Source organism: Heptranchias perlo, chromosome 9 (genome assembly GCF_035084215.1).
Source record: "Heptranchias perlo isolate sHepPer1 chromosome 9, sHepPer1.hap1, whole genome shotgun sequence".
NCBI classification, from domain to species: Eukaryota; Metazoa; Chordata; class Chondrichthyes; order Hexanchiformes; family Hexanchidae; genus Heptranchias; species Heptranchias perlo.
The window spans coordinates 47,033,004-47,177,182 of NC_090333.1; the positions used below are offsets into that span (position 1 = coordinate 47,033,004).

At 40.9% G+C, this 144,179-nt stretch overlaps 3 protein-coding genes across 5 annotated transcripts in view; 2 read left to right on the forward strand and 1 right to left on the reverse strand.

Annotated features, from left to right (window-relative positions):
* Positions 1 to 18,899: 18,899 nt before the first annotated feature.
* On the forward strand, positions 18,900 to 94,158 carry ankrd13c (ankyrin repeat domain 13C). Its single transcript, XM_067990333.1, has 13 exons — positions 18,900 to 19,619; positions 25,487 to 25,528; positions 53,194 to 53,298; positions 62,344 to 62,429; positions 66,879 to 66,924; positions 67,959 to 68,025; positions 69,245 to 69,389; positions 70,933 to 71,064; positions 72,028 to 72,189; positions 82,804 to 82,883; positions 88,478 to 88,576; positions 89,200 to 89,300; positions 92,205 to 94,158. The coding sequence occupies exons 1-13, from the start codon at positions 19,310 to 19,312 to the stop codon at positions 92,333 to 92,335; spliced, it is 1,506 nt and encodes a 501-aa protein (XP_067846434.1). The 5' UTR covers positions 18,900 to 19,309; the 3' UTR covers positions 92,336 to 94,158.
* A 15,749-nt stretch (positions 94,159 to 109,907) lies between these two features.
* On the reverse strand, positions 109,908 to 134,959 carry srsf11 (serine and arginine rich splicing factor 11). 3 transcript variants are annotated; one of them, XM_067990336.1, is made up of 12 exons: positions 134,621 to 134,959; positions 128,611 to 128,744; positions 125,317 to 125,426; positions 121,969 to 122,070; positions 120,229 to 120,275; positions 118,651 to 118,778; positions 115,915 to 115,996; positions 112,751 to 112,879; positions 112,476 to 112,559; positions 111,607 to 111,726; positions 110,991 to 111,144; positions 109,908 to 110,811 (listed from the first exon to the last, which is right to left on the reverse strand). In XM_067990336.1, the coding sequence occupies exons 1-12, from the start codon at positions 134,734 to 134,736 to the stop codon at positions 110,608 to 110,610; spliced, it is 1,410 nt and encodes a 469-aa protein (XP_067846437.1). In that variant the 5' UTR covers positions 134,737 to 134,959; the 3' UTR covers positions 109,908 to 110,607. The 3 variants fall into 3 exon arrangements, with proteins under 3 accessions (XP_067846437.1, XP_067846436.1, XP_067846438.1); XM_067990335.1 differs by having other exon boundaries at positions 121,969 to 122,091; XM_067990337.1 differs by lacking the exons at positions 128,611 to 128,744; positions 134,621 to 134,959 and adding an exon at positions 125,745 to 125,858 and having other exon boundaries at positions 121,969 to 122,091.
* A 6,829-nt stretch (positions 134,960 to 141,788) lies between these two features.
* Positions 141,789 to 144,179, forward strand: part of lrrc40 (leucine rich repeat containing 40) — a 132,148-nt gene continuing 129,757 nt past the window's right edge. Inside the window, exon 1 of the mRNA XM_067990338.1 lies at positions 141,789 to 141,997. Coding sequence (XP_067846439.1) covers positions 141,853 to 141,997 — 145 coding nt within the window. The 5' untranslated portion in view covers positions 141,789 to 141,852. The remainder of the gene's footprint in view (positions 141,998 to 144,179) is intronic.

The window sequence follows — 144,179 nt, forward strand, 5'->3', positions numbered from 1 at the left end:
CCCACCAGCCTCCACATTCAACGTATCATCCTCCGCCATTTCCGCCACCTCCAGCGCGATCCCACCATCAAACAACATCTTACCCTCCCCTTCCCTTTCAGCATTCCTCCTTCCGCTCCCTCCGTGACACCCTGGTCCACTCTTCCAGCACCCCCAACACCCGCTCTCCTCCCCACGGCACCTTCCTATGTGAGCGCAGGAGATACACACTTGCGCTTTCACCTCCTCCCTTCCCACTTTCCAGGGCCCCAAACACTCCTTCCAGGTGAAACAGCAATTTACTTGTACTTCTTTCAATTTAATATACTGTATCCGCTGCTCACAATGCGGTCTCCTCTACTTTGGGGAGACCTCTGCTCAGTCCGCAAGTGTGACCCTGACCTGCCGGTCTCTTGCCGTTTTAATTCCCGCTCCCTCCCACTCTGACCTCTCTGTCCTCCGCCTCTTACACTGTTCCAATGAAGCTCAACGGAAGCTCGAGGAACAGCACCTCATCTTTCGTTTAGGCACTTTACAACCTTCCAGACTCAACACTGATTTCAATAACTTCAGACCATAACCACTGCTCCCATTTTTTCCCCTTTTTTTTGTTGGACTACAGCTGCTGGTTATGATTCTGCTGTTGCCATTTACAGCTCATCTAGACCAATCTTTTGTTTCTTAACTTGTCCCATGATTATCGAATCCCCTATGACTACCACCTTTCTATTCTGCTCCTCCCCCCCTTGGACTGCCTCCTGCTGCACAGTGCCATGATTAGCATTCTGGCCATCCTCCCTGCAGCCTTCATCCTTATCCCACAGGTAGCAATATACTGTACCTGTTGGATAAGACCAGTGTCTGTGGGACGTCCTTGGGACGTCCTTCTCTGCCACCCCAAGGTTCCCCTACCCTGCTGACTGACAGTCACACTCTCCCCTTCCTGTACCTGTACTTTCCTCTAAGGTGTGACTGTACTCTAGTGAAAACTATCCAGAAAGTCCTCCCCCTCCCTTATGTGTCGGAGGGGGAAAAATTTGATAAGGGTCCGTTTTGGACGGTGATAGCCGACGCACTCTGTGCAGGCTGGATGCAAGTTTGGACCCACCGGAGCACTTACCTGCAATCAGCCTTCCTTTCCGGGCCTTGCACGTGGAATCAATGCAATTCACACTTTCCACCACCAGAGGGCGCTCAATCTCTTAAAGGGAGGATGTTTCTTTGAAATCTCTTAAAGATAGCTGGTGCTTGTTATTTGCTGAAAATAACAGTATACTGTCTGCACTGAATCTGAACGGAGATCAGACATCGCACACGTAAAACACAGATGTAGGTCCTATCCCTATGCTTACACACTGATGAGTTATGTTAAAACATTGAATAAAAGTTGCGCACTACTAAATCCCACAGCCTCCAATCTGCCGCTCTGAGTTGGTACCAGGCCTGCGAGAGTGCAAGCACCAAGGTTCTCTGCTGATGCACAAGAGACCTTGGGTGCAAGAGGTGGACAGAAGGAGGGGGACATCCTATATCCGCGGGAGGTGGGGGGGGGCGGCGGGTAAGAGGACCTCCAGACATATACTCAAAAGACAGTGGGAGGCAGTGGGAGACAAAATCAATGCCCGGCGCACAGCATCATGAACATGGATGCAGTGCGGGAAGAAGTTCAATGCTTTGACGTGAGTGGTCAAGGTGAGTGAGGTCAATTGTCAAATGGCGTCTCCTACCAACTGCACCACGCACTACACCCCCATCCCACACATACCAATAAAATCTTTCCATCAGTACTCAATTCGTCCAATCAGATGCTTCCTCTCACATTACCACTGTTTTAAGCCACCCACCCACAACTCACAGGCCACACACACTGGCAGCTATTCAACCATGACAGGTACATCACCAAGACACACTTCACGCTTTCTTGTCGGAGAAGGTGGCACATCTCAAGAGGCAGCAAGTGGCAGTGGTATTTAGCCCCTCGAGCCAATGAGATCATGGTGGACCTGTGACCTAACTCCATAAACCCATCTTAGCCCCATATCCCTTAATACCCTTGCTTCACAGAAATCTATCAATAATTAAATCTATTTACGTTCATAAGTGAGCTAGCATCAACTGCCGTGTGCAGAAAAACATTCCAAACGTCTCCCACCCTTTGCGTATAGAAGCATTTCCTTCACTCCTGCACGTCCGGGCTCTAAATGTTAGGCTATGTCCCCGTGTCCTAGTATTGAAGTCTAGGAGACCTCCAAAAACAGTTACAAATGTCTCGGCAGCCAGAAGCAATAATCCAGCCACTAACCTGTAAATCCTGCATGGTCCCTTTAAATAGCGCCGGTGGGGGGTCCTTCAGGCACTCTAAGACACGTTCAGATGGTCTGGGTGTCCTCGTATATGAGACACAAAAAGTCAACATACAGGTGCAGCAGGTAATCCGGAAGGCAAACGGAATATTGGCCTTTATTTCCAGGGGGATGGAGTATAAAAGCAGGGAAGTCATGCTACAACTGTACAGGGTGCTGGTGAGACCACACCTGGAGTACTGCGTACAGTTCTGGTGCCCTTATTTAAGGAAGGACATACTTGCATTGGAGGCAGTTCAGAGAAAGTTCACTAGGTTGATTCCGGGTATGGAAGGGTTGTCTTATGAGGAAAGATTGAACAGGTTGGGTCTATACTCATTGGAGTTTAGAAGAATGAGAGGAGATCTTATTGAAACATACAAGATTCTGAGGGGACTTGATAGGGTAGATACTGAGAGGATGTTACCCCTCATGGGGGAACCTAAAACTAGGGGGCATAATCTCAGAATAGGGGGTCGCCCGTTTAAGACAGAAAGGAGGAGGAATTTCTTCTTCCAGAGGGTTGTGAATCTTTGGAATTCTTTACCCCAAAAAGCTGTGGAGGCTGAGTCATTGAATACATTCAAGGCTGAGTTAGACAAATTTTTGATCAGCAAGGGAGTCAAAGGATATGGGGAAAAGGCGGGAAAGTGGAGTTGAAGTAAAAATCAGATCAGCCATGATCTCATTGAATGTTGGAGCAGGCTCGAAGGGCCGAATGGCCTACTCCTGCTCCTATCTCTTATGGTTTTATGGTCTTATGGGGTTAAGACTGTGCGTTGAGTTGAGCGTTAAGTCCCAAAATGGTGTCTATCACTTTAAATCAGCGTTGCACACTGATTGAAGCCATTTTCTCCCTACTTTACATGATTCTAACGTTCGTTATCTGCGCCTGCGCAAACTCCTATACCAGGATGGCGTCTGGCGCACATCACGCAGGAAACATGCGTACGCATCCAAGACGCCATCTTGGATGTTGGAAAGGCCGTGTAACGCTGAAAGAACGGGCGCTACACGGCCCAATTTAGCACCCAGAGTGTCTCTAACTCGCACTCCAGCTCAGAGACTCTGAGCTGGAGTGACTCAAGGCAGAGATATTTACTGCAGATGTGCCAATCCGGGACAGTCACACTGTCCACAAACTCCCACATATCGCAATCGTGACACACAGCCTATACTGTCATCTCTGATCTTTATTTGTTTATTAGTTAGCAGTCATTTATATCTAGAACTAATAGGGGGGAATTTTAATGCCCAAGAACGGGTGGGTTGGAGGAGGGTGGGAGATGAAAATTGTATTTTTTTGGTCGCAACTGCAACCTGGCTCCAGCGCCCACTTCTGGGTTTAACGTGGGCGCATTTGGATGCATGCGCGGAATGGATTGGCCGAGGTTGTGTCCCCAATTAGTACTTGTGGACGGGTCATTAGTGCGGCAATTAATGTCGTTACGAAAGGTGAGGTAGGTTTTTTCTAATTGAACGTCACACAATTTCAAATTTATCGTCTCCAGCATGGGTTTCCTGGGGCTTCTGAATCTCACCAGTGGAACGGAGACAAGATTCAGCTGCAGTTAATGTGGGTATTTAAACCTGTGATTGGCCCATCTGAACGAAAACTCAGCTGGTCTCTTAATTCTCTCAGGCAAACATTTGACAGAGAGTTCTTGTGTTGAGACAGCTTTTACAAAAGTTTGGAGCCTTTAAAAATGACAAGATCAGGATGGGGTGGGCACAATGGAGGTATTCGAGAGGACATCTGAGGAGGAGGAAAATGACCATCCACAGCAGCCACGTTGTGCTGTGTTGGGATCTGCACAAGAGAGAGGTGCACAATTAGGACATGGAGAATAGCAGAGTGGGGTGCAACAGAGGGCCGAGGTTGCAGGAGACACTACCCACGTGAGAGGGTCTACAGGCAGAGGCTGAGCTCGCTGGACCTTTCTGAGGAGCAGTGCCTGCACAGGCTCAGATTGAGTCGGCAGGTGATTGCAGACATTTGCAGCCTCCTTGAGGAAGAGCTGCTCCCTGCTGAACCTAGTGGGCACACATTGCCCATCGCAGTAAAAGTCACCAATGACCTCAATTTCCTTGCCTCTGCCTCCTTCCAGTGCGCCACCGGTGACATCTTTGGTGTCAGTTGTCTGCAAATAAGTCTATAAGGCAGGTGGCGGATGGATTGTTTGTCAGGGCGTCCGCTTACACGAACTCCCCCCGCAACGACAATAGCCAGAATGAGCGGGCAGTCGGTTTCGCCTCTCTGGCTGGCTTTCCATAGGTGCAGGACACAATCGACTGCACACAAGTGGCAATCAGAGGACCATCGCATGAGCCAGGAGTTTTCATCAACCGACAGGGGTTTCACTCCATCAGTGCACAGCTGGTATGCAACCACAAGAGGAGATTTATGCAGGTGGGCGCCAGATTCCCTGGCAGCTGTCATGATGCATTTGTACTGCTGCAGTCCAACATTCCATACCTCTTCCGAACAGGAGACAGACTTAAGGACTGTTTATTTACCTAAAGGTAAATGCTCTTAATACTTAAGATAAATGATAAATTAAACACTTAGCTCTAATTCCTCGGGCTCCGCCGCTCCTCACTCTGCGCTGCCTGTGATGTTACTTTTTGAGTTTTTCCCTCTGTTTGTCTGATATTAGCTGCTGCTCTCTGCCGCCGTTCCTTTTAAACTGATGGTGCTGGGGTTCCTGCTCTTTTTATCAGCTGCACTCTGCCGCCGCTCTTTTTAAACTGCTGGTGCTGGGGCTTCCCGCCCTTAGAGTCATAGTCATAGAGTCATAGAGTTATACAGCACGGATAGAGGCCCTTCGGCCCATCGTGTCCGCGCCGGCCATCAAGCCTTCTTCCAATAATGTCATGGGATCTTATATGACCGCATGAGAGGGCAGACGGGGCCTCGGTTTAACATCTCATCCGAAGGACGAGGGAGATGGGAGAGATACGAGAGGGATTCAGGTTCAGGACTAGAGCAGGGGTGAGGTTTGGCTTGGGGGGCAAGGGGAAGGGAGGAGTTGGCAGAGCCAACTGAACAGATGGTCTCAATCTTAATGACAAAGAAGTCCATGAGTTTCTCACATGTTGAAGGTGAGGGTGGGGGTGCAAGGTAGAGGAATTTAAAGAGACATTAGTAGTGGAGAAAAGAAGCCGAGGTTATCTTTGCTCTCAAGGATAATTCTGGAGTAGTGGCCGGTTTTGACAGAGTCTTGATAGTGCTTGATGTGCTTCAGCCAGACATGGTGACAGATGGCTAAAACAGTTTTGTGCTATATATGTTCAAGTCTCCAAACCTTTGACGCGTGAGAGCAAAGATGGGGTGCACACCAAAGGGACCATCCGGAATGGGAGAGAATAAAGATTTTGCTGGGGACAAGGATATCAAAGGTGGATGTGAGGGAATAGTTGAGCAGAACTACTGTGGCAAAGGCAAGTTGTTCTAATTGAAACTGTGTATGTTCAGATGCTGTGAAATAAATACACAATTATACAGGTAGAAATAGGAGTGTGAGTCAACTCGCATGAAAGTAAAATAGACTACTTACAGGAGTAATGGATGCCATTGAACCTGTGAAGATATCTATGACTGGCCCGAATTTGTAACAAGGGGCATAGATCACAAAAGTAAACAGGTAATGCAAAACCTATACAAATCATTGGTTACGCTGCAGTTAGAATATTGTATCCAGTTTTGGGCACCTTACTTTAGTTACAGCTGTCTCAATCTGATTCCCAAACATAATGAACCCAGGTAAGACAAAGTTCTGTAGATTCAAGCCCAATGTCTCTACAGCCCTTATCAGAACAGTTGTAACAAAAGCTATTACTGAGCTTAGGGACTCCATTGCAGAGCTTGGAATGACCGTGCCCTGCCTCATGGTCTGAGGCTCATTCAGGCAGTCATGCAGCTTTGTATGCATGCAGATTGTGGGATCTTCTATAGACACCCTCAAACTGTGCAGGCTACTTGGTACATTCTTAAAAGACTGCATGAATTTCTAATGCTGAGCTGCCAATCTGCTGTTGGAGGCAGGTCATTTGAGGTCCACAAATCTGAGGCCAGCCTTTGAAAATGCTCTTCAGCTGGTCGTCTGGTTCCACCAGCTCCTCCTCACTCATGCTCCATGTTTCAGCAAGTGCTCCCTCCTGCACATCACTAATGACCCTCCAGGAACTAATATATCTGGGTTGGTGCTTGCCATTGTGATGTTGGGTGATGTAAGGTGTTCGGTTGAGGCCGGACACTAGATATTCTTGATTGAAGAATGGGACTGAGTTCCAAAGTTAACCATCCCTCTTTGCATGACCTTCTGCATCAGGACCTCCAATGCTGCTTCATTGAATGAGGCATTTCTGACTTGTGTCCTTGCTCCAGCTATTTCAACCTCTCAATCAGTGACTGGATGGCTGTCCTTTGACCCTGGTGCACTTTCAGAGCGTCATGCATTGTGTGACAGGGATTCTCTTTGGCAGGAGCTAGGCAGAACCTCCACCAAAGAAAAAGCATAAATGGTTATTTTTGGCCATTTACACTGTTTCTTATGGGGTTCTGCTGATCTATCACCAGAGAACCCCCACGAAAATTGCAGGCAAGAAAGTCTTTCTTCCAGGTAGCATCCTCAATACAATACAGGAGTGTCCTGGCACCAAACCTTCTAGAAACAAATTACATAAGGGTTGATCTCCCTTTTAAGATATTGGGCCAGAAATTGCTCAACAGCGCTCTCAGTTTTTAGTGGTGAATTGAAGGAGCAAGTTCCCGCATTTGCACGTGTGCAGTGAAACGTAGAAATCTGGAACTTGCTCCTAGTGGTTTGCCGGCGATATGACAGCTTCAAATTAAAGGGCCATTGCACGCTGCAATCAGAGAATTCATTGAAAAAGTGCCAACTTGCTTATCTGCCCAGTTGGAAAGTAACTAATTATGCCACCAAACAGCTACACTTAAAAATACCAGGTCTAAACTAAGTTTTAACACCTAACGTTAATGACTGCCAAACAACTAAAAAATTAACTTTTACAAATTACCCCTTACTTTAATGGCTTTTGGTCATTAAAAAATTTTTTTTAATTAAAAAATTGAGTTTTTTTTTACTTTTCCCTTCTGTCTCTTTCATTTAATTCAATTATTTCTTTGGCTTTTTAATTTTAAAAAAATAACATTTTTATTTACAATGCGATCCAGAATACTAACTTTAAATGAATGAAGTCTGCTTTCCTGCTTGAGCAGTGCAGCCTGAATCTGTGGGCATGACTTCTCTTCCTGGCACATTTTGTGGGCGTGCCTTCTCCTCACTGACGTTTCCAGCCGAGCGGCAACTCACGCTGCGCAGAGGCTGGATTGATAACACACGTTTTGTTTAAAGTTCAAATTCAAGCAATGCGACGCCACAGAGCCTGCAGTAAGTATTTTTGTTAACTTAATTCGCTGGAGCTGTGGTGAGCGTAGCACCGCCACTCTGCGTGATTTCTGGCTCATTGTGTGGTGTTATGACATCCCCACATGAGCATTTACTGGACAGCTGCCTGAACAGATTCTCACCAGAGCACTCTGATAAGATATAGGTAGGCACTGAATTGAAAATTCCCCAGATAATTGGCCCTTAAAATTCTATAAAACCATAGGGATGTGAACTGAAAATCTGAGTTGATACTGAATGATGGTCTGTAGAACACAGGTGTATGTGATCACTTTGCTGAACACCTCTGTTCAGTTCGCAAGCGTGACCCTGACCTTCCGGACGCTTGCCATTTTAATTCCCTGTCCCACTCACATTCTGACTTCTCTGTCCTCGGCCTCCTACACTGTTCCAATGAAGCTCACCGGAAGTTCGAGGAACAGCACCTCATCTTTCGATTAGGCACTTTACAACCTTCTGTGCTCAACATTGATTTCAACAACTTCAGATCTTAACCACTGCTCCCAGTTTTTCCAGACAGCAGGTTTTTGTGTTCTGCTGTTGCCATTTACAGCTCCTCTAGACCCATCTTTTGTTTCTTCACTTGCCCTATTACCACCCTCCTTGCCTTGCACCATCATCCATTTTGTCATTTAATCACTCCTGCCCTCCATCCTATGAGAGACCTTCCCTTTTGTTCTTTCCTCCCCTCCCCTTCCTCTCCCCCCACCTTCGTCTAGCTCTGTACTTGCTTAAAAACTGTTAAATCTTCAATATCTTCCAGTCATTGACCTGAAACATTAACTCTGTCTCTTTCTCCACAGATGCTGCCTGACTTGCTGAGTATTTCTAGCATTTTCTGTTTTTATTTCAGATTTCCAGCATCCGCAGTATTTTGCTTTTGATTATATGTGATCTACTTGGTTGTGAAGTGCACCAAATAGTCACCCTCTTAGGTCATTTGTGGGTTTGGAGAACAGTCATTGCTGTGATTGAAAAGTAGAAGTTGAGGCCATGGCATGTTTGTGACCAAACCCCGCAAACTAGCTGCCTGCTAAGGCTGAGAGGCCCCTTAGTTTATGCTTCCTTAAGAACCAATTTGGACCACGAAATGTCTGCTGCTGATATTGCTCGTAACATGATTAATAGATGGAACAAGCACTTCCATGAAAGGAAGGCTTGCTTTTCCTTGCCATATTCTAGCCATGACCAGCACTTCTGCCCACGATCCCTTGATGCCAATGCAAAGGGAATCCCTCCCAAAGAAGGCCTTTTTGGGAGAATTGGAACAATGGCTGAAGCCCCAGTTCAGGAGCATCCAGAGCCAATACATTCAGTATCTATGCTACCTTGACATTAAAAGTAATAAAAAAACACATCTTCTGGTTATATGGTACTGAGCTGCGAGAACAGTGAGGAGGGACATCTCCTCCTGTCCTTGTCCAGGTTCCGATACCAAATTCCCTTTTTCAGGAAAAGCAGATTCTAGTATTGTGGGTATTACTGAATGTGGTAGAACAGAATAGGTCTATTTCTTTGTTGCTAGTTTCTCAATTGATGAGGTGAGTGAATCAAATTTATGAGAAAGGAAGCCTGCCATCCTCTCAGCTGCTAAGTGAACTGAATGATCCCTAAGAGTTGAAATCTAGGAACTGGACCAGATGAGAAGATTGTGTTGGACAACTGAGCAATGTATTCCTAGACTATTCAAAAAACTTCCCAGAAAATCGTCCTGAGTGCTACAATAAGTCATGGGAGGAATCTATGTTAGAAAGTTTATTTCTAATTATTAACCAGCAAAGGACCCTTATACTGTGAGAGTGGAGGGAAAAACAATAATTAGAAACCTCGGGCTTGATTTTACCTCGGAGCTGGGAACCCAGCATGTGCATAAACATTCACATGGGGAACCCGGAAGCCCAATAAGTGCATCACAACCTGCTCGCAACTCAATTGAAGGTAAGTATTTGTGCTTCCGGGTTTCCCATGCGACAGGCAGCCAGATTGACAGGCTGGCTGCCTGTCGGAAGGGAAAGGAGAGGGGTGAAGTAGGGAGAGAGAGATCTTGGGTGTGGAAGAAATCTTGGGGGGGGGGGGGTGGGGGGACATGGACAACATCGGGTGGGACTTGGAGAAGATTGGGGGGGGTCCACCATTGGGAGTGGAGGACCACCATCGGGCGAGTCCACCATGGAGGGGCGGGGGGGTCCACCACTGGGGTGGGGAGGGGGGCGGCCGGTCGCGGGGGTCCTGTCAGCTAGGTGAGCTTGTTGAGCCTGGATGAAGCACTCCTGCTCCTCTGGGCCCACAAGCAGTGCAATAAAGGCATTCACCTCATGGATGCGGCCCTCCCCACCTGCTTTCACCTGATGGGAAACCTGAATAGGTATGGTTAAATGCATTTGACATTTCTAATACACAAAAAATTAAGTAACTCAACTATCGCAATGAGGTACATTGCCCTTTTACATATCGGCCCGCTGGCTTTAAGTTGGGATGGGACTTCTGGTTTTCTGTTTGTGTGTACATCCAAATATGCCTGAGTTAAACCTGGAAGTGTGCGCATTGGAGCCGGGATGTGGTCCCGCTCCAAAAACAAACTATTTTTACTGCCCACCCGCCCCCAACCCACCCGTTCTTGGGGGTTAAAATTACCCCCCCCCCCCCCATTTCCATCACCTGAGTGAGATGAAGAGAAATCAGTATTTGTTGAAGACCCATCAGCTTTATCATGCTGACAGTAAGACATGGGTCAAGTGCTGTCCAAAAGGTTAGAAGATAACCCAGCTGTAGAAGGCAACAAAGCATATCTAATGAGGAGAGAATAATAACTTTAGATGTGATAGCCAAGTTGAACCCGATGTGGAAAAGAAAAGTCAATGACAATACTGACCTCTAGTGCCCATCGTGACAGGGAGATCCAGCTGTGTTCTAACTGATGCTGACACTGCCTACAGCAGGTAGAGAGTGTGGGCAGAGAACAACATTATATAGCACCTTTAACGTAATAAAACGCCTCAAGGCTCTTCACAGGGGCGTTATCAAACAAAATTTGACACCAAGCCATAGAAGGAGGTATTAGAACAGGTGACCAACTGGTCAAAGAGGTAGGTTTTAAGGAGCGCCTTAAAGGAGGAGAGAGAGGTAGAGAGGCAGAGAGGTTTAGGGAGGGAATTCCAGAGCTTAGAACCCAAGCAGCTGAAGGCATGGCCACCAATGGTGGAGCAATTAAAATCAGGGATGCGCAAGAGGCCAGAATTGGAGGAGCGCAGAGATCTCGGAGGGTTGTGGGGCTGAAGGACGTTACAGAGATAGGGAGGGGCGAGGCCATGGAGGGATTTGAAAACAAGGATGAGAATTTTAAAATTGAGGTGTTGCCGGACCGGAAGCCAATGTAAGTCAGTGAGCACTGAGGTGATGGGATTTGGTGCCAGTTAGGATATGGGCAGCAGAGTTTTGGATGAGCTTAAGTTTATGGAGGGTGGAAAATGGGAGGCCAGCCAGGAGAGCATTGGAATAGTCAAGTGTAGAGGTAACAAAGGTATGGATGAGGGTTTTAGCAGTAGATGAGCTGAGGCATGAGCGGAGACGTGTGGTGGAAGTAGGCGGTCTTGGTGATGGAGCGTATATGTGATTGGAAGCTCATATCATGATCAAAAAGGATGCCAAGTTTGCAAACGGTCTGGTTCACTTCAGACAGTGGCCAGGGAGAGGGATGAAGTTGGTGGCTAGGGAATGGAGTTTGTGGCGGGGACTGAAGACAATGGCTTCGGCCTTTCCAATATTTAGTTGGAGGAAATTTCTGCTCATCCAGTACTAAATGTTGTCAAGCAGTGTGACAAGTCAGAGACAGTGGAGAGGTCGAAAGAGGTGGTGGTGAGGTAAAGCTGGGTGTTGTCAGCATACATGTGGAAGCTGACATTGTGTTATCGAATGATGTCATTGAGAGCAGCATGTAGATCAGAAATAAGAGGGGGCCAGGGATAGATCCTTGGGGGACTCCAGAGGTAACGGTGCAGGAGCAGGAAGAGAAGCCATTGCAGGTGATTCTCTGGCTACGACTGGATAGATGAGAATGGAACCAGGCAAGCGCAGTCCTACCCAGTTGGACAATGGAGGGGAGGCATTGGAGGAGGATGTTATGGTCAACCGTGTCAAAGGCTGCAGACAGGTCGAGAGGGATGAGGAGATATAGTTTATCATGGTCACAATCAAATAGGATGTCATTTGTGGCTTTGATAAGGGCCGTTTCAGTATGTGCAGGGGTGGAAACCTGATTGGAGGGATTCAAACATAGAGTTGCAGGAACGATGGGTACGGATTTGGGAGGCGACAATACGTTCAAGGACTTTGAAGAGGAAATGGAGGTTGGAGATGGGGTGGTAATTTGCAAGGACAGAGGGGTCAGGGGTGGTTTTTTTGAGGATGGGGGTGATGACAGCAGATTTGAGTGGGAGGGGGAACAGTACCTGAGGAGAGGGAACCGTTAACAATATCAGCTAACGTGGGGGCCAGGAAGGGAAGTTGGGTGGTCAGCAGTTTGGTGGGAATAGGGTTGAGGGAGCAGGAGGTGGGTCTCATGGACAAGATGAGCTTGAAGAGGGCATGAGGGGTGATAGGAGAGAAACTAGAGAAAGATGCAAATTCAGTGCTAGGGCAGGGGGGAATTTTAGGGGAAGTTTGGCTTGGTGGGCTAGGAGAAGGGAGGGAAACGGCAGAGGCAGCTGAATGGATGGTCTCAATCTTAGTGTCAAAGAAATCCATGAGCTCCTCACACTTGTTGTTGGAGGTGAGGGTGGAGGAGGCAGGGGAGAGGGGTTTAAGAAGATGGTTTGTAGTGGAGAAGAGAAGCCGGGGGTTATCTTTGCATTCCAGGATGATCCTGATATAGTAAGCAGTTTTGGCAGAGGAGAGCAGGACCCGATAGTGCTTTATGTGCTCCAGCCAGATCTGGCTATGAATGGCTAAACCACGGGACCACAGGAGGAGCAGCAGAGTACACACCACGGAGTGAGCTGGTAATGGAGTGAGGCGGTGGGGGGGGCGGTACAGAGTCAGACCAGTACTTCCATAATAGGAATTTTACTAGAGCATGCGATGCCTGCCATGCGCTTGAGGCCGTCTGAGACCAGTGGGCACCACAGAGACTGGAATGTGTTGTCAACACTGCCAACAGTATTGTGATTTAATTTGTTAAGTTTCTTTTGTCTTTTGTATGATTGGGGGGTTTATTAGTTGTGCCCCTCAAGGGCACTTTTGTTAGATTTGCTGTATTTTGGGCTGATGACACTGGAGCAACCCGATGTCTCCTAAACAGGTTTATTAAAAAAGAGGTAACCAGTGTGAATTGGTAGTTAATAGATGATTAGTCACCAGCCAGGTGTTAACTTCTCTACTGTGTAGTTGAGCTGACTGACCAGCTGAAACTGGTTTGTGACCTAATTTGGTAAAGTATAAAAAGAGAGTTATTAGTGTGGGAATATTAGTTTTAGTGATGAATACACTATGGAGTAAGATGGGAAGAGGTTGAGAACAATCTATGGATAGCATAGGCATTTGATTAGAGTGTGGGTTGGCAGTGGAGAAGTTGGGGGGGAAATGAAAGAGGAAATGGAGACATAGAGTAGTTTAATTGAATTTTAAGTAAATAAGAATATGAACTTAACTAACATTTAGAGTAAATGATATGTGGTGGTTTCTGCAAGACATAGGAGTAGTGTGTAGCAGATGTTAGCTTGGACAAGCACATCTGTAAGCAATGTATCTCAATTAGATTACCTGAGCTCAAGATCTCACACTCTACCTTCAATTCTGAGACAATCTGACAGATGAGTGAGGGTGTTCATCCTGCTAGGATAGGGAGCTGACAACAGTGGAAGGGTGAAGTCTAGAGGGCAAGACAAGCTAGGGTAGGAATACTCAGCAAATTACCTTTTTATAATAAGTTTGAAGTATTGGTTTCCTGTGGGGAAGATGAGGACACTGGCCTGGACCATCAAATGGATTACAGTAGCACCAATAATTAGGTTTGTGATGAGTCACTTAAACTAGGAGAGAAGGAGGTATGGAAAATAAAAGCAATTGAAGAGCAATTAGAGAAGGTAGAAATAAATTGGGATGATGTAAAAAAAAAAGGATAGTTTTAAAGATATTGAAATGAGCATACACAGGTGATTAGGTCTATTGCTCATGTGGAGGAAATACAGTATTACTGAGCTGAATGATCTGTTTCCATGTTGTAATTTCTATGATTTAAAAAATATATATTCAATAATTGAAGTTAAATATATTTAAACAAAACAGGAAATCAACTTTTCAACATGAAACAGAACTATATACAAACAAAGGACTGAGGACCATATACAAAGTCAGAAAATTGACCCAAAAACTTCTATGGGTTGAAAAAGACAATTGCCAGGAGTGTTCCAATAGTTTTAAAACCTAGTGCTATGTGGTGGGTGGGTATAATAAAGCCTCTAGTGCAAGACTTGCCCTTTATGGAGCATAGAGTGGCCATTGTCACAAGGAAGGTGTCTGATATTGACATACCTGGCACAAAGGAAGATTGCCTCCAACAATCACCACAGTGCCAGCACATTACAGCAGGAGCTCCTCAGGGCAGCATCTTGGGCCCATCTATTGTCAGCTGCTTCATCATTGGCCTTCTCTCCATCATAAAGGCAGAAGTGGGACTGTTTGCTGATGATTGCAGTGTTTGGCTCCATTTGCAATTCCCAGATAATGAAGTAGTCAATGCCTGCAAGAGCTGGACAACATCCTGGCTTGGGCTGATAAGTAGCAAATAAAATTTGTGCCAGACAAATGTCTGGCAATGACCATCTTCTACAAGAGGGCCTAACCACCTCTCATGACATTCAATGGTATTACCATCACCAAGTCCTCCACCATCAACATCCTGGAGGTTACCATTGACTAGAAACTCAACTAGTCCAGCCACACACATGCTGTGACTACTAGAGCAGGTCGGAGGCTGGGTATTCTGCAGAAAGTGGCTCACCTGACTTCCTAAAGCCTCTCCACCATCTACAAGGCACAAGTCAGGAGTGTAATGGAATAGTTTCCTGGATGGGTGTAGCTGCATCAAGACTCAAGAAACGCGACACCATCCGCTTTATCGGCACCACATCCACTAGCCTAAACATCTACCAGCGGTATACTGTGTACTATCTGCAGAATGGACTACAACAACTCGCATAGTCTTCGGTTGTACCTCTCTAACACACGACCTCCATCACCTCGAAGGACAAGGTCAGCAGGTGCATGGGAACGCCGTCCCTTCCAAGTCACACACCATCCTAACTTGGACATATATCGCTATTCCTTCATCGCTGAGTCAAAATCCTGGAATTCCCTACTTTATTGCTTATGCAATACTTTATTCATTTAAACTATTCTGTGAGTCAAATGTATTTGCTGTATTCCTTTTGCTCTGTGTAATTATAAATCTTAAATTATTTGTTTCAATGCGAATGATACAATTTGACAATGTGATCTTTTCCATTCTGCAGATTGGACAGGAGTGTATGGTGGACCATCTGTGTAATCTTGGCTGTGAAGTATTGCGGTAAAAGGTGTAGTATAGCTGATCGTTCTAAATCACACTACAGACATTCTGTTGATCCTTCAATTCTGTAGAGCTGAACTTCAAAGAATTTATACATCCTGAGGTTATTAGAAGAATTCAGTGGAGACCAGTGATGCTCACCTAGGTTCTCAGTGAGACCTCTTAAGTTTCTGGGACAGCACACTGAATAACGTGCTATTGGGGTTAGGGCACAAATGTCCATGTCATGACCTGGGAACTGGCAAAAAGGAAAGGAATGCACCTAATTGGGGTACTCCTAATTGTTTGTTGTCAAATTAATTGGCACCTGGCAATCCTAGTTTCTGACACATGCCTGCCCAATTGAATGAAGTCATGGAAAGAGTCCATGTGATAGAATTAATCCTCTTGATTGGTCATTAATATTCCTGTAAATGGGATTTTTCTATTAAAGAGGCGTGCATGGTCTTGCTTTGTCAATCCTTAAACTGGGATGTTCCAGGAATGCTGTAGAAAGTTTTCAAGAAGGTTGTTAAAAGATTTCTAGAAACACAAAATTGAAAGCAGCTGTAAAGAATATTTGAAACCGTTCTACAAAATGAAGAGAAATTGTTGAGTAAACTTTGGATGATTGAGAAATGTTAAGTGTTAGTTCAAAAAATTTTAAATTTGGAAAATTTATCTAAAAAGATGTTAGTTAACAGCCTCATTCTCTGAACCCAGGTAAAGTAAATAATGAATGTGCAAACGTTAGTTAAATGTTAGTTTGGTCTTTGGTAAGAAGACCAAAAAAAATGACACAGCTGGTAACTTGCCACTGGTGTGCCCAGAGGAGAAGTTGACTACCCCAGCGGAAGGCTGTTGGTGAGCAAAATTTTATGTTCATACTTAAGAGAAAAAGTTGAATCCTGAAAACTGCTCAGACATTTTGAATGCAAACTAAACTTAACCTTGTGAAGCTATACTATACTCTTGACATTGAACATAGCTCTGTGATGCTGTTAAGATATTTTTACACAAGGCACAGTTGAGCCTATGATCTAGATTAATATAGAACCAAGTAATTATTGTAATTCTTAATACAACTGATACATGGTTAAGCATAATTGATATTGCGTATATATCTTTGTTTTTAAATTCATTTATGACACTGCTAAGGATTAAGAACACTTTTTATTTGTTCTCAGGATGTGGACAATGTTGGCAAGGCCACATTTATTAACCATCCCTAGTTGCTCTGAACAACTGAATCACCACCAAATGTGAACCAGGGTAGGAGTGGCAGCAGTCCTTTCCTGAAGTACATTAGTAAACCAGTTTTACAACAATCTAATAACGTCCATGGTCATCATTTAAAGTGCAAATTACCAGATTTTTATTGAATTCAATTACACAATTTGCCATGATGGGATTTGAACTCTCAACCTCTGGTTACTGTTCCAGTAGCATAACGACTATACTCTTGTATCCACTTCACGCTGTTTTTTTTCCCCTGCGTTCCAGTTGTAATAAAATAAATATAATTTGACTTGGATGATGCGAAGTAGCCTAAAGGCAAGCTAATTTAGGCATTAATTCACCTTAGGTGTGCTAGTAGCTTTCAATCTGATTTTTGCCCGAGCTCTGAGAGCCTGAATTTTAAAATAACACTTTTTTAAAGGGAAATTTCTCAAGTAATGTTTCCCCAGGGAGCATGAACAGGAGACTTGCATGTGTGGATAATGTACTATGTGGAAGAAAGATCATTAGGGCTAACAAGCCTGTTCCATTTTGATAAATCCCAATCCAAAAGTAGTTTGGAGGACGAGTTTCTTGGAACGCATCCGAGACGGTTTGCCAGAACAATATGTCGAGGAACCAACTAGAACAGGCTATTTTAGATCTAGTATTGTGTAATGACAGGATTAATTAGTAATCCTTATAATAAAGACTCCTCTGGGGTAGAATGATCATAATATGATTGGTCTCAAACTCAATATGAAATTCAATGTAATTAAGTCGAAAACTAGGGTCTAAAATTTAAACAAGGACAATTATGTAGGTATGATGGGCAAGTTGGCTAAGGTTGATTGGGAAATTAGATTAAAAAATATGACGGTAGATAAGCAATGGCAAACATTTAAAGAAATAATTCATAATTCCCAATGAATATATATACCCTTGAGGAATAAACTCCACAGGAAAAGTAATCCAACCGTGGCCAACTAGAGAAGTTAAGGATAGTATTCGATTAAAAGAGGCTTACAATGTTGCCAAAAATAGTAAGCCTGACTAATGGGAGGGTTTTATAAATCAGCAAAGGATAACCAGGAAAAATAGAAAAAAAGAATATTTTTTTAAATGGTGCAAAACTATTAAATGCTGGTGTTGAGAGATTTGTACACAAAACACAAAGTTAACATGCAGGTACAGCAAGCAATTTGGAAGGCAAATTATATGTTGGCCTTTATTGCAATGGGGTTAGAGTACTTGGAGTACAAGGAAGTCTTGCCACAACTGTACAGGCCTTTGGTGAGACCACACCTTGAGTACTGCGTACTGTTTTGGTCTCCTCACTTAAGGAAGGATATGCTCGCCTTACAGGCGGTCCAAGGAAGCTTCACTAGATTGATTCCTGGGATGAAAGGGTTGTCCTAGGAGGAAAGATTGAGTAGAATGGGCCTATATTCTCTGGAGTTTAGAAGAATGAGAGGTGATCTCATTGAAACATAAAAGATTCTAAGAGGACTTGACAGGGTAGATGCTGAGAGGATGTTTCCCCTGGCTGGAAAGTCTAGAACGAGAGGGCATAGTCGCAGGATAAGGGGTCAGCCATTTAAGACTGAGCTGGGGGTCGTGAATATTTGGAATTCTCTACCCCAGAGGGCTTTGGATGCTCAGTTGATAAGTATATTCAAGGCTAAGATCGATAGATTTTTGGATTCTAAGGGAATCAAGGGATATGGGGATCAGGTGGGAAAGTGGAGTTGAGGCCTACTCCTATTTCTTATGTTTCTTAATCCCTACTGTCAAATCCCTCAATTACTCTAATCTCAGTAAATATATTTAAATTACCTCTTGTACTCCGAACAGTCACATCTAATCCGTTTTGTGTTTAAATGGGTTTATGATCTGTCAATCATTTGTCATATAAAAATGTCACTTGACATTTCGCCCAAATGTTGATTGCTGTTCTTGAACCCATTTATAGCGCCCATTTCAATAGCCTCACCTAACTTACTCAACAATGTTATTACCCTTTGTGTGTGTAAAAAAAAAAGTCACACCTCCATTTCAACACTAACATCCGACTGTGATCATGTCCCCTGATAATTGAAGCACTATTCTCCATTGTTTGTGCAAGGTATGGGTTTCATGGCCGCATTTTCGTTCCAAGCTTCCCTCTTGTCTTAAAACTGGTTTTTAATAAATGTTTTTTTTATTTCACCGTGACGATTTCTACACATATTACTTTACCTTACCACAAAAAGTCAAATAATGCCAAGGTCCGGCGTGTGAAAACGCGTAACTGCCCCGGTTGCCATGGTTACGGCGCAACGCGACAATCAGGAGTTATGAAAGATCGCGACAAGAGTGAAGGCCAGCGCAAAACCTCGCGATATTTGAGAGGGGAGGGAGTGAGAGAAGAAAAAATGGCGGTCTTATCTTAAATACAGATCGAAGAGTTTGCGAACTGGATACTGGCGCTGGCGATCAGCGGCCGTCCGACTTCATATGTGTCCGTTATTATTTTTTTAAGCAGTGTTTGGTGTTGCTTTTTTAAAAAAAATAATTTCCTCAGTACTTACTGCCTTCCCTCGGGCTCTCTCTGGTGCCGCCCCCCTTCCCTCCAGGCCGCTGTGTTATTCCTATGTTACCGCAGCCTCCGAGCCCCGCGTTTGACTGCTCTACATGTCGTTGTGTGGCTGTCGCGGTGCAACAGCAGCTAAAAGTGCTATCGTCAACCTCCGAGTTTGTGCGAGGTCCGCGGCAGCAATTCTGCCGCCGTCGTCTTTACTATCTCGCTCGTCGTCATGACAGGAGAGAAGGCGGAAAGGATTTCCAACGGCCGCTCGGTGCGTAGGGATCATAGGCTATTCAAAGAGGAGGCTGAGGCTGAGCAGGACGATGAGGCGGGTAGGACTAAAAACCGGGCTAAACTCTTTGCGAACCATAAACTGATCAAGACCCCTTCACAGCACCAACAGAGCCCGGCTTTCACCACGGAGGCGTCTGCGACCAGAGGCGAGGATTTTCCAGTCCATGAGTGCGTCTTTAAAGGCGATATCCGTAAATTATCGTCATCGATAAGAACCCACAATATAGCTCAAAAAGATCTCCACGGTGAGTTTTAGTACAGTGCTATACAACTCTTGGAGTATAAGGTACTACTGCCCTAAGCAACGATTACAAATCAAAGTTGAATGTACACGCATTCTTGGTTATTGTATTTTTAAAAAATTAAATTGGGTGATGGATTTGATAGTGAAATGTACGAAACCTTTCCAGTTTTATCATTTGCTGTGCAGTTTTCATCTTCTTAAAATGTTAATATATAAAGTTGACCAAATATAGTGTACAAGTAATCCTAGAGGAAACAATACAGAATCTGTTTAGTAATAGGTCTCAAGTATGTTAAGATCTGCCTTGTGAGAACTTTGGGGTGATATCTATGGCTTACAGAATCAATTAAAACACTTTTTAAGAGTCCTGCTTAGTTCTGTTTAAATAGATCAATTATTGGTGCACTCTAAACAGGAAGAGTTACTTTGATATTAACTGAAAGATGAGCCGGTTTTGAGTTAACTAAACTGTTCATCTTTAAAGGCGAGACTGTCAATTTTCAAACATATTTAGGAAGTTGTACGGATGATCGGTACTTTGTACGTGTATTTACCATACAATCAGCAACTGCAAGGGTTTACTGAAAAGGGTGTTTTAAGCACCCAGTTGACATTTTGTTTTGTTGATAATACAACCTAAAACATTTGTAATGCTTTGGTTGAGATCCATTTAAATAGATTAATTATCACCCTGGCAAAATTTACTGTACCTAAAGAAGCAAAATGTATGTCCCAAGGTATTTCAGAAACAGAATCCAAAAAAGGATGCTGAGCAAAGAAGGTGCTGTGTAGTAAGAGTAGATGGCAAACAATACTGTAATTTCTTAACATCTTTTACATGATTCTTAAAATCACTTCTAAATATTCTTGGTGCTTTTTAGACTTCTGGACCTCCTGGTTTTGTTTTTTGTCACCAGATATCGGGAAGGAGATGGCAGATTGGCTGCTCAGATAACGTAGCATTAAAATAAGTATTACTTTCACCAAACCATTGGGTCTCCCTACTCCCTCACTCTTGGGACTCTACATCTTTTTTAAAAAAATTTTAAAAATGTTTCTGACCATCTCTGCTGGTCAACCCCTGATCTATGCCTGTAGGTGGCATGAGCATGTTTACACAATTGCCCATTTGTTTTATTGAGCAAAGTATTCCTGCAGACTGCAGTATACAACTGGAAGCCAAATGACAATTCCTCTGGCTTGACCTGCAGTCATGTCATACCCACAGGTGGCAAATCTAAAGTTTATTTCACCTTGCGACCAATCCACATTGCCCCTCTTTTTCTTTCCCTCCCTTCTCCCCACCCCCCACCCCCGGCTGAGAATGGGAACTGCTCCAGTAGGTTGAGGTTGGCTAGTTCTATAGTAAATTTGGTACATGGGGTGTGCATTTAATTGAAAACTCATTATAAATAACTGTTATTTCTTTAGGTAATGCTGTGATAGTTATTTTAATGTTAATGGTGTCACACCTGCCGACATACACTAGCTGCTATTTTATAGTTAGAATCTGTTATCCTGAGTGTGCAATCTGATCACCAGATTCTGATAAATTGCTTAATGCTTCTGAGCATTTTTTTCAGCTACCATTTTTTTCTCAGTAACTGAAATTTCTAATATCCAAAATAAGGTTTTAAATAAAATTTTAAAAATTACATATTTCATAGTAACATGAATAAATTTATCAGCTGAATTTTTTTCATGTCCTTTAATGTTGTCTTTTAAGTTTTTATTTGAAGGCCTATGCCTCTTTCAAAAGCCTAGGCGTCAACTGAATGTTTTTACCCCACAACAGTTAAGAGCTTTCACTTTGTGCATTCTGAGCATGTAGACTTTGCAGAATTTTCCAGCCTACATTCTTTACATTATGGGAGTTGAAAAATAAAAGGATGTGTACCCTCATCTGGTAAGGATTTGAGAGTTTCCTTGCTTTTTCTAAAACACTAAGAAACTAGAGATTGTATTCTCAAAGCATTTATTTCAGGCAAACAATGAATTTATATAAATATGTTGCAATTGTGCTTTTTTGTTATGAACTCCTCACTGAAAAACAGAGACAATATGTGTGAGTGTAAACTACTGTTATTTGACAGCATTGGGAATAACACCTGTTTGATTTTTTTTTGTTGATGGTGGTTAGGAAAAAAAATTAAATAGTTTATAGAAGATGAATTTGTTTTAAGTCAATAATCGCTTATGGTTGCACATAATATTACGGCCATTCTTTTAATACAAAAACTTGGAAACAATGAGCTTCCAAGTGTTATGAGGTAACTTTTGTTTATGGAAATTTATATTTATCAAAAACTTATGTCAGCAAGCTCACTAATAGATAGTGTGCTTTTGGCCCATGCCAGGATTGCATATCTGGAAACTGCACACCTCCAGTTCCTGATTTACTGTCAATTAATTTTAAAAAGTGGCAAATTTACACGAGTGCTTGAAGATAAGAACAGAAAAATAGAAACTACCTGATGGCAAAAGTGCTGGTGGGGTCACATGATGTGCAGAAACATGAGGGGAGGCCTGATGGTTTGAAACTATTGCAGTTTGGGTCCTGTTCTCTTGGACTTCCTTCCCCCTTGAGAACCTGCTCCAGCCAATACTGCTAGATCTCAGTAACACCCAAGACTCCAAATATATGTCCTAAGTCCTGCTGGACCTCAGGATCACCCTGCTCAGACTTCCTCCTCCTCCTCAACCCATTCCTAGATCCAATAAACTTCTCAATGCTCTCAAGACCTTGCACCACTTTCCTAGTGGTCCCTAATCCTAAAACTGCCCCAGTGCTCCTAGACCTTGAACTTCCTCCACAATGCCACATGTCTCAGCATCTTTGGACCTGCCTCAGTGTTTTTAGAACCTCTTCAGCATTCCTGAAACACTGCGAGCCCATCTAGGTGCAGCTAGACTCTTGAACCCCATCCCAATGCTGCTAAGTCTGTGTCCCTGGTAGTACTACTTTGCACAACACTCCTGTTCTTAAAACCTCTGATTCACCATGATAACAACATGGGAAATCTACTAGTGTGCTTATAAAGCCGTTGTTATTTCTCTTTATGTTGACCATCATTATCTTTCTTATTTCTTCTTCGCCTTCCTAATCACAGTTTTTGCTTCACTTTTATATTCTTTATTTCTCAGTTTTCTTCTCTAATATACCCCTATATTTATTGTATGCATTTTTTAGAATCTAATATTGCGCACTCCTTTTTTGGACATGCAACATGCTGATTAAGGATACAGTCTTGGTTGCTTCCTAGAATCCCCTCCCCAATTTGACCACAAACCTTTCTTATCCTAGTCTACCTTAGAGTCGTTAAAATCCCCTACTGTTGCAACTCAGTTACCACTGCAAATCTTTCTAAATTGCCTGCAAACCTCATGCTCTATTTCTTTCCCACTATTTGGCCTATAATGTATTCCCAATACTGGAACAGATCCCAGTACTGTAATAGATTCTTAACCCAAACAGATTTTGTCTGAGCACCATCAATCAATAAAAAACTTTCTATGTTTGTAATAAAGTTCTTAGTGAGGTTCCTCTCCTTTTTCCCTTTTACTACTACTACTATGTTATATTTATATCATTCCTTTTTTTTAAAAAAAAGTCCCAAGGCACTGTGCCAGAAGAGAGAGCTTTGGAGAGGTGATTGAAGGCTTGGGTGAAAAGTTGTGCTTTCAGAAGTTCCTTAAAAGTAGGAGAATGATGTGAGAGGGTCTCTGGAGGGAATTATAGAGAGCTGGTCCTAGGCAGGTGAAAGCTCTGGCATCACTGATGGGACAGAAGAAGGGTGGAATGGCCTAGGGGCCAGAGTTGGAAAATTGAGGAAGTGTAGGCCTGGAGGAGGTTAGAGGTAGGGTCTATGAAGGCCATGGAGGGATTTGAAGATGAGGAATTTAAACCATTATAGGCCGATGAGGATGAGAATGATGGATGAACGGCGCCTAGTGCAATGCGTATAAACAGCTGCATTTTGGGTAAGTTAGAGTTTATGGAGCATGGATGAAGAAAGGCCAGTCATGAGAGATTGGAGCAGTTGAGTCTGGAGGTGACAAAAGCATTGATAAGGGTTTCAGTATTGATGGGGCTAAGATAGGAGAAGTGGTGTGCAATATTGCAGAAGTAGAAATAAGTGGTCTTGCTGAAGACATAATGGGTTCAGAAGTACAGCTCAGGGTTAAAGAGTACCCCGAGGTTGCACAGTTTTGTTGAACCTGACTGAGACACCAGGGAGAGAGAGGGAGTCATGTGAGCAAAGTTTGTGGTGGCTTCAGTCTTTCCCATGTTAAGCTGAAGAAAGTTGCTGCTCTTCCAAGACTTTGGACAGCCAGTCTCACAGCACCCAAGTGGTGAGAGATAGAACTGGGTATCGTCAGCATACATACAGAAGCTAACCCTATGCCAGTGAATGATGTCACTGAGGGGCAACATGAAAATGAGGAAAAGGAACGGGCCAAGATAAGTCCTTAAACTCCTGAGGTGTTTGGGAGGTGAGGAAGATAAGCCATTGATAGAAATCAACAGCTTTGTTCATAAATGTAGTGGAACCAAGCAATGGCAGCCCCACGGAGCTAAGCAATGAAGGGGAGGTGGTGGTGGAGGAGGACAGTATGATCAGCTGTGACATGTTGCCGAAAGATTGAGGAGAAAAGGAGGGATAGCTCACCATGGTCAGTGTTGCAGAGGGTGTTATTCATGACTTTAACCAGATTGATCCAGTGGGCAACACTGAGCTTTTTGTTTCCTGTCTGTCAACCAACTTTCTATTTATGCTTCTGCATTTTCTCATGAACCATATGCCTGAAGATCCTACTTAATCTAATACCTAGCTTCTCAATCTCCTGTGTCACCTCCATCCTGTTCTTCTGTCATCGGTTCCAACATTAAACATGACTTTAGGCTGCTGTTCCCAGAATCTTCTTCACCTGCTCAATTATTATACCCTTTACTCTGGCACCTATTGGCTGCAGCTGTAGAAAAGATGATCTATCAGTCTAATGATGCAATCCTTCATAATTACAACTTGCTTTGTTTCAACATAATTTCTTCCCACTGGGTAACTACCTGCTCCATGAAACTGCTCGTAATTTCCTTTCCCTTGTGTTCCTGTTCTTATCTACATTGTCTGATAAATATACAATGCTGGATAACAATCAGGAGTTTCCTGTATTGCTGCTTTCTGAGTCCTCCTTTCGTCCCATCTCACTCCTCGACTGATGGTCTCCTCCTCCTTATCCTCTTCCATACTATTCCACTCTAGTTGTGGGCTATCAACCTGCAATATGCTTTCTAGGATCTCTTCAGTTGGAAGATCATTCTTGCATTTGTGATTTTCTCCGATGCTCCTGGGCTCCAGAAACTTCCACACAATGTCAGCCTTGCCTGTCCTGTCGTACTAGTAATTCACTAGTTAACATCTTGCTTGACCGTACTCTGATGGAACAGCTGAACTCTCGCTCCCTTCAAAACTAAATCCCTCTAAGTCAGTTTTTGTTGCTCCCCACTCATATATCCATAGGTTAATAGTTCCCTTTGGTTTAGTGGAAAAACATAAACCTGTATTGGTTATTGATATTGACTGATAGCAAAATTACCCTATTTTCTTGCTTTACTTTGCATTGCTGTGTAAATAAAGCTACACTTGTAGCTTTGAAATTAATGCTATTTATAAGTCCAAAAGTTTTCATTTCTTTTCTGCTTCATTAATGTTCCTGTTGCAGGTAAAGAGAGACTAAAAGTTAATTAGGAAAGGTTCAGACATAATCAGGTATTTGGTTTTAGTAAATTTTACTGATGCAAGTAATACAAATTGCACAGTTGACAGAAATTGTATACATCTCAGTTTCTGTATTTTATCTTTTTAGGAAACACACCTTTACACCTTGCTGTGATGCTAGGGCACAAAGGTGAGTACTGTTTTCTGGCACCTCCAATAGTTGCACATATTGCTGTATTGCGGTTATTCATCTTTTTAATTTATTGCAGAACATTTATCTGAACAATGTGGATTGTTAGAAACTTGAAGTACTGTCAAAATGTATAAATTGTCAAGTTGATCTCATGATTTTTTAATTTAAAAATTGGAATTGAGGAGGCTTGATTGGACTTGCCTTAAGGCTTAGGCCATCAACTTAGTTAAAATTTCAGTTAGAACTTAAATAAACTTACACATCTTTTCAGTTACTTCTACTTGATTAAACTTTGAGGTATAACTTTTAAATGGTGAGTTATATCAACTTATTTACTTAAACTTTCAGTTTTTGATATGGAAGTATAATTGCCGCCTTTTGATTCTTGTGGAATGTGATTGTCTGATCTGATTGCTCCCTGTATTGTTTTTAATCAAATTAAATGCTACATTAATGTGCACACACAAATTTATTGTATAACAGTAGTACATAGTAAAACAATGCCTCACCTAGGATTCAGTTTTCAGAATTATGCATAGCATATATACAATGTACATGACCCGTACATTGCATTTATAGTATATAGAGTTGCAAACACTGAAAAATATGAAGTCAGTCTCTTGTGGCAGAACTCACAGGTCATGATACACTGCTTTTATGAGCACAGGAGCATTATACCATGTAATGCGCAATGTATTATTCTGCTGCTTAGGTGCAGCAGTATGTAACTTAGTGTGCTCCTTGAAACCACCACGTGTAACTGCTGTGCCTTTATATTAGTGAATCTTCTGTGGCATTGCTCATTGAGTCAGAGGTTTATGGGTACGGCAGCATAGTGGTTATGATACTGGACTAGTAATCCAGAGGCCTGGACTAATAATCCAGAGTCATGAGTTCAAATCCCACCGCGGCAGCTGGGGAATTTAAATTCAATTAATTAAATCAAATCTGAAATATAAAAAAACTAGGATCAGTAATGGTGGCCACGAAACTACCGGATTGTCGTTAAAAACTCACCTGGTTCACTAATGTCCTTTAGGGACGGAAACCTGCCGTTCTTACCCGGTCTGGCCTATATGTGTCTCCAGACCCACAGCAATGTGGTTGATTCTTAATCGCCCTCTGAAATGGCCTGGAAGGCGGCTCACCACCACCTTCTCGAGGGCAATTAGGGATGGGCAATAAATGCTGGCCTTACCAGCGACGCCTACATCCCATGAATGAATATAAAAAAAGATATGCTATTCCAAAGGGTTGGGGTGTAGAAGGTGTGCATGTCCAACGAAGAAATTGGAATTAAATTTATAGACGTTCTGCCTGGAGAGAGTGAAGCAAGTAGTTTTTGGGTTATGTAAGATAATTTTTTCCTTACTCACTGCAACTAAATAAATAGATACCCCCGTTGGATAAATAAATCTTTGAGAACTATGTCAATTTTGGAATTTTCAGTATGAATGAAAGAAAAGCAGATGCTGTAATCAATCCCCTTAGTCTGTCATCTAGTCTCTCTCTCCCTCTCTCTCTCTCTCTCTCTCTCTCTCTCTCTCGTGAACAAAAACATGTGAAAATAGCTTTCCTGTAAAAACCATACCTCAAAAAAGGTTTTTTTTAAAAAAAAAAGATATTGCTTTGGCTTGCTTTGACATTGTTTTGAAATGCAAACTCTGTATTTCTGCCATAGCTTGAGCAAAGACCAAGTTGTTGCACTTGAGAGAATCATACTGATGTATGCTGGGAGAATATGTACACTCTACCTGCCCAGATTCCAACCTAATGTAATCCGGTCCCCATTTTATGAAGTCATACATTCTGCTCTTATTTTCATATACTTTGACAAAGATTAAGCACTTTGAGAAGTAGAATTGGTTGTAACTTGGAGTTTCTCTGTAATACAGGCCTAGGTATTAGATGCAAAACTGAGGCACTACAGCATCCCCCTTGATGGAGGGTGTAATTAAAGCTAGTCAAATTTACATAGGCAGTTTCCATTATAAATATGAACATAGGAATTTATAATGGAAAAAGCAACCACAGGAAGTGCACGCAGATGTGAATTTTTTTTAATATACTATATACACAGTGCTTTTTGTTCATACTTCAGGCATCACACCTTTTGTATATACAGATTTGTTGCAACTGTGGCTCAAATTTCATATTTATAAACAGCAATAAATATAACTGAATAGATAGGGTATGTACCACCAGGAAGTAGCAAACAGGAAAGAAAACCACCAATTGTGGAGTTTAGAAAAACTACGAATCAAAAATGGGCAATCAGCAGCAGCTGCCAATTTAAAAAAAAATGTCAAACCAATCACATTTCTCAATTTTAAAAAATCTTTTTGGCTGCCATCTTGGTTTCTCCACTAATCTGAGCACTTAATATTGGAAATAAGATTTGCAATAAATCAGATATTTTAAAAAATTGCAAAATTTACAAGAAAATGATTAAACTTACCACACCCTGTGATAATGTTTCCCTCAGAGGCCTATGCCTATGTGATTAGCCTGAGCTTTTGAGTTTGTGCAAGTTGTCAGACTCATCACTCTTCACAGAAGAGACTCAAGCTAGCAAGCTACATCTCCCAGCATGCACATGACATCAACAGTGACTGCAAGATTGGCCTTTCACAAAATGCTTCAGGACTTGCTGTTCGTAAACCTTGCCCCTTAGTGGAAAGTTACTTAGAATGAACCCCCCTCCCCCTGCCAAAAGCAAAGCCATTTTTAGGGCAGTGAAAGTAATCAATGTTTTTGTATAAAACATTGAAGATCAGGTAATTTATGAACTTATCAACTTTGTTTGAGATAATGTTCCTGAAAAATAAATGTAGTTACCATAAATGTAGATACTGTTGTAATATGTTGTATACATGTACAATGTATGACAAATGAAATTTTAAAATGCCACATTTCAAAGTGTGTTTACATTTTGTAATCTATTCTAAATGGTTATTTGTTTATACTGAGAACTCAAACAATGATCGTTCATATAAAGTAGCAAATTCTGGAAGGACTACCATTATTCAAATTTAGATCAAAATCCTCAATTTAAAATATTTTACCAAATGTTCTGCTTAAATAAATTAAGTTCTGGTACAAACTCAAGTTTTACAGGTTGGCCTTTGCTTGAAAAAGTCACCCCCTAAACACATCATCTTATCCTAAGATGTCCCTCCTATTAAATGCAGAAATTTATTTATGTAACTGTGGCACTTGTGAACATACTAAGTTACATACTGCTGCAATTAAGCAGCATACCTGTATTGGATAAGGAAAATATAATTTACCAGGTACCGAACAAACAACAAACTTTTTTCAAAATTCTTTCACTGGAGGTGTGTTCTTCGCCCTTTTTTTCATCATTGTAACCTCTTGCTCACTGTGAGTAGTGGAACATTGAAACAGGAGTAGGCCATTTAGCCCCTTGGGCCTGTTCCATCATTTAATGAGATCATGGCTGATCTGTGACCTAACTCCATATACCCACCTTAATATCCATATGTCCCTTAATACCTTTAGTTAACAAAAGTCTATTCATCTCAGATTTAAAATTAACAATTGAGCTAGCATCAACTGCCGTTCGCGGAAGAGAGTTCCAAACTTCTACTAACCTCTGCATGTAGAAGTGTTACTTAACTTCACTCCCAAAAGTCCTGGCTCTAATTTTTAGGCTATGTTCCCTAGTCGTAGACTCCCCAACCAGTGGAAATAGGGTAGATAGTTTCTCTCTATCAGTTCCCCTTAATATCTTGAAAACTTTGATCAAATCACCCTTTAATCTTCTAAATTCCACGGAATACAACCCTAGTTTGTGTAATCTCTCCTTGTAGTTTAACCCTTGGAGTCCAGGTATCATTCTAGTAAATCTATGCTGCACTCCCTCCAAGGGCAATATATCCTCCCTAAGGTGCGGTGCCCAGAACTGAACAGGTACTCCAGGTTGGTCTAACCAGGGCTTTGCAAAGCTGTAGCATAACTTCTACCCCCTTGTATTCTAATCCTCTATATATAAAAGCCAGCATTCCATTAGCCTTTTTGATTATTTTCTGTACCTGTCTACATTTTAATGATCTATGTACTTGGACCTCCCACTTGAACTTTTCATCATTTAGAAAGTACTCTGATCTATCCTTTTTAGGTCCAAAGTGGATGACCTCACATTTGCCTACACTGAAATCCATTTGCCACAGTTTTGCCCATTCACTTAATCTATTAATATCTCTCTGTAATTTTATGCTTCCATCTACACTGCTTACAATGCTGCCTATCTTTGTGTCATCGCCAAACTTGGCTGTGTGGCTCTCTATCCTGTCATCTAAGTCATTAATAAATAGTGAATAGTTGAGACCCCAACACAAATCCCTGTGGGACACCACTAGTCACATCCAGCCAATTTGAGTATCTGCCCATCATCCCTATTCTCTGTCTCCTGCCGCTCAGCCAATTTCAATAATTTGCCCTCATTGCCACAAGCTTCAACTTTAGCTAAGTCTTTTATGAGGGACTTTATCAAATGCCTTCTGGCAGTCCATAGAAACAAAATCCATAGACATTCCCCTGGCCAGAGAAGGTCCAATAATAAGTATAAATATGTATTGTGTATCCATAGGATGTCAAGCCCCAGAGAGGACAACAGTTCAAAATAACGATTTAGCTTGAGCCAATCAAAAAATCACTTTCATTTACTAGACAGTAGGAAAGCTGCCAATCCACATTAAACCAGTATCACAAAGCCAATCTCAATCAAATTACTCGCTAAACACCCATAAATTGGTAATTTAATTCGAGAAATGCATGGAAGAATTTTTTCTTGCATACACTTGCCTGGGGCTTGAGTTCTGAACTGAAGGGATTTCCACGACACATTTTCTGTGTTAGAGAGAGAGGTGCATCATGAGAGTGACAGTTTTTAGCTTGTACCTATGTAATTGCAATACGAAGAATACATCACAACAACCCACATGACAGCACAATCAGGTTTTTTTAAAAAATACAATGATGAGGTCAGGCAGCAGGGGGAGGATGAATCATAAATGGGAAAATATTTGATATTTTTCATTTTATACACATATTAAATAAAAATTGAGTTAATGAATGTGTGTTTGAGATTTATTTTGTGTGTTGTCAAAGGGGACTGAGATTTACAGTGGGGTTGGGGATAGCAGTGTTTGAGGCACTTTTCTAAGCTCTGATACTGTGGCTGGAGTCAGTTAAACCAGAGTATATTGAATGACCACCTGTTCAAGATGTTTGCCATTGGAGACTTGGCAATGGAAAAACCTCCCAGGTGCAGTGCTATACCAATGTCCATTTCAGCAAGAACCACAAATCTACTGTGGGAAGCAAGGGAGAGAAAAATATCTATCCCATCATGTAAAGAAATGAGAAAAAGGAGGAATGTTTTGCGGATGGGGGAGGAATTGCGAGTTTACCGTGGGAATTGTTTTTTAAAAAAAAAATCATGACAGAATCTGCTCTTTAAAAATAAAGGAAAAGACTCACCATTAACGTTGCTGCTATTTTTGTCAGCAAATAACCTATTTAGGAGGTATGGCAAAGCATCCATTTACAAATTAGTGGGACCTGAAGTGACCATTGTGGGTTCTATATTTTGAAAAGGATTCATGTGACCCTGAAAATTGAAGTTGATGATTTATTTGCTAAGTACCAAACCATGCAGTGCATTTAGCTAATAAGTTATCAGGGAAGCTACTTTATTGCAGCTTCTGGGTGTTCTTGCCTACTTAGATCCAATTGAAATTGCAAAAACCCAAATGACTTAGTCAGAATTCGTAAATGTAATGCTTGACTGCTTCGTGAATCAGTTGCGTAAAGGAAGCCACGAGTGGGAATGCTCATCTTGGCCTGGTATTTGAATATGGCCCAAATACTGCACAAAAAATGGAAGTTCATGGGGTACAGTGACCACATGATCAAGTTTAACATGATCGGGAACCCAATTATACCAAAGTCTAGGAATCAGATTTATAACTTTTAAAAATAGTAGGGGGGGGGTGGAATTGAGAAATGGATTGGATGTTTGCCAAATTTAAGCTGAAGACAAATGGAACACTTTTAAAACACATGGAAAGCAAGCAAGTGCCTAAGATCAACTAAGCTCAGACTAAACAAACATGATCGTAAATGGATTAACAAGCAAATTAAAAGTAAAATAAAGAGGGGAAATGACCTCTACAATTCTGCAGGGAGAAACTGGGAGGAATATAGGATCATGCAGTAACATATTAAAAGGGTGATTAGACGGGCTAAGGGAGACTTGCCTGCAGTGGCAAAATGAAACAGCAAAAAAATTATTTTGGAATGACAATAGCAAGAGGACGGTCAGAGATGAGATTTAATATGCTTGAAATTGATGATCGCAGGGTAGTAAATATTCTGAATAATTACTTCCTCGAGTATTCACGAGGGAAGACATAAACAACATGCCCTACTCCAAAAAAGAGTACTATGGCACAATTCGAGACTTTGATATAAATGAAATGGAAGTTCTAGACAAGCTGATAAACCCTTAAAACATCTAAATCTCCAGGATTAGATGGTATTTATCCCAGATAGTCGAGAGATTAGTGAAGAGATTTATGAGGCACTGACTACCATAGAGCGAGTCAGTGGACGCTGGAGAAGTACCAGTAGATTGGAAACCGTCTAATGTGGTGCTCATATTCGAAAAAGGTGACCTGACAGACACAGGCAGCTATATTAATCTTACTTTAATTCCATGTAAAATAACCAAATTGCTTATTAAGAGTAAACAATAAACTAGTAAATAGCAGCCAACACAGCTTTAGAAGGGGCAGATCCTGCCTGACCAACTTCCTTGATTTCTTTGAGGAAGTGACAACCCAAATCGATTGTGGTAAACCCTTGACCTTGTATACATAGACTTTCCAAAGAGATTTGATAAAGTTCTACAGAAAAGATTACTAATTAAGCCCAAAGCTGTGGGAATTCAGGGCAGTACTTGGATATGGATAAGAAACTGACTGGAGGGTAGAAAACAGCAGGTACTGGTTAGAATGATGTCAGGGTGGGTGAAAATATTAAGATTGGTGCCCAAGGGCTCAGTGTTGGAACCACTAATTTTTTAATTTACATAAATTACTTGGATTCTGAAAGTCCAAGCAAATTGGTTAAATTGGCAGAGGATACCAAACTAGGAAGGGCAGTAGAATCCAAGGGGGCAGGCCACAAATTACACAATGAGCTGAACAAAATGTGAGTGGGCGAACAATAGTAAATTAAATTTACTGCAGATCAGCATAAAGTATTACATATAAGGAAGAATAAAGAGCAATATGCGTACTTCATGAATGGTGTTAAAATGGCCACGGATGAAATTGAAAGAGACCTAGGAGTCGCAATGCTGAATATATCCAGCCAATACAGCAGCAATCAACAAAGCTAATAGCATGTTGAACGACATAACCAAAATAGTAGAATACAAATCAGAAGAAATCGTGATCAGTGTTCTGGTCAGACCACACCTTAAGCACCGTGTCCAGTCCTGGTTGCCGAGAAACAAGGGAGACTTTAAAGCTCTGGAGGTAGTGCGGAGAATAGCCACGATGCTGATCACTAATGTTTAATTCTGAGTTATGAGGAAAAACTGGAGAGACTCTAGTTTTTCTGTCTGGAAAGCAGGCATCTTGAAAGATCTTATAGAGCAGTAGTGTCAAACTGGTGGCCAGATTTGGCCTGTGGAACAGATTCATCCAGCCCATGGTGTGCAATGCTGCATGTTTGCCGCATGTGGGAATCTTTCAAGAGCTGCCCTGGTGTATGAGTCACGTGCAGGTGATCCTGACTTCGGTTACACACTGGGACATGGCTCAGTAGAGACATAGCGACTAGGAAGCTGAGTGTCTCTCAGCACTTCACACTGCATTTGAGTGAGGGCTGGGGTTATTTGGGCAGTGGGTGGGTGCTGCGGGGTTGAGTCCTGTCTATCACGGAGGTATTTTGGTGCTGGGTAGCTAGTGGCTGCAGTCGGGGTGCTGTACGCCCTGATTTTATATGGCAAGCTCCAACCACCGCTGCTCATGGGGCTGGGAGAGGAGGGGAGCAGCCACAGCCCTGCTCCCTGAGATCCCCTCTCGTTGCAACAAACCCCATGAACGTCCCTGGGCCTGACAACCCGTCTCAACTGTTGGCTCCTCGCTTGGCATCTCGCAGAGTTTACAGCCCGAGCCCGAACTTCAATCAGCAGCAAGGGGAACTGCTGAAAAATGAGATTTGAGAGGGAGACCAGCTTTTGTGGTGGCAGGATTATTTTTCTAAATTATTTTTGAGTAACATATTTGTAATTTTTTTGGAAGAGCATTGCTCATTCTTTTGTTTTTAAATGATTAGAACGATCGTGAGATGGATTGAATATCTTTCTCAAAAATGTAATGTGGTGAATGAATTTGTTTTTTTAAATCTCATGTACATCAGTCCTGCATAGCCTGCTTAGAAAGTCAAGTTAGCCTTGGTTCTCAGTTGTTGTCTTGTTAGGTCCGGCTGTAAATTGTAGGTGAGTAAGTAATAAAAATCTGGACCTCTCAGTTCAGCGCACAGGTATTTTACAGTATGTCAGAGTAGCAGCACACTGCATTCCTAGGCACTTTATGATAAAGAAAAGGTGAGTTTGTAAAGTGAGACCAAGCAGAACTGTCTGAGTTAAAGCAGTTTGGGCTTAATAAGCTCACTCTTTGAAACAGAATCTAGAATGAGAGAGATGGAAGTAGAACCCTCAACAAATAATGAATATACAGAATGCTGGAGTTGAAAAAAGAAATGCTGATTTGACTGTGATTTTGTTACAACTACACAATTATTATGACTTAATGACTATGATGTAGAGTCTGACAAAGGGAACAGCTGAAAGATGGGATTGGAGGGAGCGGCTGTCCTGGTGTCTGGGATTTTATTGATACAAATCCATAAATCTTGGTAAGGCAGATGTGTCCACGCCTAAGTCCATTGATATGCTTTTATTTCCACCATTTACTGATGGTGATGATAAATCTAACAATGATTTAATTTAAAAATAAGGCAGTTATTTTGCCTCAGCTGAACCTACGGTGCGGATTCACTTGAGGAAAAACAATTACTACAGGCTTCAGTGCCTTTGTTACAAATGAAAATCTAGCTTTTTTTCAAAAGCAAAAATATTTTTTTGTTGCTTTTGCACTCTCCCTCTTAAATTGTGCAGTTTGTAACACAGAACTCACGTACCACCAATTAGGTAAATTACCAAACATTGATATGAATTATGAAATTAATTTCATATTTCTTTGTGGACATGAATGGAAAGCCCACGTGCTTGAGTTGTAAGAAATGGGTAGCTTTGATGAAAGAATACAACATTCAAAAAACTGAAGCAAATCATGGTGAGAGATATGATAAATACTCAGGAAAGTTACATAAAGATAAATTTTCTGAATTAACACCATTGTTTAAAAAGCAGCAATCAATACACCATGTTGTGTATCAGCAATAAGGCTGCTAACATAAACTTCAGTTTTTAGTAGGGGCCACATGAAATATGCACTTGGGATCCTTTTATGGGATAGTTTGCTGAGTGGCTAAGATGCTTATACTCGCTCTGCTGCACAAAGTAGCAAAGTGATTTTGACTCTGGCTTGTTCCTCCAACCACTGAGTAAGGCCCTGGAAAAAAATGTTGCAGCTTTGACATAGTTGTGCATTTTGCCCAATATAAACAGGTCAGTTTCTTGAGTAAGCGATACTCCGAGATTGTTTCAGGAAATGGTTTCTCAATATTAGTGCAGTATTACACTGTTCTTCTCTTATCTGTGAGCTGGATCAGAACCCAATTATGTTTAGCATTTAAGGTGTGGTACAACATTGCTTCTGGTCTTGGAACTGTTTTGTTGTGAACATTGTACTGTAACAAGGTAAATTAGGTCATGGCTACATGATCTGATTAATACTTTTACATGCTGTTCATACATGAAGATTAAATTATGTTGTGCAGATGTCAAACATTTCAGCAATGGGTGTAGTTACTGAATTATATAGCTGGTTAGTCATTGCTTAAAAAAAACAAAAGCTTAACTAAAGTTTTTTGAGCTATCTCAAAATGGAGTTAGTACATAGTTTAAACACTGCTTCCGTAGTTACTGTCACTTTCATTTCTGGTTAGCAGTTTTTAAAGCTCTTTTATTGTTAACTGAAATTACTTGAATCTCCTTTCGTTTGAATATATTAACTTGAAAGATGCCTGTAGAGCTATTTTGTCTAATAGTTTTTGAATTATATTTTGTTAGTAAAAATATAAGTAGCATCTTCTCATAATACTTTGTAATTTGTAGAATTAGTTTCTTTGATACCTTATGCTGATTAAAGCAGGAATGATCGCTTTTTTTTGTCCGAATTATGAAATGTGGCACTTGCAAGGAAGGAACCACGTGAGCTGGTACCGAGTGCAATGATAAGCTGGCTATTGACTTCATTCCTTACAAAGACAATACACCTTTTGTTAGCCTGTCTATGGTGATCTGGTTTTTAAATATATTAGTGTCAGATCTACATAGCTGCGTTTACATATTTTGACCTCTGCTGTAAAGTTCATGGTGATTCATTTGAGTCTTAGCAAAATAATTAATAGTATTGCAGAAGCTACTTGTGATCTTTACTTGGATTACATGTCTGAAAAGTGAATGATAGATAGTATTACAGGACTGGAGCGTATAATCTAAGGATTCTGTTAAGATTATAACAGCAAGCTTGAATGGTTTGTAAGGTTCTCAGAACTTTGCTATTGTAACATCTTGTGCAATCAAACTTTTTTTTATTTCCTGGAATCTGTATGCCTTAGTTATTGTATTGGGTAACCACTAGACTTTGCAGATACAGGGATTTTATTGATACCTTGTTTTGCAATCATGTTTGCCATTTTCTGAGGTAATGCTGTTTTAATGTTTATATACATATAATGTATATAATGTAATAACTGTTTTAATGTTATATATATACTGGGCCAAACTTCTTTTACGGAGCAGTGTTTGAAGTTCCTGGTACTATGTTTGAGTCACACAACTAGAAATTTTTATAGTAGTAGTGACACTTTTTCGGTGAGGTTTATTTCCTCATCAAGGTACGCAATATTAGTGTTGGGGAATGGAACACCTTACCTTTTGGGTACCAAGTGTTCACAGGTCAAGTAATAGCAGTTAGATTCAAAGCTACTTCTACTCAAACCCAACAATATGAGTGAGCTCCAACCTTATAAAGGTACCTTGTATTACAACAATGTAACCTTTTTTCATTTCCCACAGCAGCCATTCTGTGGCCTGTCCAGTGAGATTGCCAACTTTTGCCAGTTTTGTGCAGTGAACCATGCTTTGTAGGCACTGGATTGAAACTCATTTCACATAGGATGGCCAACAGATTTTTATTCCATCAGTCTGGGCTGGATTTAAACCTAGGTACCAGAGGACAGTGGTTAAACCACTGTACTTCTCAGAACTACAACTATGAGAACTTTTAGTCGTACAACACTTGACTTAAAAACCAGAAAGTAAAAAAAAAATGAGCACAATTAAGACTGAGGTGCTTAGGCTTTAAGGGCCCGGGGACCCTTGGAGCTGGAATTTGAAAGCCCTGATTTAGAACATGAAATTTTCATATTAGAAAACTGATTTTAAAAAAAATCTACTTGAGCAATTTACGTTGCTTCACTTTTATTTCTCATTTTACCAGAATTTCTAAATCTATGTATTTGGTAGTTTTTTTTTGTTGAACATTTTGTTTATATAGAGGTCACTAACATGGTGGATAAGGAAGTGTCTATGGATGTTGTCCAAATAGACTTTCAGAAGACATTTGATAAGGTTCCGTATAAGAGATGATTAGCAAAAATGAAAATGCATGGAATTGGAGGTAACCTTGCGATATGGGTTGGTAATTAGTTGAACGGCTAGGGGACTGAGTAGGGATAAAGGGAATGTTCTTTAATTGGTGGGATGTTACAAGTGGTAGTCCCCTGGAATCTGTACTGGGGCTTCAGCTTTTCACCATTTATGTTAATGATTTGGCTGAACAAATAGAGGGCTGTACATCCGAGTTTGCAGATAACATTGTTAGGGGGCATAAATGTGTAAATAGGAGTAGAAAGTTACAAAAGGACATGGGCAATGAGTAGGCAGAACTACTGCAGTTGGAGTACAATGTTGAAAATGTTGGATCCAAGAAAGACAATTGAAATATTTCTTAATAGTGAGAGACCAGGAGCTGTAAAAGAGCAAAGACATATTGATGTCTATGTGTACAAATCACTTGAAGGGACCCAAATACCGCATTCAGTTTTGGATACCGGACCTCAGGAAAGGTATATTGGCCTTGGAGGGGGTACAACGATTCATCAGAATTATACTAGGGCTTAAGGGGTTAAATTATGAGGCCAGGTTTTAAAAACTTGGCTTGTAATCTCAAGTTTAGAAGATTGAGGGGTGATCTGTTTGAGGTATTTAAAATGATAAAAGGGTATGATAGGGGAGATACAGAGAAACTATTTCCTCTGGCAGGGGAATCCAGAAAAGGGGGGCGTAATCTTAAAATTAGAGCCAGGCCAGTTAGGAGTGAAATCAGGAAGCACTTTTTCTCACACGTGGTGGAAATCTGAAACTCCCTTTCCCAAAAGGCTGTGGATGTTGGGTCAATTGGCATTTTCAAAACTCAGATTGATAGAATTTTGTTAGGTAAGGATATGGAAAAAAGGTGGATAAATGGAGTTGAGGTATAGATCAGGTGAGACTGCATTGTCGAGCCAGCAACTCATTACTTACATTTTTTGCCTTTATGACCTTAGTGCACACCTGATGCATAGGTGCAAAACACCACAGGTCCTTCCCCGTTGTATTATACTGCTCTATGTGGAGCAAGTGCCATGCCGTCAATGCCTGATATGCATTAGCGCTACAGACACCAAGCATCACATTGGCACCTTGTTTTTTTTTAAAAAACTTGGAACCATGAATGTTTGGATGACGGACATTGGTCCTAGTAATTTCTAAACATTACAACGGAGCATTCCAAGTTTTAAAATAATGAAGTGTAATAGAATTTGTAGGTATTAAGATTTTTTTTATAAGTAAACAATAGGGCATAAATTGATTGACGTTGTGGTATGGTTGCTGTATGAAGCAGTAACTGTGAATTGTCTTGTTTTTATGTATTGTGACTCTTTCCTGGTTGTTAAATTTGATGAAAGCAAAACAATCTGCAACATATATACACACTATCTCTAGCCTGTGTAATTAATTATGGTAATTATGGTTACTTACTGAATACTGTCCAGGATTATAATTCAAACCAGTGATTTTGCTTGAGGATCACTTTTAAAAGTACTTAACCACAGAGGTGGGATACAGGTCTGTGCATATGATTCTCTGTACAGAGTGCAGTGATTGCTGTTATACATTTCTGTGCAGTTGTCAATTGGAAGCCAGGTAGTTCCACACAGGAAGAGAAAGCAAAAATAAAACCATAGAACCAGTAGTTCTATTAAATTCATAGAATGATGATACACAGAAGGAGGCCATTCGGCCCATCGTGCCTGTGCCAGCTCTTTGAAAGAGCTATTCAATTAGTCCCACTCCTCTGTTTATTCCCTGTAGCCCTCCACATTTTTCCCCTTCAAGTATTTATCCAGTTCCCTTTTGAAAGCTATTATTGAATCTGCTTCCACCACCCTTTCAGGCAGTGCATTCCAGATCATCATAACGCGCTATGTAAAAATGTTTTTCCTCATGTCGCCTCTGGCTCTTTTGCCAATTATCTTAAATCTGTGTCCTCAGGTTACTGACCCTTCTTCCTCTGTAAACAGTTTCTCTTTATTTACTCTATCAAATAAAAATAATTACCTATTTTAATGGAACTCTTTCATTTGCTTTATCTGGGGTTAACCCTATCTCTTTATAGCATTTTCTTGCTGCAGGAACATCGCCGAAGCCAGCTTGGTCAACATCCAGCGGCTTGGTAGTTCATGAATGGAGGCCCAGAGGCACATGTCTATCAAGAACTGAAGGGGAGGGGGGCTGTAAATAGCTGCCAGGATGTATTACAAGTACCAGTCAGTTAAGGGTGAGATCTGTTGCCCTTTATCAAATTTTGGATGGGCTTGCTTTCTGAGGAAATTAGTACAGTAATAGATTCCTATTGTTTGTTTATTGAAAGACTGTAAGGTACAAAAAAATCATGAGAAGCAATAATGCTTTTGATTACTTATATTAAGTGTTTGATGCATTTTTTTTCCTCTGAGTTCTTAATCTGCTTTTTGCAATTGATTTCATGTGGAGTTTTGTTCATGCATGTCATTTGTCTTAAAAGTCATTCTATGGTGACATTACTGCAAGAGGAAGTAAAACAGGCTTTTGAGCAGCATTTAAAAATGGAAGTGATTGAATGGAGTTTGCTATTATAAGTTATTTATAATATCATCTGATTTTAGATTGAAAGTTTTATGTAAAGTTGCAAGACATCACATTAAAACTATAAAGTCTTAAAGTCTGTCTTGCCATCCTTAGAATGATTCAAATGGCTATTCTGTGCTGTCAACAGTAATGTTGCCATAGAGTTAAATATTGGTAATTAACTCATTAGCTCTATTAGTGAAATCCTACCCTTGACTGTTGTTGGAATGATTAGCTAGTTCTGGTAGTGCCGCCATCTTGAAAGGGTCATAAGGAAAACAATCCCACCCCATTAAGCATGCCTCTTGCCAGGCAATGTGGAGAGTCATGGACTGTAACTATGGAGCAATCAATGGCCTAGCCATCCTACCTTCCTGGATAAAGTTTAAATTATTGTATTCTTTTCTGTGTTACTTCACAAGTGTTGGAGACAGAGTAAACAATTTACTTTGCTGAATGCTGTATATTGTCTCAATTTTAATGTTTCTTAAAATGGCTAAGTGAGAATAATGCACACACACTGGTAATTACTGCACAGTAACATCAAGGAGTTAAGATGATACCCAAAATCAGGGAGCATGGCTTAAGTAGTTTTTAGCAATCACCAGAGTCCCAAAGTGAGATCACTGCCAAAAAATTGTAATGTTTTACACATTGTTTAATATGTATGTCATGTAGGTTTGCTAGGCAAAGTTTCATTTTATGCTAGTCATGGATGTTATAATGAACAATGATGAACAGGTGTTTTATGTAAATTTATGAAGTATATCTGGGGTTTGGTGGTTCAGATCAATTTCAAGGCTGGTCTAAAGTTAGAACCTCTATTAAAATGAATGGAACTGCCTCAAGACCACAGGTAACCAGGTAGCACCTACCTGTCCATGACATCACTAATGTAGCTTAGAGGAGAGAAGACTCAAAATGATTAGAAATATACTGCAAATGCTGGAAATCAAACAGAAAGCAGAGAATGTTGGAGAAATTCAACAGATCAAGTCAGCATCTGTGCAGAGAACAGACAAGTTAAGATTTTGGTTGTAACCCTTCATCAGAACTGAAAAAGTGAAAAATAAACAAACATTTGAATAGATTCAGAACAAAGGGGAGGCAAAAGAAAATGAGAAGTACATGGAATAACCTGTGGTCTGCTTAAAAGGAAAAACAGACTTTTGATGGCTGATCAATACATCAAAAAACATAAAATAAATTAAAGACATAAGCGAAACAAAGAACATGTTAATAGCTGAAGCAGTGAGAGGTAAATATGGTCTGAAATTGAAACAGGAGAAGCTGGCAAAAACAGGGTGGGGTCTGATAACCCGAAAGCAAGAAAAGCAGGTTAAAACCAAAGACGCAGATTGCTCCGCCAATACGGTGTTGTGACTGAGCCTCCACCCAGGGTGTCATTCTGTCTTCTGTCCTGTCTTTCCCCTCCCCCCAATGCCAACAGACCCATCCAATGTCACTAGCATCCTCTGCTGAAAAGAAGAGCGAGGTTATAGTTGAAGGACTAAGATAATGTTACAGTAGTGGGCTGTATATTATCCAGGCGAAGGATGATTTTAAAGTGGGAGTGAGACAGGGAATTGAAGTGGCAGGTGACGGAAAGCTCAGTGCCTCGTGCGGACAGAACGGAAATGTTTGGTAAAGCAGCCAGTTAATCAACATTTGGTCTCCCCAGTGCATAGAAGTTCATCTCAGCCATTTAACTATCTTTTTTTCCCTTTTAAGCAAATTGAAGGTCATTCCACCAATACTTCCTATCATGCGTGTTTTTTTTTGCATGTCCCTCCCCTTTGTTCTGATTCTATTTAAAGGACTGTTCATTTTTTTTTCTTAAATTTTATTGACTGGCTACATCCAAAATCTTAACCTGTCTGTTCTCTCCACAGATGCTGACTTCACCTGCTGTATGTTTCCATTCTTTTCTGTTTATGTCTCAGAAGGACTTGTCTCTAGGGTGTAAACATAATTTTTTATTTAACCTATTTTTGGACAAGCCTCACTATGGACCTCAACACATAATCCACGCTGATGCTTTAGTGCTGTAAAATCCTTTGGGACCTCTTGATAACATAAGGTGCTATATGAATGCACTTTCTTTCTGGCCGCGGCGGGAGTTGGGAAAGACTTTTTTCACCTTTTACGAAGAAGCAGTGGCATAGGTCATGGCCACTTCCCTTTTTTCATGAACAATAGTGGGAAACAAAATTGCAAAAATCTTTTTTTTTAAAAATCAGGATCACCAAATATTAAAGTAGCCTTGTTAAAGTCGTAAGTCTTGCACTTGTTTTGCATAACGAGCTTACGCTGTGAAAGAAAAAAGAAATGGAGACTTGCATTTATTTAGCACCTTTCACGACCTCAGGATATCCCAAAGCACATTACAGCCAATGAGGTACTTTTGAAGTATCATATAGTAAGTACATCACAGGAGAAGGCCATTTGGCCCATCATGCCTGTACTAGCTCTTTGAAAGAGCTATCTAATTAATCCCAGTCCCTTTCTCTTTCCCCATAGCCCTGTAAATCTTTTCCCTTCAAGTATTTATCTAATTCCCTTTTGAAAGTTACTTTTGAATCTGCTTCCACCATCCTTTTAGGCAGTGCGTTCCAGATCATTAGAACTCGATGCGTTTTTAAAAAAAAAAGTTTCCTCATGTCACCTCTGGCTCTTTTGCTAATCATCTTAAATCTGTGTCCTCTGGTTACCAACCCGTCTGCCACTGGAAACAGTTTCTCTTTATTTACTCTGTCAAAACCGTTCATGATTTTGAAAACCTCTATCAAATCGCCCCTTAACCTTCTCTACTCCGAGGAGAACAACTACAGATGTCTCCACATAACAAAAGTCCCTCATCCTTGCTACCATTCTAGTAAATCTCTTCTACACCCTTTCTAAGGCCTTGACGTCCTTCCTAAAGTGTGGTGTCCAGAATTGAACACACTATTCCAGCTGAGGCTTAACCAGTGGTTTATAAAAGTTTAGCATAACTTCCTTGCTTTTGCACTCTGTGCCTCTATTAATAAAGCCCAGGATAACATATGCTTTTTAACAGCCTTCTCAACTTGTCCTGCCACATTCAAAGATTTGTGTATGTGCACCCCCATTAAAATTGTACCATTTAGTTTATTTTGCCTCTCCTCATTCTTCCTACCAAAATGTATCACTTCACACTTCTGTTAAATTTCATCTGCCATGTGTCTGCTTATTTCACCAGTCTGTTTACGTCCTCCTGAAGCCTGTTATTATCCTCCACATTATTTACCTCATTTCCAAGTTTTGTGTCATCTGCAAGCTTTGAAATTATACGCTCAATACCCAAGTTCACGTCATTAATATATATCAAAAAGTGCAGTGGTCCTAATATTGACCCCTGGGGAACAATGCTGTATACTCCCCTTCAAACTGAAAAACAACCATTCACCACTACTCTCTGCTTTCTGTAGCCAATTTTGTATCCACACTGTCAATTGTCCATTTAATTCCACGGGGTTTAATTTGCTAATAAGTCTATTATGTGGCACTTTATCAAATGCCTTTTGAAAGTCCATATACATAACATCAACCGCACTACCCTCATCAACCCTCTCCATTACTTCATCAAAGAACTCAATCAAGTTAGTCAAACACAATTTTCCTTTAACAAATACGTGCTGACAGTGTAGTCACTCTTGTAATGCATATAACGAGGGATCATTTTGCTGTCTGCCTCCCCCTGTGGCCTTTGACATATTTGATGCACCATATATCCCTGGGCTTCCATTTATAGCTCACCCAACTAGGATATTAACAGAAATGGATTGCAGCACTTGTTTCCTCTCCAGGGTTCAGGGGTGCCATTAGGAGATGGCATAATCCCAGCCTCCACAGTACATGAAGTAGCTCCATTAAAACTATAGCCAATTTATTTGCAATGTGAAAGCTGGAGTAACCCACCTGCTAATAATTTGGTTTTCTCCTACTGGAGAGCAAGAGGGTAAAGGAACAGCACTACATCAGCCCTTAAACAGAGGCATAGAAAGAAAAACAGACATGGGGTGAAAATAGAAATAAAAGGGGATAGCAAAAAAGTGAGACTGTACAGAAGGAAAAAGCTTTTTTTTTGGTGGGGGAGGGGAAGAGAGAGAGACAGAGAAACTTAGGAAGAAAGAAGCAGAGATAGTAAGTGGACAGTATCCAATGTTTCCCATTTTTTGCTTCTGTTTCCTTTGCTGCATTATGCACCTTTTCAATGGAGGAACACTGTTCCCTCAACCATTGCCAGTTGCTAGGAAGTATGTGAATGGCCCAAGAGTGTCTTGTTTTTCTCTTCATCTTGCTTCCATGGTGTAGTGCCTGGCAACCACTTGGAACTGCCTGTGACGGCACAGATGAAATTGGGAGCTGACTGTAGGTAAATATGGGTGCATATCTGCTTGCCATCATTCTGTAGTGCAACACATTGGACTGTTTCCAAGAGCTCTTGGAAGTGTGGCTCTCGACAAAAAGTTAGTGAGTAACATTGGTTTACAACATTGTACATATAAGTATGTGAAGTCTGATCTTGTCTATTGTATAGTTTGAGGGTAGTGTGATGTACCCCATTTAAAATGGTCATCAATCAGCTTTAAAAAATTGGAAACTGGCCTAATTTGGTACAGTTCTTTATTGCAAAGTTCGCATTGTTTAAAGTATTGCAAAGAAATGTAAAAATATATTATGCTTTACAGTCGTTCAGTAAACAAATAGCGGATTTTCTTTTGTATGATGTATTTTTATTAATTTTGTAGACCGTCCAAAAGAACGTTTTAGTAGTAAGCAATTTATCTAACAAATAGAAGCTTTTTCCTATAATGTACACTACGCAAGACTTGAGCTTAAGTTTTCATATATGTGGGATTGAAAAATTGTTTGAAAACCGGGTAGAAATGTAGAAATTTCAGCACAGGAGGAAATGCTTCAGCCCTACTTGACCTGCACTTAATTTAGGCCCTCCTTGGATGCTGATTTTTACACGTTCTTTTCATGCGTTCTTTGTAAACTAATAATTTTACTACTTTCTCGTTGTGCTCGTTCTTAAGTAGTATCCAGTAACTTTTTGAATGCATCAATCGTCACTAGGGGCAAAGCATTCTCCATTCTTTGGAAAATGTTTCTTCTAATAGCCACCTTTTATTTATCAAGTACTTATCTTTAGATCATAACCTCTTGTCTTTAATTTACCTATCCATCCAAATAGTCTATGTTTATCTTACCGATTTCTTTTATTATTTTTAATATCTCTATGAAACGTACTCAATCATCTCAGTTCAAGAGAATACAGCCTATGTTTTTAATGAACATAGTTAACCTTGTGGACTAGGGTCATTTTTAGAAACATACGGCTCGATATTAGCACCCGCTATCAGGTGCATTCCTGGCAGGGGGGAGGGGGCTCCGAAAATCGGGGATTCCCCGGACGGGTCGGGAGCCTGGCTCCAACCCACCCACTTCCGGGTTTCTCACAGACGCGCTGACGTGCACGCACAGCCCCCGCGTGTGGGACTCCTGCAGGCAATTAAAGCTGGCGGGGTGCCACTTAAAGTATTTATTTTGGTATTTCAGGTCGTTTAGAGACCTGATTAAGGAGATATTTTACATGGGGTGGGATTTTACAAACAACTGGGACTTTTTCCCATACTGGGGGAAACACTCCCAGTTGAAATGGACGTGTTGCAGCCATCAGCCTGTGGTAGCTGCAAAGGTCCATTTGACGGGTGGGGTGGGGGGGGGGGTGGAAGACCCTCACTCGTTGCAGGAGGCCACTCCCCTCTCACTTTGGACAAAGTTTGGCCTCTGCCACCCTCCTCCTAACAATATTCACCAACTTGCACACTTACCCCGGTGTCCAGAAACATTTCCTACCTTGCGGACCCCCTCAGATGTACATCTTCCGGATGGGGGCCGCCATAGCTGCAGTCATGACCTCCTCGGAGGGCGAACAGCATCACCGGCCACGCCGTCCACCTCTGACACATGGAGCTCCACAACACAGTGCTGTGACACATCCACCTGCACAGCAGGAGGGAGGGCAACGGCAGAGAGAGATGCGTCGCAGAGGGCACTACTCTCACCACAGGCTCCACAGACCGAGGCTCAGCTTCCTGGACCTCTCTGAGCAACAGTGCACACGGAGGCTCAGAGTCACTCGACATGTAGTCGTGGACATCTGCAGCCTCCTTCATGCTGAGCTGCTCCCGGCTGCCCGAGCACCATCTTCTTACCTGTCGCTGTCAAAGTCACCACTGCCCTCAACAACTTCTCCTCCGCATCCTTCCAGGGTGCCACCGGGGACATCGCCGACATCTCTGTCGTCTGCACAAAAGAGCCCTGCAGATACACCTGCATCCACTCTGCAGTGACACAATGAGTGGCACCAGGTGTGGGTCTTCATTGTGATCCTCAGGAAAGGGCATTATTGCACAAACCAGACAAGATTTGCAAAGACATGGCAGTAGTGGTGCCAATATAATATGTAATGTGAGTTGCTCAGAAATTAAATATAAGTAAAAACCATGCATCCCCTTCATGCTCACGACACGTTTGCCTTACGCTTCCTACTGCACATATGTGATGCATGCCCTGTGGCTGCAGCACAGGTAGTGGCAGGTTGAGTGAGGCTGACCGTGAAAGAGATGCATGAGAGGGTGAGTATGAGATAGTGCCATGAGATTGTATGAAGATTGGGTTGAGTGGTAGTGGCGGGATGAGTACTGGCGAGGTGAGTAAGTGCAGGTAAGGTGAGGATGAGCTTTGAGTGGTGTGAGGGGTGATGTGACAGAGTAGTGTTAGCAGTGCAGAAGGAGATGTGGGGTGGAGGCAGTGATGTGGCAGACGGAGTGTAGGGGAATGAGTAAGTGTACTCACTTTGGCTGACCTACTTAGGTCATTGCAGCGCCTCCTGCACTGTATGCAGGTGCGCGATATGTTGGTGGTGCAGGTGACCTCCTCTGCCACCTTGAGCCAGGCCTTGGTGGCAGAGGCAGGCCGCTTCCTCCCGCCCTGGAGTGAGGCATCATTAAACCTGGGAGCAGCCTTCCCCCTGGGCTGCTCCATGCTGTAATCTTTCCTATTTCTTGCAGCATCAGTCAGTGCAGGACTGCCCCTTTAAATAGAGCTCCTCCAGCTGACAGACCTTACTGCGCATGCGCAGTCCGCCTGATGCGCAGCTCAGCAGCGGGGAACCCGGAAGACCAATCAGCCTGCGATTGTGCGCGGGGCAGACTGATTTCACCGGGCGCGTTACCCACGCGCCCAATAGACGCCCCCACCACAAACCCGCCGCCCTGGTAATATCGAGCCCATAGTAACAGGAGTAGGCCATGCCCCTGTTCCACTATTCACTTAGATTATGGCTGATCTGTACTTCAACTCCATTTACCCACCTTTGATCCATATCCCTTGCTGCTCTTACCTAATAAAAAAAAATCTGTTGATCTCAGTCTTAAATTTCAAATGACCCAGCATCCACAGCTTTTTGGGGGAGAGAATTCCACATTTCCACTTCCCTTTGTGTTTAAAAAGTGCTCCCTGATTTTGCTCCTGGATGGCCTAGCTCTAATTTTAAGATTGTGCCCCCTTGTTCTGGATTCTCCCACTAGAGGAGATAGCTTCTCTGTATCTACTGTATCGAATCTGTTTATCATTATAAATACTTCGATCACCCCATAACCTTCCAAACTCAAGGGAATACAACCCAAGTTTATGCAGCCTGTCCACATAATTTAACACTTTACGTCCTTGTGACATTCTGGTAAATCTGCGCTGTATATATCCTTCCTGAGGTGTGCTGCGTAAAACTGAATGCAACACTCCTGATGGGTTCTGACCAAAGCTCTGTGCAACTGAAACATAACTTTCTCCCATTTGTATTCCAAAAATAAAGACCAACATTCTATTAGTCTTTTTATATCTGTGCACTAGATTTTAGTGACTTGTGTACCTGAACACCCAAATCTTTTTGTTCCTCTACAGTTTCTAGTCTCTCACCATCGAGAATATTCTGATTTGTCTTTCTTGATCCAAAGTGGATGACCTCAGACTTCCCCATATTAAATTCCATGTGCTACAGTTTTACCCACCCACTTATTCTGTCTATTTATCTTTTTAACTTCCTGTTCCCATCTACACAACTTACTGTTCCTCCTAACTTAATGTTTTTATGCCAGATTCATTTTATATGAAAAGATTTTGCGATCTCTTCACTCTACCCAGTAGTTGACGGTGTAGCTTTTTGAAGCCAGCATTATATGAAGAATTAAAAACTAATAGTTCCCTCCCGCCCCGTCTGCTTTTGTTGGTAAAAGCAGTGTATAGCCTAGCTATACAAACCATATAATTCCAGTTCATTTCCTGGTCTGTGCTATGCTGAGTTGACTGATCTGACATTATGGATATTACAGCTGGTTTCAGTATTGGTGGGCAGGGGAGGGGAATATCAGCCAGAGATCCTGTTTCTAATGGTTATCCAATTGCCCTTGCTGGAGAGAGTACTTATGCGAACATCACTTAAGAATGAAATCAGGCTTGGTGCCTGAAGTTTAATAACCTACCTAAACTCACTATGGTGATGCATGAAGAATGGTCACTTGGCCAAGGTAAGGAGGGCCATCAGCATTCATGGACCTGTACCTCAATAAGAGTTGACACTTGAGAGGGAAAAAATTAATCATACGCATGGTCAATCTTGTTTTCTAATCGACTTCCATTTGTTCTTTCATCATACTTTGACACCTTTTATGAGATGGTCTGCTGCTGTTGGTTTAGTTTCAAGCAATGGTGAATCTAGCTGGATTTTTAACAAATTTCAGACTATTTCTTCTGAATATTGTCTTCAAGATTTTAAAGGAGGGAACTAAATTGCATTGTACAAAAATAGGTACCATATTGAGGTAAAGCCAGACAAATAATGCCTGTGACCCGAGTCTTTAGGTAGCCAAACTATCCAGAATTCCTCTGAAAAGCACACTTGGTTACGCATTTTTGCTTCAATAAAACTTATGTACACTTTACTGGAATCCTAGGAATTACCATGAAGATACATATCCAAATCCTAAGGGATATTCAGAACTTCCGTGCACATCTTTGCACTTTGAGAATACAGTCTCCACCACTTTTACCGTCTGTGGTTATTGCGGGCAACCGTTTACGTTGAGTCTGCTCATCAACCCCTAGAGTGCCCTATACCACAACTGAGGTTTTACCACCCACCTCGTAGCAGCCAAACCACGTTAGCACTAATGCACCCACTATAAGTAGTGGGGACTGTATCAAGTTACGTTAACACGTTTTGGCTCCAGCGGATATTATCCCATCTAATTTAATGATTCGTGCACCCAAAATGTTTTAACACCCACACAGCTAGCAAACACTCTTTGGTTGGATGTAGTTAGTGTCCAGTGTATTAGAAAAGTTTCTTGGGCTAAGGAAGGCAAGAGCTTAAGAGATGTAGGAATGCTCAAGAATTGTGGATAGCAGGTGCTGAAGAGGACATAGCTATCATTTTATATCTGCTTATGGGTCTTGAAAAACCTTCTGATCACTCTTCAAAACAACATTCTTGTGGTCCATCTAGTGATGCACAAATATACGAGGCCTAATAATTACAATCTTGATTGGAGCAGGATATTTAATTTAGTTTTAAAGGCGACTTCCTCTTGTCATTTTCAGTATTGCAGTTCCTGCAATTCCTCCTGCGACAATCTTAGCAAAAAAGTTGGTGTGATTGCTTTACATCCAAGCTGATATATGTAAAATTATCAATACTCTGAAAATTTCACCCCCTCCCCCCTGGCCCGGTTGGGTCTTAATAGGGCTATCTGACCCATATAATGTAAAACATCTGAACAAATGCTGTTGGGATTTTTTTCTTTAAGCCCTTCTATTTTTTTCTGTCCCCCATCCCCCCCCAGTCCAATTTTGACACTTAGATTATATTTAGTAGTGTATGGTGAATTTGAAATGTGGAGGACTGTAGCCCTTTGAAGGAATGAGCTGCAGAACTCTAATTTGTTATTGGGCAAGTTTCTCAATCAGGGTTTTTATATAGAATTGCATAGTATCTACAGTACAGAAATAGACCTTGTGGCCCAACTGGCCTGTGTCGGTGTTTATGCTCCCCCCGGGCCTCCTCCTACTCTGATTACCTATTCCCACCCTGCTCCCATATCCCTCTATTCTTTTCCTCGTGTATGCATCAAGTCTCCCCTTAATGTGTCAACACTGTTTATAAAATCATAGTTACTGCCATGATCTACCCCTTCCAAAAACTATTTTCTCTGTTGCTGTTACTGGAAAACTACTTGGCAAGATACTCCAAGGTCAAAACCTTCATTGCAGACTATAATCTTTTTTAATAGCATGCAGGGTATCAAATTTTGTGTACAATCTTGCAGGATGCCCTCATTTAAGTACAGACTGATTCTGCAAGCACTGAACTATTCTGTAACTCGACTGTTAAGATCGGTGTGGTCAGAAGGAGCCTGCCTGTATAAACCTTAAGCCAAACTGGGTGATTCATGACAATTTTTTATAAAATGTTAGCACCAGCAACCAAGCACAAACTAGCAAGGTGATTAGAAAAAATTTATACAACTAACTGATTTTGCCACCTCAGTCCCTCCTGCTACATCACTATAGGGAACTTTGTGGGTGTGAGGGAGGGAAGAAAAGATTGTTCTTTTAAACATTAGACAGTTGTACTGTTTGGAGATTGAATTGCACACTGGGACTTGCTCAGTAATAAACTAGTGGGTTGGGTTGTGCACTTTGTGGCAGTTGCTTTGTTCTTTCCCTACCAACCCAGCCTTTTTGCTGTATATTCTGAGATTGTATACTTTAGCACATAATCTAGTGCAGTACTGAGGGAGCGTTTCATTGTTAAAGGTGCCATCTTGGTTGGGGAGTCTAGGACTAGGGGACACAGCCTAAAAATTAGAGCCAGGACTTTCAGGAGTGAAGTTAGGAAACACTTATATATGCAAAGGATGGTAGAAGTTTGAACTCTCTTCCACAAATGGCAGTTGATACTAGCTTAGTTAATTTTAAATCTGAGATTGATAGCCCCATATCCCTTAATTAATACCTTTGGTTAAGGCGGGTATATGGAGTTGGGTCACAGATCAGCCATGACCTCATTGAATGGCGGAACAGGCTCGAGCGGCTAAATGGCCGACTCCTGTCCCTCTATTTCCTATCTTTCAGATGAGATTTTAAACCGAGGTTCCATCATCTGCTCAGGTGTATGTAAAAGATCCGATGGCGTTATGGGAAGAAGAAAAGTTCTCCGTGTCCTAGCCAACATTTAGCCCTCAACCAACACCACTAAAACAGATTAACTATGATCGTGTATCTCACTCTTGTTTTTGGGGCTGTGCTTTGTACAGATTTTGTCTACATAACAAGTGACTGCATATCATTGACTGTAAAGTGCTTTGGGAAATTGAGGACTTGAAAGGCACTATATAAGTGCAAGTTCTATCTTTGGTTCTTTTGGATACACTACAATTGAAATAAAGCAATTCCTTTTATATTTTTTAAAAAAGGGTATGGATTTTGTTTACAAATTCTCAAAATAAGTGCTTTTGAGAAATTTATATTTTTTTATGGACTACTTGGTTAAGGGGGTTTTATCTGAAGAAGAAAACATATCGCTCAGTTCTTCTAGATTGTGCTGTTAAAGAAAGGCGTGCATGTGCCCACTGCTATGACAGACTATTTTTAAATGAACTGCCTAGTGATTTGGAATGATGTGCTCCAATACCTGATCGTAGACGAGCTATCTATTCAGTATGTAAATCTAGACCAGTTCATACGTGAATTTCCCTGCTTTTTGTGTGGTGGAAGGAATGATTGGTTAAAAGTCATGGAGGATAAAAAAAAATTGCATTTGTACCAAGACCAAAAGGCAAAAATTAAATAACTTATTTTTTGCATAATTTTGTCATTTTGAACCATTCCCTTCTCTGATGTCGTACTTCAAAGTATAAAGAGTGAAAGCAAAAGGTGGTGATTTCATGCTAGAGCTGGAAATTTGCAATCTTCCCTCATAAAACAGCAATTTAAGTCAGATTGACCTCGGGACGTGTTTGCTTAGTTATTAGACTGTGGCTTTAAAAGAATAGGCAAATTTAAACATAGCTCCACATTAGCAGTAGAATAGTGCAACGTGAGTTATGTGGGATAAAGTTCTGTTTTTTTATAAACTTTTTATAAACAGTTTATCCTTTGACTAACTTTGAACAATGCCATGGGAGATCTGTTAGAATTTCTTTGCATTTTTTTTTTACATTCTGTCATGTTTTCTCAGTTCTGTGTTTTGATTAGCACTTAGTCATGCATTATATTTTTATTTCTTCTCTCTGCCTTTCTTCCTTCCCCCCCCCCCCCCCCCCCCTTGTGAAGATGCTGGGATACCATCCCATCTTGTCCAAGAGCACGTTTTTTGTGTGAACGCAGAAAGTCAGTGTTGCTAGATCATTCAACCATGAGGGCATCACTGCCTATTTCAATCCATACAGGAGTAGGATTCCTGATTGATTTCCTAACCTAGCAGCACTAAAACAATTGTAGCATTCATGCTTCCATCCCAGCTGAAAGTTAACGTGGAGGTTCAAACCTGAGTCCTTCTTCATCTGTATGGCAGTTTTGCACTGCCTTTACCAACTAAACTTTTGATCAGTAGAGAATTTCAATGAATTTACTGATCTATTTTTGAAGTTAACAAGTGGGACTAGATGGATGGGGGGAGCGGGGGGTTAACATCTTGTACCATAGATTAAATATTTGTTAGACTGTAATTTCCCTTTAAGCCACGCACTTTTATAACCCACACCTTGATGTAACAAACATACGCACCTTAGACACTCACTGATACTTCAAAATTGCTAAGTAATGAACCATTTATTACTCATACTTAAACAAGCTGAGATGATGCAAATATCCTTGTTGGTGATCCGTCTTGTATTAACTGAAAGTAACGAATACTGCTAGCGAATAGTCGTGGATGATAAAGAAGATTGCATTTGTACCAAGACCAAAAGATGAAAATTAAATAACTCCTATTTTGAACCATTTCCTTCCCTGATTTTGTACTTCAAAGTATACTTGCCATCGAAGTGAAGTTGGAGGTGGTTATCAAAACTTAATTGTGCATTGTAGTTATTTGACACACTGTACTTCATATACACTTTTTTTATTGCAGAGTGTACCCATTTACTTCTGGCTCACAATGCTCTAGTAAAGGTGAAAAATGCTCAGGGATGGAGCCCGCTAGCAGAGGCTATCAGCTATGGAGACCGACAAATGAGTAAGATGATCTGCTTTTGTTTCAGTTGCTTAAATTTGGAGTAAAACAGGGTGCATTATTCTATATGAAATTGTACACTTTGGTTCATATTAGTGGTTTATGCCTTCATTTTTTGGAAGAGAGGGAGGAGAAGAAATTCCTTCAAATTAGTAGAAGAATGGTTTAATTTTTCAAAAAACACCTATTCAAATTTTTCAAAACTAGTGTAACTTAGTAATTGTAAGGTTTCAGTAGTGATAGAAGGTTTATTAGCAGTTGTGAAGCTTATTGGGAGTAGTAGTGTTTATAAATAAATTAAGAAAAATAATAAATTAATTAACACATAATAAAGATGGCAGAGCAGGTGATGTGTAGCGACTGCAGAATGTGGGAGCTCCTGGACGCCATTGTGATCCAGGGCAAACACGTCTGCATTAAGTGTCTGCGGCTTGAGGAGCTTCGGCTCAGAGTCATTGAACTAGAGGTCGAGTTGCAGCCACAGCGACACGTCAGGGAGGGGGGAAAATATCTGGACACTTGGTTCTAGGAGGTGGCCACAACCCTTAGGATACGGTCGTCTGAATTGGTCAGTGGTCAGGGACAGGAGGGTGTGACTGCGAGTGAGGCAGGTAAGAGGATCGAGAAGGTAGACGTGGAGGAGCTTCAGCCTTTGCAATTGTCCAACAGGTTTGAGGTGCTTACAGCCTGTATGGACAAAAGCAGGGGCTGCAGGGTGGATGAGTAAACTGACCGTGGCACCATGGTACAGAAAGCCATTCAAGCGGGGGGGAGTTAGTAGGAATGTAATGGTAGTAGAGGACAGTATAGTTAGGGGGATAGACACAGTTCTCTGAAGCTGAGAACGAGAGTCTAGAAGGCTGTGTTGCCTGCCCGGTGCCAGGGTTTGGGACATCTGCTCTGGGCCAGAGAGGAACTTGCAATGCGAGGGGAAGGATCCAGTTGTTGTGGTCCACGTAGGTACCAATGACGTAGGATGAGGGAAGAGGTTCTGCTTAGGGAGCATGAGCAGTTAGGGGCTAAATTTAAAAAACAGAACCTCAAAGATGATAATCTCTGGATTATTACCTGAGCCATGAGCAAATTGGCATAGGGCAAATAAAATTAGAGTTAAATTTGTGGCTCAGATTGGTGTGGGAGAAATGGGTTTTGATTCATGGGGCTCTGGCACCAGCACTGGGGAAAGTAGGAGCTGTATCGTTGGGACGGCCTTCATCTGAACCGTGCTGGGGCCAGTGTTCTGGCAAATCGTATAACTAGGGCAATAGAGAGAGCTTTAAACTAAATAGTGGGGGCGAGGGATCCAGTAGGGGAAGATGTGATAAATTAACGAAACAAGACAAGGCAAGAGAGCAAGGTAGCAATAAGGGAAATGACCATGAGAGCGGCAGGAAGGGACAGAGCAAGCAAACTTGAGTGCGCCAGCAGATAAGGCTAGAGGTTGCAAAAATAGTAAGAAGATATCACTAAAAGCTTTGTATCTGAATGTGGATAGCATTCGTAACAAAATGGATGAATTGACAGCTCAAATAGAAATAAATATGTATGATCTGATTGTCATCTGTAATGGCTAAGGCTGGAACCTGAATATTTAAGGGTACTTGACATTTCGGAAGGACAAGATGATAGGAAAAGGTGGAGGGGTAGCTCTGTTAATTAAGGATGACATGAGTATAATAGAGAGAAATGACCTTAGTTCTATAGACCAAGATGTAGAATCAGTTTGGGTAGAGATAAGAAATAGTAAAGGCAAGAAGTCACTTGTGGAAGTAGTTTATAGGTCCGCTAACATTAACCACACTGTAGGACAGGGTATACAGGAAGAAATAATGGGAGCTTGTCAGAATGGAACAACGATAATCATGGGTGATTTTAATCTACATATGGATTGGAAGAATCTGATTGACAAAGGTAACCTGGAAGATGAGTTCACAGTACTTTGGGACAGTTTTAGAGCAGCACGTTCTAGAGCCAACCAGAGAGCAGGCTATTCTAGATCTGGCAATGTGTAATGAGACAGGATTAATTAATGACCTCATCGTAAAGGAGCCTCTAGGTAGCAATGATCACAATATGATTTAATTTCGCATTCAGTTTGAGGGAGAGAAGAGCAAATCTAAGACTAGTTATTTAAACTTAAGTAAGGGCAATTATGAGGGCATGAAGACAGAACTGGCTAAAGTGAACTGGGAAATTAGGTTAAAGGATAGGTCAGTAGAGATGCAGTGGCAGACATTTAATTAGATATTTCATAACGCTTAGTAAAGATACATTCCAGTGAGAAAGAAAGACCCCAGGGGAAGGATGTACCATCCGTGGCTAACTAAGGAAGTTAAAGATAGTATCAAATTGAAAGAAAAAGCATACAACTCCGCAAAAGTTAGTGGCAGGTCAGAAGATTGGACAGAATATAAAAAACAGTAAAGAATGACTAAAAGAATAATGAAGGAGAAATTAGAGTAAGAGAAAACTAGCTAGAAATATAAAAACATATTGTAAGAGTTTCTACAGGTATTTAAAAAGGAAAAGAGTAAGTAAAGTGAGCATTGGTCATAGAGTCATAGAGTTATACAGCACGGATAGAGGCCCTTCGGCCCATCGTGTCCGCGCCGGCCATCAAGCCCTGTCTACTCTAATCCCATATTCCAGCATTTGGTCCGTAGCCTTGTATGCTATGGCATTTCAAGTGCTCATCCAAATGCTTCTTGAATGTTGTGAGGGTTCCTGCCTCCACAACCCTTTCAGGCAGTGAGTTCCAGACTCCAACCACCCTCTGGGTGAAAAAGTTCTTTCTCAAATCCCCTCTAAACCTCCCGCCTTTTACCTTGAATCTATGTCCCCTTGTTATAGAACCCTCAACGAAGGGAAAAAGCTCCTTAGTATCCATCCTATCTATGCCCCTCATAATTTTGTACACCTCTAGAGAGTGTCTGGGGAATTAATAATGGAGAACAAGGAAATGGCAGATGAATTGAACAGATACTCTGCGTCCGTCTTCACTGTAGAGGATACAAATAACATGCCAGAAATAATTGTGAATCAAGAGGTGAAAGGGAGGGAGGAACTTAAAACATTTACAATCACCAGGGAAAGGGTTCTGAAAAAATTATTAGAACTAAAAGCTGACAAGTCCCCAGGTCCTGATGGTCTTCATCCTAGGGTCTTAAAAGAGGTGGCTGCAAAGATAGTAAATGCATTGGTATTAATTTTCCAAAATTCCCTAGGTTCTGGAAGGGTCCCATCCGATTGGAAAATAGGGAATGTAACTCTGCTCAAGAAAGGAGGGAGACAGAAAGCCGGAAACTACAAGCCAGTTAACTTAACGTCTGTCATAGAGAAAATGCTAGAATCTATTATTAAGGAGGTTATAGCAGGGCACTTAGAAAATCTCAATGCAATCAGGCAGAGCCAACATGGCTTTGTGAAAGGGAAATTGTGTTTGACTAACTTATTAGAGTTCTTTGAGGAAGTAACAAGCAACGTGGATAAAAGGGATCCTGTGGATGTGTGGTGTACTTGGATTTCCAGAAGGCATTTGACAAGGTGCCATATCAAAGGCTACTACACAAAATAAGAGCTCATGGTGTAGGGGGTAACACATTAGCATGGCTAAAGGATTGGTTAGCTAACAGGAAACAGAGAGTAGGCATAAATGGGTCATTTTCAGGTTGGCAAGATGTAATGAGTGGTGTGCCATAGGGATCAGTGCTGGGGCCTCAACTATTTACAATCTATATCAATGACTTGGATGAAGGGACCGAATGTATGGTTGTTAAATTTGCTGATGACACAAAGGTAGATAGGAAAGTAAGTTGTGAAGAGGACGTAAGGACTCTGCAAAGGGATATAGATAGGTTAAGTGGGCAAAAATTTGGCAGATGGAGTATAATGTGGAAAAATGTGAACTTGTCCACTTTGGCAGGAGGAATAGAGAAGCTGTATATTATTTAAATGGATAGAGATTGCAGAACTCTGAGGTACAGAGGGATCTGGGTGACCTAGTACATGAATCACAAAAAGTTAGTAGGCAGGTACAGCAAGTGATTAGGAAGGCAAATGGAATGTTGTAATTTATTGCAAGGGGAATGGAATATAAAAGTATAGATGTTTTGCTACAGTGATACAGGGCATTGGTGACATCACATCTAGAATACTGTGTGCAGTTTTGGGTCTCCTTATTTAAGAAAGGACATAATTGTTTTAGAGGAGGTTCAGAGAAGGTTCACTCGACTGATTCCTGGGAAGAGGGTGTTATCTTACGAGGAAAGGTTGGACAAGTTAGGCCTGTATAGATTGGAGTTTAGAAGAATAAGAAGTGATCTTATTGAAACATATAAGATCCTGGGGGACTAGAAGGGGTCGATGCTGAGAGGATGTTTCCCCTTGTGGGAGAGACTAGAACTAGAGGCCACAGTTTAAAAATAAGGGGTCTCCCATTTTAAGACGGAGATGAGGAGAAATCTTTTCTCTGAGGGTTGAGAGTTTGTGGAACTCCCTTCCCCAGAGAGCAGTGGAGGCAGGGTCATTGAATATTTTTGAGGCTGAGTTACATAGATTCCTGATTAATAAGGGAGTCAAAGGTTATAGTAGGTAAACAAGAAAGTAGGATTGAGGTCCTAATCAGATCAGCTATGATCTTATCAAATGGCAGAGCAGGCTTGAAGGCCTGAATGGCCTACTCCTGCTCTTAATTCGTATGTTCCTGACTTCAGTAAATCAAAATTTCAGTGCTTTGAGAAGGGACCTAGCACAGGTGGACTGGAAACAAAGATTGGCCAGAAAAACAGTAAATGAGCAATGGCAGGCCTTCAAGGTGGAGATGGTTCAGGTACAAACCAAGCATATTCCCATAAAGAGGAAAGGTGGGGCATCCGAAGCTAGAGCTATCTGGATGACAAAGGAGATAGAGGTTAAAATAAAACAGATAAAGGAGGTTTATGACACATATCAAGTACAGAATACATTCGAAAACCAGGCAGAATCCAGAGAGTGCAGCAGGAAATTGAAAAAGGATATAAGGGAGGGTATGAGAAAAGATTAGCGGTTAACACAAGAGAACCCAAAAATCTTCTTTTATAAACATATATTAAAAAGTAAAAGGATAGTTAAAAGAATGGTGGGGCCGATTAGGGACCAAAAAGGAGATCATCTTGTGGAGGCAGAGGGCATGACTGAGGTACTGAATGAGTACTTTGCATCTGTCTTCACAAAAGAATAGGATGAAGTTAATGTTGCCGTAGAGGAGGCGGGAGTAGAGATATTGGTTAGGATAAAAGTAGATAGAAAGAAGGTGCTAAATAGGTTGGCATCACTCAAAGTTAACAAGTCACTTGGTCCAGATGGGATGCATCTGAGGTTGCTGAGGGAAGCTAGGTTGGAGATAGCAGAAGCTCTGGCCACAATTTTTCAATCCTCCTTGGATATGGGAGTGGTGCTAGAGGACTGGAGGATTGCAAATATTACACCCCTATTCAAAAAAGGGGAGAGGGATAAACCTTGTAACTACAGGCCAATCAGTCTAACATCAGTGGTGGGAAAACTATTAGAGACCATTGTCAAGGTTGAGACCATTGACAAAATTAATTCACTTGTAGAAGCATGGGTTAGTAAAGGACAGCCAGCATGGATTAGTTAAAGGCAAATTGTGTCTGACTAACCTGATTAAGTTATTTGATGAACTAACAGAGAGGGTTGATGAAGGTAGATGTTGTAAATATGAATTTTCAAAAGGCATTTGATAAAGTGCTACATAACAGACTTATTTGGAAAATAGAAGCACATGGGATTAAAGGGATAGTGGTAACTTGGGTACGTAATTGAATATGGGATAGGAGGCAGAGAGTGATGAAAACTGATGATTTTCTGATTGGAGAGAAGTATGCAGTGGGGTCCCCCAGGGGTTGGTATTAGGACCATTGCTTTTCTTGTTATTTATAAATGACCTACACAGGGAGTACAATTTCAAAGTTTTGCGGATGATACAAAACTTGGCAATGTATTAAATAGTGAGGAGGATAGCAGACTTCAAGAGGACATAGACAGACTGGTGAAATGGGCAGACACATGGCAGATGCGGTTAATTGTGAAGTGTTGCACTTTGGGAGGAACAACATGGAGAGGCAGTATAATCTATTTTGAGGGGGGTGCTAGAGCAGAGGACCTGGGGATGCGTATTTACAGATCTTTGAAGGTGGCAGGACAAGTTGATACGGTGGTTTAGAAAGCGTATGGGATAGTTGGTTTTGTAAATGGGGCATTGAATACAAAAACATTCTAGTCATGCTAAACCTTTACAAATCACTGGTTAGGCCTCAGCTGGAGCATTGTGTACAATTCTGGGCAGCATAATGATGTCAAGGCCTTGGAGAGGGTACAGAGGAGGTTAACAAGGATGATACAATGGATGAGGGACTTCAGTTATGTGGTGAGATTGGAGAACTGTTCTCCTTAGAGCAGAGAAGGCTAAGGGAGATCTAATAGAGGTATTCAAAATAATGAGTTGTTGATAGAACAAGTAGGGAGAAATTATTTCCTCTGGCAAGTGGGTCAGTAACCAGAGGTCATAGATTTAAAATAATTGGCAAAAGACCTAGAGAGGAAATTAGATTTTTCCACTGTTGTTAAAATCTGGGAACGCACTACCTGAAAGGGTGGTGAAATCAGATTCCACAGGAACTTTCAAAAGGCGATTGGACATGTACTTGAAGAGGACAAATTTGCTGGGGTACGGGAGTAAATTGGACAGTTCTTTCAAAGCTGGCACAGGCACGGTGGGCCGAATGGCCGCCTTCTGTGTTGTATGATTCTATGAAAATAGAATGATTTTGAAGAGACATTTTCCCTTGCAGTTTCATATGCCACCACAGAGTCACTGCAAATGCCCTATTAATTCTGCTTGATATGTAGTTGACAAAAGGATCATCCCTATGCTAGATGGCGCTTCTAACTAGCACCATTGAGAACCACTGATTTGACAGTTATATAATGGGCGAATCACTTTGCGGCTGGCTTAGAACATGCAACAGATTTACCAATAAAAATGTGTTAACTGCTGTTCTATCTGGCCCCAGCTCAAGTATTGCACCTAGTTTAGGAGTACAACAAATCTGTTGGTTGTATCCAAGGCCATTTTGTAGTAACAGGGCACTTAGAAAATCACAATATGATTCAGCTGAGTCAACACTGTTTTATGAAAGGGAAATCGTGTTTGAGCAATGAGTTTTTGAGGGTGTAACTAGCAGGGTAGATAGGGGGGAGAACCAATGGATGTAGTATATTTGGATTTTCAAAAGGCATTCGATAAGGTACCATGTAAAAGGTTGTTATGCAAGATAAGGGCTCATGGGGTTAGGGGTAATATATTAGCATGGATTGAGGATTGGTTAACGGACAGAAAACAGTAGAAATAAACGGGTCATTTTCAGGTTGGCAGGTTGTAACAAGTGGGGTGCCGCAAGGATCGATGCATGGGCCTCAGCTGTTTACAATCTTTATCAATGACTTAGATGAGGGGACCGAGTGTAATGTATCCAAGTTTACTGGCGATGCAAAGCTACTTGGGAAAGTAAGCTGTGAGGAGGACGCAAAGAGACTGCAAAGGGACATAAACGGGTGAAGTGAGTGGGCGAGAAGGTGGCTGGTGGAGTATAATGTGGGGAAATGTGAAATTATCTACTTTGGTAGGAAGAATAGAAAAGCAGAATATTTGTTAAAAAGTGAGAGACTAGTAAATGTTGGTATTCAGAGGGATTTGGGTGTCTTTGTGCATGAATCACAAAGTTAACATGCAGGTACACCATGCAATTAGGAAGGCAAATGGTATGTTGGCCTTTATTGCAAGGGGGTTGTAGTATAAGAGTAAGGAGCTCTTGCTGCATTTATATAAGGCTCTGGTGAGACCACACCTGGAGTATACTGTCAAAAGCAAAATACTGCAGATGCTGGAAATCTGAAATAAAAACAGAAAATGCTGGAAATACTTAGCAAGTCAGGCAGCATCTGTGGAGAAAGAAACAGGGTTAATGTTTCAGGTCAATGACCCTTCGTCAGAACTGGAAGAAGTTGAAGGTTAAAAAAGACTTGGAGTATTTCCAGCATTTTCTGTTTTTATTCCTGGAGTACTGTGTACAGTTTTGGTCTCCTTACCTAAGGAAGGATATACTTGCATTTGAGGGGGTGCAACAAAGGTTCACTAGATTGATTCCTGGGATGAGGGTTGACCTATGAGGAGAGATTGAGTAGAATGGGCCTATACTCTCTGGAGTTTAGAAGAATGAGAGGTGATCTCATTGAAACGTATTAAATTCTTTGAGTGCTTGACAGGGTGGATTCTGAGAAGCTGTTTCCCCTGGCTGGAGAGTCTAGAACTAGGGGTCATAATCTCAAAATAAGGGGTCGGCCATTTAGGACCGAGATGAGGAAAAATTTCTCCATTCAGATGGTCGTGAATCTTTGGAATTCTCTACCCCAGAGGGCTGTGGATGCTCAGTTGTTGAGTATATTCAAGATTGAGATCGATAGATTTTTGGACACTAAGGGATATGGGGATAAGGCAAGAAAGTGAAGTTGAGGTAGAAGATCAGCCCTGATCTTACTGAATGGCAGAGCAGCTTTGAGGGGCAGTATGTCCTACTCCTGCTCCTATTTCTTATGTTCTTATTTCATGCTTCTTAGGTTATTTAACTCAGGGTTTTAGTTTTGGTGGCTGATTTATATAACAAATCACACTAGTGCCAGAATATCAACTGGAGAATGCATGTTTGCTGCCTCCACCATTCCGAAATAGTTGCGTGCTTAACCTTTGTAATTGATGCCTACAATGGTGGCAAATGGATAGCGCCATTTGCCTGATATAGGTGGCTGTCTGGGTAAGTGGGGACGATGTAAGTGGTGGGGATTGTATCAATTCTCTGTACCTGCAGTACTACTAGCAATGTCACAAAATTGCTGCAGAGGGAACTCAACATGAAAGCTTCTGAAAAGTTTAATTTTGAGCAATCCAGATTTCTTGCAGCACTATTTTAATTTGTTTTTGTGGGTTATGTTTAGTCACAGCTTTGTTGCGAAAACTTAAGCAGCAATCAAGAGAAAATGTAGAGGAAAAACGACCTCGATTACTAAAAGCTCTGAAAGAGGTAAGTTTGAAATTTTGTACTGTATTTAAGTCTGGAGTGATAATTTGAATGTGTTAGGTCAAGATATTTTTGCAGTACCACTCTAGTTAAGCACGTGTCTAATAACATTGCTAACTGAACTGCGGGATCAGTTTACTTTGCTCATCATGATAGTTTGTAAATAGCATGACTTTAAACATGATAAAACCTTTGAGATTAAACAACGGTTTAAATGTTCGCATGGAAGTTTGTATTTCTGATTCTACACCGAACTCCAGAGCTTGGATCTGCTATCTTGGGGAAGTGCAAGCGGGGGCAGGGAGGGAAAATAAGAGGGGTTATCCTGGCCTGATCTTGCGTACCCCGAGTGGTTCATTTTGCAGCATGATTTATAGAAGATGGTATGTGATGCAGAGAGCCTGTAGAAGGGAAGGGAACAATAAATGGCTTGTAGTAAAAGTCACTTAACGCACTGAGGTTTTTTTTATTTTTATTTTCCCTTGCATGTGTTTTTTGTCCTTTTCTGTCTCTCAACATCAATTACTGTGCAAACTTCATTCTAGTGAACACTGGAGCTGTTGGGAATTCTGGAGCCTATATCAGTTCTTGGTTGCTACTAAAACATTGGTTTTAAAAATAGTTTTTGCAGCTCTTTAAAGGATATCTGTGTAAAATGTATAGTGAAGTTGAGTTTGTTCTGTTAATAAAATTGTGAAGCACCACAACTACTTTTTAATGGAAGTATTGAGACTATATATCAATATTTTCTTTATTGGACAATGTCCAGTTCTGTTAGATTGAAATTTGCTGAGTTGCATGAATACTGTATTTGGTAACTAATATTTTTACTAGTAGATAAGCAGATTTTAAGAATTGGTGAAAATGATTAGAGAATATAATAGTTTAAATCTTGAAATCCTTCCCGATATGCTAAAATAGTACTTATTTGCATCACTTAATTTAAAAAAAAAATTGAAATGGCATCTTATTGAAATCATCCAAAGCAACTTTGCGAATGGTTACTTTTTGAGTTAATTAGTCTTTGGAGACTTTGTGAAACTTTATGAACTTTTAATATAAAATATTTGTATGAGCAAAAAGAAATTAGTCAGAAACTGGGATTAGAAGACCAACAATTCATTCTCCAAATATATCAAATTTAATAATTTTTAAGACATTAATGTCCCCAAGAAAAACATATTCACGGCATCTGGAAATTGTAAAAGTTTGTAAGAAAAAGCTGAAATAACAGATTGGTATCTTTATTGAAAAAGACATATCACTGTGGCTGATGTCACAGAATAAATGAAATTTAAGGTGTTTTGGTTTGGTTAATCCAGATAGATTTCAGCATCATTTCAAATGGTTTCAGGATTCCTCTCACTCTTGATTGCATCGACTGAAAATCAATTAACAGTTTCATGAGCTGACATTTAATAAAATCTGGTGTGTAAATGCTATTCAAAAACCTTAAAATTGGTATTAACCGTGCAAGATTTATGTTGCTATTTACTTTCGAGGTGTCCTTCTCTACTGAAAAGGGTCCATTATGTTATAAAATGTGGCTTAACCAAGGCCTTTTAACAAGTCACTGCAATTTTTACTCTTCATAGTTTCCTAGCGGTGGAGGAGGTGTTCTCCAAATGTGACCGTGGCAATAACTGACCTGAGGTGATTTGATGCCAAAGTGAAAATGAGTTCCATTCCTGAGCACTGACATCCCTCACTTTGAGCACAAAAATGTATTAAAGCAAGCAAACTACTTGTCCAGGAATGGCCTAGAGATTAAACCCCTCAATTTTACATAAAACAAATTAAAATAACAATGCGAGAAGGTCAAAATAACTTAAGACCGAATACTTAATAACACAAAGCAGCTTGATACAAAAGTTTCTTTGATGGGAAAAGTGAATTCTGTAATGTGTTGCAAAAAATCTTTTTAAATAGCTAATAGTTCATTATAATACAATTGCCATTTTCATATTAAATGATTTTAATAGTACTAATGTTGCTCAATTGCCAATAAGGTTTTGTCTATTAAAACTAATTTTGAAGTGACACGATCTTGATGTGATATTTAAAGCTCTTTCTGTATAGTAACCCGTGCTAATAAATTGTAACATCTAAGTGCATGTCATTTGCCTTTGTGTTGAATGGAGAAACAATATTAAATTCCCTCAATACACATCATGCTGTAATCATTTATTTCTCATCATACTAAGTCTAGCAGTTATTTTTCTGCTTTCTAACATTTTAATGGATCATTTAAACCTGTGGTTCTTACTTTATTTGAGCAGGCCCCATCAAAATACTCTTACACCCCTCTAGCTTAGGATTCTTGCTCCTCCTTTTCTGTTTTCCACCCTTGCTCTTCTTCACTTCTGCTTCCCCCTTTCACTTTCTTCCTACACTTTTTTGTTTCTTTTTCCCCTCAATACCCTGAGAAAGGAACAGATGTGGAAGCATATTTAGCTCATCCATCCCGAAAGAACATAGTTTCCCTTCCTTCCCCCCAACTCTCTGTCACAGCTTCCAACTGTTTGGTTCTAGGGTTTTTGACTCTACAACCCCACCCTGTGCGAAAGTCCTTTCTGACTTGATCATTCTTTGTATAAACAACTTCCTGACCTGCCTCAAATGCCTTTTGCCAGTTTTCCACCCTTGCTCTTCTTCACTTTGTCCTACTGTCATCCAGAACTCTGCTGTCCATATCCTAACTCACACCAAGTCCCATTCACCCATCGCCCCAATGCTCACTGACCTACATTAGCTCCTGGTCCAGGAACTCCTCGATTTTATTTATTTAAAAAAAAAATTCTCCTCCTTGTTTTCAAATGGCCTCCTTCCCTTTCTCTGTAACCTCCTCCAGCCCTACAACCAGCCAAGATCTCTGCGCTTCTTCAATTCTGGCCTCTTGCGCATCCCTGATTTTCTTCGCTCCATCATTGGTGGCCTTCAGCTGCCTAGGCCAAAAGCTCTGGAATTCCCCCCCTGAAGACCTCCACATCTCTACCTCTCTCTCCTCCTTTAAGGTGCTCCTTAAAACCTACCTCTTTGACTAAGCTTTTGGTCACCTTATGTGGCTAGGTGTCAAATAATAATATAATCGCTCCTGTGAAGCGCCTTGGGACGTTTTACTATGTTAACAGCGCTATATAAATGCAAGTTACTGTCTTGGTTAAATACAAACTAATGTTCCAGACTTACCTTTTCTATAATCAATTAATATCTTTTCTACCTCCATGAGTTCATCTTTCTGTTTAGTTTAGCTTTCAAGGATGAACAGTTCGAGTTTTCCACTTTACTCATTCCTCTGACACTGGGGATCAGCCTCATGACACTTCTCTGCACGGCCTTCAGGGTTTGAATGTCTCCCTTGTGACTCCGTCACAATTTAAGCATAATTTCATCTGACTTGTACTCTGTTTTAGCTACATTTGTCTCCCGGATTGCTGCTTTAATGATCGGAAATGTTGACACCAAGCCTACTAATACCCCATGATCTCTTTCAATTTCTCCCATAGCCATTTCAACACCATTTTTGAGTAATTATGCTGTCCATTTTTTCATAAGTGCAATACTTTGTACTTGTCTGTTACAAATTTCTTCTGTCATTGTTCTGCCCACTTGCATGTCGTCTAACTCATTCTATAGGTCCCTGGCTGCCTCAGATTCAACTGTTCCCATTTTGCTTTTCTCTGCAAAATTAACCAGTTTGTATTGTGCTTCTGAATGCAAGTTGTTAATGTAAATTAGGCGTCGCAACACTGATCTATGGGGAACTTTCCACCTCCCACCCTGACATCACTTCTCTAACAAGTACCTGCTGCTTACTATGCTTCAGCCAGTTCCTTATCCATTCCCAGGTTTTAGTTTGAATCGTCACCGCTTTAAGCTTAACGAGCAGCTTTTCATGTGGCACTTTTTAAAAAGATTTTAGGAAGTCTGTCTCCACTACATATTTTTCACTTTCTCTTTCCTCCTCTCTTATTTTCCTGTTTCACTTCTCCCCTATTTGTCTCTGCGACACTTTTATTGTCTTTGTGGGATAAGGGGAGTGGCCACTGCAACAACTGAAAAGGCAAAAATCAAGGATGGAATCTTTAAAAGAAAAACTAGGAAACCAAACAAATGTGCAATTGTGCTGAAATTTGGTGTGATTGATGTAGACTCCAGGCAGTTGGAAAGAACTATTATAGCTATGCGCATCATTCAGGTTAAACATTGTTGATTCTGTCCTTCCAGCCCCTTCCTGAGCCTCGTGTGAACATCTCACCTTGCAATAGTTTGAAAATCATTAATTTAAAATATTGAATGTTATAGCTCAATTCACAGAAAAAAAAAATTAAGATAAAAGATTATCTGTTACCATTGTAAAATTTCCATATTCATACATGAAAGATCAATTAAAGTAGAATTAGTCTGTTACTTAGGAGGTAACTTTGTTTATATCTTTATTTTATTTTTTAGCTAGGGGATTTTTATTTAGAGCTCCACTGGGATTTTCAAAGCTGGGGTAAGTGTTGATTGTCGTGTCCTTTTGATTTGTTTTTTATATACACAATTCCAAACTCGTGCTCTTATTCCAAGCTTTTTTTAAAAAAATAACATTTTGGATTCTAGCCACTGTTTCTTCCAAGTTGTGTTTAGCATTATCATATGGAATATAATATTATTAGTTTGGTGAGAGTTGTAAAGAAAGTCCATTATTCAGACAATTAATGCTCCTTTAGGAGGGAAAACAGCTTGCTTGCTTTAAAACCATAAACTACAATAGGAAAAGTATGTGTGGAAAGACATCTAGACTGTATTAAGTAGTTTAAATTGCTCTGTCACTATTGTGAAAAGTAATCGCTTTCAATGACCTTTAGAGACAAGTCTATTCCAGTTACATGGCAATTTTAATTTCCTCTGCATGATTTCTAGTACACCACAAAAGCTGTATTTGCTGCAATTGGGTGACCGTGTACAGTTTCACCTTTGGACTGTCTAATCAAGAATGCAACTTCAAAATTCAAAGGAAAAGTTACTGATGAATGGATGTGCTTTGTGTGACATCCCATCTAATTAGCAAAAACCTAAAATTATTTAAGTATTGCATCATACAGGAAAAATTTGATTCCACTCTCTCTTAATAAGAGCTCCAAATGTACCAACTCTGTTCACATGAACCACGGGCTCCTGATTCAGCAGTGGTCCTGGATGCTAACTGACATGTTTATTTAACGCTCAGTACTGTGGGTCCAGCTTTGTATGAGGCGGGTTTTAAATGCTCAAGTTCCCAAAGCCCTCTGTATTAGTTGTAGATTGCATTGATTTAGTTGCAAGGTAAAGCTTTTGTATAAATGATTTCCTACTAAATATTTCTTGTGCCATCTTTTATTTCACTAAACAAATGTTTTACTGTGAATTATTAAGAACATTTGATAGTTTGTAGAAAACCATATGCTGCGTTCTTCAATTGTTACAGAATTTTTAAATATGCAATTTAAGTCGGTATAGCAACAGAGCCAGATTCATTGTTCTTTTTCTACCCTTTCTCTATTACAGTGCCTTTACTTTCCAGAATTTTGCCTTCAGATGCTTGTAAAATTTACAAACAGGGTATAAACATCAGGTAAGTTGGTTTCACAACCAGTTTTCTTAAAGAATAAGGTGCAGAATTCAGTCAATGCTGAGAGCACATTATGGATGCAAGATTCTTCATGAATTTTTAAAATATTCATTCTTGGGATCTGGGCATTGTTGACCAGGTTGGCATTTGTTGCCATTCCCTAGTTGCCCTGGAGAAGGTGATAGTGGGCCGCCTTCTTGAACCACTGCATTGTAGCAGTTTGTTACAACTGAGTGGTTTGCTAGGCCACTTCAGAGGGCAATTAAGAGTCAACCAAATTGATATGGAACTGGAGTCACATATAGGCCAGACCGGGTAAGGACGGCAGGTATCCTTTCCTTCCAAGTTAGGTTTTTACAACAATCCGACAGCTTCATGGTCACTTTTTACTGAAACCAGTTTTTTATTTCCAGATTTTTTTTAAACTGAATTCAAATTCTCAAACTGCCACAATGGGATTTGAACTGACGCTCTCTGGATTATTAGTCCAGACATCTGGATTACTAGTGCAGTAACATAACCATTAGGCTACCGTACCTATGAGTCTGTTATCAAGTGTCTAACTCGGTGATCTATATACTTTTCAATGTCTTGGAATTTGACCACAGTTCATCAGGTGCTGCTCTCAATTAGCTGTCTGCTAGTTGGGTTTAATTTACAAATGCTACTGGCCTCACCCAGATAGTCTCATCTTGAAGGATCTTGCATGGAATCATTCATAAGCCAGCTAGTGTATAAACTGGTTGGGGCTTCAAGCTTTAACGCATGCCTAAGGCAGTTAAACCACAGCTATGGGCTTGCATTACTCCAGATTTGCAATGGATACTATACTAGTGGATACAATCTAAAGATAGCATTAGGCAATCTATTAAACAAATGCTGCACAGATTGTGTTCTGTATTGCATTGGCGAGGTGGCTTTCTAGCATAGTTCAACAAAATCACCAAATTATTATAAATATATTTTGTTAACAGAACATTTTGTTGAATTTTCCTATTCATAAACCATACAAAGAAAGATACTCAGTTATCCAGTGAAATATTTTCTGCATAAGAGACCATTGATACCTTAATGCAGGAAATTCCGAAAGTTCATAAATAGTAATGTTGTACGTGTACTTAAACTGCTGTGCAACCTGTGAGAAAAAAACAATTCGATTGTAGGCCACCACAGTACATACGTTAATAAATGTCATCTGTATGATTTTAATGTGTATTTTCAGGCTTGACACAACTCTAATCGACTTTACTGATATGAAGTGTCAACGTGGAGACTTGAGCTTCATTTTCAATGGTGATGCAATACCCTCGGAATCTTTCATAGTATTAGACAACGAGCAGAAAGTTTACCAGCGAATACATCATGAGGTGAGTTTGTGCTGTATGAATAGCGTCCATCAACTCTATGTTTAACTTGTAGGAATGGCGGTTATCTCTGGTCAGCATGTATCATGTTCAGTAAATAAGATGTATGAATGCAGGTTGTACAATTAATAGTGATAAATATTTTGGTGGTAAATAGCTTTACTGGCTACATAAATGCTGGCCTCGCCAGCGACGCCCACATCCCATGAATGAATAAAAAAATTGATTAATGTTTCTTAATAAATGTATACAAATCTATTGACACAAATGTTATTTACTAAAATTGTAGCAAGATTCTGAACTTTACAAAAACAGTTTAGCATACACACTGCAGTGATCCCATATCATGATTGGTCTTTTCTTGAGTTTTGGCCTGTGCATTTATTTTCCTGGGTGCAAACACGTAAAGAGAAAGCACATACAATTAAATTCTCCTCATACTTTGCATGCTTATTCATCTGCAAATAGAAAACAAAATCTAGGATTGTACAATCATATTTAAGTTACTATTTACACCTGTTGCTTCACTTAGTATTTACTGTCTTCTGTCTTTTTTGTGTTGTGTGCTGATTCTTCCTGCCCGCTGGATTTCTGGCTTTTTTGTTATCTATGCTGGGTTTATTTCTTTCTTTCTCCTGGATTTCTGATTCCCTCACTTTGCTGCCCCCTCCCCCCCCCCCCCCCATCCCTACAAATTATTTACCTATTCTCTTTCCCTCTCCCTCTTTCCTCTCTTCACCACCACCACCCCCCTCCCTCAAAAAAAATACAGAGCCTTAGTTTAACGTCTTAACTGAAAAACGATACCTCCGACAGTGCAGCACTTCCTCAGTACTAGATTTATGTGATCAAGTTTGGAGTAGAGCTTCAACTCACGACCTGACTGAGTGGCGAGGGTGCTACCACTGAGCGAAGGCATCTATTTGTGCAAAATCCTTGCATGCACAAACATTATGGCTGCAGTTCCTGTTTAATACGGGAATCCTTAGAGATGACTCTGCAACAGGCAGAAAAATTACACAACTGAATGGAAAAGAAAATAAAGGCTTTCAGTTTTATTTGAGCTCTGCAGTTGTCTTATCCATATTGTGCATTGCAGTATTGAGAGTAGGATTAATAAGTTCACAGTATGTTACCTCGATCGTCGTGTTTTCAAGAGTGTATATAGTCATAGTGACTTGGATGTTAAATTAAATGCATGAGTCACAAACTGAAACATGGCAACAATTGTTGAGCACATTCCTGATGAACACATCTTATCACTCTTTCAGTGCACTGAATTTACAATTGGAAACATAAATTGAAAAATATGGTCATATAGTATTGTCAGATTAAAAATCTTAAAACTAATTGGAAGTCAGAACTACAAATTATGTATTAATAAAACTATCTTATTGGATTGTTTAATATATTTTTATATTGGACGATAATAAAACAATCAATCTGCCTGTCTAGTTAAAACCTGCTGTGTTCCTGTCGTCTGCAATTGTTTGGGTACGCAGCTATTCTGGTTTTCCTGCTTCATATACTAATGATTTCCTTTCAGGAATCAGAGATGGAAACTGAAGAGGAGGTAGATATTTTGATGAGCAGTGATATTTACTCAGCAACGTTATCTACAAAATCTATTACCTTCACTCGTGCGCAAACAGGCTGGCTTTTCCGGGAAGACAAAACGGTATGATTGCTTTTGTTCCTTTCATCATGATAAATGTGGTCTTCAATGTATAAATTAAGCTTACCAAAATTTTCAGTCGTGAAGAGAGCAGCACTCTGACAGGATCCTCCACATAATGAATACCAATGATCCCAGCAAGTGAAGGCCATGCATTTCCTTACTGGGATGAACGGTCACTCTGTGCAGCTGGCACGTGGTATTAAAGCACAGTTGGTGGATGCTTGGGAGTATAATGCTTGGTTCAGAGGGATTCAAGAAGATTGAAAAAGAAAATGCTACCACAAAGAAAATTGGTTGTGAACTTGTTTATTGCTTATGATAATTGGTACTGTAGATGTAGCTCTGCTGCTTTCCCCACCCCCCCCCCCCCCCCCCCGACCCCTGTTTTGTGTCTGGTGGCTGTGCTAAGTAAATCCAGGTAAATGTGCTGCAAAGAAAGAACGAACTTGCATTTGTATAGCGTTTTTTACAACCTCAGGATGGCCAAGGCGCTCTGCAGCCAATGAAGTAATTTTTGAAGTGTAGTCAGTGTTGTAATGACTACACTTTAGTGTAGTCTTTAGTCTTAACTCAAGTTTCAAAACCCCTCTACTGTATTAGATTATATTTCAAATTCATATACTTTTAACTGGACCAGAGTGGATATGAAGCTGAAATTAAGATGCTCTTTTTATCTTTGACCACTGTTGCTAAATGGAGGACAAAACTTTACAGGTAGGTTTCTATGACACCCATGAAACTGCTAAGATGTGGAATAAGTAAAAAGTCATTCGGCTAATCAAGACCATTCCTTCCATTCATTAACTGTGCAGTTTGTCCTATCCTAGACTCTACCAACCTAATCTCGGCTAAAGCTAGAAGTGTACACCTTGATTTTCTTTCCCTTGATTTTACTTAAATGTGATGCAATGCAATTGTTAAAAATAAGGCCACTGCCTAACTTTGGGAAAAAAAATTCTATAGGAACGAGTTGGGAACTTCTTGGCAGATTTTTACTCCGTAAATGGCCTTGTTCTGGAATCGAGAAAACGTCGTGAGCACCTCAGTGAAGAGGATATTCTAAGAAATAAGGCTATAATGGAAAGTCTGAGCAAAGGAGGAAACTTAATGGAACAAAATTTTGAGGTAAATCTCATCCTATTCTGAGTAATATCTGTCTACTTATTAATGAAGGTTAAACAAGACTGAATCTGTTTTTTCTTCCAAGTGTTCAAATTCGAAAATAAATGTTTTGGATTAACTCACTGGATTTGAAGTAACAAATTACTTAATTAATGCTGAAATGAATTTGATTTTGTTGTATGAGCTTAGAAATTACTGTTCGTGATATTAGTGGACAAATGCTTAACTTTGTCCCCTGTGGCAACCGTGGAGGGTTGGCTGGAGAGACTGAGCACAAAGTATCTAAGTTGATGAAATACCAATGTATGTAAGTAACTCAACCACTTCACTCCCTAGCATTTCACACAGAATTTAGGCGACTTTCAGGTTAAGTACAACTACTTCAAAACTGAGAGCATGTATCTCATTCAAGGTGTTCCGTGCACATACAGGAATCCTATCCCTTTGTATGGCCAGGAGCTGGCTTTACATACCTGGGTGGACACGTTACACCAAAACTTGCCAATTTGTACAAAGGGACCTTGTCCCCCTGCTTCCGCGCCCCCCCCCCCACCAAGCCGTTGGGCTGGAAATTGCGCTGTGCGGTGAACAGACGTCACCCGCTGCTCGTAAGTAACTAACTCACCCACAAACTTTTCATAGGCTTGTGAGCACCAGCGTGCTTTAATTGAGACCTGCAGCGTCCTTTCCCGGGCTTCTTTGAGCTGTGAGAGGAGGAAAGGATCTCTGTCCCCTCCATCAATCAGCTTGTAGCAAGCCACACTGTGAGAACCAGGAAGTGAATCTCATTCACAAACCACGCAGAGTAAGAATCAGGAAATGTCCGATAAGATTAGTAAATGTACTATGAAATCAGGTAGAGAAAGTGGAATTAAGAGAGGGTAAGATTAAAAGACTGAGATAAGAGACGAAAAAAATAAAAATGTTAAATTTTAAATTTTTTTTTTAAATGTCCAAGAACTATTAAAATCGGGAGTAATGAGACTCCACGTTTTTAAAAAGTTAATTTTCAGTGCCAGAGGTTGTTTGGCAGTCATTAATACCACTCTGTTAAAAGTTAGTTTAGACCTAATACTACTCAGCATACCTTTTTTCTGGCACAATTAGTTCGTTTCCAGCTGGGCAGGAGAGCAAGTTCATGCTGGCCCATTGATTCTAGCCTGCGATATCTCTTTAACGCGAAGTTGTCAGATCAGCAGGGAATCAGGAGGAGCAAGTTCCAGATTTCTGCGTTTGATTGCGCATGTGCGGTCCCCGGAACTTGCTCTTCGATTTGCCCATTAATAACAGTGAGCGCTGTTAGGCTCGCTGTTATTTTACAATCAATTTCTGGCCCATTATATACACACAGCTAAGTAGATGGAGCAGTAAATTCCTATCACTCCTGGATAGTGTGACTATACTAAAAAAATGAATATCCTTCCCTGCTTTGTCTACCTGTACCAGATACTACCTGTCAGGATCCCAGCCCAACAATTCCGAGATCTGGACATTCACGTCTTGAAGGTTCTCTGGGCAGGCAGACTGTGGATTAGCTTGAGCATCTTCAGTGCACAAAATAAGAAGAGGGAGGCCCAGATCTGAGGCTAAACATTTGGCTGAGAATGGAGACTGGGGCCTCCCTGCTAATCCTCTTCATAGACTGTCCAAAAAGACCACCGAGTTTAGAAACACCCCATTGTCACTATGATCTCAACTCATCATCTTGAAAATTCCTGTGGGACTACCAGCATCTTCCCAATCCGGCACAATGGGGAACTCCCAAAAACACTTGTCTCAAGGAATTTCAGAGACTGGCATGAGAATGGAATTACCAGACTATGCTAGCTCTTCACTGAGAGCCAAAGTAGATCCTTTCACGAGTTGATTGACACATTCCATTTTAAAGAATAGGTCCCAGCCCGAGGTGTCTTTGACAGCTCAGTCTGAGACTTCTGAGAAGGGGGTAGCTGAACTAGATTTCAAAACCATAGGCTGTTCTACGGGATGAGAAGTGAGTCTATATTTTAGAAAAAATAATGTTGAGAGAAAAGGGCTGACATATTTACTACTTTATGTATCAACGAGAGTAGAGAAATATATATTTAATTGTTTTATACTGTTCATCTGTCATATGTAAATAAAACCATTTGAGTTCTCAGTCTAGTAAGTGTGTATATCCAGTCTGCTATTTGAGGAGGAGAGATTTGGCAGCATGTGATGCATTCCAGTAATCCAGAGATTGTAACAAAGTAAGAGTTCTTTGTTACAATCCCTGGATCTCACTGATTTACTAAGAGACTGACTGGAAAAGATTGTACTCTGGATTCTAAGGATGCAAGATCTGCATACGGTATTAAGCAATGATATTGAACCTGAGAAAATATTAAAGGTACACCCCCAAAAATGTAGCATTGGATATTGGGAGAGGTAGTGGTTATTTGCGGGTGATTGAGTAGTTGGGAGAAAGGAATAGTTTGGATATGAGCAGTGGTTACAGGTGAGACAGTGGATATCTGTGATAGTGAGCATCGATGGAGAATGGTAAGATTGGTGGTGGTATGATGTGGGATGGGACTTGTATGGGTTACAGTTTGAAATAAATACAAATTGGAGATTAGAGTTAAGGAAGGAAGAATGAATATGGAGACTGGAGAGACAGCCGGCCTAAGTGGAGGTTAGAAGATCGGGGGGGGGGGTGCAAAGTGGACAACCCAGTTTCATTTATTCTGCGGCAGTTTGTTTGATGCATTGTTGGCCTGCGCCTGCTGAAGCTTGATTTCATTTCATAAGTTTATGTGCAACCCGATTTTATTTGGTTCATTTGTTCCAGTGATGCTTACTGGCTTTCAGAGAAGCTCGTTTCAAATTGAACCCGATTGTTCTAATTGAAGTCCATTGTTTAAATTGCTTGCTGGCCTGCCAAAAACAGATTTAATTTAATTTGTTCGAGATGTCAATTCAAAGCTTGTTTAATGTGCAAAAGATTTAAAACTATAGAAAATACATTGCATTAGTGGCAGGATAGCTGGTTGTGGATGGAGCAGGGAGACAGAATTTAGAAGTGCAACAGCATTACCTAGCATTAGGAGGCCTAATAACTATATTGTCAATTTAAAGCACTTGTATACATTGTACACAGGTGTGAAAAAATTGTGACACAGGAAGTGTGCACTAGATACACGGCGCTTAATACATTAATGATAGGGAGGAAATTGCGGGTCCCCTAGCAGAGATATTTGAATCATTGACAGCTACAGGTGAGGTGCCTGAAGATTGGAGGGTAGCAAATGTTGTGCCTTTGTTTAAGAAGGGCGGCAGGGAAAAGCCTGGGAACTACAGACCGGTGAGCCTGACATCTGTAGTGGATAAGTTGTTAGAGGGTATTCTGAGAGACAGGATCTACAGGCATTTGGAGAGGCAGGGACTGATTAGGAACAGTCAGCATGGTTTTGTGAGAGGAAAATCATGTTTCACGAATTTGATTGAGTTTTTTGAAGGGGTAACCAAGAAGATAGATGAGGGCTGTGCAGTAGACGTGGTCTACATGGACTTTAGCAAAGCCTTTGACAAGGTACCGCATGGTAGGTTGTTACATAAGTTTAAATCTCACGGGATCCAAGGTGAGGTAGCCAATTAGATACAAAATTGGATTGACGACAGAAGACAGAGCGTGGTTGTAGAGGGTTGTTTTTCAAACTGGAGGCCTGTGACCAGCGATGTGCCTCAGGGATTGGTACTGGGTCCGCTGTTATTTGTTATTTATATTAATTATTTGGATGAGAATTTAGGAGGCATGGTTAGTAATTTTGCAGATGACACCAAGATTGGTGGCATTGTGGACAGTGAAGAAGGTTATCTAGGATTGCAACGAGATCTTGATAAATTGGGCCAGTGGGCCGATGAATGGCAGATGGAGTTTAATTTAGATAAATGTGAGGTGATGCATTTTGGTAGATCGAATCGGGCCAGAACCTACTCCGTTAATGGTAGGGCGTTGGGGAGAGTTATAGAACAGAGAGATCTAGGAGTACAGGTTCATAGCTCCTTGAAAGTGGAGTCACAGGTGAATAGGGTGGTGAAGAAGGCATTCGGCATGCTTGGTTTCATTGGTCAGAACATTGAATATAGGAGTTGGGATGTCTTGTTGAAGTTGTACAAGACATTAGTAAGGCCACACTTGGAATACTGTGTACAGTTCTGGTCACCCTATTATAGAAAGGATATTATTAAACTAGAAAGAGTGCAGAAAAGATTTACTAGGATGCTACCGGGACTTGATGGTTTGACTTATAGGGAGAGGTTGGATAGACTGAGACTTTTTTCCCTGGAGAGTAAGAGGTTTAGGGGTGATCTTATAGAAGTCTATAAAATAATGAGGGGCATAGATAAGGTAGATAGTCAAAATCTTTTCCCAAAGGTAGGGGAGTCTATAACGAGGGGGCATAGATTTAAGGTGAAAGGGGAGAGATACAAAAGGGCCAAGAGGGGCAATTTTTTCACTCAAAGGGTGGTAAGTGTCTGGAACGAGCTGCCGGAGGCAGTAGTAGAGGCGGGTACAATTTTGTCTTTTAAAAAGCATTTGGACAGTTACATGAGTATAGAGGGATATAGGCCAAGTGCAGGCAATTGGGACTAGCTTAGTGGTATAAACTGGGCGACATGGACATGTTGGGCCGAAGGGCCTGTTTCCATGTTGTAAACTTCTATGATTCTATGTATGCCATTTCCTTTCTGAAAGCAGTTTTTTGAAACATAAACAGGAATCCCTATCCAATGACAATTGTGCAAAAACTGCCAAAGGGTGGCCAGGACACACACAGGAAGCAGACAGACTGACAACAGGCGTGTTATGTGTATATTTTGAATTGTTGCTGCAGGCATCTTTTTCACCATCTAGTATAAATGAGATGGTTTCACAAACAAGAGCCGGTTTGAGCGCAGAGCTACTCTCCGAAGCTCAATTTGCATCTTTACAGGTGATAGTTTGAAACCAGAATTTAAGTAACACACAAACCTGTAACTAATAAGCAAAAGAAGAGTTTAACACCACATTAACATTGCCCTCTTCTGCAAGCTTTACATGTTTCTGCAGAGGATGTGAACAACTGGATTGGGAACTTAGGGACAGCAGTAGGTCGTTCAGCCCCTCTATGGCTTAAAAGCGCCAATTGTCCTAGCACCACAGTCTTTTGAGGGAAGAGAATTCCAGATTTCTACTACCCTTTGTGTGAAGAAGTGCTTTGTGATTTAGCTCCTGAATGGCCTAGCTCTAATTTTAAGATTATCATCTTCTTGATTCCCCCACCAGAGGAAATAGAGTAGAAAGGAGAAACTATCAAATCCTTTTAACATTTTGAACACCTCGATCAGATCACCCCTTAACCTTCCAATTCCAAGGGTATGTGACCCAAGTTTCTGCAACCTGTTGTTCTAATTTAACCCTTTAAACCGGGCCCGGTATTATTCTGATGGATCTACACTGCGCCCCCTCCAAGCCCAATATATCCTTCCTGAGGTGCGGTGCCCAAAACTGAATGCAGTACTCCAGATGGGGCCTGAGCAATGCTCTATACATCTGAAGCATAACTTCTTCCTCTTCATATTCCAGCCTCCTTGAGATAAAGACCAACATTCCATTAGCCTTTATTACTTTTTGTACCTGACTACTAGCTTTTAATTTGTGTATTAACATAAGCTGGTATGTTTTTGTTTGTCAGTTATAAATGGTGCTGCTGAACATTTCAAACTATGCAGAAAAATATAAATGTTTTGTTGTGAAGCCTGTGCCCACTTTGTGCCTCCCTATATAATTTTCCCTCACCTTCCTCCCTCTTTTTCTCGCCTCCCTGCTTTTCCTAATATCTTATTGAAGTTCTTGTGTGCACACACTTCAAGTCTGCACAGCTTGACTTCTTGTCACATTTGTGTCAACTTGCTCATTATGAATTATTCTGTCCAAATTTATAATGGGTTTTACACATGTAAACTCATCACTGATTACGTAATCTGAACACTGCATTTATCCAAATTGCTCAAAATTCTGAAAATGTTATTGATCTATCTTTTTTTCTCAATAATTGAAATTTCTGATTTTTAAAGTAGAGGTTTAAACAAAATTTTTGAAAAATTGTTTCACTTTTTTGCATCTTTTAATGCCTTCATTTAAAATTCTTACTTGTAGGCTTCAGCCTCTCCTGAAGGCCTAGGCTTGGACTTGATATTTTTGCCCAGAACTGCAATGCTGTGAGCTAAATTTGGTTTGTGCAGTCGAAGCATAGGCAGTGTACTTAACGCCCTGAAATGCAGAAGCACTGTCAGATGTACTGATGGAATATTTTTCTTAAAGCTTCTAGCAATTTCTGCTCAAATGTTTTTCAAAATTATTTGAAGAAAAGTTAGCGGACAAATTTCAAAAACTTTATTATGGTAACGTTTATAGTTTTTTGTTAGTAAGGAAAAAACACACTACCGATTTATAGTTTTTCTTTTGGTGTTCTAAAAACTTCAGAAAGCGAACTAAGCTCAGATGATGTCTTTCCTCATTATAAATTCATTTTTCAGCAAGATTATTTGAATTTTGAAACAAAGCCTCTAATTATCTCACCTAAATATGAGAAACACCATGGGAGGAAATCTGCTGAAGTATTAAAAATTTCTGTCCACTTTATCCATTATAAATTCTTATGTCCACAGTTATAATGAAAATTGCCAATTGCCTATGTAAACTTGTCATGATGTCTTTGCGAATGGAAATCCGTTTCCATTGGTGTGCCACAGGGCTCAGTGTTGGGTCCATTGCTGTTTGTGCTATATATTAATGATTTGGACTTGAATGTAGGGGGCATGATTGACACATTTGCAGATGACACAAAAATTGGCCATGTAGTTGATAGTGAAGATGATAGCTGTAGACTCCAAGAGGATATCAATGGGTTGGTGGAGTGGGTGGAAAATTGGCAAATGGAGTTCAACCCGGAGAAGTGTGAGGTAATGCACTTAGGGAGGGCAAACAGTAAAAGGGAATACGCAGTAAACGGGAATATATTGAGAGGGGTAGAGGAAGTGAGACACCTTGGAGTGCATGTGCACAGGTTCCTGAAGGTGGCAGTACAGGTAGATGAGGTTGTGAAGAAGGCATACGGAATGCTCTCCGTTATTAGCCGAGGTATAGAATAGAAAAGCAGGGATGTAATGATGGAACTGTATAAAATGCTGCTAAGGCCACAGCTGGAGTATTGTGCGCAGTTCTGGTCACCACATTACAGGAAGGACATAATTGCTCTGGAGAGAGTGCAGAGAAGATTTACAAGAATGTTGCCAAGGCTTGAAAATTGCAGCTATGAGGAGAGATTGGATAGGCTGGGGTTGTTTTCCTTGGAGCAGAGGAGGCTGAGGGGAGACTTGATTGAGGTGTACAAAATTATGAGGGCCCTAGATAGAGTCGACAGGGAGTACCTGTTTCCCCTAACGGAGAGTTCAAGAACTAGAGGACATAGATTTAAGCTGATCGGCGGAAGGATTAGAGGAGACATGAGAAAAAACTTTTTACCCAGAGGGTGGTGGATGTATGGAATTTGCTGCCCGAATTGGTGGTGGAGGCAGGGACCTTCAACTCTTTTTTTTTTAAAAAAAAGTACCTGGACCTGCACCTAAAGTGCTGTAAGCTGCAGGGCTATGGACCAGGTGCTGGAAGGTGGGATTAGAATGTGCACCTGGTTGCTCTTTGAGCCGGCGTGGACACGATTGGCCGAATGGCCCCCTCCTGTGCTGTATCTTTTCTATGGTTCTATGTAATTGAAACTTCTTGATCGGGCAGAAGCTGGAAAACAATATTAATTAAAGCACCCCTTTTTAAAAAAAAATTGATTCTGCAAGTATGTTTTATCCTCTCTTTGATCTGCTAAAGCCAAAGTGATTCCTTTGCTGTCACCCAGTGGCTTCATGCAGGAACTGCAGGCACACTCAATTAAAAAATTCCAAAGCACTGTTGGATTTGACATTTATCACTAAGTGCCTAACACAGTGTCACACACAAATGCAACTGGTACTGCAGGTGAACACTTTTAAAATGGATTTTGCCATAGACATAGAGGAGTAAAAATGCATTTTGAAGTGGAATGTTTTGACCTACGTAGCATTTTTAAACTATAACATCTAAATGTAGCTAGATAGTTGGACGGAATGTATTTTTTTTTAAAAAGCCAGTGTGAAAATACCTTTGGTTTTGAAGCCATTTTTACATTCCATCAACAAAGTCAAAGCAAGGAATCTTGAGTATATTGAAGCAATCAAATATTCAGCATCAGTATTTTATAAATCAGAAAATGGTTTGAGAAGAGGACAAAAGATCGATGCTTTTGAATCGTTAGCCACAAAGTCCTTTTTGTATCCTTTAATCTATACAGTGTGATAGGTTTTTAGCACACTTACCGACTGTAAGGCACAAATTAAGTCAAAAATTTGCTGAAAAACTTCTGAATTGTACGACTATAGCACCCATAGTTCTGTGGTCTGTAACACCCCCAGTTTGCTGCCTCACCTTTTTTTTGTATTGATTGCTTCAGAAATCAACCCATGCCAGCATTGTTGAAAAACCAAGTCACTAATATGAAGAAGTGATGATCAAGATATTTTTGGAGTGCGGATATCGAGGATAGATTTTTTTCAAACTGTTTTTAAAACTACTGTTGAAATTTTATATCGTGGAGTGAGATTAGTGTAATGCATGGTTAAGTTAATTGATCGGCCAATGAGAAGCTAAATCTGCTAGTGTACATGCAGCAGCCACATCTGCATTTCATTCATCCTTTAGGAAAGTGATTTAGTTGGGAAGAATTTCCTTTTTGTCAAGTTTTGTAAGAACATGCTGAAAAATTGGCATTCTAATGGCTCTAGTGTCAACCAGAATGCTAAGTCAACATCTTTTACTTTAGTCATGGTAATTGACCATAAGGGAGTGTACAAATTTGCAGCGCTCTGATTAGCTGGAATTAATTACTTTTCTCTAACTTGTTCATGCAGTCTTTCCCACTCTATGGTTTTGTATAGATGCACAGCAGGTACAAAGACTCAGATTCTCATTGGCTGGTCTTAATCCAGCTCAGTGCATGATACCATCATCGTTAGTCAGTTTGTAATGTGCAGACCTTATCCAAAACTCCCAAGATGATGTCTGAAACTGACTCAAGAAATTGATTTCAATGTTTCTTCCCATTTCACTTAATTCTGAATTGGTACCCAAGTTGTCAATTGTAACTAGTGGAGTAAATGCAGATTTTTTTTTTAAAAACTCAGTGGTGTCTAATAAAATTAAACCTTAAGTAGATCTGTTTCTGAACTCAAAATAGCTTGTTGGTTGGTGGTATATTGCCACTTAGCACAAAGGTCATCCAGGTACAATTAAAGGTTGTTCTTCAAAAGTAATTGCTACCTGTGGGCTAATTTCAACTGGCGTTGAAAGATAGTCATGTGGTGGACAGGTATCCCAAATGCCTCTAAGTGAAAGTCACATAATGTGGATTGAGAATCTCTAAAGGGACAGGTGTTCCTTCCCCAGCTGACTTGCTTGATTTCCTTCATAGCATTGGAGTACTTCTATCTTTCTGTTAGTATATATCTTTTTTCTTTTTTCATGGGATGTGGGTAATGTTGGAAAGACCATATTTATTGCCCAGCCCTAGTTGCCCTGAGAAGGTGGTGGTGAGCCTACTTGAAGTGTTGCAGTTCTTGTGATGATGCTTCCCACTTATTCAACTTCCTCTTCAGTGAGATACCTGAAAAAATTAAATGTTTGCCATTGTACAAAACTGTCCCTTGATCCAGGCAACAAACTGATCAGGACAGATGGGTATACTACAGGATTTTTCTTGCTTTCTGGCTCAATGTTCATTGTGGTTTTGAACACCACGTAGGAGTAAAAGTGCATTAAGCAGCACTGTAAATAATTGTATGCAGTAAGAGAAGTGCTTCTGTAGAGCCTATTGATCTATTTGACAAGCCAAATGCATAATAATTTGAGCATTATAAACGTGCATAAACATACAGTATTTAGTGCTTTGGAAGCTGTTAGGCTTTTGGGAGGAAAGATTTCCTCTGCACTAGTTGTGGAGAAATTGTAAACATGTTTCTGAAGGACAGAGGGTAGATTTCCTCTTCATTGGACCTGGGGAATACTTAGTTGCCAGGCTCAGTACAGAGTTAAGGGGGTGGTTATCCATTACATCAGGCCTCTATCCCCACAATGTCCTGGAATTTCATTGGCATCCCTTGATAGACCATATGGGCCTGCATTTGGAGTAGGAGGAGGCACAGTGCAACAATTCAAATAAGGGGGGAAGAGGGCATTCCTGGCTTCCCACTTCACTTTTGCTGTCAGCGCACCAGACCCCCAAGTGGATGGGTATCCAAAGAAATCAGGCATTGGGGTTTATGCTGGGACCCAGACAGACTGTGGGAATCTTTGCTTCTGGAAGTAGGTTAAAATCTCATTTTTGGGGAACATGGGAAGAATTATTTTTAGTTATTGGAAGCTGAAGATTGTAGGAATTTTGTGCATATGAAATTGCCGTAGGGAAGGGCTTTTAAAAAAAAAATAACAGTTTTAAACTTTATAGATGTACATTTCTCGCTTTACAGCCTGTTCGAAGACAGTCACTCACCGCTCCCCCTGCTAACACAATCACTTGGGAGGAGTACATCTCGGCAGAGCCTGGAAAGTAAGTACTGAGGAATTACCAGTAAACATTACAATGTAATTTGTATTTATTAAGGAAAAATACTTGAATTGCTCTTTGACCTAATGCACATTAAGCATTCACCCGGAGTTTCTTGTCGAAGACCTTAATGCACAATGTTTTCCCCCTTGTTCAATATGTGCTGTGCAATAGGCATGTCACATTGGTAGGCTGTGAATTACAGCAGGTTTCATGGATTTGTCAGATATGAGGGTTTGTCAACAAAATGGATTAACGTCACGCGACTATAATGGTATTTCTGGATGAAAGCAACAACACCACAATTTTTTTTTATTCAGAGAATGCTGATTACATAGAATGTACTGCAACATACCACTCAATTAATAACTGGTGTAGGAGTATAGTGACTTTGATGTAGCTGCCATGTTCTCACATGGAATTAAAGGAATGCATGCCTATACCAGTGAAGATCTGGCTGGACTACCATCAAGCACTATCGGGCCTTGCTCTCCTCTGCCAAAACCACTTACTTCTCCAAGATCATCCTGGAAAGCAAAAATAACCCCCAGATTCTTTTCTCCACTACCAACCGTCTCTCCTGCCACCTCTATCCTCCCATCCGAAAAGTGCAAGGACCTCATGGACTTCTTTGTCAGTAAGATTGAGACCATTCATTCAGTTTCCTCTGTTGCATCCTCCTGCCCTAACCCTGAATCTGCATCTTTCCGTAGTTTCTCTCCTATCTCCCCTCAAGCCCTCCCTAAGCTCATCTTGTCCATGAGACACACCTGCTGTTCTCTTGACTACATTCCCACTAAACTGCTGGCCACCCAACCTCTTTTTCTGGCCCCTATGCTAGCTGATATTGTAAATGGTTCCTTTTCCTCGGGTACTGTTCCCCCTCCCTTTCAAAACTGCTGCCATCACCTCACTGTTCAAAAAAAAAACCCCACACTTGACCCATTTGTACTTCCAAACTACCGCCCCATCACCAATCTCCCTTTACTCTCAAGTCCTTGAATGTGTTGCCTCCCAAATCCTTGCTCATCTTTTCTGCAACTCTATGTTTGAATCTCTTCGGTCAGGTTTCTGCCCCTGCCATAGCACTGAAATGGCCCTAATCAAAGTCACATGTGACATCATCTATGACTGCGGTGTACTAACCCTCCTTGCCCTTTATGTCCTCTCTGCAGCCTTTGACATGGTCGACCACACCCCCCTCCTCCGTTGTCCATCTCGGTGTGACTGCGCTTCTTTGGTTCCACTCTTGCCTATCCAATCATAGTTATCAATGGCTTCTCTTGCCATCCCTCCACGGTTACCTCAAGTCCTCCAATGAATTATCCTTGGCCCTTTCTCTTTCCCCCCCCCCCCCCCAAATCTCTTCCTAAACTACATGCTTCCCCTTGGCAACATCATCTGAAGGCGTGGGGCCAGGTCCCACACAGGAATTGCGGGATGAAAAAAGACCAAGGTCCATCTAATTCACTTTCCACCATTCTGGTAGTAGCATGACACAACAAAATGGAGTTGTTGACTAATCATGGCAATCAATCTCTTATCAATTAGTCTTCAACACACCTAAGACAGGAGGTGAGGAAAACCTTTAATGGTGGAAAGCTTTAGGAACCATAGGTCCAAAGTCACCTGTTCTTCCCGAACATGCTACACTTACCTTATGTCCTGTCTTAAATTACTCATGTACTGTATCCCAAAATATTATCTTCTGAAAGAAATCTATCTAATTTGCATTTGAATGACTCCGTACTGTCTGCTTCCACCATATCCCTAGGAAGCCTGTTGCATAGATTTACCACTCGTTCACTGATATAATGCAGATTAGTTTTGAATTTACCCTCCTAAGTGCAGGTTGTGTCCTCAGGTTCTACTGTTCTAAACAAAGTGAAACAGCTTATTATGGTCTACATCATCTAGTCCCTTTAGTATCCTAAAAACAGCAATCATATCACCCCGCAACCTTCTCTCTTTCTAGTGAGAACATGCTCAATTTAAGTAATCGCTTGACATAATCCAATCCCTCCATCCCCTCAATTATTCTGGTTGCCCTCTTCTATGTTCTCTCAATAGCTGCAATACCTTTTTTATGGTGACTTGAACTGGACATAGTATTCTAAATGCGGTCGCATGTATGCTGACTACATCCAGTTCTACTTCCCCACCACCTTTTTCAACCCATCTACTGCCTCTGTTGTTGTCCTGCTTGTCCAACATCCAGTCCTGGATGAGCCGTAATTTCTTCCAGTTGAACACTGAGAAGACCCAAGCTATTGTCTTCAGCCCAAGCCACAAACTCCATACACTTGCCAACAATTCTGTCCCCCCTCATCAGCCACTATCTCAGGTTAAATCAGACAGTTCGCAACCTCAGCATCCTCTTTGACCCCCGAGCTGAGTTTCCGACCCATATCCTCTCCATCACAAAGACTGCCTACTTCCATCTCCTTAACATACCCCATCTCCGACCTTGCCTTAGCACATCTGCCGAACCCCTCATCTATGCCGTAGCCACCTCCAGACTCTACTATTCAAATGCCGTCCTGGCCGGCCTCCTATCCTCCACCTTCCATAAACCAGAAGCTTTTGCAAATCTCTGCTGCCTGTATCTTATCCCACTCACCCCATCAACCTAACATCTGTGGTGGGTAAAATTTTGGAGTCTATTATTAAGGAGACAGTAGCGGAACATTTGGATAAACATAATTTAATAGGACAAAGTCAGCATGGCTTTACGAAGGGGCAGTCATGTCTGACAAATTTGCTTGAGTTCTTTGAGGATATAACGTACAGAGTGGATAAAGGGGAACCAGTGGATGTAGTGTATTTAGACTTCCAGAAGGCATTCGACAAGGTGCCACATAAAAGATTATTGCTCAAGATAAAGAATCACTGGATAGGGGATAATATTCTGGCATGGGTGGAGGATTGGTTATCTAACAGGAAGCAGAGAGTTGGGATAAATGGTACATTCTCGGACTGGTAGCCAGTGGTGTTCCGCAGGGGTCGGTGCTGGGTCCCCAACTCTTTACAATCTATATTAACGATTTGGAGGAGGGGACCGAGTGTAACATATCAAAGTTTGCAGATGATACAAAGATGGGAGGGAAAGTAGAGAGTGAGGAGGACATAAAAAACCTACAAGGGGATATAGACAGGCTGGGTGAGTGGGCGGAGATTTGGCAGATGCAATACAATATTGGAAAATGTGAGGTTATGCACTTTGGCAGGAAAAATCGGAGAGCAAGTTATTATCTCAATGGCGAGAAACTGGAAAGTACTGCAGTACAAAGGGATCTGGGGGTCCTAGTGCAAGAAAATCAAAAGGTTAGTATGCAGGTGCAGCAGGTGATCAAGAAGGCCAACTGAATGTTGGCTTTTATTGCTAGGGGGATAGAATATAAAAACAGGGAGGTATTGCTGCAGTTATATAAGGTATTAGTGAGACCGCACCTGGAATACTGCATACAGTTTTGGTGTCCATACTTAAGAAAAGACATACTTGCTCTCGAGGCAGTACAAAGAAGGTTCACTCGGCTAATCCCGGGGATGAGGGGGCGGACATATGAGGAGAGGTTGAGTAAATTGGGACTCTACTCATTGGAGTTCAGAAGAATGAGAGGCGATCTTATTGAAACATATAAGATTGTGAAGGGGCTTGATCGGGTGGATGCGGTAAGGATGTTCCCAAGGATGGGTGAAACTAGAACTAGGGGGCATAATCTTAGAATAAGGGGCTGCTCTTTCAAAACTGAGATGAGGAGAAACTTCTTCACTCAGAGGGTAGTAGGTCTGTGGAATTTGCTGCCCCAGGAAGCTGTGGAAGCTACATCATTAAATAAATTTAAAACAGAAATAGACCTTTTCCTAGAAGTAAAGGGAATTAGGGGTTACGGGGAGCGAGCAGGAAATTGGACATGATTTTAGATTTGAGGTTAGGATCAGATCAGCCATGATCTTATTGAATGGCGGAGCAGGCTCGAGGGGCCGATTGGCCTACTCCTGCTCCTATTTCTTATGTTCTTATCACCCCTGTGCTTGTTGATCTATCTTGGCTCCCAGTCCCCAACTCTTCCAATTTAAAATTCTCATCCGCATTTTCAAATCCTTTCACGGCCTCTCCTTTCTCTATCTCTAACCTTTATGTACTTTATACTTTTTATTTATCCTCTTACTCTCTTTTCTCCTTCTGAAGATGTTTACTCATATTGGGGCACAGTTCTATGAGTGTTGTCAGTTCTTCAGTATCTCATTGAAATGCCTTCATCTGTGAGCTTAGACCATGAGCATAGATGGGCTATTTGATAGTGCAGAACTTCAGTCAAGCCCGGTCCTGCCTTCACCAGGCATCCACACACACCTGTCTGATCTGTTTTAACCCCCTCCTTTTCTTATGAACACTGAAGCTAATTATAGTGCCCCAAATGCTGCCCTGTCAGAGCTAACTCAGTACTGACTAGGTATTGAACCAGGGATCTTCTGGTTCTTTGTGGTTTAGTACTACGCCAAGTCGGTACATTCACCAACTAAGCCATCAGCAGGGTGGTCGCTGTTTTTGCTGGTATAATATTAATGATGCAATATTGGTTCCAGTCAGACAGTATTACCTTTTAAATTGGCTGGCTCAAACTGATTTTCTTGTCCAGAAGAGAACTTTGCGCACACATGGTTATACCATCCCAGATCCACCACAAAAAAATTGATCACATAACGAATGAATTGAACCCTTATGTGGCAGAGCTCCCCTCCCCTTAGAGAACGTGACCAGGAGTGTTCCCATTCTCAAAAATTTAAATCCACTCCAGGTAGTTTTACGAAGTGTCAACAAAATCCAAAAAACCCTCCCAGAATTTTTTAAACCTGGTTTGATATTGCACTGGAATTATACTTCCATTCAAGCAACATGAGACTGCCTGCTTCAGGGAGTCTTCCCCCAGAGTCAGATCGGGCCTTACTCTAGAGTTATACTGTAGCTTTAGAATTGCTGCCAAGTGGAAAATGCTTTGCAGTGATGCTAAAGTGGTCCTATTTTTCTTGTCTGAGCCAATATTTGGCAAAAGTTTCTAAAGCAAGTGGATAGAAGGGAAGTAACTGTTTTACATTTAAAAGTTCAGTGTTCTGAGATGCCCATGTATTGAATGAAATTAGTGCCACAAAAATTATTTGTGAATCATGTTAGCTTGTGAACTAAGCAATATCGACCGTAGTTAGAAAGCAATCCTCAATTGCAAAAGCAGGTGAAGAGAAATGCAGTCTAAAAATGACAACTACTGTGGTATGAAAACCACCTAGCAAAATTTAATTTAATGCACTAGATAATAAAATATTCATTGAAGAATACCCCTTTGTTACAATAATAACTCATCTGGGAAACTGTTTACATAAATTTCCATTTGCTCTTTGCTGCTGTTGATATTAAATCTTGTGTTATGGAGGAAAAGCTTGCTTTTATCAATACATTCTCCTGTACTGGTTATTATACATCCCATTTTATTCACATGCTCACCTTATATTTAACAAATTGCAGGTTTTCTCTTCTACACTATATGCAATTATCCTATCACAACTGTTCACTAAATATAACTTTAATTTCTATTCAGGGCTCCTCATCTAGGAAGAGAATTGGTCTGCAAAGAGAGCAAAAAAACATTCAAAGCCACAATAGCCATGAGCCAGGAGTTTCCTCTGGGCATTGACTCGTAAGTAGCCCTGTGTAGACATATTTAACATAATCTCTTTGAAGAGATGCTGCAAATACACAAGACATCCTTTTAGGATCTGAAAAGTTAATCTTTTGTATAAGAGAACTGAGCAGTAAAAGGCATTTTACATAAACTCCTGTAAAAATCAGTTTTTTTTTGTTCTGCCGGTTAACTCTCAGCACATCTGCCAAACCCTTCATCCATGCCATAGCCACCTCCAGACTCTACTATTCCAATGCCCCCCGTGGTGTTCCAACTGATTAGTTATTTGGTTGAAACATTATCTTTAGATTACAGATGCAGCAAGCTGATTTTCCTTTCACCAGAAGATAAAGTAAAATATCTCCCCCCTCCCCCAATCAGGATATTTTTCTAACAAAATAAACTTTAATAATTGGATGAGTGAAAAGTTTAAATTGTGTATGTAAACGAGTGGATTCTCATCATTTGTTTTTAAATTGCACTATGCAGATGTCACCACACGAATATAAAAACTTCGCGTAACAGTCACCAAGAATCAATTGGAAATTTTTTTGTGTATCTTTTCCCTGATTTTGTTATGGAACTTAAATTCTGGTTCTCTAATTTTTCTTCTGTTTCTATTGGTCTCTTACTGACAGATTACTGAATGTTTTAGAGGTCATAGCACCCTTCAAGCACTTTAATAAACTCAGAGAATTTGTTCAGATGAAACTTCCACCAGGATTTCCTGTCAAACTAGGTAAGTAGCTTCTGCGTAAAGTGAAGAAATGCTGGACTAGCTAAACAAAAGAAAGGATTTGGATTGCTCATGTTCAAGTGTAACTCTCGTTCATTAATACATTGTGTACAGGATTTGCAGTGTCACAACCAATTTCAACGAGTTTGAGATAATCTCAAAGCCCAACAGATTTATCAAAGTTATCTCAACCGTGAGATATGTTACTGGCTTGAAGAGCACTGTAGTGTTTTGTGTAATATATTAAAATACAGTAATTTCCTGTTTATTTCAGGTTTGTTTTCCAAGTTTCTATTTTTATTTGTAAGCGAAGTTGTCATTAGACAGAAAATTATAGGCTCCTGCTTGTATACCATATAATCAGGACAGAAATAATATAATATTGTTTACTAGCTGATGTGTGGAAGTACTGCCACTACTGTGCTAATGTTCAGTGGGACAAAATTTGACACGGTCAGTTTACAATATCCTCTTTCTGATTTCTACAGCGGCCTTTGAACTTTTAGTTGCCTTACTATTTTTAGAAGATTCAGGACCAGGCTTTATAGAAGAGATTCCAATTGACTGTCCTGCATGATGTCTCTACCCTCTGGTCTTCCATTTTAAAAGAATTCAAAGTTCTTGTCCCAAATTACCCATTTGTGTTATGTATGGCACTTGTCTTTGCAGTGGTTAACTCTCCTTAATCTCACCGCACCTGATGTATGGTCTTTGAAATTTCTTAAGGGAAAAGGAAAACCTCGGAAGCGTACTTTTTGTTCAGAAATACTCTCCTATATAAAGCTATCACAGTTTTGGGGTTTTTATGCTAGATGTTGGCCTTGAGTTTTCTCGACTTTCTGCCACTGAAATGCTGTAACTTTGTCGGAAGTGTGGTGGAAACCCCATTTACACATGGCAGAAAGTTAGAGGAAATTCAAGGCCATGATCTCTGGTTCAGCATCACCAATCACTCTTAAACGGACCTCGCATCTCTACAGTGCACCTTTTATTTTGCCAAATATCTAGATAAATGATTGCATGGCCCAAGGATTGCAAAAGAGAATTCTTATTCTGTACATTAGCTTCTGGAATATATCATGCTGGAATATATCATGCTGCCATATGAATTCTCCTGTCTTTATGCAAGGTGAACTGAATAGACGGATATATTGATAGGGTGAGATGAAGTAAGGTGGGAGGGAAGCTTGTGTGGAGCATAAACACCGGCATAGACATTTGGGCCGAATGGCCTGTTTCTGTGCTGTAAAACTCTACAAATAAGCAATACTGAGATGAGGCACAGCTTCAAACTAGTAGCTAGCTGGTTTATTTACATAAAGTACATGAATGAACAGTTTGACACAATGAGAAGGTACATTTTGCTATACTCTAGTTACAAAAATAATGAAGATACAACGTTCTTTCTCTATAAACGTGGACTCAATGGCAGAAAATTACCATCTCTAGCTTAATCCTTTGAAGCTAAACTGGATCAAACTTTGAAATACAGACAGCCTTTTCTGCTTGCTGCCAAAATCATAAACATTCTGGGAGAGAGAGAGAGAGAGAGAGACTGCCTGCATTCTGTGAACTGACATGCTTTAACTCTGTGAGATGGGGGCTTAGTTCAATCACAGATGGCTGTAACCAATCAGTGGCCTACCCCTTTCTTCAAGGGACCTGAAAATAGCTGTCAATCAAAGTTACTACCTTGAGGGGAAAACCTACCCTTTGATGTGGGACCAGGAAACTCCCAAGTGTCTGCCTGGCTAATCCCTACACTTTGCAAATGGAATAGACCAACAGAATAGCTGATCGGGTGCAGCAGTGAGCCATCTTCTTAAATATCATGAGATGTTGCAGATTGTACATAATTACCTTTCCTCTGAATAACTAACCTTTCAAATCAATATTGAAACCAGACTGGATCTGGCTTTTTTTTAAATAAAGTATAGAGCCTTGGAAGTTAACCCCTTATCTGCTGAATCTAGCATTAGTTATAAGATTAAAAATACAATTCTGGCAACCCAAGCTAGAATCCAATTTGCCATTGGTAAAGGAATTAGATTTTTTTTAAAAAGGTAAATGTTCTGATGTCTGTCAGGGCTTACTCCAGTTAGGTCAGGACTCACTCCTTCCTTGGCTACTTGATGATGTAATTGATGGGGAAAGCAACCGACTGGGCCCTGAAGTGGCTTTTTGAAAATGAGAGCCATGCCTTTGGACCAGCTCGAGATCTGATCAAGAATTATTCTACCCAGCAGAAACCAGGTCATTATTTAAGAATAGGCTAAATAGATCGATGAAGGAAAAGGGGTTGAAGAGATAAGGGAACAGAGTGGGCACATTGGATTAAGATTACTGTTCGTTCATCTCCTGTACGATTTAGGAATGATAAAAGAAGGAATGTTTTGCTCGAGCACTACTCCAACTTGTATAAATGATAGTGGGAAAATGGGGATCCATATGGCTTCACCACTCAGTCACTTTCTGATCTCATTCATGCCATTACAATGTATAAGCATCTAAGATTACCTGGAGCAAGAGGTCAGATGCTTCCTTGCATAAGTGAGAGGAAAAATGGTATTCTCTGCCACTCAGTTTAAATCAATGTTTTGGTCATTGGTCAGTTCACAGAATACAGGCGCACTCGCTCTCTTTCTTTCTCCTCTCTCTGTCCCAGAAGTCCGTGATTTGCTATTCCCATTTAAAAAGCATCAAATATTACAAAACAGAATTGATTTATATACAGAATAGTAATATAGAAATAATTTGGCTGGCCTTGAAACATTTAATACTTACCAAACATTCTGGTAGAAGTGGATAACTTAAAAAATCTGGAGCATTTTACTGGAATTAACCCCTTGCTCGTGTACAACTGCATGATTGACCTGAACTAATTTGATTCTGTTTCCTATTGTCTAGACATACCTGTGTTTCCAACCATCACTGCCACTGTGACATTTCAGGAATTCCGATATGACGGGTTTGATGACTCTATCTTCAATATTCCAAGTGACTATAGTGAAGACCCCAGCCGGTTCCCTGAACTTTGATCTGGCTGCCTGGTTATTGTGGGACTAAAAGAAGAGCGTGTTAGGTGCTGTGTGCTCTTTTTTTTTCCCCCTTCCAAGAGTTTGACTTCTTTCTTCCTTGGTGATACAAAGATATCATTTGGATAAACTCTGGAACATTCCTAAATGGAAGAATGGAAAGTCTTACAGAAATAGACTATACAGCTTTTTCTTTGATTTGGATAAATCACTTTATTAAATTCCTGACCTTAAATTCAAGATGTTCTATTTGCAAAATAACCCATTAAGAACTTCAGCTTTTTCATGAAAATGTACATACATATATCAATGATTAAATAATTTGGTTGCTAGAAAATTAGAAAGAAGGCATTTTGCTGTAATTCACCTTCAAGTAATTGGCTAAATCAAAAGAGAAAAAATATATTATTACAATATGCATACCTGTTAATTACTAAAAGACAAATTGCCTCTATTAATTTTTCCAGAATTGGTATGCTGTTACTATTTTGATATTTATTTGTACCCCTATTTTTTGGGTGCTCATTCAGTGTCTTAATATTTTTAAAACACTATTTCATTAAAGCTACATTAATTTAGTTTTACAAGTGTTGGCAAAAAAAGAAGCTAGGTTCTGAAAGAGTAACCCACAAAGCGCAAGAGGCAACATTTATTGCGCTGACTGGATGATGGTTGTTCAGCAAGGTAAAGGTTAATGTTCTGGCATTTCAAGTTAAGTTAAACCTTATGTTTTAATTAGCATTACATGATTCTAAAAGGGAAATGTTTTTTGAACGTAATGGAACAATTACTGTATAAACATTGTGTATACAGTTATCAGCAAGGTTTCAAAGTGGTGATACTCACATATGGGATATTAGAAATATCCCATTGCTTCAACTGGAATTGCATGGAACTTCCAGTAAGACTTTGAGGTCTGTTTGGCTGTAGTGTAGTACTGCATTGTTTAGCCATGCCTGATGATTTCCCTTCCTACTTGGTGAGAAGACAAGTGACCAAAAGTGGCCAGTCGGTTCCTGTTGAATACGGTGATGATTCCTAACCTTTTCCACGTGGGAAAGACTTGTTCTTTGTGTCAAATACACAACTAGGCTACAGCTAATGCAAACATTATCACACTCAATTCACAATCTACACAGTTTTAAACTATTTTTTGTATAAAAAAAGAGTAAAAAAAACCTAATATAATATCCTCAAGAAGTTTCGGAATTACTGTTCATTTAAGCACTAGCTTTTTGGTGAACAGAATTGTTCCAATTTAATGAATGCACTGTATATAACCACACAAAAGTTTTTCGTCCAAAAAAAAATCCTACTCCTTTTTAGCTTTAATGCTTGTATAACCATGTTTAAAGTCGAAGTAGGACTATCCAAGTGAGAACTGTCTGAAGGCTACCTCACTCGTGGAACAGAGTAATGTGACTCACTTATAGCCCGAGTTACGTGACCTTTCTTACTTGTAATTGATTTACTCGTCTTATTCATGACTGCTGACCTTGTAAGGTTTGCAATTCCCTTCAAGTCTTAGACATCACCAGTTAATTGCAGGGAGTTTTAATGTACTCGTTACTTGAAAGATTGTGTAAAATTAACATTTCACAGAAATTATTGGAATCTTTCCTCTATGCCAACAAAAATGGGAGCATGAAGCAATGGATAGGGATGTCATGATATGAAAATGTTAAATTGGATAACTAGAGTTTTAAAAAGAAAAAAATGTATCTTATAAATATATCAATATCTTGTGATATTGGTATGATGAAAAACTAGCATAAAATTGTTTTACCAAATGTGCTTTGTACAAATAAATACAGTTCAAAACCCTGCGCATTTGTGCTTGCTTTCTTTAAATTGTTCTTAGGTATTTTATAAAGACTGAGAAATTAGCATAAAATTAGTAACCATTGTTACTATTAAAGACTTGTTCAAATTATTCAGTTATGATTCATTTTGATTGAGTGATTTTCATTTAAGTCAGATTGTATTTTCCTATTTGTATTTACCATTAAAAATAATAATATAATTGGATTTGCCTGTTGCTGCTTTTTACTTAATTGAACCTGAATAACTTGATGGATATAGGAAGTTAATACCTGGTACCAGAGTGGATCGACCTAGTTTGTATCCATAACTGGTCACCCGCTGACTTATTGATCTCAGCCATGTTACTAGGAGAGGCACTGAGTGGAATGTCAGCAGGCTTTCCCACATGGGGAGGCGACAGTCGGCCAGAATTTAGTCAAAATAACGGCACTCACCGTTATGCGCAAATCGCACAACCACTTCAGGCGAGGGCAGATGTGCAGTTAAACGCAAAAATCCAGAAGTTGCCGACTGATGTGCCGTTAGCTTCCCAAAAACGGCATCTCACTGTCTGACTCACCATTCAAATGCATTGAACAGGGTGAAGTTCCTGTGCTTGCATGGTAGATACGAACTAAACTCGCCACAGAAAGTTAGGGCTTGTCCATTTTGGTCTAAGTACCCCTTTTAATGATGATTGGTCTCAATTACTGCCAAATAATCTCTCTGGCACAAGAAATTAAATTTTACAAGTGTGGAGTCTCATTCCTTCAGCTTTTAATTGTTGGAGATTCAAAAAAATTTTAATTAATTTTTTTTAAACTTGTTTGTCTTTTTTTCCTCTCTCCCTTAATGCAATCTTTCTTCCCATCTCTTTATTTTGCTTTCTGTACTTGATTTGACATTGAATTCACTATTCTAACTTACACTTCCTGGTGCAGTCTTTGCTGTTCATTAACAATTCTTCAATCTGATTGGTTAAGGAGTTACACAGTTGCCATGTTCTCTCAGGTGCCGTTTGTTCGCCGGCTACAGTAATTTCTGGCCCATTGTAAAATAATCATGGGACTAATCTTATGCACATCTTTGCAGACACTTCAAGTAGCATAAACTAAGACTTTGGAATGGGTCATCCACTTGTTTTCTGAGCCATGGATCCAGTATGTGCCAGGAGGGGTGGAGAAAATAACATGAAAAATAAATAAGTAGATACCAAAAGTAGGAGGGGATGGAAGACCTTTTGCCTAAACTTGTGATAACCATTGTTTTATTTAGAATACTCCAGGTATAAGGTACAGGTTTGGTGCTGCGATTTCCTTGTTTTGAGTTTTGATTATCAACCAAATTTATTTTGGGGAAGGAGAGGTGGAAGGTACTGAGTACTTGCCCACAGGGAGTGACTTGAGAGAGAGTCCATACAAATCTACTGGAACCACTATGTAATGACATAGCAGCAGTGATGGAAGCATCGGAATGTAACTTTCACATTTTTAAACTTAGAATTGATGAGGACCCAGTGAACAAAGTAAAATTGAGTGTTAATGCAATTTTTTGCTGATATTATCTACTAGATCTATAAGATCCAATAGATTATCCTGATTTGTTGCAAGTTTTCTATATTGCAATCCATTGTAACATTATGGTATCCTTAACATTTGATTCTAAGTTGTTCCTGGCTTTTATTAACTTTTGTGTACTGGATAGTCATTTGTAGATTTTAAAGATTTTTTTTATTTGTTCATGGGATGTGGGCATCGCTGGCATTTATTGCCCATCCCTAATTGCCCTTGAGAAGGTGGTGGTGAGCTGCCGCCTTCAACCGCTGCAGTCCATGTGGTGAAGGTTCTCCCACAGTTCTGTTAGGAAGGGAGTTCCAGGATTTTGACCCAGCGACGATGAAGGAACGGCGATATATTTCCAAGTCAGGATGGTGTGTGTGACTTGGAGGGGGACGTGCAGGTGGTGGTGTTCCCATGTACCTGCTGCTCTTGTCTTTCTCGGTGGTCGAGGTCGCGGGTTTGGGAGGTGCTGCAGTGCATCCTGTGGATGGTACACACTGCAGCCACAGTGCGCCGGTGGTGAAGGGAGTGAATGTTTAGGGTGGTGGATGGGGTGCCAATTAAGCGGGCTGCTTTGTCCTGGATGGTGTCGAGCTTCTTGAATGTTGTTGGAGCTGCACTCATCCAGGCAAGTGGAGAATATTCCATCACACTGCTGACTTGTGCCTTGTAGATGGTGGAAAGGCTTTGGGGAGTCAGGAGGTGAGTCACTCGCCGCAGAATACCCAGCCTCTGACCTGCTCTTGTAGCCACAGTAATTATATGGCTGGTCCAGTTAAGTTTCTGGTCAACGGTGACCCCCAGGATGTTGATGGGGGATTTGGCGATGGTAATGCCGTTGAATGTCAAGGGGAGGTGGTTAGGCTCTCTCTTGTTGGAGATGGGTCATTGCCTGGCACTTGTCTGGCGTGAATGTTACTTGCCACTTATCAGCCTAAGCCTGGATGTTGTCCAGGTCTTGCTGCATGCGGGCTCGGACTGCTTCATTATCTGAGGGGTTGCAGATGGAACTGAACACTGTGCAATCATCTGCGAACATCCCCATTTCTGACCTTATGATGGAGGGAAAGTCATTGATGAAGCATCTGAAGATGGTTGGGCCAAGGACACTGCCTTGAGGAACTCCTGCAGCAGTGACCTGGGGCTGAGATGATTGGCCTCCAACAACCACTACCATCTTCCTTTGTGCTAGGTATGACTCCAGCCACTGGAGAGTTTTCCCCCTGCTTCTCATTGACTTCAATTTTACTAGGGCTCCTTGGTGCCACACTCGGTCAACTGCTGCCTTGATGTCAAGGGCAGTCACTCTCACCTCACCTCTGGAATTCAGCTCTTTTGTCCATGTTTGGACCAAGGCTGTAATGAGGTCTGGAGCTGAGTGGTCCTGGCGGAACCCAAACTGAGCATCGGTGAGCAGGTTATTGGTGAGTAAGTGCCACTTGATAGCACTATTGACGACACCTTCCATCACTTTGCTGATGATTGAGAGTAGACTTATGGGGTGGTAATTGGCCGGATTGGATTTGTCCTGCTTTTTGTGGAGAGGACATACCTGGGCAATTTTCCACATTGTCGGGTAGATGCCAGTGTTGTAGCTGTACTGGAACAGCTTGGCTAGAGGCACAGCTAGTTCTGGAGCACAAGTCTTCAGCACTACAGCCGGGATGTTGTCGGGGCCCATAGCCTTTGCTGTATCCAGTGCACTCAGCCGTTTCTTGATATAGGAAGAGGAGTAGGCCATTCAGCCCCTCGTGCCTGCTCCGCCATTTAATAAGATCATGGCTGATCTGTGATCTAACTCCATATACCTGCCTTTAGCCCATATCCCTTAATACCTTTGGTTGCCAAAAAGCTATCTATCTCGCATTTAAATTTAGCAATTGAGCTAGTATCAATTGCCGTTTGCAGAAGAGAGTTCCAAACTTCTAACACCCTTTGTGTGTAGAAATGTTTTCTAATCTCACTCCTGAAAGGTCTGGCTCTAAATTTTAGACTGTGCCCCCTAATCCTAAAATCCCCAACCAGCGGAAATAGTTTCTCTCTATCCACCCTATCTGTTCCCCTTTATATCTTATAAACTTCGATCAGATCACCCCTTAACCTTCGAAACTCTAGAGAATACAACCCCAATTTGTGTAATCTCTCCTTGTTACTTAACCCTTGAAGTCTAGTAAACCTACGCTGCACTCCCTCCAAGGCCAATATGTCCTTCCGAAGGTGCGGTGCCCAGAACTGCTCACAGTACTCCAGATGCGGTCTAACCAGGGTTTTGTATAGCTGCAGCATAACTTCTGCCCCCTTGTACTCTAGTCCTCCAGACATAAAGGCCAACATTCCATTTTCCTTTTTGATTATTTTCTGCATCTGTTCATGACACTTCAATGATCTATGTACCTGAACGCCTAAGTCCCTTTGGACATCCACTGTTTTTAACTTTTTACCATTTAGAAAGTACCCTGTTCTATCCTTTTTTGATCCAAAGTGGATGACCTCACATTTGTCTACATTGTCTACATTGAATTCCATTTGCCACAGTTTTGCCCATTCACCTAATCTATCAATATCGCTTTGTAATTTTATGTTTTCATCTACACTGCTTACAATGCCACCAATCTTTGTGTCATCGGCAAACTTAGATATCTAAGTCATTAATAAATATTGTGAATAATTGAGGCCCCAAGACAGATCCCTGTGGGACTCCACTAGTCACATCCTGCCAATGTGAGTACCTTCCCATTATCCCTACTCTCTGCTGCCTTTCGCTCAGCCAACTTCCTAACCAAGTCCGTATTTTTCCCTCGATTCCATGGGCTTCCAAAGTAGCAACAGTCTCTTATGTGGGACCTTATCAAATGCCTTCTGGAAGTCCATATAAATAACATCCATTGACATTCCCCTGTCCACTACTTTAGTCACCTCTTCAAAAAATTCAATCAGGTTTGTCAGGCACGACCTACCTTCTACAAATCCATGCTGGCTCTCCCTGATTAAATGAAAATTCTCGAGGTGTTCAGTCACCCTATCCTTAATTATAGACTCCAGCATTTTCCCCACAACAGATGTTAGGCTGACTGATCTATAATTCCCTGGTTTCCCTCTCTCTCCTTTCTTAAAAAGCGGAGTGACATGTGCAATTTTCTAATCTAGAGAGACAGTTCCTGAATCCAGAGAACTTTGAAAGATTATAGTTAGGGCATCTGCAATGTGCTCACCTACTTCCTTTTAAACCCTGGGATGGAAACCATCTGGTCCTGGGGATTTGTCACTCTTTAGTGCTATTATTTTCTTCATTACTGTTGTTTTAGTTATGTTAATTTTATCGAGTCCCTGTCCCCGATTCAATATTAGTTTTCTTGGGATTTCTGGCATGCTATCCTCTTTTTCAACTGTAAATATTGACGCAAAGTAATTATTCAACATGTCTGCCATTTCCCCATTGTCAATGACAATATCCCCACTTTCAGTTTTTAAGGGGCCAACACTGCTCCTGACCACCCTCTTTTTCCTAATATAACTATAAAAGTTCTTTGTATTGGTTTTGTTATCCCTTGCAAGTTTCTTTTCATACTCTTTGTAGCTCTTCCTATCTGTTTTGTGACCCTTTGTTGATCTTTGTGTCTTTCCCATTCGCCAGGATCTGTGCCATTTTTTGCCTTTTTGTATGCCCTTTCCTTATGTCTTATACTGTCCCTTACCTCTTTAGTTGTCCATGGCTGTTTTTTTTGGCAAGTAGAGTTCTTGCGCCTCAGGGGTATAAATCGGTTCTGTATCTCGTTAAATGTTTCTTTAAACATTTCGCACTGATCATCAGTTGTTTTACCCATTAACAGATTTGCTCAGTTTACTGTGGACAGTCTCTGTCTCATCCCATTGAAGTCGGCCTTACCCAAGTCTAGAATCTTAGCAGCTGATTCACTTTTTTCCCTTTCAAACACTACATTGAACTTGATCATGTTATGATCGCTATTGGATAGATGTTCACGCACAGTTAAGTTGTTAACTAAATCTGGTTCATTACTCATTACTAAATCTAGTATGGCTTGCCCCCTTGTTGCCTCTAGGACATACTGCTGTAGAAAACTATCCCGGACACACTCAAGAAATTCACTACCTTTCTGACAGTTGCTCGTCTGCTTTTCCCAATCTATGTGAAGGTTAAAGTCCCCTATTAAGAACACTATGCCTTTGTAACACACTTGTCTAATCTCTGCATTTATACAATCTAGCACTTCAGAGCTGCTGACAGGTGTCCTATACACAACTCCCACTATAGTCTTAGATCCTTTCCTATTTCTCAATTCAACCCTTAAGGTCTCTGTTGGCTGCTTACCTCTCGTTATATCCTCCTTTATCATTGAATTGATTTAATCTCTAATCACTAGGCTACTCCTCCCCCTCTTCCAATTTCCCTATCTCTCCTGTGGACCTTATAGCCCGGTATATTTAGTTCCCAATCTTGACCATCCTGCTGCCATGTCAATTTGAATCTGTAATTTATTCCTTATACTCCGTGCATTTGTATATAGAACTCTTAGTTGGGCCACACACCCTATCCTGACCTTCAGCTTTGATGCTGGGTTAATCGCCTTACGCCTTCTCGTTTTCACTTGATCTGTAGCGTCTAAAGTACACTTTCTTTCTGCTGCTCTACGCTTTTCCCTTTCACTTGTTCTTGAACAACTGTTTGTACTATTTGTATTGTAAATTTCCCCTGGATCTTCCCCTCTCTTGCTGCTCTCAACTTTACTCCCTTCTGACTCCCCGCTAAGGTTCCCATCCCCCTGCCACTCTAGTTTAAACCTTCCCCAAAAGCACAAGCAAACACCCCCGCGAGGACATTGGTCCCGGTCCTGCTCGGGTGTAACCCGTCTCGCTTGTACAGGTCCCACCTTCCCCAGAACCGGTCCCAATGTCCCAGGAATCTAAATCCCTTCTTCCTACACCATCCCTGCAGCCACGCATTCATCCTGTCTATTCTCCTGTTCCTATTCTCACTAGCACGTGGCACTGGTAGTAATCCTGAGATCACTACCTTTGAGGTCCTGCTTTTTAATTTATCTCCGAACTCCGTGAATTCATCTTGCAGGACCTCATCCCTTTTTTTTTAACCTATGTCGTTGGTACTGATATGGACCACGACTACTGGCTGTTCACCCTCCCCCTCCAGAATGCCCTGCAGCCGTTCCGTGACATCCTTGACCCTAGCACCAGGGAGGCAACATACCATCCTGGAGTCACGTTTACAGCCGCAGAAACGCCTATCTGTTCCCCTTACAATTGAATCCCCTATCATTATAGCCCTGCCACTCTTCTTCCTCCCCTCCTGTGCAGCAGAGCCACCCGTGGTGCCACGAACTTGGCTCTTGCTGCTTTCCCCTGATAAGCCATCTCCTCCAACAGCATCCAAACCAGAATATCTGTTTGAGAGGGAGATGGCCCCAGGGGATTCCTGCTCTACCTGCTTAGTCACATGGAGTGAATCGAATTGGCTGAAGACTGGCTTCTGTGATGGTGGGGATATCGGGAGGAGGCCGAGATGGATCATCCACTCTGCACTTCTGGCTGAAGATGGTTGCAAACGCTTCAGCCTTGTCTTTTGCACTCACGTGCTGGACTCCGCCATCATTGAGGATGGGGATGTTTGCAGAGCCTCCTCCTCCCGTTAGTTGTTTAATTGTCCACCACCATTCACGACTGGATGTGGCAGGACGGCAGAGCTTTGATCTGAGCCGTTGGTTGGGGAATCGCTTAGCTCTATCTATAGCATGTTGCTTCCGCTGTTTAGCATGCATGTAGTCCTGAGTTGTAGCTTCACCAGGTTGGCACCTCATTTTTAGGTACGCCTGGTGCTGCTCCTGGCATGCTCTTCTACACTCCTCATTGAACCAGGGTTGATCCCCTGGCTTGTTGGTAATCGTAGAGTGAGGAATATGCCGGGCCATCTGCTGTCTATCCAATGGTTTGGGATAATTAATGAGCTCTGTAAAACCATCTGAAACATTTCTGATGCAATTTTTAAGTACCACAAACTCAATGGGTGGAAAAAATATTCCTGTGTCAGTAAAAAAGCAAAAGAATAGATGCAGCAGTATAACTCCCTTACAGGTTACTTGACACTAGTAATATTGTATGATTTTATAAATTATTCTTTCTAATGTCCAGTCTTAAGTCCTCAGTTATCACAACAACTTGCATTTATATAGCACCTTTAACATCGTAAAACATCCCAAGACGCTTCACATGAGCATTCTCAAACAAAATTTGACACTGACCCACATAAGGAAATATTGGGTCAGATGACCAAAAGCTTGGTCAAAGAGGTTGGTTTTAAGGAGTGTCTCAGGAGGACCGAAAGGCAGAGAGGTTTAGGGAGGGAATTCCAGAGCTTGAGGCCTAGGCAGCTGAAAGCACAGCCTCCAATGGTGGGGTGAAGAAAGTGGGGGTTTTGCACATGGGGTGATGGGTGAACAGGACTTGATGCGAGTTAGGATACGGGCAGCAGAGTTTTGGTTGAGCTCAAGTTTATGGAGGGTGGAAGATGAGAAACTGGCCAGGAGAGCATTGGAATATTCAAATCTAGAGGTAACGAAGGCATGGATGAAGGTTTCAGCAGATAAACGGAAGCAGGGGCGGAGATGGGTGATGTTACATAGGTGGAAGTAGGCGGTCTTGGTGATGGAGTGGATATGTGGTCGGAAGCTCATCTCAGGGTCAAATAGGACGCCAAGGTTGCGAATGGTCTGCTTCAGCCTCAGACAGTGACCAGGGAGAGGGATGGAGTCGGTGGCTAAGGAACGGAGTTTGTGGTGGGGACCCAAGATAATGGCTTCGGTCTTCCCAGTATTTCGTTGGAGTCACAGTGTTGTGTGTGCTGTATTACTCTCTGATGAGTTATATCAAATATGGAAAATTAACTGCAATTCTGAGAAAACAACACTGTATAACACATGGAGTAAAATTCCATGTTTCATCACCAGTGGTTTATCGTTAGAGTATGGAATTCACAAACTGGGTATTTCCAGACTTGAAAATGTTTTATGATTTCTTATAATTGCAAACATTTTCTATAAGTTTCTGAAGATATCAAAACTGAATCAGTGAAATGTACAGAATATTTCTTAACTCAGTGATCTTGGAATAAATAACGTTATACTTTTTTAAAATTGTTGTTTAAATCCTCCTTTGCTGGAAAGGGTTACTGTATTTGTGGCAAATAACTAGTGCCACATGTCTACCCACTAGAAAGGTTTGTGTTTAGTGTTTATTTGTCCATGTACTTTCCAATTTAAATTAAATTTATAGTTATAATAGAATTTGTAGTAAAAAGGAAGTCTATTACGCCCAACAAGCCCCTATCTATTCCTTCTCGCTCTCCAGAAATACATCTAATTTGACTCTTGAACTTGTCTAAATCCTTTTAACTCTAGTTGCATTTTCCTCATTAATTGCCCTGCCTCCTATTTTGGAACATCTGCAAATGTGGAGATTTTGTTTATCAAAACCTCATCCAAGTCATCAACATTACATGTGTTTAATCCATCTCCCTTTCAGATACAATATAACATTTTGATGTCTTGTTATGTATTGTGTCATAGTTCAGCTTAATTGACTAATCTCATATTTGTAAAACAGATCAAATGTGAGTGGGTGAAAAAGCTACCAATGAGAAACTAAGACGTCGAAACAATCAAGCTTCAGCTGCGTGTGCCTATCACAGAAGCCTTGGGCTTGAGAGCATGGGGCTGCTTAGATATTTCAGATGTAAGGAGTCTTACAACACCAGGTTATAGTCCAACAGCTTTATTTTGAAATCACTCACCTGACGAAGGAGGAAGCCTCCGAAAGCTTGTGATTTCAAATAAAGCTGTTGGACTATAACCTGGTGTTGTAAGACTCCTTACATTTGTCCACCCCAGTCCATCACCGGCATCTCCACATCATAGATATTTCAGCTAAAGCCACAACAGACTAGAAGACTGCAGCTGCCAACATACACCTACATTGCTGTGTAAGCAGTCTGTGGAGAAAACTGCTCACATGCATGAAGGCTGCTTTCCCCTTTGAGTCTAATAAACAACTGCATTTTGGTGGTGGGGAGGCAGAGATTCTTATGGTGAAGGCAAGACTAACCACTCACTGAGCATACCACAACTTGTTTGTAAAATCCCATCTCTTCCCTCCATCAAACAGAGCAGAGGTTCCCAAACTTTTTTTTGCTGAGGGCCTACGGAGATTTGTGCTCCAATAACTTTGACGGAAGTGCGGTGGAAATTCCGTTTAGGTCCGTAACTGGGGTTTCCAACGCATTTCTACCATGGTAACGACAGGGAAACGTGAGCGAACCCGAGGAATTTCCCAGTCACTATCACGGTGTAAGCAACTTCACGGAGAGGAAAAGTGCCTCTCCTCCTCGGGTTGGTGGTGAGAGCCAGTCGGGTGCAGGAGGAACAATCCTCTGTAGAATGGGTCTGTGGTCGGGTTGTTTGGAGCGGAATAGGGAGTAATGCCTTGGAGGAGGGAAAATGTAAGTTTAATTTTTTGGTGCGAGTATCGAGGACCCTTGAGTGCTGATGCTATTAATTTATTTCTCCATTTACGATGACGCCAAGCAAGCAGATCCAACAAATCCAAACAGGGCAAAATAAACTTTCCAGAAAGTGGTACAGTACTGTACAATAATGTAATTTTTGAAACCGACAACCAGTTTTACTTTTTATTCCCTCTAAATATCAGGGTGCCCACAGGCTCATGAGGACTACAGCAACAAACAAAGGACGTTGCACACAGCGGCAGAATTCAGGGCAAAGAACCGCTTAACAGTACAGGCAGGGGACACCAAGTTGCTCTTCATTTCTCTATGGGAATGGGGACCCCATGGCTCATGAGCACTTCCAAAAATAAATTTATGCTGCAGAGATACAGATTAGAAGACAAACAACTATTTTTAAACTGGGGTTTTGAAAGAAGCCGTAATCTGGTACTGTTTGTAGAGGATGCCCGAGTTTGAGGGGAACAGGGAGTAATGAAGCGCTGCTACAGCACCACCAACGGAGAAAATATATATATTGCAGGCAAGACCTGTTGAAGAAATACCACCAATGAAAGGCTACGGCAGCAGAATTACAAATGGAAACAGGCTCTTTAACCCAACCAGTCTATTGATGTTTATCCTCCACACGAGTAGTAGTCCTAATCCCACGTGCCCGTTCTGTTGCCATACCTCTTTTCTTCACCCACCTAACACGTTGAAGCAGAGACCATATCAACACTTAAATCACCAACTCCAGGTATTCCATTGCCTCACACTCATTTATGTAAAGAAAGTTTCTTCTGCTCCTTGTTATATTTTATCTTTTAAGAAATTTAGATGAAACCTCACAGGATAAACTTTTGAATTCTTTGAGGCAACTTCAACTTGCATTTATATCATGCTTTTAACATAGAAAAAACCCTGCAGATACTTTTCCATAGAGAAAGAATGAACAAACAATAAGCCCTACTGAGAGAATTATGAGATCACAGAAGATATGGTTAAAGAGATGGATTTTGAAGGAGGCTGTTAAAGATAGGGAGCGAAATAGAAAAAAATGGAGAGTTCCAAAGAATAGGGCCAAGTTGAATGAAGTCGATGCTACCACTGGTGGATTGGAAGGTGGTAGATGTGCAGAAGACCAGAGTCTTATACCTATAGGGGAAAGATCAAATCCACTGCATCACCCAATTGTTACTAACATTTACTCGAAGTTCCTAGAGACAAAGCTGAGGTATTATCTCAAGGAGTACTCAGCTTTAGGTTCGAATTCAATTTCACCTTTACAGGTAGGAACCTCCACTGTACAATTGGAAGAAATAAATCTCAACCAAAATAACCTGACAAAAACACATTTAACACCAGCATCCACACACGCTGGTGAAAGCAAGCTGCAGTCGCCGTTCCAACTATCCTCTTCCTCCTTTACGCCAAGGGTGAGTCTCCCACTGTCATTGCTGGGCCTCGGAACTAATCCTAGAATCACTGCTATTCTAATATTCAGAGAGTATACACAGAGGTAGCCAAAAGGCTTAGGGAAGGGAAAAAAAGAGGCTGGGTAGAGGGATATCGCACCTTAATAACCAATAACAGACAAGTTGCATTTATAAACTACTTCTAATGTGGAAAAACACCCAAAAGCTCTTCACACAAGCATAATCAGACAAAAATGGACACTGAGCCAATGGAGGAGATATTAGAAGGGGTGACAAAAAGCTTGTTCAGAAGTAGGATTTAAGGAGGGTCTTAAAGAAGAAAAGGGAGGTGGAGAGGCAGAGGTTTGGGAAGGCAATTAAGAGCATAGGGTCTAGATGGCTGAAGGCATGGCCATCAATGGTGGCGCAAAGGTTGGGGGGGGGGGGGGGTGAAGGGAAAGAGAAGCACAGGAGGCCAGAGTCAGAGGAACAGAGTTCTCAGGGGTTGTAGGAAGATAGAGGAATGGGTGAGACTATGAAGGGATTTAAACACAAGAATGAGAATTTTACATTTGAGGCATTGGGGGACTGGGAGTTAAGAACAGAGAAGATGGGTGAGTGAGACCTGGTATAGGATATGAGCAGCAGAGTTTTGGATCAGCTGAAGTTTATGCAGGATGCAGGGAGAGCATTGGAATAGTTGAGTCTGGAGGCGACAAATGCATGGACAAGGGTTTCAGCAGCAGATGGGCTGAGGCAGGCGATGTTACGAAAGTGTAAGCGTGCGATCTGAGAGATAGGATGTTAGATCGGAAGCTCAGTTCAAAATTGAATAGGATGCCAAGGTTGCAAACAGTCTGGTTCAACTGGAGACAGTGGCTGGGGAAGGGGATGGAATTGGCAGCAAGAGCGTGGAGTTTGCGACAGGGGACAAATAAGATGGCTTTGGTCTTCCTACTGTTTAGCTGAAGGAATTTGCAGCTCATCCAGGACTAGATATTAGACAAGTAATCTGACAACACAGAGGCAGTGGAGCAGTCAAGAGAGGTGGGAGTGAGGTAGCACTGGGTGTTGTCAGCTTACATGTGTAAGCTGACCCCATGTTTACAGTTGATGTCACAAAAGAGTGGCATGTAGATCATTGAAGTATTCTGGAGGTAATATAGTGCAGCGACTGGGGCAGGAAGAGAAGTCATTGCTGGAGATGCTCTTGCTACGATTGGATAGGTAAGAGTGAAACCAAGCGAGGGCAGTTCCACTGGCACTGGAGGAGAATGCAGTGGTTGACCGTGGTCGCAGAGAGGTTAAGGACAGAAAGCTGAATGGAGCTTCAGAGTTGTGGGAAAGATGGGCATAACTTTGGCAAGTGACATGTTCCAGAGCTTTGGAGATAAGGAAGTTTGGAGATGGGGCAGTAATTTGCAAGGACTTATATGTCTGAATACAGGCAATCTTTTTTTGATAGACAACATTATCAAACAAAATCTCCACATTTATGGGTGATATCAAAATAGGAGAAAAGATATTTTATAGGTAACTGGACCAACAAGTGACAGATACAAGTCAATGTGGATAAGTAATTAGTGTGGGAGCAAGGAACCAAAAAGAGTATGTATTAAATGGCACATGATCAAGCAAACAAAAAATCAAGGTGAGGGTTAGAATACAAGATGTCATCTGGAGTAGTGCATGCACTAGGTATTAGCAGCTTAGGTTATGAAAAAAGGTTACGGACGTTGGGCTCATTTTCTTTGTAAAAAAATTGAGGTGACTTACTTGAAATTTAGTTTGAAGAATATTGATCCAGGCAAACAGTTTACAATGGTTCAAATACCAGGGGCACAAGCTGTAACAAAATATAGAAACACAAAAGGGAAATTGAGCTGAGTTTTTTTCACCCAAAAGGTAATAAAATTGTGGAACAAGTTACCAGGGAGGGCCACCAAAACATGTTGTAAACTGGATCAAGAGACACTTGGACACCTTTCTGGAGAGAACACAGATTGAGAGGTTAGGGTGAGAAGACACATAGGTTAGGGTTGATGCCTGAAAAAAGAACAAGTTTGTTGGGCCAAATGGTCCTGTTCCTGTTCATTTAAAACAAATATATTTTTGTGAAGGCAGACGTAAAGAGATTAATTTTTGCTATAATAGCTGGAAAAGAGGCACAAGTTGAAAGTGGTTTTGGAAAATCCACACCCCCAACCTTTAGCATAGTTTCCCAGACAGCACTTGGGCCAGTTTGAAGTCTTCAAACCTGCAAGAAAATTGACATTTTTATTACAGATTTCAACTATGCCCATTACTTTCTCCTATAAAAGTGCACATATTTTGAATCAAAAACACTTTGATTTTCCTGCTGGTTTGAGTTTAATATTGAACAAAATTAGCAATGCTAAAAACAATTTTTCATCTAAGTCACTACTTTTGCTAGTCAAGACAATATTTCTTTTGCAAGGTTAGACCCTTGCTTTCAGCAGTAGCCAAAAAGCTGTGAACTATAACAAATAAAGAATCCTCAGTTGGGATTATACTTAAACAAAGATACTGGATACTAGTAAAAAGGATCAAACGGTGTAGGAGATGGCATGCTGGAAGCATATTCTTTCAGATAATCTGGACAGGGGAAATCAAAAAATGGCAGACATGTTAAATTCTGAAAATCGTACCTTTTAATAGGTTGGTAACATTTTCACATCCCTATAAATGTTTCTTAGCACTAACTTCTCCATGGAGTAGCTTCCCCTTCCTCCTAATTGTGCTTATTTTTGCTGGAAAATTGTCCCACAGCCACAAGTTCCCCCTGTAACTCACACAAGTAGCTTTTCATGTGCAAGTCTGTTAGGCAATTAGACCACAGGGAAGGCAGTATCAGAACCAATGCTAATCTAATTCTTCACCTAAAGTCCACATCTGATTTTTTTAAACCTCCTTCCCTAGCTCATGGGTGCAGAGGCCAATCTGTATTCTATTGCCACTTCCAGCTAAGATCAATTAACAGCTTATCCAGGTTCACACAACTGTTCTTCCCAAAGAATAAAAGTGATGCCAACTTTACAAGTGCTACTTTAAGTTGGGCTGCACAAACAAAACATCTCCCTAAAAAATTCAACAACTTTCCATTTAACAAGTTTGATACATCAGACAACAACAAAATACACCTGAAATCGAGTTAATAGTAGGTGCTTACTAAAAGGAGTCTACAGATAAACATACCTGGTCCAAGCCTGGAATTCCAGACTTGGATCAGGTATGTATAAAACTTAATTCCATTGTACAGAACCATAAATTTAGGAACATTCTATTTTTTCCATTTTTTTATTTTGTTACTTTATTGCACAGAACAGTCAACCTACGAAGTTGCGTGGTTAGGCTGGGCTGCAAGAGAAATAAGTTGCAGTACGAAGGGTTACAAGTTGGTGATTTTTATGTGTAGATCAGAGATTTCCTAATCTAAGCATTAACATTTCTTGGCAAACATGCACATTTATCAGGATTCAACTGTGTCACACTAGAAGTCAAATATTCAACTAGAGTATATTCAATCAAGTTTTTAGTCCCAGGTCTACTAGCCAATGACAATCCCACTTGCCTCAGTTGGGCAAGTTTGATCAATTATCAGCCAGACGGTTAACCAGAGCTGCAGGCTGCAGCAGTGCATCTTTACACGATCACATTTTTAAATGGCTATTAAAATGATCAGCATGGTCCCAGATTCAATCTCTGGTCCATGCTGAGATAGTGATCTCAGCCTCAGTCATGGCTGCGGTACTACAACTGGCCTCAGCACCCTAGAGTTTGGGAGGGGGAAAAAAAATCCTCTCTAGTCATTTCTCCTGGAAGTAAGCATGCATGGACAGCATCCAGGGCAGAATTGGGCTGGGTATAATGCCTTCCAAAAGGTATTGAAAGTTAGAACCGTACCGCAGCTTTTAGTCCACATCTTCAGGAAAGGCAGAGAGTGAGAGAGAAAACGAGCATCAGAAGTAGCTTTGGAGAAGTGCGGGCCAAGCCATTATGCTCCTCCAACTGCAACTTGAAATGAACAAAATGGGAGCAAGAGGAAAGGAACTTCATTAAAATTATATTACCTTTATTTATAGCTGGTTTAAATACGAAAATCGCAATCCACTTTCACAGCAGATTCACAAATTATTCTCCATCACAGATCTGTTACATTTGACTTCAGGTTTTTACAAAACATTGAACACCTTCCTGAAGACCTTCCTAAACAAGCTCTAAATGAAAATAATGAGCAGGATCTGAACCAGGCTTTAAAATAGCTTTTATTATCAAAGCTCACATGTAAAACAGAAATTGTTTTCATAAACTGTACAAGACCATGGCACATACTGCAGCCAAAATTGCTAAACTGACAAGACTTGTCAGTATCAAGGTAAAGAAAACTATTTTCCTCACAAGACTTTGCACATTAAATCCAGTTTGTGCAGGCGCCCTCTATTTTGAGAACAGTGGGCGATACACAAGTGATAAGTTGAAGAGCAGGGAATATCGAAGTACGTTATTTAGTAGAGCTACATACAAAAAGCAGACAAAGCCACTTAAAACTAAGAAAGCCAAATAAACAGTAAACTACGTGAACTCAATCTACAGTCACAAGGCTCATAAGATATGTAACTATCTACATCAGTATTGGTTGAGTCACTTTAAACAAAAATTACACATTACTGAGGTTCCTACTCTTGTCAAAGGAGATCCCTGCATACATTTCAGAAAAAGCTTCTTACTGGCACACCAATCTGATGCTATAAGAAGTGCAGTTTCGCTTCCTGAACCAAGTCATCTGTACACCTCTTTCACAAACTGTGTCGAACAAGGCAGGTGCCACGGTCACCACTTTCTGTAATTGTAGAAAATATAATAGAAGGGCGACACTTCAATTCTGACAGAAAGCACTGCTAAAAATAATCACTTCACATTAGGAATATAAATCAGCTTTTACTAAATTTATTCACTCATGTCCATGTCTTCTTCATGGTGATCGTCGCCATTGACTTTTGATTCTTTAACGGTATCTGTACTTCCCTTGTCACTTGCTTGCGCTAACTCTTTCAGTTTTGGGGACATTCCAGATTCAGAAACTCTCTGCTCTTCCTTTCTTTCTTTTTCACTGTCATATCCTTGTTCCTCTTCATCATAATCTCTTGTAACCTGCATAAAGGAGTAGGAAACTTTGAATTTGCCCAATTCAATAAACTAAACCTGTAAAATCACCTAGCTTAATATACAACCTCTCACTCCAATAGAACAATAATTATTCAAGCCAGTACAAATTTATAAAAAGGGAGATTTTACTTTTTGTAACAAAATTCCTGCATTTCCAGATTTACCTTCACATCTCCCTTTTCACTCTCTGCCTTTTTTTCCCTCTCCTTCTCTCGCTCTTTGTCTTTGCTCTTCTTCTTTTTACTAGCAGATCTCTCCCTTTCATCTACTTCTCTGCTTCGGTCTCTGTCTTTGTCCTTCTTCTTTTCTTTCTTGTGCCTGAAAAGTAAATTGGTCAACATCTTCAAACAAGTTAAAAGTTCTTTTTAAGACAAGAAAAAGTTAAAAGTTGTACTTTTCTTTGGAAAAGGGACAGAAATGGGAGGAGAGGGAGACAAAGAAAAGCAAAAGTGATAGGGCAGTGGTTTAATCTTTCATTCGAAAGACAGCACCTCCAATACTGGACTGAAGTGTCAGCCTACATTATGTGCTGAAGTGTTATTACAATCCAGAACCTTCTAGCTCAATCACCAATGCTACCACCGAGCCAAACTGAAACCTTAGAATGTCAGGTGATCACAGAAGTTTCATTATGAAGGAAATTGATAAAATTGATCCTGGCAATATATGCACTAGGATAGAAGGTTCAAACACCCATTGACATTATATTTACATATATTATACAGAAAGGTTTCAGATGCAGCAGTAATTCAAAGCAAAATCTATGTCTCAAACATTTACCTTCTAGGGGATGGCGACCGTGACAGTTTACGTTTAGGTGATCTTGACTTCTTAGGGGACCTCGAAATACTCCTACTTCTTCTACGCCTTCGTTCTCTTTCTCGCTCTCGCTCTCTGTCTCTGTCAAAGTAAAGGGAATATTTTAATATGGTATTCGATTACTCTTAATTACCCTGCATTTATAGTAATTGCCATTATAGACCCAGATGGTATTCTGTAAAAGATAACTTTAAATTGTCCACCGTTGCTCTCACAACTTATACTTTTAAAACTGTCAAAAGGTCTTATAACAGTTTTTTTTTTAAAAAGTTAAAAAACTTGAGTCACAGAAATAACAAAATTAGTCTAGGAAAAATAACAGGGACCAATGTCAATAGCCCAGTTTTCAAAGTGAATTTTATTCTCCAGTTGGGCTGCTGTGAAACTGTTACAAGGATTCACTGCAGTGACACTGAATCAAAAAACATCCAGATTTAAAATGCTGGCCCTTAGCCAAAGTTGAAAAGCAGAGAGAACCAAGACACCTGTAATTGCGCAAATCATTTTACAAGGTTCAGGAAGCATGAATGGCGTTTGCCATTTAAATGATAATTTGACTAAATTTTTTAAAATACTGCTTCCAAGGTGGAACATAGATATGCTATGCCATGGAGCAGTGCAACACAAGATTTTGCCCTTGATTTTACTATTTTCTGTTTGACGTTCTAACATACTTCCTAGTGGACTACTGAATGAAGAGGTTCTCTGTCTCCAGCATCCAAAGAGAGGTTGCATGAATCAGAAACTACCTAAACGGGGGAAAAAACACACAAACCTGTCTTCTTTCTCCTTACCCCATATTTCCAAAACATAGAAGCTTCAATGTATACCTGCTAAGGCTACGAGACCGTCTGGCTGTGCTGTAGCTTTTGGGGGGTGTTTTGGATCTTTTCTTTTCTTCCTTCTTTTTTTCTCTAAAAGTGCATTCAGGAAATATAAAATTCATGCTTAAAAATCGCTCTGCATTACTTACACAAACATTATTCGACTAAATACAAAGAAACCTTTAAAAACCCAAGTTAATTCAGTGACGAAGAGATCTGCAAAATCGTAACAAAGGCTTATATAAATACAAAAAACACACACTAAGAAAGCTGCAACAAACCTTGACTTTGATATACTTCTAGACCTCCTTCGCTCTCTTGAGCGCGACCGTCTTCGTCTTGGGCTTCGTGATCGTCGCCTGCTTCTAGACTTTGAATGTGAACGCCTTCTAGATCTGCTCCTGGAACGCCTGTTAAAAGAATACACGTTGTCAAGTACTCAACAAACCAAAAAGCCAATTTAAATATATCCCCATCATTTAAAAACATAAATTGTGTTTAAAGAGAGGGTCATGACAGATAGCTAGAAACTAGAAACCAGTACTCTTCATTCAAATTATAAAGCACAAATGGGTTAAATTTGCAGTGAATGCAAATGACAAACAGGTGTGGCAGCAAAAGCCAAGTGAGTTTCAGTGCTACGATGTAAAGGGTCTTTGAAGTGGACCGAGGTTATTTATAAAATAACCAGAGTACATAGTATATTCCAGTAAAGGGAAAAAGGGAGTGCATTGGGTTCTGTGGATGAATAGGAAAATGAGATGAAATTTAGAACAGTTAATGGAGGTTAGTATTTAAAGAGAAACTACTAAAGAAGTTACTCAAATATAAAGCAGACCAATCACCCGAGGTTTTTACATGTGAGGACCCTGAAGGAAGCTGGGGTTGAAATAGCAGAGGCTCTGACTGTGGAAAGGTGGCACATCACTACTCTCCAAGAAAGACAGGGATAAGGCAGCAAGTTATAGGCCAGCTAGTCTTACTTAAGTTGCTGACGAACTACTAGAGTCTATAATGCAGGATGAAACACGAGTTAATCAGGGCCAGTCTGCATGGATTTCTAAAGGGCAGATTGTGCTTGACCAACCATATAGATTTCTTTGAAGTAGTAGGAGAGAGAATCAATGAGAGAAAAATAGTGGATATAGTTTGTATCAATTTTTTAAAAAGCATTGGGAGCAGGTGCTCAAAGCCTCCAAAAGCCTTAAAAATGAAGTGGATTTGGATGTAACCTGGAGAGAAAAATCTGAGAATGCAATGTCTTTGCCCCATACCTGCCAAATTGGAGATTAGATTTAAATGTTATAAAGCACTTGGGTAAATTACTTTTGTAATGAGTCTGCTACTGTCGCTTGGTCTTGAAAATTTGCAGAGCAAGGGAATATCTCACACGGCTACTCTCTCTACATTAGACCATACACCTGCAACATTTGACAAAATGATAAGGGAAACCTATTAAATGTGACAAGCTTTGGTCAGTGAGACACTTGAAGAAAAGGCTTTATCAGGGCTACTGAAACCCTGTAACAAACAGCATCTAACTTCTGTTCAAGCGACAAATGTCTCAGCAATCCTAATATTAGTGTCTGCTTTATCACTGTCAAACACACCATCAACATCTTCCTCCTCATCCTCTTCCATTCACTCTTTCTCCAGGAAACATCCTCTCTCCTTGAAACATTGTTAATGAAGTTTGTCCAATGAGGGAAATGGCAGGGTCTCCCTCAAATTAGGGGCTCCACGCAAAGGAAATTGAATACATTGGAACCTGCCAAACTAGCAATAGAATGACAAGAGAGTTCACTAGTTGATTGAGTGCAACCAATAAATGCTGACCCTATTATGTAATTAAATGCATCCCATGGCTGAAAGGCGGCTTAAACTGGTTAGAAAAACAGAAATTGCTAGAAACACTCAGATCAGTTAACGGTAGTGGAGAGAACAGACAAGTTACAATTTCCAGTGTGGAACCTTCATCAGCTTGTCTATCCTCCCCACAGCTGAGAGTTACCTACCAAGCATTTCTAGCATTTTCTGTTTTTGTTTCAGATTTCCAGCTTCTGTAGGATCTTGCTTCTTTCCCTAAACTAGTTAGGCTATAATGAAATGGCTGAGCCAACTTGCTGGAAGTCCCTGAGTGATCCATGCTTACCAGGGGGAATATTTTCATTTAAATGTTCACTTCCCAAAACAGTAAGAAGGCTCCACCACAGGGCTAGAAGCAAATCTGGAGAGTTGCTATGAAAACTAGCCTATGCATTTAAAATCACTAGCAACATCTGATGCTGAAACCTGATCTCCCATATGTTCAGCTACTCCCAGAAGGACAATGGACAACTGGGGGGGGGGGGGGCGGGGGAAGGAAGGCAGCCACCTGAAGAGGTAAGAGTTCAGCGAATTTGGGAATTGGTTGATCAGAGGTACTGGTATATAAGGTATAAGCTATAATCCCACCCACTCTTCCTGAGATGGTTCAGATGGTATCAATCCGATCATCTCTTGACTGACAAATGGGTGTAATGCTTCAGGAGGAAGGACAGATGTCTTCTGGCCAGAAGAATCCAGACCAGAGAGAATTTGCTTTCTACTAAGGTTTTTTAGAATTTTTTTTGGAGCTTTTACACTTTTAGATCAACCATTCTGATCATTCTAGGTTGCCAAATCAGACTAGGCAAATTTGGCAACCGGATGGATTGAAAGTTGGGGAGATACAATTTGAACAATTCGCACTTCCACCTAAAACAGAAAATGGACCATCACATATCATGTTGATTTACAGCCTTACAATAAACAGGGCCAATCATGTCTCCCCAACTGAAAGCCCTGCATCAGGAATAAGCACTCCTTAGAATGCATTCAGATAGAAGCCAATCCATTACCGTGTCTAGAATCATCTACATTGTAATTGCTATTTCCTGGTACTCAGTCTCTTATCATTTCTTATTCTTGTTTAGTTTGATTTCTTTATTGATCAGCCAAGAACGGCACAGAGCTTAAAGGACCTTCTCAAAACATGTGGAGAAAAGAGAAACAAATGCAGAATTGGCTTTCAGAGGTCTTGGGATGTTATGCTGGACAGGAGCAGGAGGTTACATGATGGGTAGTTCTGAAGACATCAGGATAGAAAAAACATACAATTCTTGAGAATTAATAAGACTGGACATACATCCTAGCTGCTGCATCCTGTGTTGTATTTTCCTTTATATTTACGTTTCCCAATAATACACAAAGACAGACTATTTTGGCTAGTCCTAAGTTATTGCAGGTCAAACATCTCAAATTTGATATACATGATCAATGAGGAAAATAATTTATCACTCAGAAGGCAGCAAATTACATTACATGAGATTTCTTGAGTTGTCACACTGTCAAATCACTTGCCCAAATGACCATCCTTTTCCAACAAAATTTTAAACAAAAACTGGACTGTTTCCCTTGTTCTCACCTATGCCTTGACCGGGAACGGGACCGCCGCCTGCGTGAACGGGACCTTGATCTAGAATGTTTCCTTTTGTCATCCTTTTTGTCTGAAATACAAAAACCACAAATAATTGGGAGAATTCTAGAGTAACAAAATAAGAGGAGATTTGATAGAAGTGTTCAAAATCATGAAGGGTTTAGATAAAGTAAATAAAGAGAAACTGTTCCCATTGGCGGAAGGGTCGAGAACCAGAGGGCACAGATTTAAGGTGATTGGCAAAAGAACCAAAGGGGACATGAGGAAAAACTCTTTTACACAGCAAGTAGTTATGATCTGGATTGCGCTGCCTGAAAGGGTAGTGGAAGCAGATTCAATCGTGGCTTTCAAAAAGGAATTAGCTAAATATTTGAAGGGAAAAAATTTGCAAGGCTATGGGGAAAAAGCAGGGGAATGGGACTAACTGTATTACTCTTACAAAGAGCCAGCACGGGCTCAATGGGCTGAATGGCCTCCTTCTGTGCTGTAACCATTCTATGATTCTATACAACAAAGCCAAATTTTTGGTTAGGTCAGAGTGCATTCAAAGTATACACCAGTTTGGTGTTGAGGAGGTTTATACCTCCCACTGAAATGTTTGAATTTATCCAAAATATTGCTCTTTGCACAGTTGAGAATAACTTAGTCACTTTTGGCTGCAGTATTCCACAAAGTGATGGGAAACTGACCTGATTTTCCCAAAGTTTCAAATTAAAATCCGCATCAAAAATTGAAATTATGGTTTTAAGCCTAATCAGACATCCCTGTTAGTTTTACACTGCCTGCTAAACTTTAGACGTTGACCCTGGAAATAGCCATCAGAACACCCCATACTTGGATATTAAAAAATGGCCATTTCTGTTGCATTGTTGATGACTAGTCAAATGTCTGCTACTGGTGCAATGAACAAAATGCCTCCATTAACAAAATAACAAATCTGAAATGCTTGCGCCATATGTAGTCTGATGTAGCAAAGCTGTTACAGTTGTTGCAATATTGAATGTCTGCTTTCAAGATATCTAACTGCTATTTGAATAATACAAGAATTCATTAACGTACTGCGGGTGTGACTAGACCAATACTGTAATGCTTATTACTGTCAAGATGAGGGCACCTCAGTTTTGATGAGAAAATTCATTTAGGCACAGAAAAAATATTGTTCCTCACAATTCACCAAAAAACCCCACAAAATCTCTCAGATTTCTACTGACTTATACAAAGGTTATACTTTTTAAAAGAAAACTGCAGTCACTACTTTACAAGGAACTGTAAATCAAGCCCTTTTTACATAACTATAATAATCTAATAAAGAAGTCAGCAGATTTCAAAAGGGAAGATCAGCCATGTTGAATTCTTCAAAGAAGTAACAGAAAGGGTAGACAAGGGTAATGCAGCAGATGTAATATATTCGGATTTTCAGAAGGCCTTCGATAAGGTACCGCATAATAGGCTCATGACTAAGGTCAGAGCATATGGATTCAGGGGACAAGTAGCAGGGGATAGCAAGCTGGCTACAAAACAGAAAAGAAAGTAGGGGTTAAAAATAGTTACTCAGACTGGTAAAAGGTGGGAAGTAGTGATCCACAAGTATTGGTGCTACGACCACTGTTGTTCACCATTTACATAAATGATTTGGACTTGGGAATCAGAAGTACAATTTCAAAATTTGCGGACGACACCAAATTGGGGGCTATAGTTAATACCGAGGAGGAATGCGATAAAATACAGGAAGACATTAATAAATTTGCAGAATGGGCATGTAGTTGACAAATGAATTTCAATGCAGATAAGTGTGAGGTGGTACATTTTGTTAGGAAGAATAAGGAGGTCACATACTCCATGGAATATAAGTCTAAATGGGGTAGAAGAGCAGAGGGATCTTGGGGTACAAATACACAAATCATTAAAAGTAGCGACGCAGGTTTTCAAGGCCATAAAAAAAGCAAACAAAGCACTGGGCTTCATTTCTAGAGAGATAGAATTGAAAAGCAGAGAAGTTATGCTAAATATGTATAGAACCTTGGTTGGATCACACTTGGACTCCTGTGAACAGTTCTGGTCTCCATTATTATAAAAAGGAGATATGAGGCACTGGAGAAGGTGCAAAAAAGATTTACTAAGAAGATACCAGAACTGAGAGGTTATACCTATCAGGGAAGATTGAAAAGGCTGGGACTCTTTTCTCTAGAAAAGAGAAGACGGAGTGGTGTGACCTGATAGAGGTCTTCAAGATTATGAAAGGGTTTGATAGGGTAGACGTAGAGATGTTTCCACTTGCTGGGAAGATCAGAACAAGGGGCCGTAAATATAAAACAGACAGTCACTAATAAATCCAATAGGGAATTCAGGAGAAACTTCTATACCCAGAGAGTGGTTTGAATGTGGAACTCGCTACCATAAGGGGTAGTTGAGGCGACTAGCATAGATGCATTTAAGGGGAAGCTAGATAAACATGAGGGAGAAAGGAATAGAAAGATATGCTGATAGGGTTAGATGATATAGGGAGGGAGGAGGCTTGTGTGAAGTATAGACACCGGCACGGATCTGTTGGGTCAAATAGACTGTTTCTGTGCTGTACATTCTGCGTAATTCGCACAATATGGATACTGATCCAATCACTTCTAAACCGTGGCTCCGCAGCACCTTAGTTCCACTTGATTATGTCTAAGCTGTATAAATACAACTAAGGTTAGAAGTGCAATAACATTAAAAAAGCAATATTACCAGTTTCTATTGCTGCTGAGATCAGTGACTGTGCTTCTTTAACCCTTTTCATCGCTTCTTCTATGTCCTTCGAAGAGGTGTCAGATTTCAGGGCTGGACTCACGATGGCACCAGCAGCATGGTTTAACCTGGAAAAAAGAATGCATACACAGTGCAGTCCTCAAGAGAAAACATTTTCTATGGAAAAACCTGATCTGAACAAGGATTACATACTGAATCTTACTTACAAACACACAGAAAAGACCATCAGGTCCACTAATTAGATGGTGCAGCACCTTCACTTAATTGGCTGGGAAAGATTCTCCAGGCACCACATAGATCTGGAGCAGAACAGTCAATTCTTTAGCAGCCAAATGGCAATACTGTTTCTGGAGTACCAGACTGGCCACATCATGCTCCCGCTAATGAGTTTGGACAGTGCTGTCTCATGGCATTCCAGCTGGGAAAAGTGTTCATCCCTTATTCATGAATCAAACTAGTGATGTTTGCCCTTTTAGAGCATATCAGCTTTGATGGAACTGTTAGTGAATCAGATAGGCTGCTCAATGCCAACCTCTATGTATCAATGTGCCCTTTGAGAAATATAGAATATGTCACCTGATTAAGATGAGGGAAAAAAATACCAACATTTTCAACTTCAAATTTCTCTTGAAAGCATCAGTATATGCTGAGCTGGAATTTCATAGCTGTCAGCACCCCTCCTATACCTCACACAAGTGTCTGTTCTTGATGTGTGAACCAGACACTGAGTGTTGGCAGGCTATTCGACCATGAAAGCATCACAACAGATCCTGTTCTCTCCAATGTCCATACATACACTTAATACCAGGGGTTAGCAGACAGCAATTAGAAGTAGGAACCCTGGCTAATTTTCCCCCTCCCTGTTGCAGGGGTGTTGAGGCCAGCTGCAGCACACTTAATACTGCCCCAGATAACATGGCACAGACCAAGAATAGAATCATTACAGCACAGAAGGGGGCCATTCGGCCCGTGCTGACTCTTTGTAAGAGCAATCCAGTTAGTCCCATTCCCCTGCTCTTTTCCTGTAGCCCTGCAAATTTTTTCCCTTCAAGTATTTATCCAGTTACTTTTTGAAAGCCATGATTGAATCTGCTTCCACCATCCTTTCAGGCAGCGCATTCAAGATCATAACTACTCATTGCATAAAAAAGCTTTTCCTCATGTTGCCTTTGGTTCTTTTGCCAATCACCTTAAATTTGTGCCCTCTGGTTCTCAACCCTCCTGCCAATGGGAACAGTTTCACTTTATTTACTTTATCTAAATCCTTCATGATTTTGAACACTTCCATCAAATCTCCTCTCAACCAGGTCCAACTCAACCTGGAATATTCTTTTTCATGGCTCAGAACTACAGCAGACTTTACCCTCTGGGGCAATTGAGGGAAGACATTGTTTTTTTCAAAAACTCACCAAAGCTACAATGGAACTTAACCAATGCATTTGAAAAGTGAAACAAGCAGCAGGCACCCTTGATGACTTCCTTCACTGGATTGACTACTGGTACGTAGAGAAAACCTTTTATCCCAACAATAAAAAGCAGAATAATTATCCAACTTACTTTGGATCAACTTGAGTGATGAGCTTTAAAAGCTGATCTGCTGTAACCTAAGACGACAAAAGAAAGATTACTATACGGTAATGAAAAAGATATTTACCAATGTACTTTGGAAATAAAAAAGGTACCAACATTAATCACTGCAGAACTTAGATCAATTCCAGGCTCCGCAACTACGATATAGGGAACACTTCTATTTCTAGCTCTTCGCACAAATTCCTTTTCAATTACTTATTCAACAGTTAAATAAAAGTTTCAATGTCAATGCTTTCCACTTACTAAACAGCTACTTGCACCTCTGCACTTGCTTTGGAGAATATTAAGTTTGTCACTAGGTAATATAAAGCTGATGGTTAAATGCAGAGAAACTACAAATGTCAAATCAAACACAATCAATTCTGAGATTTCACAACAGAGCAATAATAATGCAAAGTTCTCCACATTAATAGCTTTCCTGCAAAAAGCCAACAGCTATCAATAGCTTAACCTATTAAATAGAAATTTTTCATTTAGAAAATTATTTTTGAAGTGTTGAAAACTTAAAATCAGTGGTTCTCAAACTTTCAGATTGAGTCTAAGTTTCATACCCTTTCACAAGGGAACAAAAAGGGTGAAGCTGAAGGGAGCAAGGCAAGAAGAGTTCACATTTTTGCCTGTCAGATGCAATTGTAGTATAATCCTTACAGATTCAAAGTACTGCTTGAAACTCTTGGTAAAATCTGTTCTAGTAATTAAAACCTCATTTGAACACTAAATCAGGCAAGCGAAAACTTGATACAAAATGCATGTCTTTTTTAAAAATTCGTTCATGGCATGTGAGCGTCACTGGCAAGGCCAGCATTTATTGCCCATCCCCAATTGCCCTTGAGAAGGTGGTCTTGAACCGCTGCATTCCATGTGGTGAAATTTCTCCCACAGGTCACTCATCACTGGTTTTCACTACCTACTAACACCTTATTAACTTTCCCCAGAGATAATAAAATGTACTTAACTATTGGGCTTTAGTACCAAATGTTACTGTAATTTACCAGTAATCCAAACAGGATTTAAAGCCCAGTTATCTGTTGACTTTTCAGTATAGTAACAAACAGTACATCATGTGTGAGATGCAGCACTGCACTGTCCACTGAACCCCAACAAATACATCACAACGTGTGCAACTCTAACTTGTACAAGGAAAGTTGGATATATATATTATGTATTATGTATTTGGTATGTCCTGCCACATTCCATTAAAAATAGTTCTATCCAACCCTCTTTCTGTGATGCCTATAGGGCAATACTGCCCCATTAGGACCTGTACACAACATCTAGCAAGAGTTATTGGGTAGTGATGAGGTGTGGGAAGCTAGGCTTATTTTTCTCTTCTACAGCCCCGAGAATGCTGAGGACAAGTGTAGTGCTCCTCCTACTATCCCAGATGAGTTAATTTAGCAGAGTACAACTTTACAAATATCACTGTTCACATCTAGGCATACAGAACAGTGGGGTGGAAAAAGCAGCTAAAGTGAGCGAGAGACTCCTGAAGATCAATGGATCTAAAGCAAAAATACCAACTCAACAGAGGAATCCACAACAAAGAAAGGTGTTACTGGTTAACAGGTAAGGCATACTAATTAACAGACAACTCTATCAGAAGCATGTAAAACTTGGACCACTGATCAGCATATGGTTATGAAGTCAAAATAGCAGCCAATCACCATTTTAGGTTTGATTCTATTACAGCAGTTACACCACACTTACCTGTGAATTTAAGTTTGTTCCTGGCAGTCCAAGTGCAGCAAGTGTAGGGTCCAAACCAGGATTAACATTCCCAAGAGTAGCAGCCAAAGGAACACCGCTGAGCTGGTTAAAAGAAAAAACTGCCTGAAAGAATTGTTTGCATAAAAGTTTTAATTGAAAATGGTCTTCAGTGTTTTATTTCCTGTACTGCTACAATATATTGTAAAAAAAAATGGCTTTGCAGATTTACATTTGAAGGATGCCTGGTTTATGGATATAAATATCCATATTGTTTGAAGACTGTCAATGCTATTTTGGAAAAGTTGTCTCTTTTCAGATTACCTCTACCCTCAAATTGATCAAATTAAGGAAGTTAAATTTAGTACCCTGCATTTGTAAGATTAAATTCAAACTCAACTCACTCACCTTCCCAAGTGTTTATATAACATCCTGCATCTGAAGCAGGATGTGAACGGAAGACACCAATTTACAGTTTGGTGCAAATGCAGGGTTCAAGAATAAAATTAGTGGGAATTTGAGTAGTCATTAACCATTTGGATTCAGGTATTTCAAACCAACGCTGCTGACTACTTTTAATGCACATTTTAATCTAAAACACATTTAGAACAAATGCTGTACATTTTCGAAAAAGTAATTTTATTCTAACAAGCACAAAAAATATCAGCATGTTTCTGAAGTAAACAATATTCTCCAGTGTTGTCACTGGGATATTTAGTGTACTGGTGCCAACATGCAATTAAAAAGTGGTACTTTATCCAATGTGCTTTCATGTAATGCAATACATTCCTTGTGTGCTACTGCTAATTTGTCATTTCAAATTGCTTCCATCAGTAATAGATACATAAATCAATAACACATCCAACATTATAATTTACATATTAAAATTCTCTCTTCAGATGCAACCTATATTTAGAAGGACAAAATATAAAGCTGTACTCTTCACTAAGTGGTTACAGTACAAAATCTCATACAACCACCATTTTACCAATACAGTCCCCACCACTTATAGTGGGAGCATTCATGCGAATGCAATTTGTCTAGTACATGCGCAGGCCAGATAAAATTACGTATTTGAAACATACTTTTATGAAACTTATAAAAGAGACATCTAAATTATTCCTGGACTGTCAGGTCAGGAGAGAGACTTAAATTAAACAAACTTTATACGAAAACAAGTCTGTGAAAAGAGAGGGTTGATGAGGTCAATGCAATTGATGTTGTGTATATGGACTTTCAAAAGGCATTTGATAAAGTGCAGTTTGACATCCAAAACCATGTCCTGAAATTATAAACTTCAGTGTGTCAGCAAAATTGAAGTCCATGGAATAAAAGGGGCAGTGGCAGCATGGATACGAAAGTGGCTAAGTGACAGGAAACAGAAAGTAGTGGCGAACTGTTGTTTTTCAGACTGGAGGAAGGTATACAGCGGCGTTCCCCAGGGATCGGTACTAGGACTGCTGCTTTTTTTAATATACATTAACAACTTGGACTTGGTGTATAGGGCACAATTTCAAAATTTGCAGGTAACACAAAACTTGGAAGTCTAGTAAACAGTGAGGAGGATAGTAACAGACTTCATGAGGACATAGACAAGCTGGTGGAATGTGCAGACACATGGCAGATGAAATTTAACGCAGATAAGTGTGAAGTGATACATTTTGGTAGGAAGAACAAGGAAAGGCAATATAAACTAAATGGTACAATTCTAAAGGGGGTGCAGGAACAGAGACACCTGGGGGGAAATGTGCACAAATCTTTGAAGGTGGCAGGACAGGTTGAGAAAGTGGTTAAAAAAGCATACGGGATCCTGGGCTTTATAAACAGAGGTATAGAGTACAAAAGTATGGAGCAATGATGAACCTTTAAAAAACACTGGTTCGGCCACAGCTGGAGTATTGTGTCCAATTCTGGGCACCGCACTTTAGGAAGGATGTGAAGGTCTTAGAGACGGTGCAAGAAAGATTTACTAGAGTGGTTCCAAGGATGAGGGACTTCAATTACGTGGATAGACGGGAGAAGCTGGGTTTGTTCTCTTTAAAGCAGAGAAGGTTGAGGAGATTTGAAAGAAGTGTTCAAAATCATGAAAGGTTTAGATAAAGCAAATAAAGAGAAACTGTTCTCATTGGCAGACGGGTTGAGAACCAGAGGACACAGATTTAAGGTGATTGGCAAAAGAAACGAAGGCGACGTGAGGAAAAACTTTTTAATGCAGTGGGTAGTTATGATCTCGAATGTGCTGCCTGAAAGGATGGTGGATGTAGATTCAATCGTGGCCTTCAAAAAGGAACTGGACAAATATTTGAAGAGAAAAAATTTGCAAGGCTACGGGGAAAGAGCGGGGCAATGGGACTAACTGGATTGCCCTTACAAAGAGCCAGTACAGGCTCCAGGGGCTGAATGGCCACCTTCTGTGCAGAAACGATACTATGATTCCAATTTCCCTCAATCATTATTCCTGGGGCAGACTCCATCCTTTAGGGATCAATAAATAATTTATATAAAACTGCTATCGGGCAGTGTTTGTGCTCCTCTTACCCATTAATTCTAAGCTACAATCAGTTTATAATTTCAGGACATGGTTTCAGATGTCAAACTGCAGAATCAGACACCGATCACTGATATTCCACGTGCAGCAGGGTCAGTGTTAACGTTTGACAGACTTAATGGCAGGCGAGCCCCACTTTTAATAAGACATTATTGCCTGAAGGACGTTTAACGTCTCGAACTGAATGTTGCCACAGCTGCCAGAGCTTTATACTTTGACTCAAAAGCCGCTGTTAAGTGCTTATAGTAGACAATAATAATTAAAGAAACAGCACATTTAGCATTGTGCTAATTATGCCAGCTACAATTTGCAGAGCATGATGTAAATTAACAAAGGCTGAACTTAATTGGTAAAAGAATTGTTTTTTGCTTTTCTCGGAGGGTATCAGATTGAATAAAAAATACATATATACCAGCAAAAAGAAAGCATTTGTTTCTGCCCAAAATAAACAGAGCACTTAAGATGCTATAACCGGCATCGTTGAAACTGACGTTAACGCAAATGGATATCGTTCTTTGGCTGATATAAGCGACTGCCAGTTTTAAAAGTGGACGTCTTAAGTGGTGGGGACTGTATCTAAATAGAAACAAAACTCAATTCAACTGGGGAAGCCTAGTCGCCATCAATCTTACTAGCTTCAGAATTGTAAGTACCACCTTCCACTGACTAAGATTGGCTCATTTTCTTGTGCCGCAAATTCAAAATAATTTGATGTAGTAAAACCTAGAAATACATATCAGTAATGAAGCCCCTTTAAAAACAATGATTGTTTTAACTAACTTCAATTTGAAAAGTTTACTTACTGATGTCAGAGGATTTGGTGTAGGTAAAAGTCCACCTCCAGGCAGCAAACCTGCCACTGCATTAGCTGGTGCCAACAGAGACAAAGCCTTAGACTCATCAGGAATGACTCCTGTAGAAAAATTCAGATCTGCATTAGAACAAACCCACACAAGTTGAGACAATACACATATATACACCCAGCAAAACAAGGTCTCACTGTTTTCAGCACCTTAGCTTGTAGAAAGTACACTTATAATCTTGCTAAAATAGATTTTATGTTTTACTAATTACAACTGAAACCTTTAACTTTTAGAATGAAATGTCATAGATGTAAAATTTGATTTTTTTTGCCCTGAATCTACAAATCAGTATATACTATAGTAAAAAAATAAATAAATATCACAATACACACTACTTTTTTTTTGTAACACTGCCAAGATATTATCACCTGTACTCGATTTTTTAGTCATGAACCAAACGTAAGCAAGCACAGTCGGTTCTCCAGGGGTTGTGCTCTCAACTTTTCAAAAGATGTTTTATGAACAAGCGACTCGTGTCGGCTGCTTCACTATAAAGCACACAGAAAAATCAAGATACACAAGACAAAAAAAAGTTTATGATTTAGGGACCAAAATCATGAAAAAGTTCACTATGACTTGTTTAGAACTTACCATTAGACAGGAGAAATTCATGAACAAGCTGAAACATACTGCTCATTATATATTAAATGCTACTTTTTGTGTAAGTGAACCACTTTTTTTGCAATGTTACTAGATATCAATTTGCCATTGTGCCCCAATGCCCCATAATCAAGAGTGACATTCTGTAAATATATATACACACCAACTGCATTTCTATCCTTTACAGATAATAGTAATTTTCAGCACTGCATGTATAAAGATACTGTGTAGCACCTCAGCAAGAAAACATACAACAAGTAAAGGACACTTAAGAGAAACTGGATTAGCTGCAGAAGGCAAAACTGTTGGGTGGTATTTTCAGCAGGGCCTGGTAAATAGGTCTGGCTGAACCAGGGAAAAGAACTGTAAAACACAACAACAAAAAAAGAAAAACCACTGTTAAACAAAGGCAATGGTTCCACTTTCTGTACTGAGCGGTGCTGATAAAATTAACAGAATGCACTTAGCATAGCGTTATCCGGGTCGTTTACATCACTGAGATGCTACCAACTGTCATAACTAAAGGCTTGTCTTTTAAATGATTTATGAAATTTACTATGCAGTTCATATGTACCTTTGGCGTTCATACTCAGATGGAAGAGGAATTTGACAGGAGGGAAAGAACAAAGAAAAAAGGGGAAAAGGAAAACAGACAAAAGAATGAAAGACAACTGACAGCCATCGTCTACCAGTAAACAGAGCTCCGACATGCTGTAAGTCCTTTTTCAAGCTGAGCAAGTTATTGCACATATTACTTGCTTACCGTGTTTCTTGTGTATATTTAGCTAATCCAGATCTTCATTACAGCACAAATCACAATCACACACAAATTAAAACATGCAAATAAAAAAAAGAAACCTCAACATAGGATTCCAGAAAAGTTAGATTTTAAAAACTTTGATGTGCATCAAAGTACACAGTGATTGGTACTTTTAAGTTTGCCAATTATACAAATGTTAACCCCAAAATTTTCAGAAGTTGATTTATTGACCAATTTCACTAACCAAACCAGAAACCTTTTCCTCCTAATCAAATTATTTTAAAAGAAACTTGGTTTAGTGCATCAAAACACTCAAGTGTAAGCTACACACAATACTAGGCCAAAAACTTTACTGTTATTGAGTATTTCTAAAATTTTGCAGTTCAATCATGAAGCACTAACTTATCTGGAGCCCTCAGAGAATTTAAAAAAACAGTTCAGTGTAGTATAATGTGATTGCAGATACCATAAAGCAGGTAATTTTGGCATATACAGCTTTGTGTTGACATTCCAAGTGTGTAATTTGATTTACAAATTAAAATTGTTACCATTAATCACTTTCTAGTCCCACACAAACCAAAATAGATTGTGCCAAAATTACCTCTCTATAGTACGTTATCCCTTTTAATAAATCACTTTTAGCCTGCCCTCTTTTAATCTGCTGAATTCTTTCCTTCATACAATCTAAACTGGATAACATCAAAGCCTAGAAATATAGAAACAGTGAAGAGAAAGGTAGTTAACGAGAACAAATGTTTACAACAGGACAACACATGGGGACTCTTATGCTTGCTGGCCTTTTGTAAATTGCCTAGAATCCCCTGTCGCTGCAGAGGACCCACTTTTTCAGTCATCAGGGAAGGGGCTCTGCAATTGCCTTCTCCACTATAAAAATCACACACACAGATAACAGAGAGAAGAATTTATTATTTTGGGTGATGCTCTGGGTTTTATGAAACAATATGGTTATTAAAAAAGACAACTCCACCTTCACAAAAGCGCACACAAAAAGCTGGATTAACCAACTTTTTAAAACTTTAGACTAAGAAGTCCCACCCCATTAACAACCCTTGGTGTACTGCATTAAAAAACATTATTTTGAGAATACCCATGTATATTTCCACAAGCAATTAAAAAAAAAATCTAAAATGCTGATGGCCTCATGACTTCCATTTTAAACTGGGCTTTCTCTGGCAAAAATAAAAAGTCACTTTCAGCAGGTTTGACACTAGAACCAAATATTTTTGTGCCATGGTTTAGAACTGAATTCAATAAGCTAAAGCACTAAACACTAAAACCACAAGTAAATATTAATGCTACAGTGTATTAAACGTTCATTACTCCGTAGTATATCATTGTATTACTAGTAAAATACAACACTTCTGACAATGGTGGGGAATTACAAACATTATTTCGAGGTGTATTATTCTCATGTGTGGCCTCGTTGTGTAACTACCAATGGTACTGTTCACAAGAAACAATAATGTGCATTGTGGTGGCTTTGGTCTAACATCCCCATGGCCTAAATAAGTAGTTAATTTACACAGTGCAATCTATCTTAAATGCAACTGTCTATAACCATCAGTCCCAATGTAAATGATTCAGTCTAGAACCTACATCATCTGTCTCTAAAGAATCCGCTGAAGTCAGTCAAAAAAGTCATACAGGTTTCCCCAGAAATTTCTCAAAATACACTGCAGCTTTAACATTTTACATTTTCATTGTGTTAATGATGGCAGTATACCAAGGGTTAACACATCAATATCACTAATAACGTTTAGCATGCTGGTACATTGCAATTTACTGAAAAATACTCTGATGGGTACAACTGAGGTTATAAAGAGCCAAAAAACCCCAAGCAATAAAACACAAACCTTCTGTGTAAGGTACAACTATCAAAGCTCTGTCAATGAAGACTGTGTTTGTCAAATGCTGCGCCACTCCCACAGCGTCAGGATCATGAAACTTTACGAAACACACACGAGACGTCACTGGCAATGGTGATTCACTGAAAAAAAAATCAAAATATGGTTGAACCTTGGTGTTGAGATTACACTATCTTTTTAAAAAAATGCAAAATGAAGACAATTACTACAAATGGATCTTTCAATCTCAATCATACCAAGTGATACAAGAAGTTAAATGCTTCGAAACAGGCTAGTCATCACTGAACCACGCAGGTTTTCCACTCATTTCTGCCTAGATACCAGGCACACGCTCATTACAGGGGAAGAATAGAAAATGAAGCCTACATGTCCAGGCTATTCTTGCAGATCCACAACAACTAAATGTTGCCATAAGTGAAGGCCAAGAAAGCAAATCTTGAGCCCACAATATGACTATGGGGCAGATGGGGAAGAAAAGCAAAAATTACACAAAACCACTTTAAGTACGTAGGAAGAGATTCAACACTGCACAGGTTTTGGCCCATTCCCAAAATCCAGATAAGACAGTGGGCAAGGATTAATACATCAATATCACTAATAACATTCAATCAGGTAGAACTGCAGTTCTGGATAGTAAATAAGTGAGCAAACATTACTGTTGCCATTATAATTAAGAAAATCAGCAAGCAATCGGCTTTAGAGTACAATTGTGAAGGATGTTGCAATGGCAACTGACTGATATGGAAGAATTTTGTAATTTTTTTCTACTGGAAAGAGAAAATAGATTCACACAAATTTTCCTTTTGAAAAAAGTTTGGGGTCATCAACTGAAAGTGTGTCAGGAAGCAATTGCAAGGGCACTGACCACTACAACACACTAATATCAGCATTTAAACTGCTCTAGCATTTTAAAACATCTTTTTGATCTAACTGGAATTGACAAAAGCTTTTATTGAGTGCATTTAAAAATTTAGATTCAGCAGGAGTGAGCCTATAGCTTCAATAAAGAACCATTCCAGTTTTCCATGACTGGAATTTAACTCAATTTGAAGTTTTGAAACTTTGGAATCTTATTATTCTTTTGTACAATGGGCATGACCTTCAGCAGCTTCGTACCACTACTAATACTGCTTCACAAAATTACTCTCAACATCCACAAGGTCAATCACATTACCAGGTATCCACATTTCACTCCAACCAAAACTACATAAAAGGCAAAATCTAAACAGTAAAACCAACAGAAACATTCACCCCCTCAAAATAAGTGAATCACTCATCTCTCACCTCAAATTCTCTTTTTCTTGCCTATTTTTCTTCTGTGTTCCTCCCTTGCTTTCTGATTCTTAGCCCTTTTAATTTTCTATTTCTTACTCCCCTTTACCTGCTTTTCCCCACCACAGGCACTGAGAGCAAAAATAGCATGCAGCTACCTTGTTACTGTAGCATTAGTCTCAAAGGTAGCTTCGCGCCCCCCCACCCCCCCAAAAACCCATCTTCTAAAAAATATCATCCCTTTTTATACAGGAAACAGGACAGAAAACTGCCAAAGTTTTTCTTTCTGTATGCTATTCTCTCTCTGATCTCCCAGAGACCTGGATGCAGATTCAAGGCTCCAAACCAGAACAAAAATCTCATCTCTCCCTTGATACAAAGCCACGGCTCCCCTCTTGGCTATCACCGGAATTCTAAAACTTCCCTCAGAGGTGGGAAGACCAACCAATTTACACAAGATCATTCCCATCAATCTCGGATGGCACAAGCAAAACCAACCTGGGTGATCTGTTTTTATATCTTTCTCTTAAATTTGGAAGGAAAGGTCTTTAAAAGGTTAGAGGACAAGCAATGCTCATTCCGTTTCTGAAGCCTCCTTTGTTGAGCTATTCCAAAAAACTTGCAACACTAATGAGTTTAAAAGCGGCAGTCAGTATATCTCGTGTAGCCATTGCAACACATGATTAAAGAGAAACTGGGACCATGAGGGAAAGAAACGGCGCTGAGTCCAGAAAGGACTGGGTAACCAGGGGTGGCACCAAGAAATTAGAACAGTGAAACGTGCAGGAGACCATTTATGTTTTTGCATGACATGGTGTTCTGTATTTTTAATTCCTCTACAGTCAACATGTACTTCAAATAAAACAGAAGACAACTCTTCAATTGACAACCTTGAGTTAGTACTACTTTATTTTAAACATGGGTATAAACTTGCAAAGTTCACAGTACCACAACATTTAATGCATCAGCAGCACTTTCATGCAGGTTGCAATCTGCAACATGGGAGTGCAAGAGACATTTCTTCAGCCAACTGCCTGGAGTAAAAGTCCTACCTATAAAACTTTATCAGTTTACGCTAAATCCTCCACATGCAAAGTTTTAAGGGATTTACAGGGAAAGTAGAAGTGAATATGGCCATTCACAAACAGTCCTTTTTATTAAAACAAAAGCATAAACTATTTTTTTAAATGATTACACAATCTCACAAAAGTATTTCCAATGCACCCAAAGTAGCCATAAAAACATTCTCTATGTTAATAAGTCAGAGTATTGAAAATACATTATGATTCAGCTTAATAAAATTGCAGTGTAAGTTTAATAACCGATTACATACTAAATAACATTACAGAACTGGAAAGTTACACTTGCCTTGATTAAAAGTTTAGCACTATTGTAGATGATCAGATTTATAATGACGTACCAGAATACTAAATCTGTGTTTTGTAGTAGCTACATACAAACATACAGCTTCTTACACTTGCCATTAATGAGCATAGTCCTAACAATTTTTTAGTTTCATGAGATTTGAATCAAGTTTCCAGGTGTCAATCACACATGGATCTGTAAGAGCCAAGATGATTTTACTTGTATAAATACACACACACACTTGTGGTGTTGCTCGATGAGTCATCACAAACGTTGTAATATTAGAACAATATATGAAAGAACAAACTTGCATCTATATAGTGCCTTTCATGTCTTAGGATGTCCCAAAGCGCTTTATAGTCAAGGAATTACTTCTGAAACACAAGTGTTGTGTCGTAGGCAAACATAATATTAGTGTTTATAGGAGCAATGCTATATAATGTTAAATATAGTGTAAATTATTAGTTATTATATATATATATATTAGTCTATATAGTGGAGTGGGTTGCAGGAAGCACTTAAATTTAGCAGCAAGGCCACAAGAAAAATTTGTAATTTAAGTAGCAGGTTATTATAATCTAAGCAGTGCAACTAGAAAATAAAGTAACAATCTAAGCAGCGGGGCAGGTGGCAATAAAATTTAAGCAGCCGAGCAAAATAAATTAATAATTTAAGCAGTTGGGGTGGCAGCAGGAAGAATGAACGTTTAAATCGTGGAAGAAAAGATATTAATAATTTGAATAGGGGAGTAAACGAGAGGGATGAGCGGTGGATGCAAAAATTTAAGCGGCGTAGCCAGGAATACCAGTAGGTCTGCCTTGAGAGGCTGCGATGATCAATGGGTGAACAGGACTGCCCCAAGTAGAGAAGGGGAGAAGGCTGGGAAGCTGGAAGGATGCAAGGTAGAGTGGGAGTAACGAAAGAGGTACGAAAATAGAAATATAAAATGCAAAAAGTTAAAAAGATAAAATTAAAAATAAAACTTACCTGGCAAGAAGGAAGAAAACGGCAGGCAGACCTGGGCAATTCGTAGCACAGCTCCACCAGTGGTGGGAGGCCTGTTTACACCGACAGGCAATTGTTTACATAGAAATGCTCGTTATAAATAGTTACATGGCAATTTTACATTGTAAATGTTGATAGAAAAGTATTACTCAAAAATCGTGACAGCAGGAAGTAAAGTTTGTGGACAGCGTGTGCTGCACCCAAGACTTTTAGTTAATATTTGTATAAACAGTAATTTTAAAAAATAGGATTATTTGATCTCACATAAGACGATTGTTAAAGGTGCAAATCTTTGGCCTAAAATGGCACTCCCACATCCTCCAAAGCCCTGGTTTTCTCTTTTGTTCCAAACACTTATTTTACCCTGAAAAACTTAACTGCTGAAAGTCCAACTCCATCTAAGACCTGAATATCTAAGGAAGCTCTTGCTCCTTACAGCACACGGTGTTGAAATCAAGACTTATTACAATCTCCTACTCTCACTCGGGAATTCAAAACTATGGAATTCCTTATTTCCCTTCCTTCCATAACTTCTTAAAGACTTTTAAAACTCAATATTGGCATCATCACCCTGATCCTTTATTCTTCAGCCTTGGCAGTGACCTGTCTTATGGACCTTGGCCTGTCATCTTGGTTTATCCAAAAAAACTTCCAGGAAACCATTATCTAGCAAGTTTATGTTCTAACTGTTGAATGTATGAAAGTATTAGTTAATTATAAGTTAGCTAATTTAGAAGGGATAAAAATATTTGCTTTCAACATTGGAAACTGACAATTATCATGGGTATTTTCCAGCAATCAGCTCAAGTGTGACCAAAATAATACCTAATGTTGAAAATCTTAGAACCGCAAGATAGATTGCAGTGTAATTAATAGGGGATTATTGATGTCATTCTAGTTCATTGACATACATGAAGGGATAGGCTTCATCATTTGGCACCAGATAGAAACATAGAAAATAGGAGCAGGAGTAGGCCATTCGGTCCTTCGAGCCTGCTCTGTCATTCAATATGATCATGACTGATCCTCTACCTCAATACCATATTCCCGCTCTCTCCCCATACCCCTTGATGCCTTTTGTGTCTAGACATCTATCTATAAACCTGCAAGCCAATTACCTAACATGCAACATGATCCTAGATGAATAAACAGGAAGCTTACTAATGCTCTGTGCTCATAACTGCATGTTAAGCCACTTAAATTCCAGCAGTACCTCTATACACATTAGGAGGCCCTAAATTCTTAGCTCTCGTCAATCTGCACCCACATTCTCCAGCCTTAACCAAGTGCATGTATCCTTGGAAAGGCAAACAGAAGCTACTTATGTAGTAAGTAAGCAAGCAATGTAATTAAAAGGATTGCATAATTCTTCTCCCACCGGTCAACTGTTTCCTATTTGACAACTAAAATCACACAGGGAAGATAGGAACCCAACTGTACATCAAAATATTAAAAATGAGTGTTGCACAGAGCTTCAAACAATATTTTGAAAAAAGGGATAAAATGTACTTTAAAGGTCTCTATTGATGCCAGGCACAATTAATTGTATTAAATTACCTATGTGTTTTTTTTTTAAAATGTGATTAGATATTGATGATTGGGTTAACAATAATGAAATCAGATCAAATTATTTCACCTGTTTTTCAGGATTACATCCTGGAATCCAATCTCTTTTTCTGCAAAAATTACAAATTAGTTTGATGACTGTTTTTGTAACAATGAAAAATTAATTGTATTTACTCCTTTCTCATCTGACCATTGATTACTCTCGCCATGCTTTTGCATAAAATGTAGTTGATTTTATTCATAACATTGCTCAGCCTATTTAATAATCTGTAAATTATTAAACTTATAATATTTCAGTACATTGCTCAAAAATGAAGCGTAAAAGCTTACAAAACAACAATTATTGCTTGTCGGCATTGAGAAAAGGCTTTACACTGGCGGCCATTTTACTTCACACGGGTAAAAATGAAACACCTAACTTTGGTACAATTTTAAAAACTACCTCTTTGTAAGATCACCCTCATGTTTTGATTTTAGATTGATTAGGCCACCGCCCAATATAAATCAAGATAAATGAGACTGGGAGCATGGTCTGGCGATATCGTGCGTGAGGGGGCAGCGAGTCCCAAAGCCACACAATAGTGGAAGAAACTGGAGCCCCGTTATTCATGAAAGGAATTGTATTTGATATTTTCAAAAGATATTTCGAATCGTACATCCGTAAAACACACTCCGTGTACAAAATCGCTTTCCATCATAAAAAAAAGTTAAAACGTTTGGTGTCAGATCTTAAGCCACTGGGCGGCACGGCCTAGGCCCCGGCCCTGCCTGGGAGTTTGGAGTTACTCACTCTGAAGGGAAGAGCCGCAACTCGTCGATTTTGCCCAAAAACCCGAACAGAGTTTTCATCTGTTCGGAGGTCGCGCTCGGCGAAACATTGGTCACTTGAATGACGTCTGTAGCCATCTTTTTAAAAATTATAGGTTTTTTTGAAAAAGGGAAGAAATTATTTTCTTGATCCAATTTTCCACGACGTTTTCTTGAACCTAAGACATTAAAATACAGAAGAAAAGAAAGTGGAAAAATATATATGACAATTTAAAGATAATTAATCGGTACTGAAAATGCTCGGGTCTTCGCCCTAAACCCTCAATAACAACGACAACGGGCAGACTCCGCGGTATCCCACAATCCCTGCGTTTGATTGCGCACGCGCAGCTGTTCCCATCACCCCCTCCTTCATTCGGCCATTTCAGCGGTGACGGACCGAGGCGGGAGCGGCGCGCGGCAGGCGGGGTGTGGCGGCGCGCAGCTGGGGGAAGGGGGAGTGAGTGACGTGCCTTCCTCCCCAACGGCTCAGCCCAGTGGAAAAGTACCGCCATAATGTTCGAGAGAGTTCTGTACAGAGACACACAACAAAAAAGGAAATGGAGAGAATAAAATTATTGCTTTTGCATGTTCCTATTTTCATTTCATAACTCGTCAAGTCTCGCTTCTTTCCAGTACCTATTATTTTCTGTTGTGGGGGAAATAAAACGAACCCACTTCATGCTGTGCTCTTTACACTTATATATTTTATACATATATAAAAAATAAATCCCACGAGGTCCTATTTAAATGAATTCGCGCTAGAACTGTTACCAACACGAGGAAATCGATCGTATGCTTTGGAATAAAAAAAAGGGACGCTTTTAAATGTGTGGAGCTGTAATTACTTTTTAAAGATTGAAATGCAAAATAGATCGTTAAAATGAGTGATTATTACTGGAAAATAGCTTTAACAGTTAAATAACCATTTTATACTCAGGCTCTGATAGCAATGCTGAAATACTGGTTTTTGGTTTGAAACTCTTGTTTTGAGTTTCACCAAATTATTTAAAGGAAAAGATAAGTTTACAGGAAGTAATTTTGATAGTTTCTGAAAAAACGTTTTTGTTAACTTGCAGGGAGGTGCATGGGATTAGGTGTCCCCACCCATTAGGCTCATCTGTGGGATTTGGAACTCAAGAGTTTTTGGTGTGGCTCCATAAAAACTATCTGCAGCTATGACAGTGGACTAGGTTGACAGCCCCCTTCCTATCTCTAACCTCCTCCAGCCCTACAACCATCCGCGATCTCTGTGCTTCTCCAATTCTGGCCTCTTGCGCATCCCCGACTTTCATTGCTCCACCATTAGTGGCAGTGCCTTCAGCTGCCTAGGACCTAAGCTCTGGAATTCCCTCTCTGCCTCTCCTCTAAGACGCTCCTTAAAACCTACCTCTTTGACCAAGCTTTTGGTCGCCTTTCCTAATATCTCACGTGGCTCAGTGTCAAATTTTGTTTGATGTGGAGCACATTGGAATGTTTTACTACCTTAAAGGCGCTGTATCAATGCAAGTTGTTGTAAACAGGTATCCTAACCAAGGAAATCACGCAATCAGATGGTTCCTCTGCAATCCCAGCTTGCTTTCTGGGAGATAAGTGCCTCAAGCTCAATATTTGGGTCAATTCAAAATTATAGCTCTCTTGTTTTCAGTGGAGCACACAGGATTGTTTCCCATTGATATCATGGAGACACCCAACCTCACCATCATGTGACTCATGCAGGTAATAAAGTTGATGTTTTAAAAAGATAAGCAAATAATTTTTTTGGGTGAAACTCAGTATAAAATGGCTGGAGCACGAGCATAAATGGGGCAATAAGCCATTTTGGGTCACTATGTAGTCACAAAATATAGTCTGACACTTCAGTGCAGTACTGAGTGGGTGCTGCATTGTCGGAGGTGCCGTTTTCAGATGGGACATTAAACCGAGGTCTCATCTGCCCTCCCGTGGACTTAGAAGATCCCACAGCTGTGCTTATACTCCAGACAAGCCTCCTCCCGCTTTATCTTGTCCCACCCTGTCGCCATTTCCCTCTATTCCCTTCTTCCTTGTGTATGGATCAAGCCTACCTTAACTGCATCAACGCTATCCACTTCAGCCATTCCATGTGGTGGCAAATTCCACATGCTTGTCACTCTCTATGTAAAGAAATTCCTTCTAAATCCTTTATTTGATCTGTTAGTGGCTATCTTACATTTTTGCCCCCTTGTTCAGGACTCACCCACAAGTAGAAGCAGTTTCTCCATATCCACCCCATCAAACTCCTTCATAATTTTTTAAGATCTCTATCAGGTCTCTTAGTCTGTCCTTGGCCCCCTCCTATTTCTCATCCACATGCTGCTCCTCAGCGGCATCATCCGAAAACATGTCAGATTCCACATGTATGCTGACGACACCCAGCTCCACCTCACCACAACCTCTCTCATAAGAACATAAGAAATAGGAGCAGGAGTAGGCCAATCGGCTCCTCGAGCCTGCTCCGCCATTCAATAAGATCATGGCTGATCTGATCCTAACCTCAAATCTAAATTCATGTCCAATTTCCTGCTCGCTCCCCGTAACCCCTAATTCCCTTTACTTCTAGGAAAAGGTCTATTTCTGTTTTAAATTTATTTAATGATGTAGCTTCCACAGCTTCCTGGGGCAGCAAATTCCACAGACCTACTACCCTCTGAGTGAAGAAGTTTCTCCTCATCTCAGTTTTGAAAGAGCAGCCCCTTATTCTAAGATTATGCCCCCTAGTTCTAGTTTCACCCATCCTTGGGAACATCCTTACCGCATCCACCCGATCAAGCCCCTTCACAATCTTATATGTTTCAATAAGATCGCCTCTCATTCTTCTGAACTCCAATGAGTAGAGTCCCAATCTACTCAACCTCTCCTCATATGTCCACCCCTTCATCCCTCATCTCGACCCCTCCACTGTCTCTCATTTGTCACACTGCTTGTCTGACATGGATGAGCAAAAATTTCCTCCAACTAAGTATTGGGAAGACTGAAGCCACTGTCTTTGGTCTCCGCAGCAAACTCCGTTCCCTCGCCACCGACTCCATCCCTCTCCCTGGCCACTGTCTGAGGCTGAACCAGACCGTTCTCAACTTTCCGTCCTATTTGACCGAGATGAGCTTACGTATCGGCTCCATCACCAAGACCGCCTACTTCCACCTCTGTAACATCGCCCATCTCCGCCTGTCTCAGCTCATCTGCTGCTGAAACTCTCATCCTTGCCTTTATTACCTCTAGACGTGACTATTCCATTGCTCTACTGCTAGCCTTCCATCTTCCACCCTCCATAAACTTGAGCTCATCCAAAACTCTGTTGCCCATATCCTAACTCGTACCAAGTCCCGTTCATCCATCTAGATTGGTACCCATTCTGGGAACGCCTCGACTTTAAAATCCCTCCGTGGCCTCACCCCTTCCTATCTCTGTAACCTCCTCCAGCCCTACAACACTCCGAGATCTTTGCACTCCTCTAATTCTCTTGGGCATCCCCGATTTTAATCGCTCCATCATTGGTGGCTGTGCCTAGGCCCTAAGCTCTGGAATTCCCTTCCTAAATTTCTCTGCCTCTCTCTCCTCCTTTAAGACGTTACTTAAAACCTAGCTCTGTGACCAGTCACCAGTCCTAATATCCCCTTATGTGGCTCAATGTCAAATTTTGTTTGACAACGCTCCTGTGAAGTGCCTTGGGACGTTTTACTACATTGAAGGTGCTATATAAATGCAAGTTGTTGTTGTTCTCTTTTCCAGAGAAAAGAGCACCAGCCTGCTCAATCTTTCCTGATAGTTGCATCCTTGTAAATCTTTTCTGAACTTTCTCCAGCGCTTCAATATCCTTTTTACTACACACAGTATTTCAAGTCTGGTCTTGCCAAGGTTCTATATAAATTTAACATTACCTCCCTGCTTTTATACTCTATTCCTCTAGAAATAAGCCTCGGTACTATGTTTTCCCTCTTTATGGCCTTATCAACTTGTGTTGCTACCTTTAACAATTTATGTATCTGTATTCCCAGATCTCTTTCCTCCTCTACCCCATTTAGTTTCTTACCTCCCAAGGAATGTGACGTCCTTATTCCTCCTACCAAATTGAACCGCCTCACACTTTGCTATATTGAATTTCATTTGCCATTGATCTGCCCACTCTGCAAGCCTGTTTATGTCTTCCTGTATTTTGATACATTCTTCCTCGTTATTAACTATTTCTCCAATTTATTATCATCTGTAAATTTTGACACCATACCTCCAATTTCTGAATCCAAGTCATTTGTGTATATGGTGAATACCACTTTCTGCCAATCAGAGAAATTTCCCTTAAGTCCCACCTGCTGTTTATTTACCAGGTGCAATGCTTCCCTTACTCATCTGAATAGAACAGCTTACAATACTCTAGATCAGAATAACTTTTTTTCCAATTCAAAAAACGTATTGTTTTCAAAGAGGAACTAATTGTCTCTTGGAAAAAAAGTGTTGGCAAATCTTTCATTTGTTTGCAGACCCAACATAATGACGTAATGCTTCACTGAAAGATCTTTGATGTCTGCTTCAAACGCTGTATGCCTTTTCTAATATAAGCAATAAGGAGGCACTGGGTTACCCCAGTGTTATCAAACAAAAAACAAGCAAAAGTGCCCCTTTTTTAAGCAGGGCACAACTAATTAAGTAACTAACCCATAACAAAAACCAAAGGAAACTTATAAACCTAAATAATATTGTTTCCAGTATGAATTCCAGTCTATGCGGGACCTGATTCACCATTCCCAGAGGGCTGGTCTGTCGGTCGCCTTCCTTTCCTTAGATCAGGAGAAGGCGTTCGACAGGGTGGATCACGAGTATCTATTCGGGACTCTGCGCGCTTTCGGGTTCGGGTCGCATTTCGTCGCCCGGATCCGACTTCTGTACGCCGCCGCGGAGTGTCTGATTAAGGTTAACGGATCCTTGACGGCGCCCCTTCGCTTCGGGAGAGGAGTGCGTCAGGGGTGCCCCATGTCCGGCCAATTATACGCCGTCTGCGTGGAGCCTTTCCTGCGCCTCTTGCGCAAGAGGTTGTCGGGACTGGCTCTGCGCGAGCCGGACGTGGAGGTCGTCCTTTCGGCTTACGCCGACGACGTGCTCCTCGTGGTCACGGATCCCCTTGACTTGCGGAGGATGCGCGAGTGCCAAGAGGTCTACTCTGCGGCGTCTTCCGCAAGGATCAACTGGGAGAAATGTTCCGGACTCCTGGTGGGTCAGTGGCGGGTGGACTCCCTGCCGGAGGAGCTCAGGCCTTTCGCCTGGAGTACCACGCACCTCCGGTACCTGGGAGTCTACCTCGGCCCTGCCGAGGAAGCCTGGCCGGCGAACTGGGAAGAGCTGGAGGCCAAGGTCGCCGCTCGCCTGGCGCGCTGGACAGGACTGCTCCGAGTGTTATCCTACAGGGGTCGTGTGCTGGTCATAAACCAGCTGGTGGCCGCCATGTTGTGGTACCGGTTGGTCACTTTGACCCCCCCCCCTGAGTTTGTCGCCAAGATTCAGAAGAAGTTTGTCGACTTCTTCTGGGCCAGAGGGATACACTGGGTCGCTGCCGCGGTCCTGAGTCTCCCGCTTAGGGAGGGCGGTCAGGGGCTGGTGTGCGTCCGCACCCAGGTGGCAACTTTCCGCCTTCGGACGCTGCGGCGATACCTGTACGTTGAGCGTCCTCTTAGATGGCGTGCGCTGGCGACGTATTTTTTCCGCCAGCTGCACGGCCTGAACTACGACACGCAGCTCCTGTTCGTCTCGCTGGTGGGCGGCCGCACGTCTTTGCAGGAGCTGCCTGTCTTTTACCAGGATCTGCTCAGGGTCTGGAACATGGTCGCCTCCGGTCGGAGCTCTCGCCCGTCAGGGGTAGCGGCCGTCCTGCAGGAGCCGCTGCTCGGGAATCCGTTCCTCCGCGATATCGGCTTCGGCCGCTCGCGGCTGTCGGTGCGGAGGGCCGTGGCCGGTCGGGTGACCAGAGTCAGGGACGTCCTGGATGGCGGTGGGTCGGGTTGGTTGGAGCCGTGGGCGCTCGCCGCACGGATGTCCTCGTGGCGTGCCGGGGACGCGGCCATCGCCATCCGGGCGTTGAAATCGGCGCTCGGCCCTGACTCCACTCGGGATGTGGAGGCGGCTCAGGCGTGCGGAGCCATCCCGTCCGACCTGACCCCCGTTCGGACGGAGTTCCTCCTCGGCGCCAAACCCCGGAACCTCCCTCGGGGGGCCGCGCCTCACAACTTGAGTCGTCTCTCGGAAATTCCCTCCGTGCCGTTTCACACCGCGCGGAGGGATTTCCTGTACGGGCTGCTCCTGCACACCATCCACTTCCTCGCCCTCGTCTCTCGGCCAGACACGCCCTGGCGTACCATCCTGCCGTCCGGCGGAGACGGGGGTCCCCATTGGGAGGCTCTCTATACAGGGGTCCTCCCGTGTTACTTTGGGGATCTGGGGTGGAGGGTGGCGCACGGAGCAGTCGCGTGCAACCGGCGGTTACGCCATTTCACGGACACCCAGGCCGCTTGTGATTTCTGCGGCCTGGAGGAGTCCGTGTTCCATCTGTACACTGGGTGTGCGAGACTGCAGCCCCTGTTCCATTATTTGAAGGGGCTGCTCCTCAAGTTCTGGCTGCGCTTCAGTCCCACGCTCCTGATCTTTGGCCGCCCGGTGAGGAGGGGGGCGGGCAGGTCGGTGGACGTTCTCGTGGGCCTGCTCCTGGGCCTGTCCAAGGTGGCCATCCACAGGTCTAGGATGATCGTGGTCCGTGGGGGCGGTCGCTCGGCCTGTCTGCCTCTCTTCCGCGGAATGCTCCGCGCCCGGGTGGCCCTGGAGCTGGAGCACGCGGTGTCTGCCGGTACGCTCGAGGCTTTCCGCGGCCGGTGGGCACCGCAGGGGCTGGAGTGCATCCTGGACGAGGAAAATAAAATTTTAATTTGAACACTTGGTTTTGGTTTATTTGGTTTTTTATATTTAAGCACACCCCACACCCCCCCTTCTTATAAAAGGGGGGCCTAATACACAAAAAAAAGAAAAAGAAAAAAAAAGAAAGAAGAAAAAAAAATTCCAGTCTATGCGGTGCCAATTCAAACGCTGTACCAAACAAGGCGTGGTGAGTGACCCCTGGGTCACCAGGCCGTTTGGCGCATGCGTGGTGAGCTGCGTACAGTTGGAGCGGCCTGTCTCGCGGGTTGTGAGCGAGGATTTGAACGGGAGTCCGCCGTAATGTCGCGGAGGGGAGGGAAAAGGTTCGCAAATCCCAAGGCAGGATTTCAACCTCAGGCAAAAGAACCGGCTGTACCTGCTGCTTTAATTAAAACGGCGAGGAAAAGTGGACAGCTGAACCTTTCCAACAGAGGGTTGAGTGAGGGTAGGTTCGCAGTGAGCGGGACAGCGCTGCTCGTTTCGGGCGGGGGCAAGATTTGGTCGTCTGAAGGAAGGAAGGGAGGGTAGATGACTGATACATAATTTCTTTGGTCACTACTGGTGAGCGTGAAGATCGAGAATAGGTTGTGCGAAAGTGGAGTCGGTTCAATAGCCTATTACAGCACAGGTTTAAATTGTATCCCCCCCTCTCTCTTTCCCCCCCCCCCGTCTCTCTTCCCCCCCCCCCCCCCACGCAGTGCTAAATAACTTGTATGAGCACTTAAATTATAAATGCGAGCATATACAATGCAAGGGAATGTTTAATAATAAAAAAAGTCTACTAGTCACATTTGCTTGGATAAAAAGATGACTGAGATTTAGTACAGGACATCTGAGGAAGCCACTTTCACGTACTTTCCCCTAGTTCCAGAATAGTATTCAGAAAACGATTTACTTATATTTGTTGAGTACTTAGACTTTAAGAGGTATTGATGACTATTAAAATTGATGTACAGTAGCTTTAGAAAGTTTAACGGTTTAAATGACTCTTGAGTAAATGTACAGAATACTATGGCAATGTAAGAAAAATTCCAAATTTGATTCCTGGTTTGTGTGGTTACCTGATCTCGAACAGTTGAGTGGGGGTGTTAAAAATGGACTTCTGTGTCTCTGGACCGGGGAAGGGAAAAATTGGTAGGTTTCTTATCCTGATTGTCATCCAGTGACCCCAGCTGGAAATTCCTGAGCGAAAGCTAGGTAATAATAGGGTCAGATTGGGTTGTAATGGCTGCTATGGTCGAATAGACCATAGGGAAAGTAAGATCTCAGTAGAACACAGAGTCTGCAAAGGAATATAGACAGGTTAAGTAATTGGGCAAGAAGGTGGCAGGTGGAGTATAATGTGAGGTTATTCACTGTGATAGGAAGAATAGAAAAATAGCATTTTTTAAATGGTGAGAAACCATTAAATGTTGGTGTTCACAAAACACAAAGTTAATATGCAGGTACAGCAAGCAGTTAGGAAGGCAAATGGTATGGGGGTTGGAGTACAAGAGTAAGGAAGCCTTGCTGTAATTGTACAGGGCTTTGGTGAGACCACACCTGGAGTACTGTGTACAGTTTTGGTCTCCTTAACTAAGGACGGATATACTTGCCTTAGAGGTGATGCAATGAAGGTTCATTAGATTGATTCCTGGGATGAGAAGGTTGTCCTATGAGGAGAGATTGAGTAGAATGGGCCTATACTGTCTGGAGTTTGGAAGAATGAGAGGTGATCTCATTAAAACATGTAAGATTCTGAGAGGGCTTGACAGGGTAGATATTATGATGTGGAGATGCCGGTGATGGACTGGGGTGTACAAATGTAAGGAATGTTACACCACCAGGTTATAGTCCAACAGTTTTATTTGAAAATCACAAGCTTTCGGAGGCTTTCTCCTTCGTCAAGTGTGTGTGGGATTCCTTGAAATTTATCGCAAATATAGACAGAGAACAATGCTGGTGATTACAGATAATCTTTCCAACTGCCCGTTATCAAGGCAATCAAAGGAATTGAATGGTGTTCAGACAGAGAGACTTTAGATACCAGATGACTGAATATACAAACGGCCAGAACCAAAGACAGAGAGAGAAACATCCGAAAGGAAGAGAAAGAGAGAGAATGACCAGTTGTATTAAAAACAGATAACTTTTTTTTCCCGCTGGTGGGGTTACATGTAGCGTGACATGAACCCAAGATCCCGGTTGAGGCCGTCCTCATGGGTGCGGAACTTGGCTATCAATTTCTGCTCGACGATTTTGCGTTGTCGTGTGTCTCGAAGGCCGCCTTGGAGAACGCTTACCCGAAGATCGGTGGCTGAATGTCCTCGACTGCTAAAGTGTTCCCCGACTGGGAGGGAACCCTCCTGTCTGGCTATTGTTGCGCGGTGTCCGTTCATCCGTTGTCGCAGTGTCTGCATGGTCTCACCAATGTACCATGCTCCGGGGCATCCTTTCCTGCAACGTATGAGGTAGACAACGTTGGCCGAGTCACAGGAGTATGAACCATGTACCTGGTGGGTGGTGGGAGGACACCACCCACCAGGTACATGGTTCATACTCCTGTGACTCGGCCAACGTTGTCTACCTCATACGTTGCAGGAAAGGATGCCCCGGAGCATGGTACATTGGCGAGACCATGCAGACAC

What these genes read in the sequence shown, in the direction of transcription:
- ankrd13c (XM_067990333.1), top strand. Translation starts at nt 19,310, where the DNA reads ATGACAGGAGAGAAGGCGGAAAGGATTTCCAACGGCCGCTCGGTGCGT. An exon ending in AGCTCAAAAAGATCTCCACG is followed by an intron (nt 19,620 to 25,486) that starts GTGAGTTTTAGT and finishes TTATCTTTTTAG; the next exon opens with GAAACACACCTTTACACCTT. An exon ending in CTATGGAGACCGACAAATGA is followed by an intron (nt 53,299 to 62,343) that starts GTAAGATGATCT and finishes GGTTATGTTTAG; the next exon opens with TCACAGCTTTGTTGCGAAAA.
- srsf11 (XM_067990335.1), bottom strand. Translation starts at nt 134,736, where the DNA reads ATGGCTACAGACGTCATTCAAGTGACCAATGTTTCGCCGAGCGCGACC. An exon ending in TTGCGGCTCTTCCCTTCAGA is followed by an intron (nt 128,745 to 134,620) that starts GTGAGTAACTCC and finishes TTTTTTTTTCAG; the next exon opens with TGAATCACCATTGCCAGTGA. An exon ending in CTCAGCAGCAATAGAAACTG is followed by an intron (nt 115,997 to 118,650) that starts GTAATATTGCTT and finishes TTTGTATTTCAG; the next exon opens with ACAAAAAGGATGACAAAAGG.